This window comes from Lithobates pipiens, unplaced genomic scaffold (genome assembly GCF_037356315.1).
Source record: "Lithobates pipiens isolate NorthernLeopardFrog02 unplaced genomic scaffold, aLitPip1_a1.2 Scaffold_16, whole genome shotgun sequence".
In the NCBI taxonomy this organism is placed as follows: Eukaryota; Metazoa; Chordata; class Amphibia; order Anura; family Ranidae; genus Lithobates; species Lithobates pipiens.
In genome coordinates this window covers 138108163-138252341 of record NW_027507748.1, presented here as the reverse complement: position 1 = coordinate 138252341, position 144179 = coordinate 138108163, and the positions used below count along the sequence as shown (strand labels likewise).

At 42.2% G+C, this 144179-nt stretch overlaps 1 protein-coding gene across 1 annotated transcript; it reads right to left on the bottom strand.

Annotated features, from left to right (window-relative positions):
* Positions 1–27635: 27635 nt before the first annotated feature.
* On the bottom strand, positions 27636–134562 carry NOS2 (nitric oxide synthase 2). Its single transcript, XM_077480514.1, has 27 exons — positions 134525–134562; positions 118632–118837; positions 106864–106936; positions 103653–103775; positions 100068–100216; positions 98696–98858; positions 97550–97641; positions 91958–92099; positions 83021–83160; positions 80856–81030; positions 76583–76684; positions 73917–74111; positions 68737–68819; positions 68265–68409; positions 64301–64405; positions 62133–62182; positions 57977–58151; positions 56919–57051; positions 53797–53875; positions 50380–50561; positions 43582–43745; positions 42790–43000; positions 42034–42121; positions 36772–36893; positions 33561–33706; positions 30924–31118; positions 27636–29340 (listed from the first exon to the last, which is right to left on the bottom strand). Exons 2-27 carry the CDS (start codon positions 118742–118744, stop codon positions 29269–29271), a joined length of 3417 nt encoding a protein of 1138 aa, XP_077336640.1. The 5' UTR covers positions 118745–118837; positions 134525–134562; the 3' UTR covers positions 27636–29268.
* Between the last annotated feature and the right edge of the window lie 9617 nt (positions 134563–144179).

Below are 144179 nucleotides of genomic sequence, written 5' to 3'. Positions count from 1 at the left end.
GGTGATAGAAGGGGCCAATTTACACAGCACAAACACTGTGCTGCATAACATGCTTTAGGGCAGTGGTTCTCAAATCCTGTCCTCAGGACCCACCAACAGACCAGGTTTACAAGATAACTGAAATACATCACAGGTGATATCATTTGCTGCTCAGTGATTGCAGCATTCTAGTATGCATCTCCCCAAGGTAATACATAAAATCTGGCCTGTTAGTGGGTCCTGAGGACAGAAGTTGAGATCCACTGCTTTAAGAGAACAGAATCTGTTATTTTTTGGTTTTTTTGGGGGGGGGGGGGTTAACAAATGCTTTAAATGGATTCTATTACCTTGAACATGAATGGCAAAGCAAAACTGTTTCTGAAAAGGGTATCTTCCAACCCCCGTATTCTCACTTTACCTGCTCTCCCTTGCATCTCCTTGCTTTTATGCAGACAGTGTTACAATATCCAGGTATGAAGGAGCAAGGAACATGCTCCCCTGTAACGATGCCCAGTGCATAGCAGCCACTTGACCAGAGGAATGATGTCATTGTTACATATAGTTACATAGTAGGTGAGGTCGAAAAAAGACACAAGTCCATCAAGTCCAACCTATGTGTGTGATTATATGTCAGTATTGCATTGTATATCCCTGTATGGTGTGGTCGTTCAAGTGCTTATCTAGTTTTTTTAAACTATCGATGCCCCCTGCTGAGACCACCGCCTGTGGAAGAGAATTCCACATCCTTGGCGGTCTTACAGTAAAGAACCCTCTACGTAGTTTAAGATTAAACCTCTTTTCTTATCATTTTAATGAGGGCCACGAGTCTTGTTAATCTCCCTTCCGTAAAAAAGTTTTATCACTATTGTGGGGTCACCACCGGACTTTTCCCCTGGATTGTTTGATCGTGTGTACGCGGCATAAGTGTACATACACTTTTCAAAGTGAACATTCACTTTGCTAAGTAAACAGCTTCTACTTCTATAGCAAAATCAAGCATAATTTATTTTCAGCACACATGTAGCTATATTAAGTTCTGAGTTGATTTTTGAAGGAGACTTTTTTTTTATATATGCCATATTTTGATGACTGTATTTTTATATGGCAGTGTGAATAACCCTCCAGTAGCAATCTGTTTATCAGTACTTTTGACGAATGACTTTGAGGTTTTTGGGGGAATTAACAAAGGGTTCGCTAGACACCTTTTATGATTTCATCAGGCCTCTGCACTGCATACTAGCTCATTATGACTTGGCCTTTTTTTTTTTTTTGCGGACATGCAACCGCTTTAAGAATTACCACTAGTATGCAGGTTAGAAATTATTTACGAATCTGTCACTGCCATAGCGGCTGATTCATGTACCTGTTACAGACTGTCTGTGTCTCTCAACTGGGGTTGGAATGTCTATACTAGCACTGTCTCAGTGCACTCCCTCTCTCCCTAGGTCACTGTGCCCATCAAACTGACAGGTGCATGGTGTAGGAGCTTTATAGTGTGGATGGGGCCTGATGTGGAACGGAGACACTAGTTCCCCAACAGGTCTACCTTGCTGTTGATTGACAGTGCACAGGAACTGGAGTGGCAGTTCAATAATGCTTTCAATTATAACCACTGCCTTCACTGATCGGGAACTAGTGTCTCAGTTTACCATCAGGCACCACCAATCCAATGACTCAAGTGATTCCCCAAAGATGAGTACTGTCATATTTGGGTAATAACGTCACCAGTATCCCAGACCCACCTGATCACCTTTAGCTTTCAGCTGGGGAATCCCCTGGCCAACAGCTGAACAGGGTCATGGATACAGTACTGTGAGGGAAGCTGTCACATTCATTACAGCTCCCCAGTACAGCCGTGTCCCACTCTGAGTATTGGTGTACCAGACCACAGAGCTGGTCTTAAGGCTTGATTCACATATATGCGAATTGGATGCATTTTGAACTGCATCGGATTCGCATGACATGTGAACCAGACCAACTTTCAATGGAGTCAGTTCACATATATGCGGGCTGGTTGCGATGCAAATTTTAAAAGGGTCCTGTATGTTTTTTAGTCAGATTCAGATGCAATATCAGTGTCACATTTGCACCTAAATCGCACCTGAACCGATGAATGGAAACCACACCAGACTCTGCACCAAAACCTGACCCGTATGTATGTGAACCCAACCTTAAAGCTGTTGTATACCTATAATAAGGCTTACCTTTAGGTAAAATGAATATCTCCTAAACACGTATGGTTTAGGAGATATTCACCTTGCATGCAGCTGCTGATGTCAGCGGCGTATGGGCTCTGAAGGTCCAGTGGATGCTGCCGGAAAATCAGAGCTCCTTCCCAGAAAGAGGACTCCCACGCTCATGTGTGGGAGTGACATCATCACAGCTCCGGCCACTCACAGCGCCGGAGTCACGAACACGGAAGAAATGCAGATGGAACATCAGCTGCCTCAGAGATGACTGGGAGGCGATGCCGGCACTTCGTTCTAAGGTAAGTATTTCATAATGAGCTAGTATGCGGTGCATACTAGCTCATTATGCCTTTGTTTTTTTTGCGGACATACAACTGTTTTAAGATTTACCACTAGTTTACAGGTTAGAAATTATTTACGAATCTGTCACTGCCATAGCGTCAGGTTCTTAAAGTAATGGTAGCTAGACTGCAACAAATGCTTGCCTGAATCAGGCACAGGTAGATTTAAAGCCAACTACTGCAAGAAAATTGAAGTTAGAGCTTGTGACAGACCTAGCCAGGACAGAAGATGTTGGAGGGGACTGAATGCCAGTCTCCTGCCTTACGATTATGGGCCCTTGCATTTGGGGGAACGGTGCTCTTTGTGAGCTGTATGCCTGGGGACCCCTGAGGTGTTACTTGGATTAAGGTCCATGCCACCACCCAAGACACACAGACTCTGGATATGTATATGCCATATTAGCAATAGACTGAATCACACTGTGGGGACACAAACTGTTAGATGCTAATGTCATGAACTCCAGCCACCTGTCTGTTGTGTAAATGAGTCTAGTCTGGCTTGTAAGAATATTCCACACAATGTTGTTGTGCTAATAAACCCTGTGTTGATGTTTATGGTAATATGGTAATGTGTATTGAAGTCAGTCAGTGAGCTAAGAGACGTACCCTGAAAAGTCTTATCTCTCAGTCAACTAGTCTGGGTCAATGATTAGATAATTAGCACATGCTAATTAGGTTAGGTTTTAGTCATCTTGCTGTATATATTTGTGGGAGATCTCAAATAAAAGGATATTCCTGATGTACTCCAGGACTGGTGTTGTCTAGTTCTTGAGGGTTCCTATAGCCAGATCCATTGGCGTCGTCCAGGACTTAGGAAGCGGTATACTGACGGAAGCACTCAAGCGGAGTGTGGGGGATAGGTTCCGCCAAATTGTTGGCAAGCAGTGGGATGCTTCCTGCAGTCTGGGACATACAAACCTCCACCTGGATCCAAGGTCCGGATAGCAGGAGAGGTACAGATACCAGCCGACATGGAAGAGGAATTCAGAAGGAGGTTGCAAGAGATGCAGCTACAGCACAGAGGACCAGTATCAGAGCAGGTCCTACTGGGATGGTTTGATTCTATCCGCTGCGAACTCTGAAAGGAAGCACTAGCCTGTGAGCGGCGCCACCAGGGAAAAGTTCTTCCCTCCAACCAGGAAAGGTACTGGTCGCAGTATGGATTGCGGGTGCTGTTTTTGGGAGAAAAAACACACAAGGATCAGACAGCTGAATTAAGCAGGCTGGTCTGGGCAGAGATGAAGCTGGATGAGAGTTACAGAGCCCTCCGGTGGCATGTATCCCAAGCATGTCCCTGGATAGCGGATGACAGCCCAACGGAAGGCTTAAGTTACGGCGGCCTGAGACTGTTGTATATGAAGCTGACAGGGGACTCTAACTTTGGGAGTGATTTGGAGTGGCGGTTGGATGAAATCATGGATTTCAGAAAAGGGCTACTGAACGTCTCAGAAGTGCACTGGGCACTGGAAGATATAGAGTTTCTGGCCATTCAGGAATGGGAGCTGGAGATCACCTACAGACGGTGCTAGACTCTGCTCAGTGCCAGGGATGGGCTCTCTTTGACTGGGACTATAAGGAAATACCAGTGGACAACTCTGAAATCCTGGCTGAAGAGTCGGAAATGTGGCAGAGTAACAGTGTGCTTTGCCAACCTGCCCCTGCAGCTATGGACACGGAGGTCTTATGGCGGATGCAGCAAGTGCTGACTGACCTTGATGATCCTGTTTCTGCATGGGATCATCTTGGATGGAGAAATGTGCCTGTCCAGCAGCATGCCACAGAATCGGCAGTGGAAAATCGGGAGATTGCCATCCCCAAAGCTGAAGTTCTGACAACAGGATAGAGCTCTGCTAAACTCTGCTCAGCACTGATAGCATGTTCTGGGTTCCATGGACAGGAGATGGTGAACTTATATCCTCAGACAACAGTTGCAGAGTCTGGGGATTTGATAGACTTTTCTGCTGAGGAAAAACAACCTGATGAGCCTCCAGCAAAAGAGCTGGTATTAGGGCCAAACTTCACTGTGCTCTGCCAAGCACCAACAGCAGTATCTGTGGAATTACAAGGAATTTCCCCAGCTGAAGCACTAGTCACTGGACAGAGGGTCCAAGACCTCTGCCCCACACCTGTGGCAGGGTGAGAAGGTGGCAATCACTTCACAGCAGCAGATACAGGGGGAGAAGGGAGAGGAGGTGTTTGTCGTCCCTCCCCTCCAGTTGGCCAGGGTGGAGGAAGCAGTCTTTCCTCCCCAGCAAAGATTTGTGCACCTGGGAGACAGTACCAGAGACATGTTGTCCCAGCAGCCAGATGAGAGAATGGAAAAAGAAGCAGCCAGCTCACCTCCCCAATGGCAGCTACACAGTTTGGGAGTGGAGGAAGATAGCCTCCTGCCACAATGGTTAACTGGAGCAAAGGATGTGGAGGCCCCAGCAAAAGTGCTACCAACATCTGCCCAGCACCGGCAAAAACAACTGTGGAGTTCCAGGAAGCCAGGGTAGTTGGCCCCTCTCTCCAGCGACAAGCTGATGTAGTGAAGCTGCTACTCCCAGCTGAATCACTGGCAACAGGGCAGAGCGCCGCTGGCCTCTGCCTAGCACCTACAGTGTCTCTACAGCTTCAGGAAGCTGGGGCAATCGGTCGCACTGTCCAGCAGCAGACGGCGCCCCATAATGATGACACCAACCCAGCTAAAGTGCTGGCAACCGGACAGAGGGTCCAGGACCTCCCCCCCACACCTGTGGCAGTTCTGGAGGCCCAGGTTGAGGAGGTGGTGGTCACTCCTGAGCAGCAGATCAGGACCCAAGGAGAGAATGCAATCTGCGCTTCACAACTGCAGCTTGAGCTGATATTGGTGGATGGGACTTTAGTCTCCACTTGTATACCCCAGGGATGCTGGGAGGTCGGCCCCAACAGCCTGATGGAGTTAGCACAGTCACCCTGTCTTCTCTCCAGTGGCTGAAAAGACTCCAGGGAGAAGGGCCAGTCCAGGCCTCTCCCCAGCGGCGGATATGTTCTCTGAGAGAGGCAGAGGTTGGTTGGGTGAGGAATACTCTGTTTGGAACAATTTGTTTGGGGTACTGTGTGGATACCAGCATTGGGGGACTGGAACCACTGACTAACTTCGGAGTCAACCCGTCTGGGGTCTCCTCCTGTGTTAGTCTCCTGCCGAAAGGGGAGAAATATGACTGATCTAGTGGGACAGAGGATGTTGGAGGGGACTGAATGCCAGCCTCTTGCTTTACGATTATGGGCCCTTGCATTTGGGGGAACGGTGCTCTTTGTGAGCTGTATGCCTGGGGACCCCTGAGGTGTTACTTGGATTAAGGTCCATGCCGCCCCCCAAGACACACAGAGTCTGGATATGTATATGCCATATTAGCAATAGACTGAATCACACTGTTGGGACACAAACTGTTAGATGCTAATGTCATGAACTCCAGCCACCTGTCTGTTGTGTAAATGAGTCTAGTCTGGCTTGTAAGAATATTCCACACAATGTTGTTGTGCTAATTAACCCTGTGTTGATGTTTATGGTAATATGGTAATGTGTATTGAATAGTCAGTGAGCTAGGAGACGTACCCTGAAAAGTCTTATCTCTCAGTCAACTAGTCTGGGTCAATGATTAGATAATTAGCTCATGCTAATTAGGTTAGGTTTTAGTCATCTTGCTGTATATATTTGTGGGAGATCTCAAATAAAAGGATATTCCTGATGTACTCCAAGACTGGTGTTGTCTAGTTCTTGAGGGTTCCTATAGCCAGATCCATTGGCGTCGTCCAGGACTTAGGAAGTGGTATACTAACAGAAGCACTCAAGCGGAGTGTGGGGGATCCGTCACAGAGCTTTACTGAATTCCCCTGTGTCTTGCTCAATGAATCATTGTGGGTAAAATATAGACTTGCATTGGCATCAGGGAAGCATGAAAGTGCAATCACTGTTATATTACACTGCAGAAAGCACTCCACATGATAATCTGCTTTAATCTTTGGTTTTAATTAATTTGTACAGTACTTGGATTTACCAGAAATAATGTAAATCAACTAAATCAAAGCTGTCCTGGGTAAGGCGGAAAAAGTACACATTTACTTACTATATATAACATTAACACAATTAATACAATTGTTTTAATACAATTATTTAAATTTTCAAACATATCTGAAATAAATGTAGACTATAAATAATATAATATGATAATATGAGTAAAACAAACACTCTGAAAATACCAAATAAGACCCATATTACGAATTCTAGTCAGTCACTGTATTTTGTTTATTTTAATATCATTCATATATTACACAAGATATCATGATTTTATAATGTATGTTCACTACATTTGTTGCACAATGTAAACTACATTTCCAGTATTTATCCATTATTTAAGAAAAACTATTACCGTATTTTTCGCACTATAAGGCGCACCTAAAAGCCTTATATTTTCCTCCAGATCAGCCGTGCGCCTTATAAGCCGATGCGCCTTATGTGTGCACGGAGTTCCAAAAAAAAAAAAAAAATCAAATCAAATCATTTCCCTCTCTGACACAGGGACGTACGCTGGCAGGGATAAACCAATCAGAGAACATTGCTGAAATCCGGCATCATTGCTGAACAGCCACCTGGCAACAAGACTGATACCAACAATGATGACAATGAGGAGAGGGAACCTGGCATGCTTGATGGCGAAATTGCCCAGCTGTTCAATTCAGACACAGAAGATGAGGACTTTGATGGATTTGTGGGAGAAGATTGATTAACAAATAATGTGAGTGGTATTGATAAATAGTGGAATAAAGTACAAGTGAACTCACTGTTTTGCTTCCGTTACCTTTTTTTTATAGAGTGTATTGTTTAGCATGCGCCTTATAATGCAGAGCGCCTTATTTATGGGTCAAGTACAGAAATAGTACCCGTAATTGAGACTGCGCCTTATAATCCGGTGCGCCTTATAGTGCGAAAAATACGGTACATACAATAAAAAACAAGCTCTGATAAAATTCAGATAAATTGCAGAATAATGTTGTACTTTATAAATATTAAAGTACATGTGTGGTCAGATATTAAAGGAAAGATGTATTGAGATATATGCCATGGCTGCTAATACTGACCTCCCATGAGAATAAATTTTACAGGACCAGAGGAAGAATGCAGATCAGAAGTTCTATCTGCACACTGGCTTTTTTTGCTGCATGCTTGTAATAGGCCAGTAACTCAGAAGACTACCAGATAATTAGCATTTTCACAAGATGGTCATCAACAGCAGTCTATCCATTATACTTAATACAGGTTTCCTTTGGAAATGTCAGGATCGGTAGCTGCGCAACTGGACCAGCCAAGTTGCTGTCAGGGAAATATTGTAACTCCCAACATTTCCAACTTCATTCACCCATTGCAGCTGCCATGGTGGCATTTGTGCTCCAATAGCAGCGCTCCCTACAACTCCCTACCGTTACACAACCCTCCTCTTCTTTCTACTACTCATCCAATGCCACCCAGAATTTAGCCTACATAGCAGACAGTGCTATTAAGCATCTTTCATTTAATAGTGCTATGAAAGCCTCTACAGGAATGCAATGATTGATTCAGAAAATAAACTTAATTTAAAAAAAATGCAGCTAAGTGGTACTGCTCAACATAGCAACTAATCAGGTTTTATTTTGAATTTTCTGGAAGAACAGCTTTAATTTTGTTCCATGTTCATGACTCAGCCCTAATGGTTTTCGTCAAACTATTATTATAGGAACAATCAGGGTTCATCTTTCAAAAAATATATAGAATCTTGTTGAGTTGACTGTTGGTTTGGTGTAGTTTTTGTTGTACCATTTTGTTTTTGCAATTGGAAGTATTTTACAAACCTGCCTGCTCAATATTCTGAATGCTACATGGGCAGGTGAGAGGCTGGTAGAAAGAAACGAAGTGGCACGTGATTCACCTAGTGAGGTAAAAATCTGCAGGACCAGTACTAGGGTCTAATGATCCTGTACTGTTCCCCTACATGAAAGGTCACTTAGAGACATCAGGATACATGTACAAAAAAAAGGGCCCCTAATTTTTTTTTCATTTGAATACCTTTTACATTTGTTGAGATGCTCTGGGTTGCAGTTTTATTGTTTTTAAGGACCTCATTAGGTTAAACGTTTATCGCCAATAAGTTTTCATGGCTCCAAAGTACTTTTGAATGGTATTATGCATTCCTTTGCATTTTTTGGTGCAATTTTAAATAAACTACTGCAATCAAACTGCAATGTTTTGTCTTGCAGAGAATTCAATATATCTGAAATCACCTAGAGACAATAAAGAAAAATATTTGAACTGCTGTTCACATGCATTATAAACACATAGAAAATACTGACAAATCACACTGGGGCAAACATAAGTTAAAGTTACCTCTCTAAGCACAAAAAACATAAAGCAGCAATAGTAATGCAAATAGCTCACTTTCAGATGTCATGATCCCTAAAACCAATGACATTCTGGTTTCTAAATATCAGATATTACAGAAGAAAGCTCAGGTCTGGTCCATCATCTCCTACACCAATACCTATGCTGGTCCAGACAAAAGCATATACTTACCTTCTTCTCACTCTCCATCGCACCATTTGCATTAGAGAGAGGGAAATAAAGGCGTTGCTTGAGCTTTATTTACGCAGAACTAAAGACTTGTACACACGATCAGATTGTTGGCAGGGGATTGTCTGTTGACAGACTGTTGTCCTAAAATCTGATTGTTAGTACGCTCCTTTTGACAATTATTGTCCAACTTTTTGCCAACAAATGTTGGATGACATGCTAGTAAACGTTCGGCGGCCAACGGTCTGTTGTCAGATTTTCTGATGGTCAGTACACAAGTTCCGTCACACAAAATTTTAACGTACAAATATGCATGCTCAGAATCAATGCTCACCAAACACAAAATTGGCAGAAGGTGCCCAAAGGGTGGTGCTCAAGAGCTGAAATTCCTCGTAGTACATCACTACGTTCGTGTTTGCTGTCTGACAATTGTGTGCCATTAGTATGCAAGGCAAGATCCAGACACACGCCCTTTTGACAAAAATCAGACGCTCGGTTGACCAACAATCTAATCGTGTGTACCAGGCTTAAGGGTTCTTTCACACAGGCATTCAGTTTGGATCCATCTATGCCCTTGTACACACGGTCAGAGAATCTGTCGGAATGAGTCTTATCGGACCGTGTCGTCAGATAATCCGATTGTGTGTGGTATGCATCGGACTGATTCCGTCCGAATCTCCGTCCGACCCAATTTTCCAACATGTTGGAAATATTTCCCGACCAACTGGGCCGGACGGACCTAATCCAATCATGTGTAGAGCATTTTCATCAGACCAAGTGCCACGCATGCTCAGATCAAATTCCTACATCAAAGCTATTGGCTACTAGCCTGAATGTAGTCCCATTGTAACTAAATTACATCATCACGTTCTGAAAGAGCGGGGGAGACATCCAATGATCAAAGGGAGAGGAGTGCCGGATCAAATCTAGATGGGCGGGTATAAGCCACCCAGGGCTGCCAGACCCGAAGAAATTTAGCATGGGTGTCTGATGTTATCGCCGTCAATTTTTCGTTCACCATTATGTCATTCATGCAGTTCTTAACAGCCTCATAGCTAAGAACCGGAGTCTTCCAGGCCCTTGCTATGGTGACTTTGGTTGCAGTAAAGAGATGCGCAGCTAGCTGACGCTCCGGACGCAGGAGTTCTGTAATCGGTTTCCACAAGAGGGCCTCAAAAGGGTTTCTCCTAATATCTACATGAAAGAGTGTACGGAGTATAGCATATATTCTGACCCATAGCCTAGTCAGGGGCAGGTCCACCAGATGTGTGCCATAGTGCCCTCCTGCGAGCATCCACGAAAACATAGGGGGGAGCAAGACGGGATAAACGCCGCCAGCCTCGAAGGGGTGTAATACCACCTATAGAATACCTTATACGCATTCTCCAGAAAGAGAACATTTCTAGAACATGTAGGCAGCGCCCTGGTCATGGCCTGCCAGTCCTCCGGGTCTAGCTGCTTACCGAGGTCAGCCTCCCATTGAAGGTGATAGGGTCGGAGGGGCGGCTTTGTAGATGTTAAAATAGCTGTATAGATGAGGGAGATCAACCCTGGAGCGTGGGGTCGAGATCTACAGAGACTCTCAAAAGGGGACAGTGTGTAGGGAGCCGATTGGGGCCCAATCAGTTGGCAAAGGAAGTGCCTAATTTGGAGGTAAGTATAAAATTCCCTGAGGGGAATATCATGGGATGACCGGAGGGCTGCAAAAGGGATAATTTTAGTCGGGGTGAGCAAGGAATGGACATCTACAAAACCATGATCCGTCCACCACACAAACTGACTGGGATTGTCACAACCTGGCGGGAATAGGGGGCAGTGTATAAAACGAAGTAACGGGAGATGGGGAGATTGGAGACCTGCAGAGTATTTCACCGAATCCCAGAGGCGAAGAGAATGGGCCAAACCTGGGCCTATGTTCGGTGGGCGTTGCACTTTTGGGAGCCAGGGAAGGGATGCCAATGGAATCGGATGGGAGTCCACCATATCAAGAATTGCCCAGAGGGGCATCTGATGACGTTCATGTAGGCGGGTCAGAGGGGCGATACCCGCTGCCGTGTAATATGCATACAAATTAGGAACAGAAAAGCCACCATTAGCCTTACGGGCATAGAGAACTTGCTTTTTAATCCGAGGTTTCGAAGAGCCCCAGATAAAGCGCATGATTTTGCGTTGGTGGATTCTAAGTACATGAAGGGGTACGGGAACCGGCAACACCCGAAAATAATATAATAATTTCGGGAGATAGGTCATACGCACCGCCGCTATCCTGCCAAACCATGAGATTGGGAGAGTTGACCAAGAGTCAAGCAAACCCGTCAGTTTCCGAAATAAAGGGGGATAATTTGCCTGGTAAAGATCTGAGTATTTAGGTGAAAGTCTGATTCCCAAGTACGGCAAAGTGGATGTCCACTGAAAAGGGAATGCGGCCTGTAAAGATTCCATTTCAGCGGCTCGTAGGTTGATGGACATCGCCCTAGATTTCGCTGGGTTAACTGCCAGACCAGACAGCGCAGCGAAGGTGTCCAACAGAGAAAACAAATTGGGAAGGGAAAGCCTAGGATTCGTGAGCGTCAGCAGAATGTCATCTGCGAACAGTGACAGTTTATGCATGGTGCCCGCAACCTCCACCCCCGAAATGTCCGCATGTGACCGAATCGCTTCCGCCAGGGGTTCTAATGCTAAAATAAAGAGTAGTGGGGAGAGTGGGCACCCCTGGCGAGTGCCCCTACGAATGGGGAAGACCGGTGAGTCATAACCATAATAGCGCACCTTGGCCTGTGGAGAGTCATAGATAGCCGAAATCCAGCCCATAAAGGACGCCCCAAAGCTATAGTTGGTAAGTACCCGCATCAGGTAGGACCAAGACAGGGTATCAAAGGCCTTGGTCACGTCTAAGGAGAGAAACATGGTCTCCAGAGACCTAGTGTGCGCCAGATGTTGGACTTGTACTAGCCGTCTAATGGCATCACCAGCCTGTCTCCGGGGGACAAAACCCACTTGGTCTTTTTTGATGAGTCGGGGTAGGAAGGAATTCAGACGAGTAGCTAGGATTTTTGTTAATATTTTCACGTCGATATTGATCAGGGAAATTGGCCGGAAGTTGGCCCAAGAAGAAAGGTCCCTATCCGGCTTGGGGATCATTACCACATTTGCCGTTAACATCAGTGGTGAGAAAGAGTGACCTCCCTTCACCGCATTATACACAGCCGCCAAGTGGGGGGCCAGCACCGCAGCCAACTTGCGGTAATACAAAGCGGTGAAACCGTCCGGGCCCGGGCGCTTCCCCACCTTCAATTCTTTAATGCACTGCAGGACCTCTGAGACCTGTATGTCCCGGTCCATAAGCGACATCTGAGGATCCGTTAAAGAAGGCAAGGATAACCCCTTTAGGAAAGCACCCAGGTCCAGAGCGGAGGTTGAAGTCGGGGCGGAATAAAGTTTGGCCAGACGATATCGAAATTCTTCTAATACTAGTCGGGGGTTACCCGTCAGAGTGTTATGGCGGGTGCGCAGGGTGATGGGCTGAAATTTCGGAGTGAAGGTCCGCAACCTCCTAGCCAGCATAGCATTGGGTTTGTTTGCCCTGGCTTACCACCTCTGACGAGCCCAACGGAGGGTGCGTTCTGCATCATCCGTGAGGCATAGATCCAGGTCCACACGAGCTTTGTCCAGTAGCCTACGGTTTGCTAGAGAGGGGGATTGTTTAAAAGTTGTGGAGAGAGCCTCCAACCTTTCCTCAAGCCTACAGCGGGTCTGGACCCTCTCTCTCTTCCTCTGGGACGCTATGCGAATGACCTGTCCCCGAAGGACAGCTTTATAGGCCTCCCAGAGCACCACCGGGGAGGACACTGAGCCAGCATTTGTTTTAAAATAATCCTCAGAAGCTTTGTGGAGGCTCTCAAGTATCGGTTCCAGAGAGAGAAGAGAGTCGTTCATAACCCAAGGAGCACCCTGCGGCTTGACACAAAGGGAGTGGCAGATGGTTAACACGGGATCATGGTCAGACCAGGGGACCGTCAAAATGGAAACAGAGGCTACTAAAGGGAGATGCTTATGTGGCAAGAACATGTGGTCAATTCTGGAATGGGAATGATGAGGGTGGGAATAGTGCGTATAATCCCTGCCAGTAGGGTGGTATTCCCGCCAGACATCAATGAGATCATGGTTTTGTAGGGCCTGCAAAAATTTCGCAGCGGATGGGGAAGGGGATTTAGGGGCCGGCGGGTAGTTGTCCATGGAAGGATTAAATGTCACATTGGAGTCACCTGCCAAAAGTAGAACACCTCTCTGGTGGGCCCGCAACAGGGAGCAGACATGGGTCAGAAAGGGGCCAGGATTATAATTCGGGGCATAGTAACTCATAATGGTAATCTCATTATCTTGGACGGTGCCCTGCAGCAGGAGGTACCTGCCGTCTGGGTCAGCTAGCTGTTTACTGCAAAGAAACGGAAGCGATTTATGAATGGCGATGAGGACCCCCTTCTGCTTGGTAGGGCTATTTGCTAGGTAAACTTGGGGATAATGCGCAGAAAAATATTTGGGGAAAGAAGAAGAAGAAAAATGAGTTTCCTGTAAACATGCAATGCCAATTTTAAGATGCTGGAGGTATTTAAATATTTTGATTCGTTTTTGAGGGGAGTTCATACCCTGAACATTCAGGGATAGCCAATGAAGCGCCATCATGGCGGCTGTCTGCTACAACATATCTCCTGTTCCCACACCCCAGGGAGCAAAGGGAAGGGGGGAAGGAGCGGGAGGGGAGGGAAAGAAGGGGAAGGACAAGAAGGAAAAAAGAGAGAGAAAAGAAAAGAGATACAGAAAGCGGAAAGAGAAAAACAAGCTCGACAGAGCAGATAAAGTGAGCTCAAAGATGTACAAAAACGTGGGCAGAACGGCCCACTTAGGAGTGTGACCAAGGCCGAGAAACCCATCTCAGCCAAGTGTACACACATCTAGGGGAGCAGTGGTCCGTCGGACCAACCGGCCTAAACTAAACACATGAGAACAGTATCATGAAATGAACATAGAGTAAAACTAACAAAAACATAGAAACATGAAACAGATTAAATATAACCAAAATACAGCAAAAAAAAAAAATATGGGTGAACCTTTCCCCCAAGAGGGCGGGCGTAAGGGTCCGCCCAAGCCCCCAGAGAGGGCAGCTAAGCCACCACCCCCCAGGAGGCCGGACGAACACCCACAGCCGAGCCACAACCTCTGTCCCCCCCCCCCACCCGAGTGGAAGGGGGAGGGGTCCAGAGGTCTAGCTATGCGGGAAAAGTAGGCGCTCCAAAGACTACCCGTGGGGGAGAAACTTCCCATCCATCACCCACCCTCCACCCCTTCTGCAGTCCCTTACCAGAGTTCCACCCGGACAGAGCCACCAGGGAGCCCAGAAAAAGATAAAAAAGGGGGGGATCAAACTGGTGGACATCCAGGCGGCAACGTCGGTGTCAATGTCGCCCTCGGCCGCCAGTGCAACAGCAAAGCGGCGTGCCCCGGGGCATTCCCCTGTGAGCTAAAGCAAGAGTTCAATATCAAATTACAGTCTGAGGGGGGGGGGCCCCGGGGCATTTCACCAGAACTCCGTGTGGAGAGCCATAGGGGAGGAGAAAAAACAAAAAAAAAAAAAAAAAATTTAAAAGGGGGAAAAAACTGTACCAAAGAGAAAAACTTTTATAAAGTAACGTCCCCACGGCTCAGGAGCTGGTAGTCAACAGATGAGATAGGGCAACATAAAAGAGAGAATATAAAAAAAAAAGGATGGGGGGTAAACCTCTTCATCCTTTACCAGATGGCTGGAATCTTTGGGCTTGCAGGTCCCGAAGAGCCTGGGATCCAGATTGGGACCGCTGGGATGTCTGTGACGACTGACGGAGTGGTCTGGAAGGTCCCGGCCTGGGGGGGCCCGGTCTGGGGGGTCCGGACGGAGCCTCAGGGGAGGACGAAGGGATCTCTAGCTGGAGGTCAAGAAAGTGGCGCCTCAAATCTGCGGGCGAGGAAGCCTGAAACTGCCGGCCTTGATGGGAGAAGGTAAGCTTGAATGGAAACCCCCAGCGATACTTGATTCCCTGTGACTGGAGGACTTGGAGGTATGGCTTGAGGTCTCGGCGCCTAGCAATGGTAGCCGGAGCTAGGTCCGCAAACAACTGGAGAGGATTACCTTGGAAGGAGAGGGTCTGCTGCTCTCTTGCTGCCTGCAGGAGTCTCTCTTTGGTGCGGTAATAATGAAATTTAATGACAACGTCTCTCGGGGGGCCCTCGGTGGGCTTAGCAGCCAAAGACCTATGGATGCGGTCAAACTCGAGCCTCTCTAGGGGGATCTCCGGGGCCAATTCCTGAAAAAAGGCTGTGGCGGTGCCTTGAAGGTCAGTGAGGGACTCAGGGATGCCCCTAATACGAAGGTTATCCCTCCGGGCCCTATTTTCAGCATCCTCTAGCTTGTCCCGCAAGGCCGCCAACTCCGAGGACAGTTTATCAACCTCCTCCTCGTGGCCCTCAAGAACAGTGGTAGCTAGGTCCATGCGGTGTTCCAACTGGTTGGTGCGGTGGCCTATCTCTTTAAGGCCCCGCACGAATTCAGAAGAAAGCTTACGGGATGCCGCTGTGATTTCATCCCGTACGATGCTGCGGAACCGTGTTAGGAGATCGTCCGTATCAGCCGGGGGGGGGGCTTCCCCCATCCATGGGGAACAAGTGCAGGCTGTCTGCGGGGGACGATGGACCCTCCACTGAGAGCTGGGTTTCGTCGTCCGGGTCCGGAGGCTCCGGCGCCATCTTAAACGTACCTCTGGCTGAGGCCTGTGTGGACCTACGATGCTGCTGGCTCCTCGGCGGCTTCTTCGCCGAGCGATGCATCTCCGGAGCCCCCGCGGGATGTTCCGAAGCCGGCAGGGGTGAGTGTGGCACGGGAAGGCTGCGTCTATGTCGGATTAGGCCGGTGTTTAAGATCCGACGGCACGGAGCGAGGGAGTCAAGCTGCCATCTCCATCGCCCGCGCGCATGCGCCCCCCAACTTTTGATCATTTTATTGAACTAAAAAGGCTGTATTATTTAAAATCTTAAAAACATTATTTTTCTAGTATGATCAGTTAAAAAATAATATTTATTGAGTCACATAGAAATGGATAAAAACATTTCGTACAGTACATCAGCATCCATTGAAAATAAAGGACATTACTTTTTGAGTTACATTGCTATTTTCACCCTCTTAATTCAACATGTTTTGCCTTAAGGCTTCTTCAGGAAAAAATGTGGTGTCATAGCTCAATGGATGAGGAAATTAAGCCAAAAATGCGTAGTGGAAGTGTCTGTTCAAGTGGCCCTGCATGCCCAACCGACTATTATCTGATCGTCCACATATACTGGATCTGCTGCAGGGAGGGGTGTATTATCATACAGTATACTTCCTTTAAAGCTTGTACAAGGGATGTAGGGAGCTTGATTGTTCACTAGATGGCACCAAGTGTCGTTATAAATAGCAGCCAGCCCTGAAAACTGTGTATTGGAGATTTATCCTCTCAATACTCCAAGGGTCTATTACTTCAGAGAAGGAGGCAGCCCAGTAGTAAAAGGCCTACCTAGACCTGCTCACCTTGTGTTGTGGTGAAATCAGACTTCCAGGGACTTAGGAGGACCAAGGAGAGGACAGAGAAGGACGGAGCAGGGCTGCAGATGATGGAGGCACGTAAACTGACCACGGTGTCAGCAGCCATGATGAACTGTGGTTAGTTTACATGGGTGAGGGTATAGCCAGGCAGAATCAGTTTTTTTAGGTGATAGAAGGGGCCAATTTACACAGCACAAACACTGTGCTGCATAACATGCTTTAGGGCAGTGGTTCTCAAATCCTGTCCTCAGGACCCACCAACAGACCAGGTTTACAAGATAACTGAAATACATCACAGGTGATATCATTTGCTGCTCAGTGATTGCAGCATTCTAGTATGCATCTCCCCAAGGTAATACATAAAATCTGGCCTGTTAGTGGGTCCTGAGGACAGAAGTTGAGATCCACTGCTTTAAGAGAACAGAATCTGTTATTTTTTGGTTTTTTTGGGGGGGGGGGGGTTAACAAATGCTTTAAATGGATTCTATTACCTTGAACATGAATGGCAAAGCAAAACTGTTTCTGAAAAGGGTATCTTCCAACCCCCGTATTCTCACTTTACCTGCTCTCCCTTGCATCTCCTTGCTTTTATGCAGACAGTGTTACAATATCCAGGTATGAAGGAGCAAGGAACATGCTCCCCTGTAACGATGCCCAGTGCATAGCAGCCACTTGACCAGAGGAATGATGTCATTGTTACATATAGTTACATAGTAGGTGAGGTCGAAAAAAGACACAAGTCCATCAAGTCCAACCTATGTGTGTGATTATATGTCAGTATTGCATTGTATATCCCTGTATGGTGTGGTCGTTCAAGTGCTTATCTAGTTTTTTTAAACTATCGATGCCCCCTGCTGAGACCACCGCCTGTGGAAGAGAATTCCACATCCTTGGCGGTCTTACAGTAAAGAACCCTCTACGTAGTTTAAGATTAAACCTCTTTTCTTATCATTTTAATGAGGGCCACGAGTCTTGTTAATCTCCCTTCCGTAAAAAAGTTTTATCACTATTGTGGGGTCACCACCGGACTTTTCCCCTGGATTGTTTGATCGTGTGTACGCGGCATAAGTGTACATACACTTTTCAAAGTGAACATTCACTTTGCTAAGTAAACAGCTTCTACTTCTATAGCAAAATCAAGCATAATTTATTTTCAGCACACATGTAGCTATATTAAGTTCTGAGTTGATTTTTGAAGGAGACTTTTTTTTTATATATGCCATATTTTGATGACTGTATTTTTATATGGCAGTGTGAATAACCCTCCAGTAGCAATCTGTTTATCAGTACTTTTGACGAATGACTTTGAGGTTTTTGGGGGAATTAACAAAGGGTTCGCTAGACACCTTTTATGATTTCATCAGGCCTCTGCACTGCATACTAGCTCATTATGACTTGGCCTTTTTTTTTTTTTTGCGGACATGCAACCGCTTTAAGAATTACCACTAGTATGCAGGTTAGAAATTATTTACGAATCTGTCACTGCCATAGCGGCTGATTCATGTACCTGTTACAGACTGTCTGTGTCTCTCAACTGGGGTTGGAATGTCTATACTAGCACTGTCTCAGTGCACTCCCTCTCTCCCTAGGTCACTGTGCCCATCAAACTGACAGGTGCATGGTGTAGGAGCTTTATAGTGTGGATGGGGCCTGATGTGGAACGGAGACACTAGTTCCCCAACAGGTCTACCTTGCTGTTGATTGACAGTGCACAGGAACTGGAGTGGCAGTTCAATAATGCTTTCAATTATAACCACTGCCTTCACTGATCGGGAACTAGTGTCTCAGTTTACCATCAGGCACCACCAATCCAATGACTCAAGTGATTCCCCAAAGATGAGTACTGTCATATTTGGGTAATAACGTCACCAGTATCCCAGACCCACCTGATCACCTTTAGCTTTCAGCTGGGGAATCCCCTGGCCAACAGCTGAACAGGGTCATGGATACAGTACTGTGAGGGAAGCTGTCACATTCATTACAGCTCCCCAGTACAGCCGTGTCCCACTCTGAGTATTGGTGTACCAGACCACAGAGCTGGTCTTAAGGCTTGATTCACATATATGCGAATTGGATGCATTTTGAACTGCATCGGATTCGCATGACATGTGAACCAGACCAACTTTCAATGGAGTCAGTTCACATATATGCGGGCTGGTTGCGATGCAAATTTTAAAAGGGTCCTGTATGTTTTTTAGTCAGATTCAGATGCAATATCAGTGTCACATTTGCACCTAAATCGCACCTGAACCGATGAATGGAAACCACACCAGACTCTGCACCAAAACCTGACCCGTATGTATGTGAACCCAACCTTAAAGCTGTTGTATACCTATAATAAGGCTTACCTTTAGGTAAAATGAATATCTCCTAAACACGTATGGTTTAGGAGATATTCACCTTGCATGCAGCTGCTGATGTCAGCGGCGTATGGGCTCTGAAGGTCCAGTGGATGCTGCCGGAAAATCAGAGCTCCTTCCCAGAAAGAGGACTCCCACGCTCATGTGTGGGAGTGACATCATCACAGCTCCGGCCACTCACAGCGCCGGAGTCACGAACACGGAAGAAATGCAGATGGAACATCAGCTGCCTCAGAGATGACTGGGAGGCGATGCCGGCACTTCGTTCTAAGGTAAGTATTTCATAATGAGCTAGTATGCGGTGCATACTAGCTCATTATGCCTTTGTTTTTTTTGCGGACATACAACTGTTTTAAGATTTACCACTAGTTTACAGGTTAGAAATTATTTACGAATCTGTCACTGCCATAGCGTCAGGTTCTTAAAGTAATGGTAGCTAGACTGCAACAAATGCTTGCCTGAATCAGGCACAGGTAGATTTAAAGCCAACTACTGCAAGAAAATTGAAGTTAGAGCTTGTGACAGACCTAGCCAGGACAGAAGATGTTGGAGGGGACTGAATGCCAGTCTCCTGCCTTACGATTATGGGCCCTTGCATTTGGGGGAACGGTGCTCTTTGTGAGCTGTATGCCTGGGGACCCCTGAGGTGTTACTTGGATTAAGGTCCATGCCACCACCCAAGACACACAGACTCTGGATATGTATATGCCATATTAGCAATAGACTGAATCACACTGTGGGGACACAAACTGTTAGATGCTAATGTCATGAACTCCAGCCACCTGTCTGTTGTGTAAATGAGTCTAGTCTGGCTTGTAAGAATATTCCACACAATGTTGTTGTGCTAATAAACCCTGTGTTGATGTTTATGGTAATATGGTAATGTGTATTGAAGTCAGTCAGTGAGCTAAGAGACGTACCCTGAAAAGTCTTATCTCTCAGTCAACTAGTCTGGGTCAATGATTAGATAATTAGCACATGCTAATTAGGTTAGGTTTTAGTCATCTTGCTGTATATATTTGTGGGAGATCTCAAATAAAAGGATATTCCTGATGTACTCCAGGACTGGTGTTGTCTAGTTCTTGAGGGTTCCTATAGCCAGATCCATTGGCGTCGTCCAGGACTTAGGAAGCGGTATACTGACGGAAGCACTCAAGCGGAGTGTGGGGGATAGGTTCCGCCAAATTGTTGGCAAGCAGTGGGATGCTTCCTGCAGTCTGGGACATACAAACCTCCACCTGGATCCAAGGTCCGGATAGCAGGAGAGGTACAGATACCAGCCGACATGGAAGAGGAATTCAGAAGGAGGTTGCAAGAGATGCAGCTACAGCACAGAGGACCAGTATCAGAGCAGGTCCTACTGGGATGGTTTGATTCTATCCGCTGCGAACTCTGAAAGGAAGCACTAGCCTGTGAGCGGCGCCACCAGGGAAAAGTTCTTCCCTCCAACCAGGAAAGGTACTGGTCGCAGTATGGATTGCGGGTGCTGTTTTTGGGAGAAAAAACACACAAGGATCAGACAGCTGAATTAAGCAGGCTGGTCTGGGCAGAGATGAAGCTGGATGAGAGTTACAGAGCCCTCCGGTGGCATGTATCCCAAGCATGTCCCTGGATAGCGGATGACAGCCCAACGGAAGGCTTAAGTTACGGCGGCCTGAGACTGTTGTATATGAAGCTGACAGGGGACTCTAACTTTGGGAGTGATTTGGAGTGGCGGTTGGATGAAATCATGGATTTCAGAAAAGGGCTACTGAACGTCTCAGAAGTGCACTGGGCACTGGAAGATATAGAGTTTCTGGCCATTCAGGAATGGGAGCTGGAGATCACCTACAGACGGTGCTAGACTCTGCTCAGTGCCAGGGATGGGCTCTCTTTGACTGGGACTATAAGGAAATACCAGTGGACAACTCTGAAATCCTGGCTGAAGAGTCGGAAATGTGGCAGAGTAACAGTGTGCTTTGCCAACCTGCCCCTGCAGCTATGGACACGGAGGTCTTATGGCGGATGCAGCAAGTGCTGACTGACCTTGATGATCCTGTTTCTGCATGGGATCATCTTGGATGGAGAAATGTGCCTGTCCAGCAGCATGCCACAGAATCGGCAGTGGAAAATCGGGAGATTGCCATCCCCAAAGCTGAAGTTCTGACAACAGGATAGAGCTCTGCTAAACTCTGCTCAGCACTGATAGCATGTTCTGGGTTCCATGGACAGGAGATGGTGAACTTATATCCTCAGACAACAGTTGCAGAGTCTGGGGATTTGATAGACTTTTCTGCTGAGGAAAAACAACCTGATGAGCCTCCAGCAAAAGAGCTGGTATTAGGGCCAAACTTCACTGTGCTCTGCCAAGCACCAACAGCAGTATCTGTGGAATTACAAGGAATTTCCCCAGCTGAAGCACTAGTCACTGGACAGAGGGTCCAAGACCTCTGCCCCACACCTGTGGCAGGGTGAGAAGGTGGCAATCACTTCACAGCAGCAGATACAGGGGGAGAAGGGAGAGGAGGTGTTTGTCGTCCCTCCCCTCCAGTTGGCCAGGGTGGAGGAAGCAGTCTTTCCTCCCCAGCAAAGATTTGTGCACCTGGGAGACAGTACCAGAGACATGTTGTCCCAGCAGCCAGATGAGAGAATGGAAAAAGAAGCAGCCAGCTCACCTCCCCAATGGCAGCTACACAGTTTGGGAGTGGAGGAAGATAGCCTCCTGCCACAATGGTTAACTGGAGCAAAGGATGTGGAGGCCCCAGCAAAAGTGCTACCAACATCTGCCCAGCACCGGCAAAAACAACTGTGGAGTTCCAGGAAGCCAGGGTAGTTGGCCCCTCTCTCCAGCGACAAGCTGATGTAGTGAAGCTGCTACTCCCAGCTGAATCACTGGCAACAGGGCAGAGCGCCGCTGGCCTCTGCCTAGCACCTACAGTGTCTCTACAGCTTCAGGAAGCTGGGGCAATCGGTCGCACTGTCCAGCAGCAGACGGCGCCCCATAATGATGACACCAACCCAGCTAAAGTGCTGGCAACCGGACAGAGGGTCCAGGACCTCCCCCCCACACCTGTGGCAGTTCTGGAGGCCCAGGTTGAGGAGGTGGTGGTCACTCCTGAGCAGCAGATCAGGACCCAAGGAGAGAATGCAATCTGCGCTTCACAACTGCAGCTTGAGCTGATATTGGTGGATGGGACTTTAGTCTCCACTTGTATACCCCAGGGATGCTGGGAGGTCGGCCCCAACAGCCTGATGGAGTTAGCACAGTCACCCTGTCTTCTCTCCAGTGGCTGAAAAGACTCCAGGGAGAAGGGCCAGTCCAGGCCTCTCCCCAGCGGCGGATATGTTCTCTGAGAGAGGCAGAGGTTGGTTGGGTGAGGAATACTCTGTTTGGAACAATTTGTTTGGGGTACTGTGTGGATACCAGCATTGGGGGACTGGAACCACTGACTAACTTCGGAGTCAACCCGTCTGGGGTCTCCTCCTGTGTTAGTCTCCTGCCGAAAGGGGAGAAATATGACTGATCTAGTGGGACAGAGGATGTTGGAGGGGACTGAATGCCAGCCTCTTGCTTTACGATTATGGGCCCTTGCATTTGGGGGAACGGTGCTCTTTGTGAGCTGTATGCCTGGGGACCCCTGAGGTGTTACTTGGATTAAGGTCCATGCCGCCCCCCAAGACACACAGAGTCTGGATATGTATATGCCATATTAGCAATAGACTGAATCACACTGTTGGGACACAAACTGTTAGATGCTAATGTCATGAACTCCAGCCACCTGTCTGTTGTGTAAATGAGTCTAGTCTGGCTTGTAAGAATATTCCACACAATGTTGTTGTGCTAATTAACCCTGTGTTGATGTTTATGGTAATATGGTAATGTGTATTGAATAGTCAGTGAGCTAGGAGACGTACCCTGAAAAGTCTTATCTCTCAGTCAACTAGTCTGGGTCAATGATTAGATAATTAGCTCATGCTAATTAGGTTAGGTTTTAGTCATCTTGCTGTATATATTTGTGGGAGATCTCAAATAAAAGGATATTCCTGATGTACTCCAAGACTGGTGTTGTCTAGTTCTTGAGGGTTCCTATAGCCAGATCCATTGGCGTCGTCCAGGACTTAGGAAGTGGTATACTAACAGAAGCACTCAAGCGGAGTGTGGGGGATCCGTCACAGAGCTTTACTGAATTCCCCTGTGTCTTGCTCAATGAATCATTGTGGGTAAAATATAGACTTGCATTGGCATCAGGGAAGCATGAAAGTGCAATCACTGTTATATTACACTGCAGAAAGCACTCCACATGATAATCTGCTTTAATCTTTGGTTTTAATTAATTTGTACAGTACTTGGATTTACCAGAAATAATGTAAATCAACTAAATCAAAGCTGTCCTGGGTAAGGCGGAAAAAGTACACATTTACTTACTATATATAACATTAACACAATTAATACAATTGTTTTAATACAATTATTTAAATTTTCAAACATATCTGAAATAAATGTAGACTATAAATAATATAATATGATAATATGAGTAAAACAAACACTCTGAAAATACCAAATAAGACCCATATTACGAATTCTAGTCAGTCACTGTATTTTGTTTATTTTAATATCATTCATATATTACACAAGATATCATGATTTTATAATGTATGTTCACTACATTTGTTGCACAATGTAAACTACATTTCCAGTATTTATCCATTATTTAAGAAAAACTATTACCGTATTTTTCGCACTATAAGGCGCACCTAAAAGCCTTATATTTTCCTCCAGATCAGCCGTGCGCCTTATAAGCCGATGCGCCTTATGTGTGCACGGAGTTCCAAAAAAAAAAAAAAAAATCAAATCAAATCATTTCCCTCTCTGACACAGGGACGTACGCTGGCAGGGATAAACCAATCAGAGAACATTGCTGAAATCCGGCATCATTGCTGAACAGCCACCTGGCAACAAGACTGATACCAACAATGATGACAATGAGGAGAGGGAACCTGGCATGCTTGATGGCGAAATTGCCCAGCTGTTCAATTCAGACACAGAAGATGAGGACTTTGATGGATTTGTGGGAGAAGATTGATTAACAAATAATGTGAGTGGTATTGATAAATAGTGGAATAAAGTACAAGTGAACTCACTGTTTTGCTTCCGTTACCTTTTTTTTATAGAGTGTATTGTTTAGCATGCGCCTTATAATGCAGAGCGCCTTATTTATGGGTCAAGTACAGAAATAGTACCCGTAATTGAGACTGCGCCTTATAATCCGGTGCGCCTTATAGTGCGAAAAATACGGTACATACAATAAAAAACAAGCTCTGATAAAATTCAGATAAATTGCAGAATAATGTTGTACTTTATAAATATTAAAGTACATGTGTGGTCAGATATTAAAGGAAAGATGTATTGAGATATATGCCATGGCTGCTAATACTGACCTCCCATGAGAATAAATTTTACAGGACCAGAGGAAGAATGCAGATCAGAAGTTCTATCTGCACACTGGCTTTTTTTGCTGCATGCTTGTAATAGGCCAGTAACTCAGAAGACTACCAGATAATTAGCATTTTCACAAGATGGTCATCAACAGCAGTCTATCCATTATACTTAATACAGGTTTCCTTTGGAAATGTCAGGATCGGTAGCTGCGCAACTGGACCAGCCAAGTTGCTGTCAGGGAAATATTGTAACTCCCAACATTTCCAACTTCATTCACCCATTGCAGCTGCCATGGTGGCATTTGTGCTCCAATAGCAGCGCTCCCTACAACTCCCTACCGTTACACAACCCTCCTCTTCTTTCTACTACTCATCCAATGCCACCCAGAATTTAGCCTACATAGCAGACAGTGCTATTAAGCATCTTTCATTTAATAGTGCTATGAAAGCCTCTACAGGAATGCAATGATTGATTCAGAAAATAAACTTAATTTAAAAAAAATGCAGCTAAGTGGTACTGCTCAACATAGCAACTAATCAGGTTTTATTTTGAATTTTCTGGAAGAACAGCTTTAATTTTGTTCCATGTTCATGACTCAGCCCTAATGGTTTTCGTCAAACTATTATTATAGGAACAATCAGGGTTCATCTTTCAAAAAATATATAGAATCTTGTTGAGTTGACTGTTGGTTTGGTGTAGTTTTTGTTGTACCATTTTGTTTTTGCAATTGGAAGTATTTTACAAACCTGCCTGCTCAATATTCTGAATGCTACATGGGCAGGTGAGAGGCTGGTAGAAAGAAACGAAGTGGCACGTGATTCACCTAGTGAGGTAAAAATCTGCAGGACCAGTACTAGGGTCTAATGATCCTGTACTGTTCCCCTACATGAAAGGTCACTTAGAGACATCAGGATACATGTACAAAAAAAAGGGCCCCTAATTTTTTTTTCATTTGAATACCTTTTACATTTGTTGAGATGCTCTGGGTTGCAGTTTTATTGTTTTTAAGGACCTCATTAGGTTAAACGTTTATCGCCAATAAGTTTTCATGGCTCCAAAGTACTTTTGAATGGTATTATGCATTCCTTTGCATTTTTTGGTGCAATTTTAAATAAACTACTGCAATCAAACTGCAATGTTTTGTCTTGCAGAGAATTCAATATATCTGAAATCACCTAGAGACAATAAAGAAAAATATTTGAACTGCTGTTCACATGCATTATAAACACATAGAAAATACTGACAAATCACACTGGGGCAAACATAAGTTAAAGTTACCTCTCTAAGCACAAAAAACATAAAGCAGCAATAGTAATGCAAATAGCTCACTTTCAGATGTCATGATCCCTAAAACCAATGACATTCTGGTTTCTAAATATCAGATATTACAGAAGAAAGCTCAGGTCTGGTCCATCATCTCCTACACCAATACCTATGCTGGTCCAGACAAAAGCATATACTTACCTTCTTCTCACTCTCCATCGCACCATTTGCATTAGAGAGAGGGAAATAAAGGCGTTGCTTGAGCTTTATTTACGCAGAACTAAAGACTTGTACACACGATCAGATTGTTGGCAGGGGATTGTCTGTTGACAGACTGTTGTCCTAAAATCTGATTGTTAGTACGCTCCTTTTGACAATTATTGTCCAACTTTTTGCCAACAAATGTTGGATGACATGCTAGTAAACGTTCGGCGGCCAACGGTCTGTTGTCAGATTTTCTGATGGTCAGTACACAAGTTCCGTCACACAAAATTTTAACGTACAAATATGCATGCTCAGAATCAATGCTCACCAAACACAAAATTGGCAGAAGGTGCCCAAAGGGTGGTGCTCAAGAGCTGAAATTCCTCGTAGTACATCACTACGTTCGTGTTTGCTGTCTGACAATTGTGTGCCATTAGTATGCAAGGCAAGATCCAGACACACGCCCTTTTGACAAAAATCAGACGCTCGGTTGACCAACAATCTAATCGTGTGTACCAGGCTTAAGGGTTCTTTCACACAGGCATTCAGTTTGGATCCATCTATGCCCTTGTACACACGGTCAGAGAATCTGTCGGAATGAGTCTTATCGGACCGTGTCGTCAGATAATCCGATTGTGTGTGGTATGCATCGGACTGATTCCGTCCGAATCTCCGTCCGACCCAATTTTCCAACATGTTGGAAATATTTCCCGACCAACTGGGCCGGACGGACCTAATCCAATCATGTGTAGAGCATTTTCATCAGACCAAGTGCCACGCATGCTCAGATCAAATTCCTACATCAAAGCTATTGGCTACTAGCCTGAATGTAGTCCCATTGTAACTAAATTACATCATCACGTTCTGAAAGATCGGAATTTTCGCCAACTTGGCCCGACCGTGTGTATGCAACAGTTTCGGACACAATCCGTCGGACTAAATCCGACGGGCAAAATCCGACGGATTTGGTTGGCAAAATCTCCGACCGTGTGTACGTGGGCTATCAGTTTTTCACATGGATTCAGACTGAACCTATGGTCAGACATTTTCATCCACTCTAAGCCTCGTACACACGATCCGATTGTTGGCCAACCGAGCGTCTTATTTTTGTCTTAAGGGTGTGTGCCAGGATCTTGTCTTGCATACTAACGGTACACAATCGTCAGACTTTAATCAGCCATTTAAGCCAAAATTGTGTTCAGGGAACCTACAAAGTTACGTGTATAGATTAAAAAAATACACATGTCCACCTATTTCAACCAAAAGACAAAAATTAATTAAAAGTTTATATTTACGTTTTAAACCTGCATATCTGCACATTTGTCTATTATACATTATACATGTATTATAGGCTTATTTTGTTAACTGGATGAGAGCAGTGCACCCTTCATGTTTAATTACTGTTACTTTTGTGGCCATAGGTGATAATGGAAAAACATTGCTGTACTTAAAATGTTTATAAAAACAATAGAAAAATATCATAGAATGTGTAGAAAAAGATATGTTTCACCCAGGCTTAGATTGTTGTCAGTAGATTTAAGTGGTCCTATATTGCACTGTGAATGACTGTAAGTAGACCAATAAACATCTAACTGAAAATCAGTGAGAACATTGTCAGATATATTGGCAATCGTAGTTGGAAGAAGATTTCATAGCATTGTCAACGTTGTGTAATTACATTAAAAACTCAATAATACAAAAAATACTACTTGGCCATGACCATGTTATCAGTTTAATCTGATCATCACTAGAAAATCCAGTGGAACCACATTTTTCTCAACAAATCTTTTTAGTCAAAGTCGGTACCTTAAATTGTACTGCTGGTATTTAACACAGTTACTAAAATTATATCTATGTGTATTACTTAGTTATATTCCTCAAAAGAGACATATTTCTATAAATATATAAAAAATATATTAAGATCGATTTACATTATTTACACAATTTTACTATGAAAATCATTGATAAAGTGTACTAATTTGTTATTTGTGATGAAAACCAAATACAGACATCATTAGGATATCTGTAAACCACAACATGACAATAAAGTAAAAATATATTCCTACACTTATAATCCCTTAAGAATTACAATGTCACATGAGTTCTATCAACTGTATCACAAACTTGCAATAAACAGTGGATTGTTTGCGTTAGTGACTTAACAGTGGTGTTAGCAGCTTTGTAAGGATATTTGGGTTGGTGGATCGATTAGCGTGGGGATATTGTTAATTTTGTGGTTCACAAAATGATAATGTTATGGAGCTTGTGTGAGAGCAGAAGATGTCTGATCACAATAATCTAAGATTATGAATACTGTAAACCTGCTATCTACAACACAAATGTGGTCACAAGTTAAAAACAATAACTACTGGCTGTTGTACTAAAGGAAAGAACAGTGTTTGTAAACAATGGCAAGCAATTATAATTCATTTTCACTGATCTGACTTCAGAAAGCTGAAAGCTTGGCTGCATATGATCTCTGCATGATAAATAGGCCTGTTAGTGTTTTATATCTAGTATGTAGCAAATTCTACAACAGACTCGCATGCAGATGCATGAACTTTAAGCCAGACATGCACAATGCAGTTTTTGATAGATATGAGCAGCTTTAAAAGAAAATGTATCATTATACCACAGTCTGTCTGATAACAGAACTCCTTGGTGTCTCATTAAGCACCTTCTTGAGCTGCCCATGGATGCCAGATGAGCTATCTGTGGGGGACACAGACACATACTGGGTATTTCGCTACATTGATTGGCAAACTAAGCACTGGACTCAACCTCCCTGCAAAACCTCACATACGGGGGGGTTCTCCAATAGAGTCCTCTAAAAGCCTTGAATTATGCATAGTAATCCCCAGCGGGAAAAGGAGACTTTTTAAGGCTGATGTTATTTGTTTTTTTAAAGTTACACTTCATTTGAAGTTTGAGCTTCTCTATATGGTTTCTATAAAAAAAATCAAAAAAAAGCATAATAAATACATAAAATAGTACATAAATGTTGTGGCGCAAAAAGAATCTTAGGTGTAGAGCATAATCGTTTTGTAGTCTGTAGTGTCTTCAAAATTGGTAAACTAAGAACACATTTCCATAAACATGGATACTGATTAATGCTTCACCAAAGTTTCCTTGTTTGTTGGCTTTGGGTTTCTTGTTCTCTGTGTTGTTGATGATGAATTTTGTGTGATTCTAGAATAGCTTGTTTTGCATTTAGCTTGTCATCATGCTATATTTATCTAAAATTTAACCATATATTGACGTTTCACATTTCCTCCAATTATATTCTGCTAAGGAGTGAAAAAAAAAAAAAGATTTGCCAGGGACTCAGCTGGGTGAAATTTAGATTCCATTCTGCAGTTGTAAATGTTTATTGCCTGTTCCAAAGATATCTTCATGATAACGCATTTCATTCTGCAAAGCAAACACAAACAATGACAACGTAGTGATTACTCTTTGTGTTCTGAATGTAGGATTCATTTCATAATACTAGGCATATAACACAGCTGTCGGAATAACTGTATATCATGTTGAAATAAGTGACTGCTTGTCTTTTTGATCTAAGCCCAAATTGTGGAATATGTATCATTGGCTGTTCCTTATTTCTGTAAGTGGCACATGGCAACCATTACGATTTATGTGGAGCAATATGGAAGGACATGTGCTAATGCTAGCTGGCAGGTGATGTATGGTGCATATTGATTTAGCCCAGAGTTTCTGGAGAGGCTTCATCTTGAAATTAAGAGGACATTTTCATGAGCACACTATCCTGGCTTCTGTGTACCTGGGTTATAATGTGGCATATCTGAATAGCACTTATGGTACTTGAACATTTGAAGCCAAATCCATGGCAGTATAAGAGGTCTGGCTATTGTTTACTTCACCTTAATGGGCAGATCTGATTTTCTCTGATCTGTTCACCCTGTTTGATTCAAACTGTCTACTATGTTTGAATTAAACAGCAAGCTAACTGCAGCTTAGCATCATTGCTCTAATGCCACGTACACGCAATCAGAATTTTGGTCGGAAAAAGCTCTGATGGTTTTCCCGACAGAATTCCGAGGGGATTTTGCTCACGCTGTCTTGCATACACATGGTCACATCAAATTCCGACCTTCAAGAATGCGGTAATGTACAACACATACGACGGGACTAGAAAAGGGAAGTTCAATAGCCAGTAGCCAATAGCTTCCGTCTCGTAGTTGAATCTGAGCATGCGTGAATTTTTGCACGTCGGAATTGCATACACACGATCGGAATTTTCATCGGAAAAATTGAGAACCTGCTCTCAATCTTTTGCAGGCAGAAATTCGGCCAGCAAAAATCCAATGGAGCATACATACGGTCGCACTTTCTCATGAAAAGCTCTCATTGGTCTTTTTCTGGCCGCAATTCCGACCGTGTGTATGTGGCATAAGAGTTTGGCAAAGTTTGGTGTCGTGCATAAAATAGATTGTTAACCTGCAGTTCTGACATCATGATCATAAAGATATATATATATATATATATATATATATATATATTTTTTTTTTTTTTTTTATATATAAATTGACATAATGCATTAGGAACTGCAGATACTATTGATGTAATGCTGTGCTGAAAGACAATAATTGTGCATAAGGCAGAAAGGCAGCAGCAAGGTTAAAATGCTGCAGTGATTTTACTGTAGTAGGAAAAGCAACGTTACCCTATCAAAGGAAGTGCCCATCCAATGGTTCTATTGACAGAATCAACAGGGCACATTGGGCAATATTTATCAAAACTGTTGCGCACAGAATCTCGTGCCGCTGTGCATATACGTTTTATTCCCAAAGCTTAATTGAACAAGCTGAAGTTAGATGCAGATTGGTTATTATGTAAAGTGGCACCAGATTGAGTGTGCACCAGTTTTCTCCCCCATTGTGATTTTATAGTTCTGTTTTTATTCCTATAATAATTACTTTTCATTCATTAGTTACTTAGGTAAATCGTTACTGGCCCACTAAGACGTAGTATACCTTTAGCTGGGAAAAATAGTTTTCTGCTTCCTCCTCATTCAACCCCTTCTTCATTGCAATAATCCATTTAATTGTTTTGGCCACATCTCTAGCCATCTCAATGTTTCCACAAACATAAATATGTCCTTCTTCTCTGAAGATAATCCTGATCACATCATCCACAAGGTGCTTCCTCAGAATATCCTGAACATAAGTCTAAAAGTAAACACAATGTTTAGCAAATTACTTGTCTTGGAGATAACAAAAATGTGCAAAATATTTGATTAATTAGTTCAATATGTGTTACAGGTCTTACATTTTTTTCATAAAATAGGAATTAAAAGAGAAATGGTGAGAAGTAATGCTCATCAACCAATCAGACTTCTTGTTTGGACTAACAAACCAGTGTTTCAGAAAATGGAAGGCTATGACCACTGGTGGTATTTGTCTGTACTGCAGGTGGCACTTGGCAAAGATCACAATGTATCTGTAACAATGGCTTGTGGGAGAATATTCTTAGGCTCTTTTCACACAGAGCAGTATCTGCTCTGCTCAGCAGGGGATCTGTGAGAAGATTGCCTGCTGAATCAGAACTGAATGGGATGGCTGTGAGTGTTTTGACATTCGTGCCTGTTCAGTTTATGGCCGGCGAGCATGGGGAGACCCATGACAGCTCTATGGGCAGCCTGATGTAAATGGTCCCCACTGTCCATTTACATCAGGCTACCTCTGATCTGGTCTGCAAAAATCAAAAAGGATGCAGGCCTTTTTTTTTCTGGACTTAGACAGACCCGGAGGTAGGCAAATGTGAAAAGCTTACAGGCAGACCTGCTCGGAATGCCCTTGTGAAAGGGCCTTCGCTCTATTGACGTTGACTCTTGAAAAGAACTATAGGTAACCTACTCATATAATTCTAAGACCCAAAATGTCTCCATTTATGGACTTCAATTTGCAAAATCATGGCTTTAAATAGTGATCTCATATAATGTTATACATACATTATAAAAATTAAACACAATTAAAGTGATACTAAAGTATCACTTTAAAAACATGTCATACTTACCTGCTCTGTGTAGTGCAGGGGTGCTCAACCTTTTGAAGAGTGAGGGCCACTTAAGCGACTTGGTAACCGGTCGCGGGCCACAATGAGTGGAGCAGAAGGATGACAGTTCCATGTCCACTCTGCCTATGCAGAGCGGACGCGGATGCAACCCACTCTACTCTATGGACCCTTGGATTCCATCTGCCCAGTTAGAAGGGGACGAATCGGATTGGAGGTAGGTGGGGTGTAAATGGCCAGAAGTATGTTTACATCTGTTGCTCGATAGAGGTGAACGGAGGGTCAGACCGATGGTGTCATTAAGGCCTAAGGCTGTTTTTACACTGATGCGCTGTGGTTTACCCACACAGAGGGTGCAGACAAGTGCACATGTGGCTTTCCTGCAGGTTAGCTGTACTTTGCCATAGACTTCTATTATATCCTGCAGGTGTGGTGCACTTTCTGAATGCGCACTAAACTTGCAGGTAATAACAGAAGTCTATGGCTCAGTGCAGGTAACCCACAGGTGTTCTGCACCTGTGGATCAGTTTGAAAGCAACCCAGTAACCACCACAGAACAGATATGCCCATATATACACTGTGATTTAAGTATTAAACTTACCTTTAATAACAGTTTTCCATTCAGGTATCGCTGGCTGTTGTCCCAGGCAGATCGCATTTGGTATCATTCCACCAGTGATAGGAGTTGGCGCTATACAGGAAGCATCCGCTTATGCGGCTCTGCAACCACTTGCTTCCTCTACCAGTGGCTTGTTTTTTTTAACAGAAGCTCTACCAGTGGATTTATTCACTACACTGATGCTCTAGGATGGAGGGATGGCAATTCACAATCTGGGCTTGCCAACTCGCCATCCCAGAGCAGGAGGTCGCGGGCCACATCAGAGGGCTCCGCGGGCCACATGTGACCCCTGGGCTACTGGTTGGGCACCACTGGTGTAGTGGTTTTGCACAGAGCAGCCCAGATCCTCCTCTTCTCGGGTCCCTTGCTGGCACTTCTGGCCCCTCCCCCCTGCCGAGTGCCCCCACAGAAAGCCACTTGCTATGGGGGCACCCAAGCTGAGTCGCTGCTCCCTGTGTCCATTCAGACATGGGGCCGTGGTTCGGGCCTGTCCCCCCTCTCTCCTCATTGGCTCACTGACTTTGAGTAATAGCAGCAGGAGCTAATGGCACCATGCTGCCATCTCAGCCAAGACACTCCCGCAACATAACTTAACCGAGATGGGTTTAGGTAAGTATTAGGGGGGCTGAGGGGGATGCTGCACACAGAAGGTTTTTTATTTTTATGCATAGAATGCATTAGGATAGAAAAAAAACTTACCACTTTACAAACACTTTAACAAAGTTAATTCTCTTTTTTTTTATTTTGGAGAAAGAAGTTTTAAGAGGTAGCACCCAAAACTCTCAGTATGACAGGAACAGAGCCAGGAATTATAACAGGGGGGTCTCTTTTACTGGAACATCCAAGAAACCAGGGCTGACACAGCTAAATTAACTAATTATACAGTATATGTTTGGGTGGACAGACTATAAAATACATTAGCAAAGATACAAAGACAAAATATCATTCAGGTCATAATCATAAGTTCATGGTTTCTTACCTTTTCTTGTCCTGGTTCCTGGGAATATGCTGTGAATACATCCTTTAAAATGCCTCTGCTTTTCATGAATTCCTTATCTTCTCTATAAATTTCATCAATGGATTGCTGGCAACCAGACACCAGTATCATAGGGCCTACCTGTGATCCTGTTAGTAAACAGACACATATAATTAGATCAAGAGTGAGGAATTATAAATATATATATATATATATATATATATATATATATACAGTGCCTTGTGAAAGTATTCAGCCCCCTTGAACTTTTCAACCTTTTGCCACATTTCAGGCTTCAAACATAAAGATATAAAAATTTTATTTTTTGTGAAGAATCACCAACAAGTGGGACACAATTGTGAAGTGGAACGAAATCTATTGGATAATTTAAACTTTTTTAGCAAATAAAAAACTGAAAAGTGGTGCGTGCAAAATTATTCGGCCCCTTTACTTTCAGTGCAGCAAACTCACTCCAGAATTTCAGCGAGGATCTCTGAATGATCCAATGTTGTCCTAAATGACTGATGGTGATAAATAGAATCCACCTGTGTGTAATCAAGTCTCTGTATAAATGCACCTGCTCTGTGATAGTCTAAGGGTTCTGTTGAAAGCGCAGAGAGCATCATGAAGACCAAGGAACACACCAGGCAGGTCCGTAATACTGTTGTGGAGAAGTTTAAAGCCGGATTTGGATACAAAAAGATTTCCCAAGCTTTAAACATCCCAAGGAGCACTGTGCAAGTGATCATTTTGAAATGGAAGGAGTATCAGACCACTGCAAATCTACCAAGACCTGGCCGTCCCTCTAAACTTTCAGCTCAGACAAGGAGAAGACTGATCAGAGATGCAGCCAAGAGGCCCATGATCACTCTGGATGAACTGCAGAGAACTACAGCTGAGGTGGGGGAGCCTGTCCATAGGACAACAATCAGTCGTACACTGCACAAATCTGGCCTTTATGGAAGAGTGGCAAGAAGAAAGCCATTTCTCAAAGATATCCATAAAAAGTCTTGTCTAAAGTTTGCCACAAGCCACCTGGGAGACACACCAAACATGTGGAAGAAGGTGCTCTGGTCAGATGAAACCAAAATCGAACTTTTTGCCCACAATGCAAAATGATATGTTTGGCGTAAAAGCAACACAGCTCATCACCCTCAACACACCATCCCCACTGTCAAACATGATGGTGGCAGCATCATGGTTTGGGCCTGCTTTTCTTCAGCAGGGACAGGGAAGATGGATAAAATTGAGGGGAAGGTGGATGCAGCCAAATACAGGACCATTCTGGATGAAAACCTGTTGGAGTCTGCAAAAGACCTGAAACTGGGAAGGAGATTTATCTTCCAACAAGACAATGATCCCAAACATACAGCAAAATATACAAAGGAATGGTTCACAAATAAACATATCCAGGTGTTAGAATGGCCAAGTCAAAGTCCAGACCTGAATCCAATGGAGAATCTGTGGAAAGAGCTGAAAACTGCTGTTCACAAACGCTCTCCATCCAACCTCACTGAGCTCGAGCTGTTTTGCAAGGAAGAATGGGCAAGAAATTCAGTCTCTCAAAGTGCAAAACTGATAGAGACATACCCCAAGCGACTTGAAAAGTTCAAGGGGGCCGAATACTTTCGCAAGGCACTGTATATATATATATATATATATATACAGTAAATGTGCATGCATATGGAGTAACTCTTTGGCAAGGCTGAAGTTTTCATTGTAACTATATGTATATATTTAATTCCTTAATTTCACTAGCAAATGATAACAAGATTATACAAAATGTAACCAACTAGATTTATTGAATATTTAAATGAGTCACAGAGGCCACCATTTCTGACTTCTTACATAAAGGCTAGTCCCCTAGATGTCTGGAGCCTCTGTATATTGAGTTACTGATCCAGAATAACCCTGCATATTTGTTGTAGGGCTAAGGTTTTTAAACCTTTGGGCTGGTATGACAGTCAGGCAGTTAGTATTTTTAAAAGGAGTGAGCAAATGTGGCAGCCAATGTACATTCTAAGTGTTGTTTTTTTCCATTAATAATGCAAAGAGTTATGTACTGCAACCAATCTAAAACAAGTTTTGAGCAGGTTAGTGTAACCCAATAAAGAATCCAGTTTTGATTGCTGTGCATAATTACTAGTGTGTTTTCTCTCTATCAAATAAAGAATCTCCATTGAAACATACAGTATATTACGTGTTAACTTTCACATTGATACACACTTGCTCTTCGTTATTTCATGAAAGGGAGTAAAATAAATTTTTTTTGATAATTTTTTTTAGATTATTTAGGATTTTAGGTTTCTATTTTCTTAACTCTTTTTTTTTACTATATACTATATATATATACAAGCTTTATTGTACAAATAAACATTAAATCACAAAGGATTTCCAGACTATACTATACTATAGTTTATGTAGACAGTACAGCGGTAGCAGCCTGCTTGCAAGCAAAGGAAAGTTTGGATAGCCGCACTCCAAGATAATAATTTTTAACTTTTATTAAATAAAGACAGTCCATACAGCAACGGAGTCACAGAGTAAGATAGCTAATGTGTTTCAGACCGCTTTATTGGTGCTTAATCATAGCTGGTAGCAGCCTGCTTGTTTTGCCTGATTGATATTGACTGTATATCTAAAAACATTGAGGGCCCTTTCACATGTAATTGCATGTGATAACACATGCAATGCATTTTAATATGTAATGTGGTGTGCTATGTTAACACAGCCCATTGATTTTGAATGGGTCCCAAAGACAGAGAAATCACATCAGCCCTAATTTTTTTATCGAAGCGCAATAAAACCCACATCATGTGCTGTGGTGTGCTGCACTCTATTGTATATGCACTCTTTGGACTGCAACGCAGTGGTGTGAATGGGCCCATACATTTCCTTTAAGGCTTCTATTAGCCTTACATATCTCTTGTTATACTGTGGATCATGTGTTAAAAATACCACTGTACAGACAAGTTAACGTATTCATAGCTGACAGCCATAAGCCTTTCTTCTAGTATAGGTAAAATAATGAAATTTAACTGATTACTGATTGTTAAGAACAGCAGCACTAAATTATTTGGTCCAGATTTAATAACTGATTCCCAATAAGTCTTAATGTGAACATAGAGACCACTTTATTACCTAACTAAATGAAATATGACTTTATGATAAGACTAACCTAACTTATATTTCTTTCACAATTCATTAGTCATACCTTTTTTCTCCAGATCATATAATCTTTGTTGCCAGAAACCTCTGAATGGTGAAATTCCTGTACCTGGGCCAATCAGAATGCATTGGGTTGAAGGACTATCTGGGAGATGGAATGTGTTTGTACTGTAAAAGAGGTATATTTATAACATTACTGTGCATTCAGTCATTCAACCAATAAAGATAATGCAAGAATAAATCATATCTTAGTGGATTGTATTGTTGCCTTATAACTAATTGGAAATTGGAGTCAGGTGACTGACTTTTGCATAATTAGCTTTTTGGCTAAAAGCAGACTGATAAATAAAAGATATGCTTATTTAGGCTTTAACATGAACCAAAGATAAGAACAAAAATTGTGATATATAGCAGCTTACCAATATTAACGCTGAAGTTAATTTTTTATTTTTTATTTTTTTGGATACAACACCATGCACATTAGGTATGCTGCTTCTGCTAAAAATCCTCCCTACACTTTTACCCCACTATGTAGACCAGGCTTTCTCAACCTTTTAACCCTAGAGGAACCCCAAAAATAATTTTCATTTCTCGAGGAACCCTTACTAAAACCAAATCATCAGGGCTCAATAGGAACAATGCTCAAGTGGTGTTTAGAATGCCACCCTTAACCACTTTCAGACCGGACCATTTTGCTGGTAAATGACCAGAGGTCTTTTTACACTTTGGCACTGCGCTGCTTTAACTGGTAATTGCGCGGTCATGCAATGTTGTACCCAAACAAAATTTGCGTCCTTTTCTTCCCACAAATAGAGCTTTCTTTTGATGGTATTTGATTGCCTCTGCGATTTTTATTTTTTGCGATATAAACGTAAAAAGACCGCAAATTTTGAAAAAAAATGATATTTTCTACTTTTTGTTATTAGAAAAATCCAATAAACTCAATTTTAGTCATACATTTAGGACAAAATGTATTCAGCCACATGTCTTTGGTAAAAAAAAAGTCAATAATTGTATATTTATTGGTTTGCGCAAAAGTTGTCACATCTACAAACTAAGGTACGTTTTCTGGAATTTACGCAGCTTTTAGTTTACGACTGCCTATCTCATTTCTTGAGGTGCTAAAATGACAGGGCAGTACAAAACCCCCCCAAATGACCCCATTTTGGAAAGTAGACCCCCTAAGGAAATTGATAAGAGGCATGTTGAGCCCATTGAATATTTTATTTTTTTGCCTCAAGCGATTGAATAATGACAAAAAAAAAATTTTTTTTTTTTTTTTACACAAAGTTGTCACTAAATGATATATTGCTCACACATGCTATGGGCGTATGTGAAATGACACCCCAAAATAAATTCTGCTGCTTCTCCTGAGTACGGGGATACCACATATGTGGGACTTTTTGGGAGCCTAGCCGCGTACAGGGCCCCGAAAACCAAGCACCGCCTTCAGGCTTTCTAAGGGCGTAAATTTTTGATTTCACGCCTCACTACCTATTACAGTTTTGAAGGCCATAAAATGCCAAGATGGCACAAAACCCCCACAAATGACCCCATTTTAGAAAGTAGACACCCCAAGCTATTTGCTGAGAGGCATGTTGAGTCCATGGAATATTTTATATTTTGCCACAAGTTGCGGGAAAATTACAAACTTTTTTTTTTTTTTTTTTTTTTTCACAAAGTTGTCACTAAATGATATATTGCTCATGCATGCCATGGGCATATGTGAAATGACACCCCAAAATAAATTCTGCTGCTTCTCCTGAGTACGGGGATACCACATATGTGGGACTTTTTGGGAGCCTAGCCGCGTACGGGGCCCCGAAAACCAAGCACCGCCTTCAGGCTTTCTAAGGGCGTAATTTTTTGAGTTCACTTCTCACTACCTATTACAGTTTTGAAGGCCATAAAATGCCAAGATGGCACAAAACGCCCACAAATGACCCCATTTTAGAAAGTAGACACCCCAAGCTATTTGCTGAGAGGCATGTTGAGTCCATGGAATATTTTATATTTTGCCACAAGTTGCGGGAAAATTACAAACTTTTTTTTTTTTTCACAAAGTTGTCACTAAATGATATATTGCTCACGCATGCCATGGGCATATGTGAAATGACACCCCAAAATAAATTCTGCTGCTTCTCCTGAGTACGGGGATACCACATATGTGGGACTTTTTGGGAGCCTAGCCGCGTACGGGGCCCCAAAAACCAAGCACCGCCTTCAGGCTTTCTAAGGGCGTTACAGTTTTGAAGGCCATAAAATGCCAAGATGGCACAAACCCCCCCCCCCAAATGACCCCATTTTAGAAAGTAGACACCCCTAAATTTAGGGGTACACTAGTGAGACTAGGTAATAAATGGCGGGTGCCCTGAAACTATAAAAAAATAACTAACCAACCAGCGTCACCTGTAACAGTTATATGGTGATCACTGGTGAAAGGGTTAACTAGGGGGCAATCAGGGGGCTTTATGCGGTAGTATATGGGGGTCCCTGGCGCTATAAAAAGCTGCGGCGAACCTAAATACCTACCTGCCTAACTAGCGTCACCTGTGACACTAATACAGCGATCAGAAAAACGATCGCTTATTAGGCTGGGTTCACACTGGAGCGATGCGGGAACGCCACGAATGCGCGGCGGGTTCCCGCATCGCATGCCTCCCGGCGGCAGTTCACACTGCCCTATGCGAACTGCTGGGAGTGTCAGTGAAATGTTAATGACACCCCCAGATCAGTTCGCATATCGCAGTGCGATCTGCAAACTTGGATCGCATGGTGTGAACACCCATGCGATCCGATTCTGCTGCGGACCAAAAAAAGGGTCCCGTGCGAGTTTGCGGCGGGTGCGGCGGGTGCGACACGAATTCAGCCATACTATCTGTATAGCTGAACTCGAATCGCACAGAGATCGGATGTGATTTGCACTGCAGTGCGGTGCGAATCACATCCGTTCTCATAAACCGCTGCAATGTGAACCCAGCCTTAGTGACACTGGCGACGGGGGGTGATCACGGGGTTAAACCTTTATTGGGGGGGTTAGGGGGGTACCTTAGAACTAAAGGGGGCTAACCCTAACTGCCCTAACAGTTATTAGTCACAAATGACACCTGCCGGGTGATCAGGGGGTTAAACCTTTATTAGGTAATAAATGGCGGGTGCCCTGAAACTATAAAAAAATAACTAACCAACCAGCGTCACCTGTAACAGTTATATGGTGATCACTGGTGAAAGGGTTAACTAGGGGGCAATCAGGGGGCTTTATGCGGTAGTATATGGGGGTCCCTAGCGCTATAAAAAGCTGCGGCGAACCTAAATACCTACCTGCCTAACTAGCGTCACCTGTGACACTAATACGGCGATCAGAAAAATGATCGCTTATTAGGCTGGGTTCACACTGGAGCGATGCGGAAACGCCGCGAATCCGCGGCGGGTTCCCGCATCGCATGCCTCCCGGCGGCAGTTCACACTGCCCTATGCGAACTGCTGGGAGTGTCAGTGAAATGTTACTGACACCCCCAGATCAGTTCGCATATCGCAGTGCGATCTGCAAACTCGGATCGCATGGTGTGAACACCCATGCGATCCGATTCTGCTGCGGGCCAAAAAAAGGGTCCCGTGCGAATTTGCGGCGGGTGCGGCGGGTGTGGCGGGTGCGGCGGGTGCGGCGAATGGCTGAACTCGAATCGCACAGAGATCGGATGTGATTTGCACTGCAGTGCGGTGCGAATCACATTCGTTCTCATAAACCGCTGCAATGTGAACCCAGCCTTAGTGACACTGGCGACGGGGGGTGATCACGGGGTTAAACCTTTATTGGGGGGGTTAGGGGGGTACATTAGAACTAAAGGGGGCTAACCCTAACTGCCCTAACAGTTATTACAGTCACAAATGACACCAATGCAAAAAAAAAAAAAAAAAAAAAAAAAATGACATTGGTGTCACTGTGACTGGGGGGCAGGGGTAATTGGGGGGGTGATCGGGGGGTAAAGGGGGGGTGTGAGTGTGCCTGGCATGTTCTACTGTGTGTGGGATGTGTTGGTGCAACTCACTGATCCGCTCTCCTCCGTGTCGGAACGAAAAATACCGACACGGAGGAGAGAATACATCACTTCCTCTCCTGTGTTTACATTACAGGAGAGGAAGTGATGTCACCGGGGATTTCCATTCGTCGGGAGCGATCGCGAGGGGGTGGCCATGAATGAATGGCCGTCCCCTCGTCCGGGATCGCTCCCGAACGAAAACCGACCGCCGCAGGCACCGGGCGGGGGCCCGATCGGGCCCCCGACCCGCGGGAGGCAAAACACGTACATCTACGTGCTTATGCCTGCCCGTGCCATTCTGATGACGTAGATCGGCGTTAGGCGGTCGGCAAGTGGTTAAAGACAGCTAAACAGATATTTGGTGTCATGCTGCTGGGTTTGCTAAGTGGTGCTGAACCTTGAACTCAGTAGGCATCATCAAATAGGTCGTTCATCAGCCACAGCTCAAGGAACCCCTAGCAACGTCTGAAGGAACCCCAGGGTTCCACGGAACCCTGGTTGAGAATGGCTGACGTAGACCATATATGAATCCTGCATTCTTATTTTTATAATTGGGCAAATAGGTTTCAACTTATCATATTTTCAATTGAAGCCTTAAGAAAAAAAAATCTGCTAATGGTATTGAAAGTCCTATTTGAATAAGCTTCAATCAATGATATATAAAGGGATCAAGTCTAGAAAAAAATATTCAAAACACTTCACAATATAAAGCACAATAGATAAAGATCAAACATTTTTCAGAAAGATATATATATCTTTTTTTTTTTTTATAGAAATCAAAACAATATAAAGGCTTACACAGTTTCTTCATTTAATCAGAACATAAATTGGGTGGATAAAATTGTGCATGGGTGCAATTAAAGCATATGTATGGTGGTATAGTGTAACCTATTATAGGGTGCATTTATATATATATATATATATATATATATATATATATATATATATATATATATATATATATATATATATATATATATATATAAAATGCTGAAGGGCTAATTTACTAAAACTGGAGAGATGCAGTTCTGCATGGTAGCCAATCAGCTTCCAACTTGAGCTTGTTCAATTGAGCTTTGACAAAAAATAAATAAAACTGGAAGCTGATTGGTTTCTATGCAGCGCTGCACCAGATTTGGCACGCTCCAATTTTAGTAAATCAACCCTTGTATATCTATAGGTCAGCATAATTTAAGAGCATATGTACATAAACCAAGATATCACTGTATGCCAGGATATTGTACGTACAGTAGCTGTTTTATACATACCTTCTTATAAAGCAAGGAACCAGTTCATTGAGACCGATTGTATTAAACCACGTACTGCACACTCCATGGTGAAGTGGACCATGACCTCCTAATACAGAAAAATTACATTTTAATAGAAAGATATTTATTTACTGAAGATTCTAAAATTATAATATTAAGTAAACATATTTTCAAGGTTTCCTTTTTTTGGGGGTTTGCATACATGGGCAATTTTCTATACACCTGGTATACAAATCAACCTCCAGTAAACAGTGGAAGCAATGTGACTAATAGTGTACACAGGAGCACTTCTTGGAAAACTAAAGATTTTAGTATCAGAAACTACAATTATGCTATGCCAAGGAATACCACACAACAGCAGCAGAGTTACTTTGAAAAAAAAAAATAAAATACTCCCAACGGTCTGAAGGGGAACAACCCAGCATCACTATTAGCAGCCTACAACCACAAAGGAAATTCCCACATATTTTATGTAATGTATGTCTTTCTTTAACACTGTAGTGGTATGTGACAATTAGAGTAAATATCAGATGGCACTGCAGATGCTATTGCACTCTGAAGGTGACAGTATTCATCTGCATGAATATTCCTCTGATGATTTTTGTCAGTGAAACCTCCTGCCTGAGTATCACTATGTCATATTGGACATATTAGTCACATGATCAGCAACCACTCTGACTGGTTCATGATCATCAGTGACAGTCAGGATTGAAAGCAGATTGTGGTGGGAGGTGATTAATACAAGTCTATTATTACCTTTAGTTTTGTAGTTTACAACAGCCAGTGTCAGGTGGATCTCCCCGGGTGCGAAATCGTTTGAGGAACTTATAGAGTAGTACCGTGCCTTCAGTGGTGGAAGCTGAGTTAATACAAATGTAGCAGGCACCTCCAGAGATGGGAACTCTTCCAGAACCTCAAGTAGTGTTGGGCAAGTGTAGGACTTCCATGCTTTATATTTTTCAATGTTCTAAAAAAGGAAAGAAATTGGCTTCATTACATAGGAAAAATTGTAAATAAGCAAGGATCAGGATTAACTGTTTGGGTGGCATTGCTGTTGACCCCCCTGTGCTGGTGATGGGATCATGAATGGTACCAGTGAACTGCACAAATTAGAGATCAGTTGTAATAAAAGTTAGGCAGAAGAGGCAGATTGTAAAGCCTGGCTCTAGCAGTATATGTGAGTGTCACTTAAGGTTTATTATTCAAAGCAGTGCAACCAATCCTCCTAAATAATCGCTTCGCTAATCTGACTGCAGGAATCTGAAATTTGATTGGTTACTGTGGGGTTAGTGCTCATTGGACTGCTTTCCAGAATAATTCAAATGTCTTCTGCTGCTCATATACTGTATGTGGCTGCCGTAGGAGTGTTCATCAAACTATATTAAACTGTTATATTTGGAATAATATTTTCATGCAATTGTTTTCTATATATGTGTTCCACCGACTTCACCCAAAATACACATACAACATGCCAAAAATAGAATGAAAACCTTGTGCTTACAACCGGTGGACAATACTAGCTGCAGAGTGAATGAACCTTGTACGTACATTACTCAAGTTTTCCAGTCTCTGTTTATCCTTCGCATCAGCAGCCAGCAGTGACAGCTTTTTCAGTAGTAGCTGGGAGGGTGGAGTAGTTATGTCTACAAAAAAAGTCAACGCTTGGAACAGAGAGCAAGGAGGGATTTTCTCACTGACTGTCCAGAAGTTACCTACAAATACAACAGAGGAGGAAATCGTTCAGAAGATGTTCCAAAGTGTTCCAGTCAAAGCTTCTAATTTTCATTGTCTTCAAAAAGATTTGGGGATTATTCGGTTATCCTGTTTTAGACATACTATAACGTTTAATAATTGATGTAACCTTGAACAGTTTCAAATATCCTTCCTACATAATATACTACTCAGCTGGTTCCTCTTGCAAAGACACATTTGTAATTAGCTATTGGATCTTTTTTAGTATTAAAATTAAATAGGACCAGAAATATTAACATGTCTCTACCTACTATATCAGCAATTCATGTTGAAATTCCCTTATTTTAACATTAGAAATATTGAAAACATTTTAGTAATATTTTAATCTGTTTTACAGTTAAGATTTCCTAAATAGTATTTTAAAGAAAAAGATTGGAAGGGTGGAACTAAGCATGGCTCGATAACTTGATTATCTTAAAGCCTCATTTACACTTGTGGTAAAATCACCCCCTTAATCTGCAAAGGCACAAAAATGATCCCCGCTGTCACATTCAGCAGGTGGTACTGTCTGCCCAAAGCAACCCATTCAACTGAAAAGGGGGTCCCCACAACTGTGTGCAATGTATACAGTTGTGACGTGCTAGTGCGAGCTTAAGGGGTTAAAACAGGCAGTGAGGGTCATATAAAGCCTCCTTACCACCTGTCAAATGCCCTCTGAAGAATGAACCACGGATCACTCTTTAGAGGGCACCACATGTGTAAACGAGCCCTTAGTGCTATCCTGAACTCTTATTTAAAATAACCCGCTAGAGCAGGGGTGTCAAACTCAATTTCATCAAGGGGCTGCATATGCACTATGATTGCCCTCAAAGAGCCAGTTGTATCTGGGGTGCGCTATGTTCAGAGTTCAGGCGTGTGCTACGTACAAAGTGCAGGGTTCAGGAGTGCATTATGTACAGTTCAGAGTGCAGGGTTTTGGGGTGTGCTATGCACAGTGTGCAACCCAACCCCAGCCCTTCCACAGCTCCCTTGCATCCCTCTCTCCTACATGACCTGGTTCTAGTAGCCCCCTGTGTAGGCGGATCTGCCTCCCCTTAAAAAGAGATTGCGCTCCCGCTCAAATTCTGGAGATCTGTCCTTGTTGTGAGTGTGTGCTGGAATCTGTTCGTTCCGGGAGCCGCTGTGTTTGCAAGTGGGAGCGGGAGTGGAGGGTCAGGGCTAGAGGTGGTGGAATGGAGTTACATCATGTTCCAGCTGCAAAACTAGGTGTGAGGGCCACTTAACAAAGCCTAGAGGGCCAGATTTGTCACACAGGCTTTGTGTTTGACATGTGTGCGCTAGAGGGTACAGGACATAAAATTATGTATGAGGTGCTCTGTGGTGAATTCTTAGTAGGGAAATACAGTGAGTACAGTGGTAGCTGAAAAGCCTACCTAATCCCTTTATTGCCTAGGGGATGTGATAAGATATCACTGTCAGAGACAGATAGTAGTAAAGACCTGATGGGGGATTTTAACTTGGCTTACTGTACTTAAAAGAGAAAACAATAAAAATCCATTTTGAGTGAAGTGCTATTTAATTCAGCTTAGTATGATGTACATTAAACTTTTCTTGTCCTAGTCATCAAAGCATGCATCTTGCATGAATTGGTATAATAAATCAAAACAAATTATTTACTCATGGCCTCTACTGTCTTTGGATCAAGGAAGCCACTTCAGAATGTGCAAATAGGGATCTGAGCAATCGTCTTGTCCTTGCATCGGCCATTAATCCTGTGTTCCCCTGACATGCCCATTAACTGTTTAGCGATTTCCAACCCGATGGATCTCCTGAAATGGTCTCTGTAGGTCATATGATGTAATCTTTCACACATCATATGTGATATTGTTGTATCTATTAACAGCATGAGAAAGGCCACTTTGGTGGATGTTTCTGAGAGGCTGTTATCAGTGGTAGATATGTCACTGTTGTGATTATTATTGTAGTGCTATCCACTAGTAAGTCTGCTAGGATAAATCTAGTTTTTAGCTTCACTGCAGTCAGTGGAGCAGTAATATATTGTTTTTGTCTGATCAGGGTTTCCTAGCTGGATGTTTGATTTTTCCCACCTGCTTCTAAGACAAGCTTCCAGAATTTAGGGCAGAGTGAATCAAATGTCCAGTATGACTATTTATCATGCCCCAGTCAATTTCTGGAAGGTGTCTGGGGGTGATAAATGCTTGGTAAGCCTTTACAGTGTGTTATTTCCTCTTCAGGGAGTGTTCCCTTATCCTGGAGCTGTTGTCCCTTGGAGGCAGCTATACTGATTCCAGGATTGCAGTCTGGACCTCACCATGTGCTGAGCAGAGGGTCTTGATAAGATTAATAAGTTATATTTTGCTGCATGGCACTGAACTGAAGTCCTGGTCTGGAGAATGATCTTTTTATCTCCTTCACTGAGGAACTACATGTGGAAGCTGGGTGGCAGTCAGCTCCAGCGACATTGTGAGTAAGGCCTATTGAGGGACTTTCATGAGTGTCTGCAGCTAGGATTTGTGCTAGAAGTTGTCCTCCTACTGATCATTTTGGAGTATTCTGAACCCCTGAACCTGTCTCCTGTTTCAAGTTACTCGGCACTAAAGTCTAAAAAGACATCCCTAATGCCCGTACACCCGATCAGATTTTCCGACAACAAATGTTGGATGTGAGCTTGTTGGCGGAAAGTCCGACCGTGTGCATGATCCATCAAACATTTGTTGTCGGACTTTCCCCCAACAAATGTTGGCTAGCAGGTTCTCAAATTTTCCACCAACAAAACTTTGTTGTTGGAATTTCTGATCGTGTGTACACAAGTTCATCGTACAAAAGTTCACGCATCATCGGAATCAAGTACCAGCCGGAAGCGATCGGTCTTGTAAAACTAGGGTTTGTAATGAAGATATCACGTACGTCTTGTACATCCCTACGTTCGTAATTGTTAGCCAACATTTGTGTGACTGTGTGTATGCAAGACAAGTTGGAGCCAACATCCTTCGAACAAAAATCCACGGTTTTGTTGTTGGAAAGTCCGATCATGTGTACGGGGCATTAGACTGCGCCTGCATTGTTGGAGTAATTTTGCTTGTAACTGGCAGCCTCTGTACTAGCTAGGAAGACCTGGTTAAATTTTCAGTGACCCCTCTGGGGGGGGGGGGGGGGCGGTGAGCACTACATTCTTTTTAGAGGAGGTAGCTACCTCCACAGGAGTGTCTCAAACTGTTGCTAACCCTGGAAAACAAGAGAGCTATTGTGTGGCAGCAGCTATGACACTAAGGGGGTTATTTACCAAAGGAAAATCCACTTTGCACTGCAAGTGCACTTGGAAGTAAAGTCACTGTAGATCCGAGAGGGACATGCAAGGAAAATAAAAAACAGCATTTTAGCTTGCACATGATTGGATGATAAAATCAGCAGAGCTTCCACTCATTTCAGATCTTCCCCTTAGATTTAGAGTGACTGCACTTCCAAGTGCTCTTTCAGTGCAAAGTGGAGTTGCCTTTCGTAAATAACCCCCTAAATCAGCACTACTATTTTTTGTAGACATGGACACAAGATCTTTTACCCTGCAATAGATTTTGTTTGTTAAATTAGGATTTATTTTTTATGGGGTTTTCCTGCTTTTGTTATTTAATCATACAATAAAGCAGGCCAGTATGGTACTGACCTCATCACATAAAATTATCATGTCCCTTTAAAAAAGAAAACACCCATTTCAGAGTATAATGGATTTAGTGTTCATTGTCTTACAATAGGTTCAAGTAAGCTATATTTATGTAACTACTCCTGTGTAACAACCAGACAATAAACACTTTTAATTAGGTTTGTTGTACATCAGCTTGTCTAACAGCCTTTACATTATAATCAGTGTCTGTTGAACAATATTGACACAACTGAAATATGTATATTTATTTCCTCATTGTCTTCCTATATAACAAGTTAAGTAGCCTTTTAGCTGAGTAGTTTAACGATACTATAATTATTTTGTGCCTGCGTGGATAGATGCAATTTTTTTGTGTGTGATGCAATTCAATAATTATATTGTATCTGCAATAAACAAAAATAGCTTTAGCAATGTCACAGAGCATCAGTAGGACTGAGCAATGATTGTGATGTCTAGGTACACTTTCAGCCTGTAGTAGACTCCACAGTCTGACAGATCAGAGGGAGGAGGCAATGGATGGTTTGCCTTGGAATTGCTTGGATGATCAGTTTGGTTTCTCGAGATAAGGCTGGCACCAGAGGAGTCTAGTCAGAAAACATAGACAAGCATGTTGTATCGGTGCAAATATCAACACACTCATTTACAATGGGCACTTTTCTGCGTTGATAGTCTAAAACATGCAGTAATTGATACCAAAACAGGGGCATTTATTTCCGATTGCCTAACACCTAAAAGCTTACTATCTTAGGTTGATCTGTAGAGTATAGTGGAATATAAAACTGGGTAACTATTATTTTGTCACTCTGATAATTAAAACGATATTAAACCCAAAAATGTAATATATTGTAGTCTAGCCATCCCTAAATGTGTTGACAGCATTCATTTTACCTTTTTAGGCTTTTTTTCACCTGCTGATCTGGCCCTGATATGGGCACTCATAGGCGGCACTGATGGGTACTTATGGGTGGCACTGATGGGTACTTATGGGTAGCACTGATAGGTGGCACAGATGGGCACTGATGAGCACTGATAGGTGGGCACTGATGGGCAAGGATGGGCACTGATAGGTGGCACTGATGGACACTGATGGGTGGCACTGATGACACTGATGGGTGGCATTGCTGGGCATCACTGATTTTTATTATGTCATAGAGATGCCAGTCAGTGCCCATTTGTGGGCACTGATTGGCATATGTTGGGCATTTATTTTCACATGTGGATGGCCATGGGGATGTACCTGGCCATCCATATGTTAGGTGCTTCCCTGGTGGTCCTGGCGGCTTCCCTGGTGGGCATCTGAGGGGGAGATGCGCTGATAAACAATCAGCACAGACCCCCCGCATATCGTCTCTCCTCTACTCGCGTCTCTCAGACGCGAGTGAAGAAAAGCCTATCAACGGCTCTTACTGTTTACATCGTGATCAGCGGTGATTCGACATGGCTGATCACACGGTAAAGAGCCTCCGAGATTGATGTAACGATGTGTCAGACTGACACACCACACCCCGGCGGGCACGCAGCAGCTGTTATCCTACAGGAAGTCATATGACGCCCAGTCAGGATAACTGAACCACTGCCCGGCCATCATTCTGCTATAGGCAGGGACGGGAAGTGGTTAAGCATCACTGTCAGTGTTAAATATTTTAACCCTCTAACTGACACTTTTAATGGACAGCTTAGTTTGTTAAAGTGGAACTCTTTGAACAAAACCAAAATGGGAAAACTGGCAGGATTTTGAATGCAGAAAGACATGCTTTGTCTCTTCTACATTTAAATGACCCACTTGCCAGTCTGCCCCTGTGCATGCATGGAAGTGATGTCATATCAGCCCAGAAATGAACGCGGCAGGTGCTCAGTACCTGGAAGCCAGCCGCTGACATCTGGGGAGCTCCAGGATGCCACATCTAACATAGGAACCTAGGTGAGTATAGTTCCTCTATTTTTTTTTTCAAAGTTGAAAAATAACAGCAGGATCAAAAGGTAAAATAACATTATGGGGGGTGGGGACGACTCAAAAAAACAAAGACTGCTATGTTAATGCTAAGGAAGAACTACATCATATATGTCATTTCAAAAGGATCTAAAGAGGACTTTCCTTGTGTCAGAAGGAAGGAGGTGGAGACATCAACTGACTTGTATGCAAGGAATTGCAAATGGACCACATTTGTCTGACTGTCTCATTGATCCAATAGTAAGTATCATAGAAAATAATAATGCTTGGGATTATGTATTACAATCAGATAACTAGTATTTTAAGATTATTATATTATTATTAATACAGGGATGGAGGCGTGCTTATGTTGCATTGGGGTCCAAACAGGTTACGTGCTTTTTATCATAGTATTTTAAGATGTTAACAGTGATGGCCTGCATATTTTTCCTCAGAGACATTGTTGTCTTGCCCATGTAGGGCAAAATGGCAATGGGGGTTATTTACTATGGCTAGAGCGTGCAAAATTTGGTGAATTGGAGAAACCAATCAGCTTCCAGGTTTTATTGCCAAAGCCTAATTGAACAAGCTGAAGTTAGAAGCTGATTGGCTACCATGCACATTTGCACCAGACTCTGAGTGTTCCAGTTTTAGTAAATCTCCCCCTGCCTCTGCAATAATCTCCTCCCCTCCCAAACCTTCCTCCTCCATCTTACATGTTACAAAGATTTACAATATGACTTTTGTTTCAAGCGATGTGGTCCATCAATACTGAGTGCTTCTCTAAATCCCACTGATGTCCCAAAGTTTCCCTGGTAAAGATTTATAAGATGACCCATTATAAGGTGTTCTAAAACAAAGAATATAAATCTTTACATGGAAAATCATTATATGTATAACAGGATTGTGTAATTTACCCCAGCTAGGAAGTCATTCTATCAGACAGAATAAAAACATCCAAGATTATTTATAAAATGACAAAACATTTATCTGAATATACCAAGAAGGAAGTTAAGGCGTTCACCAAAACAAAACAGATTCTTACCCTGTGGGCTGCGTGTCTCCAGTCGGATGTCCTGATTGTTGGGGGGAACATCCTTTAGAAGTTTAATTATGCTGGTAACTAGGTCTGGCTGGTTGCCAGGAAACACACCAACATGTTCTCCTGGCCGATACTGAGCTTCCTGGTAATTCTCGCTGGAAAGTTTCACTAGCAGGGTGGCATGGCTGAAAACAAAAAAAGAACTCCTAATAGGACTAATTACGTATGCAGGATTTCCTTTCCAGAACCAACAAGTGTTTTGACTTTGGGACATCACTACACTGAAGACTGATGAGCAGAGACTGAATATTTTATAGGAAGGTGCAAAGATACATTAACACAGCAGGAGGTGGAGATACATTATAGCACTCTTGAGTATAACACAGACTGTTCTGGACATTCATACAATGGATAGTTATAGTATGAGCATAATTACTTCCTTTACAAGGCTGGGGGAAAAAAGGCGGGGGGTGGGAGTTCTTGTTTGCTGTATTAGACAAAACTGAATTCAGAATAATTCTAGAACTAAATGTACCTATAGACAAGTGAGGATCATTATGCCTACGGGTGCCAACAGACAACCCTAGCTGACGGTTCTTAACCTCCCTGGCGGTATGATTAGTTCTGGTTTTAGGTGCTGAAAGCAGTACAATTATTTTGCATGGAAATTTGGCGTTTTATATTGTAGTCCTGTAATTCCTAGGAATAACTCTCTTAAATCTGTTCAAACCAGAGTCTAGCAGACATCCCGGGTATGATAAAGTCTATAATATAATAAATAATAATAAAAATTATTCAATAATGTAATCAAATCCAATAACACAGAAATTTGCTCATTTGCAGAATTGTCACTGTCATTAGATTTAGTGTCTGATGACGAATTTCCCCACAAATCACTATCGCTCAATTCTGCGAGTGATTATAATTTATTATCGCTGTTTTCTAGTTGGTCTAAAATCACTTTTGACATAAAGGGACACTTTTTGGTTGCTATGGACAATCTCCAAATTCCAGGCAGAAAAAACAATATTTATAATATAAAAGTGCATGCAGGGCACTGCACAGACCACTAGGGACAAAGGGGTGTGTGTATTTTTTTATACAGTACTGTAATCTGTAAGATTACAGTACTGTGTGTGTTTTGTGTGTTTTTACTTTTTTGAATTTGGCGCTGATCTCCGCTCCCGTGCGCCGTAACGTCGCAGGGAACGGAGCTCGCCGGCATTCGGGCACTGTGTGAATCGAGCGGAGGACAGCTTGATTACACAGCGGGGAGGACATCGCTGGATCCAGGGGACAAGGTAAGTAACTTCTCCCTGTATCCAGCGATGCGATCCCGAGTCTGGCTCGGAGTTACCGCTTATGGTACTGAAATCCCAGCCCGAGCCAGACTTGGGATCACCGCTAGGGAGGTTAAAGGAACAGGGGATCACCTGGGATTGATTTTTTTGACCAATCAGTCCCAGATAAGTGCTAGGGAATCTTTTCCCTAGCACCGCCCTTATTTGGGACTGATAGGTCAAAAAAATCAATCCCAGGTAATCCCCTGTTCCTTTAAGAACCGTCAGCTAGGGTTGTCTGTTGGCACCCGTAGGCATAATGATCCTCACTTGTCTATAGGTACATTTTATGCTAATTGCATATCCCTGCCCTAGAAGCTGCTTTCTGATCACTCTCTTCCAAATGAATATACAGTGCCTTGCAAAAGTATTCGGCCCCCTTGAACTTTTCAACCTTTTGCCACATTTCAGGCTTCAAACATAAAGATATAAAATTTAAATTTTTTGTGAAGAATCACCAACAAGTGGGACACAATTGTGAAGTGGAACGAAATCTATTGGATAATTTAAACTTTTTTAGCAAATAAAAAACTGAAAAGTGGCGCGTGCAAAATTATTCGGCCCCTTTACTTTCAGTGCAGCAAACTCACTCCAGAAGTTCAGTGAGGATCTCTGAAAATGTTGTCCTAAATGACTGATGGTGATAAATAGAATCCACCTGTGTGTAATCAAGTCTCTGTATAAATGCACCTGCTCTGTGATAGTCTCAGGGTTCTGTTGAAAGCGCAGAGAGCATCATGAAGACCAAGGAACACACCAGGCAGGTCCGTAATACTGTTGTGGAGAAGTTTAAAGCCGGATTTGGATACAAAAAGATTTCCCAAGCTTTAAACATCCCAAGGAGCACTGTGCAAGCGATCATTTTGAAATGGAAGGAGTATCAGACCACTGCAAATCTACCAAGACCTGGCCGTCCCTCTAAACTTTCAGCTCAGACAAGGAGAAGACTGATCAGAGATGCAGCCAAGAGGCCCATGATCACTCTGGATGAACTGCAGAGAACTACAGCTGAGGTGGGAGAGTCTGTCCATAGGACAACAATCAGTCGTACACTGCACAAATCTGGCCTTTATGGAAGAGTGGCAAGAAGAAAGCCATTTCTCAAAGATATCCATAAAAAGTCTCATCTAAAGTTTTCCACAAGCCACCTGGGAGACACACCAAACATGTGGAAGAAGGTGCTCTGATCAGATGAAACCAAAATCAAACTTTTTGCCCACAATGCAAAACGATATGTTTGGCGTAAAAGCAACACAGCTCATCACCCTCAACACGCCATCCCCACTGTCAAACATGGTGGTGGCAGCATCATGGTTTGGGCCTGCTTTTCTTCAGCAGGGACAGGGAAGATGGTTAAAATTGAGGGGAAGGTGGATGCAGCCAAACATACAACAAAATCTACAAAGGAATGGTTCACAAATAAACGTATCCAGGTGTTAGAATGGCCAAGTCAAAGTCCAGACCTGAATCCAATCGAGAATCTGTGGAAAGAGCTGAAAACTGCTGTTCACAAACGCTCTCCATCCAACCTCACTGAGCTCAAGCTGTTTTGCAAGGAAGAATGGGCAAGAATTTTAGTCTCTCGATGTGCAAAACTGATAGAGACATACCCCAAGCGACTTGCAGCTGTAATCGCAGCAAAAGGTGGCTCTACAAAGTATTAACGCAAGGGGGCCGAATAATTTTGCACGCCCCACTTTTAATTTTTTTATTAGTTAAAAAAGTTTCAAAAATCCAATAGATTTCGTTCCACTTCACAATTGTGTCCCACTTGTTGGTGATTCTTCACAAAAAATTAAAATTTTATATCTTTATGTTTGAAGCCTGAAATGTGGCAAAAGGTTGAAAAGTTCAATACTTTCGCAAGGCACCGTAGGTTATATGAGCATACATGGTAGAAAAATTATGCTTACAAAAACTTTTTTTTTGAAGTCTGATTAGGCAACCATGACCAACCGTCTTCTTTTTAATGACAGGACACTTTATGGTTGTTTATTTAGCTGAATCAATTCAGATTTTTATGTATGCCCATATAAAAACTATGATGGGAAAACTATATTTATTTTAGCAGATAACTTACCCAGCTCTGTCATTTTTCAGATTTTCCCTTGATTTTAGTTTCATTTTGAGGATATTTCTCGAATGCAGTTTTGAGAGTGCTAAATGAAAAAAAAAGGCATTTGAAATGGTATTTTTTTTTTTATTAGAGGAAAATGCAAGCATTTTCTAGAAGCGATACTAGCTGAAATCTATCACACATACAGTGTATACAAGGGATATGCAATTAGCGGACCTCCGGCTGTTGCAGAACTACAAGTCCCATGAGGCATAGCAAGATTCTGACAGCCACAAGCATGACACCCAGAGGCAGAGGCATGATAGGACTTGTAGTTTTGCAATAGCTGGAGGTCTGCTAATTGTATATCCCTGGTATATACAGTTCAAATACACAGTGGGGGTTATTTAGTAAAGACAAATCCACTTTGCACTGCAAGTGCACTTGGAAGTAAAGTCACTGTAGATCTGAGGGGGATATGCAAGGAAAATAAAAAACAGCATTTTAGCTTGCACATGAATTTATGATAAAATCAACAGAGCTTCCACTAATTTCAGATCTACCCCTTAGGTTTAGAGCGACTGCACTTCTAACGACAAGTGCACTTGCAGTGCAAAGTGGATTTACCTTTTGTAAATAACGCCCAGTATGTATATATAATATAAATATATATATATGTGTGTATGTGTTTGTGTATATATACATAATATACTTATATATACAAAATATATTTATATAAATTATTATTATATATATTCCTGTGGCACGGAACATTTATTCTCTCATTCTCTCATTCAGTCTAAACCATTAATAGGCACATCAGTATACAGGCTGTTTCCTTAGCACACACAGCCCACACCTTTTCCTGACCTCTGCTATTAGACAGATGTTGAGGAACAATGAGCCAAGTGTACAGAGAAGAATGGTGCAAAAGGGGAACATGCTGTAATTGTAAACACGTACACTGCCTTCCCTAGAAATTTCCAGCAAGCAGTCTGTGGCCGTGTCTTTAGAACTAGGTGCCAGCAGGTGCAATAACTTGGGAAAATGAGCTATAAAGTATCTGTGTCTTGTCACGTTCTCTTCCCTGCCCCTTTACTTTAATGAAAACGGCTATATGAAGAATGGTTGTGTGCGCACTGCTTTAACTATGCCTGTCAATGGCTGAATAGAATCTTCATTTTGGGGATCATGCCGTTATCTTAGACAGAAGACCTTTGAAGAATCATTATGATGAGGATCTAAAAATACTATGTGCATCTAATTTCCATCCTAGCACTTATCTTCTGCATCTGATGACCTTGCTACCTTGGACCCTATAGTTATATTATAGCTTTAACCTTATGTTTTGGGTGACCCTTAATTTAAGTTTGAAAATATATTTTCACCTTAAAGTGAACCTGTGCTTTGCCCATGCAACAGGTTAATTTAACTGCTGCCCTCTCCAACTGTGTTTACTAACCATTCCTTCGCTCCCCCACTACCCCAATCTAACTTCACCCAGCCACCAGGGGTGAACAGAAATATTCAGCACTTTTGGGTATGTGGAGAATGTGACTTATTCTCATTCCTTTTACATGACTGGTGCTTTGTTATTGGCCTAGTTCTGTGAGCGAGGTGAGGCCCTGCACTGCATGGAATAAATCACACGTTTACGTTAAGCCTACTGCAGTCATATCTATATGTAATGGAGCGAACTAGATATGTTGCAGCGTACATAAGCATATAACAAGCGGCTGTAGTTCTGCAGCATCCAGCAGTAAATTGCTAATACTAGTGAATCCAATAGCAGGGGAACATACAAAAATTCAAGCTTTAGATAAACTGAAGATTTTTCTGACGTTGGTTTGAAGTTAGTTTTTAACTTTACAGAAACAAAATGTTACCCCAGCTCCACTGCCAATATGAAAGTCCATAAGCTGTGATCCGGTGATCTAACCAGGACGTTAAGGCCTCAAATACAATTCTTGAATCAAAAATGTCTGGCAACTCAGATGCTCTAGCATAAAAGTCCTTTATTGGTTACATGGGTACAGGCTATAGCTGACGCCTTTCGACTTATAAACTTTACCCTCAAACCCAATGGGTTGCCACTGGCAGGCATGGTAGTATTCTAGAACTATACACCATACACAAGCATAATTAGGAATCAGCAACATGATGTGTAAGTAATTGTTTGCTGCCTGTGGTAACTCTGTCACATTTGGCCATGTTTTGTGTTGTCTATGCAGAACTTGGGCCCTTGTCTCACGCCAGTGGGTCCATTGGTTATGACTCAAATAGGCTTAACTTTTTTAATAATTATGTAATTACCATAAACTGGCTATAGGAAGCTAGTAGCTAAACAGTATTCTCTTTCACACTGACCTCCCCACTAAGTTTATTTAAAGGGGATCCAGCTGCAGTGTAATACAGTGGTTGTCCGCTTACAAGGTATAAGGGGGCCTATACTGCAGCCTCTTATTTCATCAAAAAGTTGCCTATAATATTCAGTATATGTCAGTCCTGGAAAGGACTGTCAGAGTCTACAGACATACTAGAGGATATAATGGTCAGAGAATGTAGACATGTTACAGATTTGATTGGAGAATGAACTAATGCTGCAGAAGGAATTGAAAAACTAAGGTATATGAGGCTAAAGATCACTGATATTACTCATTTACAAATACAAGGCTTTCACTACTAAATATTGAGTACCTAAGTGCCACATGTGGCCCTTGTGCCGCATGTTGGGCACCAGGAACCTATGGTATATTTTCATATGTGTTACCAAAACTGGCCTATATTAATGGTTTTCATCAAACTACACAGTGCAAACAGCATGCACAGTTTATTTGTTTTGCAATGTCATCCAAGCAAGCAATCTCAGCTACGATAGAGTAGAGTGTACAAGCCCCATAACATTCAATGAGCGGAGATAACGTATGGCACACTCTTTTGTGGGTGCTAAGAATTATGTACAGGCTTCCCCTCTAGTGTTTACAATAATCAATTAATCGGGATTATCTATGTAGAAAGAAATAATTATGAACAGAGAAATGGTAAAAACGAACAATAACGGAGAAATGACAGTGAATAAAAACTTTTTTTTTACAAATTAGGCTTTGCATATGTATTCCTAATTGTTTTGCTGTATATGGAAATACCTTTGATGTATTCTAAAGGCTGAGCTTCATTGACCAGACGATGGTCTTCTGCATTCCAGGTTTCAGTTGACGTATAACATTTTGGCAGTATAATGTTTTGTCTGTCTCTAATCTTGAATGCTTCACAAGCAGCCTACAATACACACAAGGAAGTCAAAGGACAATGTCACACTGATTTAACAATGTTAAAGTGAAAGTCAAGGCAAGCTGGTGGAGCTCCCTACTATATATATTTATACACTATATATGTATATATATATATATATATATATATATATATATATATATATAGATAGATAGATCTCTCTCTCTCTATATATATATCCATCTATCTATCTATCTACCTATCTATCTATATCTATATCTATATATATATCTATATATATATATATATATATATATATATATATATATATATATACATAGATAGATAGATAGATATTTGAAAAATAATTTTATAAACATTGGGCTTGATTTACTAATGTCAAGTGAGCTGTTGCACTTTGCAAGGGAGTTTTCCCCAGCGCTAAGTGAATGTGGTCAAATTTCACTTTGCAAAGAATACCCAATCACATGCAAGGAAAAAAAAATAAAAAATGTTTTTGTTTGCAAATGATTGGATACTGGAAATCAGTCCAGCTTTACCTTAATATCTAATCTGTGGGCTTAGCTGTAAAGGGCAGCTTCCCTTGCAAACTGAACAGCCTATTCAACTTTAGTAAAACAACCCCAATATGTCACATTGATATCATCATCTACCAGCATGCTCCACTGAGTTCCCAACATTTGAATCATGGTCATGGATCCCCCACCTTGCTTTCAGATACCCTCTGCACTGCTCCTAGCTCCCCTTGGCTGCACCACTCCCAGCCCACTAAGCTCACAATTAGGATGATTCATTCAAGTTTCTTCAGAACTGCAAAGAGAAGATGCTGGTTTGAAAAGACTTCTAGCCTAGCTGCAGATATAGATTGTAATTTTGACTGGATTTTCTGACTTTGGTACTCAATATTTCTGGGACAGTATTAGCATGTTTCCCTGTTGCTTTGACATGTTACCTTAAATGTGTGAACAGCCCATGACAAAAAAGATTCTTCTTGTCCGTTAAGCTCATCTCCTTCACCAGTTGGACTAATCTGGGAGGCGCCAAGCTGTATCATCCTCTGGTCCAAAGTATGAGCAAAAGCACAAAACTGTGGATACATGCTGGAGCCAAGTCCAAAAATTGCATACCTGGTGGAAAAAGCAGTATTTAAGACATAATTCTTCTTACAACGTATAGGACAATGTCCCTTTTAGTGAAGCTATCCTTTACTGAGCCCTCAATAGCTGATTCCATGTGGACATATGGCTGCAGCCCCACTCTCGAGATTTTCACTGTGCAACCCTGCCAGGTGCCACACAGCTTTTTCTTTAAGACTGTCTTGTCCAGGTCCTGCGGTACATGATTATTCCTTGAATGTCTCTGTACTACATTTGTAAGGGAATGGCTGGGAGATGATGAGAAGCATGTTTGGCAGGTGCAGAACTTGGATAGTGAAAACTCAGTAGTGAGGCTGCAGGCCATTACATACAAGGAATTTACTGTGTGTGGCTCCTACAAAGGACAGCCTTGCTAAAAGTGATTTAAAATAAAGTAAAATGAATCAATTACATTTCAATTTTTTTTTTAAAAACTGAGCCGTTATTTTCCTTTCATGCTTTATAATTCCCCCATTCTTCAGTTTACCACCTATCTGGGATTTCTTTAGATGGGGTCATTACTTTGGCAGTACTCTTCAACTGGCTAATGTTGGGCATTTTCCAATCAAATCTACAAGTGTTTGCAGATTAGGTTTACCTTCACATGGAACATGTGCCTTGATCAATTGTCTGTATTAAAAGTGTAGGTCCAATGGGTGTCATGTTCCTAGCTTCACTATCTTGCAAAACATGACCTGGAACCAATGCAGCCAAGGAAATCTGAACATTTAGAATTCTTATTTTAAATGCTTGTTTCGAGTCAGTGTACCACTAGAACTAGAATACAAGTATATACTACATAACAGAGTTTTCCACATTGAACAACTATTACTCTAATGCCGCGTACACACAACCAGACTTTCCGGCAGACTAGGTGCGACGGAATCAGCCCGCCAGACAATCCGATCGTGTGTGGGCTAATCCAATCGTTTTTTCATTAAAAAAATCAGACGGACCTAGAAATAGAACATGTTTCAAATCTGTCCGATGGACTAAATTCCTTGCAGGAAAACCGTTCATCTGTATGCTGGTCCGATAGACCAAATACGACGCAAGGGAAGCTATTGGCTACTGGCTATTGAACTCCCTTTTTTAGTCCCGTCTTACGTCATCACATTCAAAATAAACAGACTTCCGAACGGACTCATTCAGTTCGTCTGTGGCCAAGTCTGTTCGTTTGGAAGGTCCGTCGGAACTCCGCCGATAGTCTATCGGGAAGACCATCGGACCTAGTCTGCCGGAAAGTCCAGTCGTGTGTAGTGTGTAAGTGTATTGCTACCCCTGGAGGAGCCGCTTGGTAAGATGGGTCCTCTGTTCTGCAACAACTCTTTAAGCTGCACGTTCCCCATTGACACACATGTGTAATTTAAACATTAGTATGCTACCACTCTATAATAGTACAAGGAAAATAGGCTATTTGAAGGTAGGTTAAGTAGATGTATTATGGAAAGGCAAGTAAGACAATGCATAAAACAATAAACAAGGCAAAGAATACATTAGATTAACTAACAGGAATATTAGCTTCACCTACGACCCTTAACTTACACCACAATAAAGCTAAATTCCATTACGCTAGTATACACCGTATGGGTATGAAGAGTATCAACCATAAAAGTATGAAAGGCACAGAGTAAAGCCTCATTATAACGCTTGGTCTTAGCTGTTATAAAAAAATTAAAATGCCTCCGAGTGCACTCTACACATACAACCCTAAGAGTGGGTGGGTGTACATGTTCCTGAGCAGGGTACCCCTGAAAAGTAGCTGGTGCCTTAAATACACTAAAGCTGGCTAACCTTGGAGCCTGTCTGTAAGGGCTGCTAGTTAAGGGGCAGTCTCTATTGGCATTAATTGTGTGAAGTAAGAGATTAGGCTGGGCTTTTCCATTTACCACTCTTGGTATGCAATGGATCCAGTCCCATACACTTGATGGTCATTTGTCCCAGAAGTCTCAGTCCTCACAATCAGGTCTTCACTGGCTGTAGGCACACATGACAACAGGTTTCCCAGCTCAGGTTCCAGGATACAGCGACTCTTTTTGACTCAGTCTCTCAGTTTTGTTGTAGGCATCCATGGCTCCAAAATCTGCACAACACTGGTCCAGTACTCAGGAATATGGTTCCCATGCAGGTCCTCAGTGGCTCTGGCTCAGAATTCTCACAAGTTCTCTCTTTCTTCCCCAGTAGGAGTGCAGACCTAGATAGGAACAGGACTGCGCTCTCTCATTCCCAGTGCTGAACTGCCTCTCGTTACTACATTTGCCCAGGAAAAACTCTGCTTTCTCCTCCAGTGAAGGGTGTACCTGAGTATTGTAATAATGCAGTCTGTCCACTCCATGGTACTGCTCTCCCCATAGACTACCATTTCTATAATCCTGTGTGACTGCAGGCTCTGATCTCTACACACCAGAGCGAGGGGGGTGAGGAACAGCAGAAGCGGGCAGGGGATCACACACAGCCCACATCACAGCCACTGTGTATATACACGGAGTCAGTGCTCTGATACAGTGCAGCAGAGGGAGGAAGAAGAGCGGGCACATACAAACAATCTATTCCTATGAAAAACACTCCTATAAAATCAATGATCTTTAAAATGTACATAAATAAAACCAAAGAGATATTAAAGTGGACCTTATAGTAAAATACTAGGCCCCTTATTATAGCCAGGCTCCCAACCCCTATAAAAAAGTAAATGCATACAGGTAGTTGAAAAATGTATCCTTAAGGAATAAAAAAAATTATTATCTTGCCCACCTTCCACCAATAGCCCCTATGCAAGGCTATTGGTGGAAGCCATTCCCCAGAAATATCACCAGAAGGTTAGTGATGTCAAGCCCTGCAAAACTTACATACACTCACCGGCCACTTTATTGGTACACTTTGCTAGTACTGGGTTGGACCCCCTTTTGACTCCAGAATTGCATTAATTATTTGTGGCATAGATTCAACAATGTGTTGAAAATATTCCTCAGAGATTTTGGTCCATATTGACATGATAGCATCACGCAGTTGCTGCAGATTTGTCGGCTGCACTTCCATGATGCAAATCTCCCATTCCACCACATCCCAAAGGTGCTCTATTTAACTGACATCTGGTGACTGTGGAGGCCATTGGAGTACAGTGAAGTCATTGTCATGTTCAAGAAACCAGTGGTGAGATGATCCGAGCTTTGTGACATGGTGCATTATCCTACTGGAAGTAGCCATCAGAAGATGGGTACACTGTAGTCATAAAGGGATGTACATGGTCAGCAACAATACTCAGGTAGGTTGTGGCATTTAAATGATGCTCAATTGATACCAAAGGGCCCAAAGTGTGCCAAGAAAATATCCCCCACACCATTACACCAACACCACGAGCCTGAACAATTGATATAAGGCAGGCTGGATCCATGCTTTCATGTTGTTGAGCGCCAAATTTTGACTCTACCATCTGAATGAGGTAACTAAAATCAAGACTCATCAGACCAGGCAATGTTTTTCCAATCTTCTGTTGTCCAATTTTGGTGAGCCTGTGTGAATTGTAGCATCAGTTTTCTGTTTTTAGCTGAAAGGAGTGGCACTGGGTGTGGTCTTTTGCTGCTGTAGCCCATCTGCTTCAAGGTTCTGCCATTGCTGCCATTTGTGTTAACAAGAAATTCAACAGGTGTACCTAATAAAGTGGCCGGCGAGTGTAGATTGTAATAACGATTGTTTAAAGGCCTGAAAACCTTTTTTTTTTTCCAGCCTTAATTAGACGTACAGCATAAATGGAAAAATCATGGCCTGCAGATGCTCTTAAACTAATGAACATGCACTCATTTGGGATATTAAAGTATGTTGTTCACAATTTGATCTGTCAATTGAGGCATTTTTAAGGAGTACATTGTGATTGTGTGAAAAATCAATACGGCTCCTATAGAATCATCTGATAAAGAGGAACCATGCAGAAGTGACAAATGTAAATACATTGTTACATACATCATTTTTACATACCTTACTTTACTATGGAGTTGTTTCAGATTAAACAGCGATTTCTTGAATTTCTAATAATAAAAAGTAAAAGGTCAGAGTATATCCTGTATCTAGCTTTACTGTCTTATCTATCTATCTATCTATCTATCTATCTATCTATCTATCTATCTATCTATCTATCTATCTATCTATCTATCTATCTATCTATCTATCTATCTATCAAACCCTATCTTCTCTCTGGCCAAGGCACATTCCCTTGACTGGTCCACTTTTTAACCTTTTCATGATCATTCATGTCTAGGTGCCCAGGCCAAATTGAGCACCAACAGCATTGGGTTGGTTAACTTAGTTAACTTTGCAATAACATTATGCCTAATCTGCACACCTAAATAATTTGTATATGTTTGTTTTAGGAACACATAAGGCTATTGTTATTCCATAAACTTTTAGTTCTGCTTGTTTTTGGAGGGGTAGGGGGGAGCGGGTACCTGGCTTTGACCGATACCCACTCCTACTTCCATTTCAGATCTGTGCTGGAAGTTCGCCTCCATCCCCCCCCTTCCCCCCCAGTCTTCTGGGACACATCACAGTTCCCAGAAGAATACGAGACCACTCAAAAAGTGCAGAGTGGCTCGCGCATGTGCAGCAGGAAACGCAATGCATGGTTTCATGTTTCCTTACTAGAGATTCCGAAGCCTGCACCTGTAGCCAATTGAAGAATCAGCTTGTGTGAGGACATTGCTGGATCCCTGGACAGGTGAATGCCCTTACATTAAAAGTCAGGAGCTACAGTGTTTGTTGGGGGAGCCTGTAACTGCTCTTTAAGCTGGCAATTGCACAAAGACATAAAAAGAAATAAAAGGTTAAAAAAAATGTTTTATTTATTGTTCGTTTTATTAATGCAACTGATTTTGACAGTTACATTATTTAAAATGTATGTGAACCCTAGCAGTGATGAACTTTTCCCATTTTTTCCTTGCTAAAAGCAGAACTTTACACATAACAACTTGAGCATCTGTGGGGCATCCTCAAACAGGAGGTGGAGGAGCACAATGCCTCTAACATCCACCATCTCCATGATATCATTATGGAGGAGTGGAAGAGGACTCCAGTGGCAACCTGTGATGCTCTGGTGAACTCCATGCCCAAGAGGGTTAAGGTAGTGCTGGAAAATAACGGTGGCCAAACAAAATATTGACACTTTGAGCCCAATTTGGACATTTTCAGTTAGCGGTTTTGTTGCCAGTGGTTTAGACATTGAGTTGAGTTATTTAGACATTGTGTTGAGTTATTTTGCGGGGACAGCAAATTAACACTTTTATTTTTATTTTTGCCTATATATATATATATATATATATATATATATATATATATACGCTTTAATAGAGCAGATGAGCACTACTGCCTACATTTTTGTCAAGCCTCCAGCCTGCATGTAATCACTATGTCAGAGCTGACTTAGTGGTTCTCTGATTGGTTCCTGATCATCGGTGGGTACCCCAGCTGTCAGTAACAGCCTAGATCGGGAGAGGGGGCTGCACAAAGAGTCAGGGAAGGACATTTACTAATGTATCCTTGACATGGGTTACCATGCTGGGAAACACTGGGAAACAGTTTGTGGGTGGGAAGAGGTTAAAGGTAAAAGCGACATTTTTATCATGAACTTATTTATGCTTGTAAAGTTACTGATTGGTCCACTTTAACTACCTTATATGCTGCTTAGCCTTTATCAAGCCAGTAAACACTTGTGGTCAAATAAGAGCTCCAGAATACAGACATCAAAAAACATTTAAAGATATTTCAGAACATTTTACTCAGAATTTGGTAAAGAGAATTCCAAGCCAAGGGACTTTTAGGAGCTAAACTCAACAAAACAGTTGAATCACTTTGGTCTATTTGTCCAAATTCTAGGCTGTAGACCTGGATCAGTATTCTGTAGTTTGCAATCTTTTATGGGCATTTTTTTTTTATAAATGTTTAAGTAATTGTACAGGAAACGTATTTTACCTCACAGCAAAAATGAAATGTTTGCTTTTATATTCTTAAGTGTGTTAGAAAAACAGCAATATATGAGTGCTACACCTATTTCCTGTGCTCTTTTACATAAATGTTTGTATTGTTATGTCATTGTTCTTTAAGTGCTGATTTTCATTATTTGACTTCCATCCAAAAATTTATATGAAGCTTACCTCCCCATTACCAGGGCAGTCACCATTTCCAAATGTACTTGTAACTACTAAAAGGAGAGTTTCTTTGTCCAGATCGCTGATATTGTAATCATGCATACAGATAACCTAAAAGAACACAATAAAACAAACATTTAGTCATTTCAAATGAATGCCTATCACTGAGAGTTGGCACTAACAGTAACATGGTATGGTGGGAGACTTAGAAGACTTAGACGTGTTCTATACAGATTATGAATGGTTTAGTTGGTATTTTGCTTGAGATATTAATCTGTGAATATTGGACAAGAACTAAACATAAAATAGCCATTACCACAGCTAAAACAGATATGATGTACTCCAGATTATTTTCATTGACATAAAAACAGGGGTGATATCAATAAGGCCTGCTTTATTGAAAGCCTTTAGGTCATCATGCCATTTATTATACTGAAACATTTTGAACATTCATACTGTTTATATAGTGGATATTTCTTCAGGTAAGCTCCATACTGCCTAGCCCCAGCTAAAAATTTTTTTTTTTTAGTTTTGTATAAGGCAGGCAGAAGGTAACATTTCTGTCAGATATATTTTTGCTATTTGTGGCTTCCTCTCCCCCTGACTCCCATACAAGTGTAGAGCTATGTTCTTGTCATGGTTATGCAGTGATCTTCCTCTGGTTGCTTACCTCCCCTCATGTTTTCTGACTAAGAGGCCAGCCACTTCCACCTGGTGGTTTTTATAACCTCTCCTCTAAGCATGGCTCCACCCCAGGCCCTATCAGGGAACCCTATATTAACCTGTGCACTGCAAGCCAACAGGGCTGATCAACCATTGTGTATTCATTGTGTGTTTGGCTTCCTGTTTCCTGCTTGCCGTGTGCTCTTCGTTTGTCTCTGTTACCGACCTTGGCGTATTCTCAACGATTCCTGTCTGCTTGTGACCTTGGCCTTTTGGCATGTCCCTGACCATCCCTGTCTGCCTGTGACCCTGAACCTTTGGCGTGTACTCTGTTGTTCCTGTCTGCTAGTTGCCCTGACCTCTACCGTATCCCCTTACTATACTTTTCGTTTCAGCCTGCTGCTTCCTTCTCCTGTAGTCTACTGTGAGCGTGAGCTGTGAGACCCTAGGGGCCGCGACCTGGAGCCAGACTGCAGCGAAGCCCATCCTCACCACTGGAGGCTCTGGCGAACACCCGCTGGCTCTTAGACTCCGCGCCCTGGGGAATCTATGAGCCAGCTCCCATTGGGATCTGTGTTAGTGATCCTGTAGTCCTGAATCTCCCTGGGTACAATCCGCAGCAGTCAGTCCTAAGGTTCACTACCTAGCGGTGCACTTCTGACTCCTACGGAGTGCATCTGTCACCTGGTCTCAGGTGACCTGACAGTTCCCTTACCCCTGCTTACTTAATACCCCTGCAGAAAATTGAGCTCAGGGATTTCATGTATTGCATCATTTGCCAGTTAAACTGTTGAGATAGCTCCACAATGCCATGAAGTGTATACAGAGAGTTCTGTATGTCTTGTTCACTAACAAACACCTTGTGAGTTTGCCCTTAGTTGTTGTTACCAGGTTCTGACCAAAGAGCCCTGATCTGGAAGGTTCCTTGAGAAGCCGTCCTGTCCAGGGAGAGGAGCTGTTGAGAATGTTGTGTACCTAGACTATGACCACAGGACTGGAGCTCAAATTTAGAGGGTGTCACCCTCTTTATGCAGGCTGTGTGCCTGAAGGCCATGTGGGCCTGAGGTATTGTTGCTAAAGTCAGACTATCGGAACATAGAAACACTTGAACCTGTTGTTTTTTGACTTTTGTGCTCCAGTAGAAACTGTGTGATGCTCCTGCATACTGAGAACCACCCAGTGGTTGCTCGCAGCGGAGCTGTAGGAACCCCATGAAGGCATCAGGTTTTCAGCCTCCTCCTATCCTATTCTAGCTCAAGTTTGCAATAAAGCACGGAAACTATGTTTTCAAGTCTAAACCTGCAATTCTTCACAAGAAAAAGTAAGTGACCTAGAGACGAGGAAATCCTAAGGAGGAGTCCTGCTTGTAAACTCAAGGCGGAGGCACTAAACACTCAGGACAATAGTTATTACTACAACTTAGCAGAGGGTCAGGATCCCTGTTACCTATATTTGACACAAGTCATACCTTCAGCCATGTGAATCAAAGGATTACCACACAGACTAGTCAAAAGCAAAGGATAGGAATATATAACTAGTACAGGGTGGTTTCACAAATTTCACACTTCCCATCCCATTCGTAGACAAACAACATGTACATATTCCATTGGTGAATGGATAAAGGTGACCTATTAAAATATTACAGAACAAGTCCAGTTTAATGTGACTATCACTAGCTACAATAAGTACTTCTAATAACGACTTCTTGTTAGAGGATAGCTACATTAATTCTCCATGGCCCACTGTATGTAGGAATGTAGCCACTCCATCTTGATAGCTCCCAAGATGGACTAGGAGCTATGGACTATGGTATTTTAAGTGTGCATAGAGAAGTGCACAGGGCAACAACCAAAGTGCACTGCTCATTGCAAACAAACGGAAGTGAAAGGGAAAAGGAATAGTTAAGAAACAAAAAAAAGAGTACAGGGCCATTAAGTAGTGGATATATGGATTATTTTTGAAGAATAAGAATATGGTTTAGTGTCCCCTTAAAGAGGAAGTAAACTCTCCCACTCTGATGCTTCTTTTCATTTAGTCCATTATAATAATTATCAAACTATAGCCACTGTAATCCAGCCCAAATCGCATATTACTTACTGTTTAAAGAAACTTTAAAAAACATGTTTCCAGGGGTAAGGCAGCGCCATCTTAAGTATTGTTTTCTGAGTCCACAGTGGAGTGTATTTCTGCGCTTACATTGAGCACTTCCTGTACTGTTAACCAAGCCTCCTTCTCAATCCAAAGTTTCTGTGGTAACCCTGCTTCCCTGTTCATAGCTGACTTGTTTTATTTCATAGTATTTACTTGTTCTGATTATCTAGTGTTTGCCTGTGTGAGTCTTATCAGCTTCAGCTGATAAGACTGCAGTAATGCTGTCCCATGCCCTGCTTTACACTGCATGTGATGTCACATGGTCACATGGGGTGTAAGAGGAAGCCCTGAATGATTCTGCAGTCTCCTGGGATTTCAGTAGTGTGCCGTAGGAAGTCCTGATAATAGATAGACAAAGTACACAGAGTGTGCTGTAAATCAGGTGAGATCTAGGCATGCTCAGTGACATCATTCTAAAGAACAAAAAAGATTACAACAATACTATTCGAGTAAGGAGATATCTACAAGCAGTGTTCATTACGCTTTTTTATGCTGATTTACATGGGACAAAGTTGTGGGGGAGAGTTTACAACCACTTTAAAGCAGTGTTCCAGGAAAAAATACAACTAGATCTTGAACAATAGACCAACCCAAACATCCCCCTCTCCCCCCCCCCCCGCTTGTTTTTGGATATATATATATATATATATATATATATATATATATATATATATATATATATTGTTTTTGTTTTTTTTGTTTTGTGCCCTTTCTCGTGTTTTGAAGGTGTACTTCCATCCTATCATTTCCACGTGTGCATCAGATTGATGACGCAGCAATCCTCGGAGCCATCTGGCGTCCCCTGCTGCTAGCATTGCATTATTTCAAAACCGGAAATGATGTAAAGCTAGGTGGAGATCCGCGCCATTTTTAAATAGATAATGTGTTGTGGCAGTCTTATGTTTGTTTTGTTGCCAGGTGGACATGCAGGTATTGGCAGTGACTAGAACCCGATATGCAGTGGGGCGTGCTTCCTACACACTGCACATGTGCGAGATCGCGCCCAATCCTGGAAGAGAGACCCAGCAGGCTTCATATACCCACAATCAGGGCTTTCATTGCAGTGACTCAGTAACCCCACAATTCTTACATCAGAGTCCACCAAAGTAAAGTACACTTCTATTGTACATGACCACACTGTACTGACTGTACTTACCTTGGTTTTGAAGGCAAAGTTAAATAACGTGTGCAGTTTTCTTGCCAGCGTCTCTGATTTTCCAGTCTCTGTGGCATACAAGATTGTGGCCTTTATCCTGGCAGCCATAGATTTCCTCGCAAGTAATGAAGCAAAGAACACAGCCCTAAAACATAAGTTAAACATGTCAAACACTAGCAGCACACCTCAGATCAATCTACTTCTGTATATGGATTAATCGTTTATTTCCTAAGAGTTCTGCAGCATGTACAGTACATATATCCACAATACACGGCTGACAACCGAAATGGATACGGAGATTTATCGCAATTCATTAGCAAACTTGTTCCATTATTGCAAAGCTGAAAACTCCCTAAACATGTCTATTGACTTGTCACAGAGGATGAATGTGACTGCGACCACTTAATGCCACAACAAGTGGAAAAGCTCCATTCCTATTCGCATATCTTTGCTGAAAATCTCAGTCTCTTACTTGGCAATAACACTGAGTTTGAATTCTTTCTTCTTAGGTTTTCTGCTCTCATCGTGCCACACATGAGTTTTCCAGGCATCAATCTGGAATAAAATGATGGAATATCACATTAATAATTCAGTGTATACTGTATATTTAGGTAGATTAAGGAAACATTTCAAGCTTCTGCTACCAGCACAATATTTTTTCTGCTTAATTACTATCAGTCAGTCATAAACATTTAAAATAAAGCAAAATAAAATAAAATAAACCATACTGCTGACAAAAAAGAGGAAATATATAGCTGGGTTGCTTGCAGCTATATATATTCTTCCAGTATTTATTTATGACGGACCTGCAAATTTGGAAGCATTTTCTGGCAACTGTAAAATTTCAACAAATACAGGAAACAATTGCAAAGAAAAAGCATACTGTGAAGTAAGAACTACTGCAGAGGGAGCACTGGAGTTTTGGAGTACCGTACCATTGTTTTACGAAAATGCATATGACAATTTATATATACAGCGGAACCTTGGTTTTCGAATAACGCAGTTAACAAGTGTTTTGAAAGACGAGCAACTTTTTTTTTTTTTATTCTGACTCAGTTTTTGAGTGTTGTCTTGCAAAATGAGCAGAATTCAAGCTAATAGGCAGTGAAGTACCGCATTTGGCCAGAGGTGTGGGGGCGCCGGGGACAGAAATACTGGGAAAGGACTCGGAAACACTCAGAAATACTCCATTCCCAAGTGTTTCTGAGCCTTTCTGAGGCTTTCCGAGCTGTCCCTGAGTATTTCCGAGACTCTCCAGCCCCCCCCCCCCCCCCCCCCACCTCTGTCCAAATGCAATATTGCATGTAATATAAGTCAATGCGGAACAAATTATGTTAAATTCCATTGATTTCTATGAGGAAATTCGCTTTCCATTGATTTCTATGAGGAAATTTGCTTTGATATGCGAGTGCTTTGGATTACAAGCATTCTTCTGGAACGGATTATGCTCATAATCCAAGGTTCCACTGTAGACAACTCCTATATACTGTTTTTTTTTTTGTTTGTTTTGTTTTTTAATGTATGGCTGTTTAACAGCCATTCACATTAGTTTGCATCTAAAACAAAAATGTAATCTATTCTTAGTGTGTATTTCTGATAGAAAAACATTATACATTTGGTAAAAACTGGTCAAACATATCCCCCTACTACAAAAGTCATTAGAGGTTGTAAAGTCACATAACACAATTACTTGTATCATCTCTGTTTGCAAGATATAAACTGCTGTGTGTGCTTCTTTTGAATTATAATCCTAAATACCTTTTTGCACAGCTCCTCTGTGCAATCACATGATCTCCCTCTGCTCTCCTTCTCCGATCTAAGAACAGCAGTGGGAGGGGCTGAGATTCCCCAATGATGTCACCAGCCAGCATAGGAAGGTCCGTCATGTGACTGCACAGAGGAGCTGTGCAAAAAGGTATTTAGGATTATCATTTTATAAAACTAACATATTGTACTGAATATTTTGCTAAAACAGAGAGGATACAAGTAATTGTGTTATGTATTACATGGAAATAAAGGCAGGAGGAGAGAGGAGGGGCAGGGAGGAGATTGGCTCTCACACATAAACTGGAGCTGACATGCAAGGAGGGATGGGAGAGAGGGGAGAGGAAGAGACACTCAGAATACAGCGGGATGATACAGGCACATCACCCGACCATGGTATCCTGGATCAGCAGCTGTGGTTACCGTGGTCAGCACACACAGGAACAGACAGGATCAACAAGGTATTTTGGATCAAAGAAATGGGCAAATTACACTGCAAACGCACTTTGCTACTGATCATGCTTTAAAGGGACAGGCGCATATTTTTTTTTTAGGGTTATGACCACTATAAGGTATATCTAAACCCAAGAGCAAAATTGTACAACATTGCAACTTTTCAGGCTAAGAACATTTTGCAGTGCACTTGTAAATTTCTGTGCCCTAAACTGAAATCTCAAACAATGTTATCAGCATTCCTAGCCATTTTCTGTGAGAAACAAAACATATTCTTTCGATGCAATAGATATAAAGGGAGACAGGGCTGGGAATAAAGGTGGGGGGGGGGGGAAGGGGAACGTGCCCTGGGCATAGTGGTGCTATGTGGAGAGGGGTGCTGAGAGCCAGTCAACGCTCTTCTCTCCTGCCGCCTGAATGATAGGAGTGATTGCTGTCACTGCTATCAAATAGACCAAAGCACACTAAATGGTTATGATCTTTGCTGGAAGGTGGATTCTGCTCTCTCCTTCCTCCAATAGAAGTGTGATATGGGTAGCAGAGCAGGTAGGGCACTGCCCAAGCTGACAAAACAGTCACTTCCTTCTCAGCACTGGCGCTTGACAGGGAGTGAGAGCAGACTGGGGGTGGTAAAAACATGCAGTTGATCCGCGTCTTTACCACCCCCAACCACTCCCCCTTAAATTTCTGCCTGTAACACATATGTGTGGCAGTTAAAGAGTGGGCTCTAACAGCTACACAACGCACATATGCATGACTGGATGGCCGATGTTTCTGTGCTGAGAGCACACTCATGCACGCTCCCAGCAAGAGACCAAGCTATAAAAGACAGCTCTTCTTCCCCCGTTAATGATCGGTAGCCGGCGACACCAACTCCCAATCGCTTAACCACTGTGACAGCCAATCACTTAACCACTGTGACAGCCAATCACCGTGGTCATGTGATGGGCCAATCTTTTGCATCCCCTGGCATTTGGAACTTTTTAAAGAGACACCTGGGTGGGAGGGAAAGTGTTAACCTGCAAAGGCAGCAGACAGAGTTATAAACATGTGGTGGGAAGAATGTATGCCTATTGTTGCATTTGACAGGCATCACTAGCTGCTAAACGCAACCCATTCAACTCAGTGAGGCAGTGCCACAGCTGCAAGCAATGCATTAGGTTTGCAAGCAGTGGTGTGGGCAATCACCTGTCAAATGCCCCCTGAAATGCAATCCACTGTGGATTGCTCTTCAGAGAGATAGTGCCAGTGTAAACTAGCCTTCAGAATCACACAGGACAGCAAAGGCAAATGCACCCCACAGAACCCCCACCCTCCCACCTACCCTTCTCCTTTCATATCACTGCCCAATCAGTCCCCCTGACACCACCTATACAGGGACATTTTCCTTCCAATTACACCACCAACCCAGGGCCACCTTCCTTCCAGTGATGTCATGAATGTAGAGGCATCTTTTCTTTTCAGTGACACCACTAATGCAGGGGCATTTTTTTTCTCACATTGACGTTGGGGCAATTATTTCTATATCACTATTAGCTCCAACCTCAATTAGACATTTTTCTCTCTGCTGCAGTCAAGTAATGCTTACAGGTCCTGTCCCCCCCAACCTATGAGTGCACTGCAACAAAACTGATTCTCCTTGTGCTGCGTCTCCCTCTCACAGTTCAACTGTGCATAGACTGCAAGAAGCTAATACCAAGTCAAATTTGACTACCTAAACTGCTTGCATTAAAAAAAAAAAAAAAAATTTATTTAATAATGTATTAATAAATACAGAATTGCATTCATTTATGTCATTTTATTCTGCCTAGAGTTCAGCATTAATGTTGTTACAGAACAATTCCAGATAACAGCTGAAACCAACAAATACACTGCGAATAGTATCCAGACTATCAATGTCACTTTATCTTGATCTGAGTTTTCTGTTATCCACTGCAGCCAAAGTTCACAGTAGACATGTGCGATTAGTTTTGTTCCGAATCAAAATTCGGAAAATATTATTTGTTATTCGGAAAAAAATACAGATGAAAATCGAATTTAAACTGTTTTCCAATGGAATTCAAATAGTTTTCAAATGGAATTCGAATTTTGGAAGGGGGCAAAATAGAATAGAAAATAAAGGAATAGAATAGAAAACAATAGAATAGAAAATAAAATAATAGAAAGAAATAGAAAATAAAAGGAATAAAATAGAAAATAGTTAAAAAAGAAAATATAGTAAAACAGAACAAAATAGAATAGAAAACAGAAGAACAGAAAAAATATAATAGAAAATGAAGGAATAGAATAAAGAAAGAATACAATAGAATACAATAGAAAGAATAAAACCTTTCTTTCGGAAATTTGAAAAGAATACATTAGAATTCAAATAGAATAGAAAAGAATAGACTAGAAAATTAAATATTAACACAGAAAAGAATAGACTAGAAAAAAACAATAGAATAGAAAGAATATAACCATTTCCCAAAATTTGAATAGCATAGAAATTTGAATCAATAAACCAAATTCCGAAAATGAATTAAAGAAATTAAACTAATTTAACTAAACAAATTTATGTAAATAACAAAACAAATTTCATCATTCTGCACATCTAGTTCACAGATCTCCTCGTGTATGCAGTGGAAGATTATTTTCTGACCTTCCCAACATTCTGCATGCTATATCACCTGTCAGATTCAAATTTACAAAGCAGGTTTGAATCTGATTGGTGGCATTCAGAAGCTTCTAATGCCCTGTACACACGGTCGGACATTCCGACCACAAAATCCGTCGGATTTTTTCCAAAAGGATTTTGGCCGAAACTTGTGTTGCATACACACGGTCGCACAAAGTTGTCGGAAAATCCAATCGTTTTGAACGAGGTGATGTCAAACACGTACATCGGGACTATAAACGGGCCAGTAGCCAATAGCTTTCATCTCTTAGTTTATTCTGAGCATGTGTGGCACTTTGTCCATTGGAATTGTCTACACGGATTTTGTTCCTGCTCTCAAACTTTGTGTGTCGGAAACTCCGATGGAAAAAATCAGATGGAGCACACACGGTCAGATTTTCTGACAACATGATCCATTTGCACATTTTCTGTTGGAAAATCTGACCGTGTGCACAGGGCATTAGAAATGACATCCATCTTTGTGTCGAGGTGTCTGCAGTCTGTATATCTGGGAATACATTTTCTGCTTTACAAACAGGTAATAAAAACGATTCCGAGATCACTAGATAGACAGCAAAAGGAAATGGCATAGACTGGAGCTTTACAGCAATGTCTGGATGAGTAATTGAAATTCTGAACAAGTAGGCTGTGCTACCTGCATTCATTTCAAGACATATTTGTTTGCACCGTCTCCTTATAAATCACCTTTTCATTTCTGCTTGGTTTGCCATTAAAGAATAAATCTGATTGGTTACTTTGATAAAGGGAGCTCATCATCCTACCTGGTAGAAGTAAAAAGGGCTCAGAATGTAGTTGAGCATTTCCTGGTGAAACACAGTGGTGATGCTCCCGGACATCGGAGGCACAATCCAAACCCAATCAGCTGGGCAACCTCCCCGCAGCTTGTATTCATTCTCCATGTGTTTGATGAAAGACTCTGCTGCAGAATGGTGATCCATTATAGTTACATTTTGTTTCTGAAAAACAAAAGTTATTTAAAATGCATTGTGGTCTGATTGAAGATTTTCTCGACATAACTTTTTTTATATAAGTGACATCAATATACCTGCAATTACTGCGATGAATTATATAGACACCTTTTCAAAAATGTCATAATTATAACAATAACATTACATCATTCACAAATCCATTTAACAGAGTTCAAGGTTCAGCGCCACTTAGCAAAGCCAGCAGCATGACACCAAATATCATTTTAGCTGTCTTTAAGGGTGGCATTCTAAACACCCCTTTAAGGGGACATTCTCCCAATTGGCCACCAATATAAGGGGCATTGTTCCTATTGAGCCCTGATGATTTGGTTTTAGTAAGGGTTCCTTGAGACATGAAAATTATTTTTGGGGTTCCTCTAGGGTCAAAAGGTTGAGAAAGCCTGGTCTAATGGCTTGTCTTTTCATATGTGTTCACATTATTATGCACGCTTTGCTATCCTTCTGTGGATAAACTAATTCTCAAAATTCCCAACAGAAGCACTGAATGCTTTGTCTGTACCAGTTCACTTTGCCCTGTTCCCTCTCCCAGCAGTGACTTGGAGACCTCTTTTGCTCTAAAGCTATTTTCCCTAATTATGTGTGGTAAGCATTTTTTATTTTTTTAAATAGATTAGTAAGGTGTAAGCACCTGGTGATCCAGGCAGTGCTTCCCTGTTCAACATGGCAACAGTATGCCTTCCAATCCTCAGTGTTCTGGGTTGCCACACTCTCTGTGCATGTTCCATTTTGAGATTTGTGAATCCCTACACTTTCTCTTCCCCTAGCCACCCCACGTGATATTTCTATACGTCATGTGGGGCTGCTCTAACATTGTGATTGACAATATATACTGGTTTCCGCTCACCCAACAAATGAAATTCAAAATACTAATAACTACTTACAAAGCCATCCACAACCCTGCCGCCATCTCCATCACTAGCCTAGTCTCAAAATACCAACCTAATTGTTCTCTCCGTTCTTCTCAAGACCTCCTGCTCTCCAGCTACCTCGTCACCTCCTTCCATGTTCACCTCCAGGACTTTTCTAGAGCCTCTCCAATCCTATGGAACTCCTTACCCCAATCTGTCTGATTATCTCCTACTCTATTAACTTTTAGACAATCCCTGAAAACCCTCCACTTCAGAGAAGCCTACCCTACCCACACCTAACAACTTTATTTTCATTTTCTCCATCTGATCATCCCCCACAGTTATTACCTTTTGTTTCACTTGACCCTCCCTTCTAGATTGTAAGCTCTAACTAGCAGGGCCCTCTGATCCCTCTGTATCGATTTGTAATGTAAGTGTACTGTCTGCCCCCATGTTGTAAAGCACTGCGCAAACTGTTGGCGCTATACAAATCCTGTATAGTATTGATAATAATTGACAGCCAAGCTCTCCTCAGCCAGTCAAATGCCTAAAAAAAAATAAAAAAATAGTCCAAATATAAATACCACTTGCTGCCCAAAATATAGCAAAATGACAGCGGCAAAGTGGTTTTGATATCCTGAGCAGATGCCATATGACGTTGCCAGGATAACAAGCCGCTGCGCACCCCTGGGGGGCGCGCATCACGGCGATCGTTGTTGTGGTGTGTCAGTCTGACCCACCGCAACTCCGATCTAGGTAAAGAGTCTCTGACAGAAACTCTTTACCACGTGATCAGCCATGTCCAATTACGGCTGATCACGATGTAAACAGGAAGAGCCGTTGATAGGCTTTTCCTCACTTGCATCTGTCAGACGCGATTAGAGGAGAGCCGATCGGCTGCTCCTCTGACAGGGGGGGTCTGTGCTGATTGAATATCTAATCCAGGGGTCTCAAACTGGCGGCCCTCCAGCTGTTGCAAAACTACAAGTCCCATCATGCCTCTGAGTGTGGGAGTCATGCTTAAAACTGAAAGCCTTGCAAAGCCTCATGGGACTTGTAGTTTTGCAACAGCTGGAGGGCCACCAGTTTGAGATCCCTGATCTAATCTGTGTGCAGCAGCCTGCCTACTCCCCAGCACCCCCTAACACTTACCAGAGGTCCCTCTCTGTCCATCGATGTCCACAACTGCCTCTGCCATCCGACATTCTTCCTCCTGGTTGGCTGAGACATTGGCTGCAACTGCTGTCAATTAAAGTCAGTTAGCCAACGTGGGGAGAGAGGGGGCAGGGCATTGGCTGCAACTGCTGTCAATTAAAGTCAGTTAGCCAATCAGGGGAGAGGGGGGTCAGGGCTCCGTGTCTGAATGGACACAAGGAGCTGTGACTCAGCTTGTCTGCCCCCATAGCAAGTTGCTTGCTGTGGGGGCACTGAACAGGAAGGAGGGGCCAGGAGCACAGAAGAGGGACCCAAGAAGAGGAGGATCGGGAATGCTTTGTGCAAATCCACTGCAACAGGGCAGGTTAGTGTAACATGTTTGTTATTTTTATAGGAAAAAAACAAGACTTTACAATCACTTTAAATAGAACCTACCTGGAAGCTGTAAAGGACAGCTACATTGATTTCAAGTACTGCTTGGTCTTTCCATAGGGATGCCAGCTTGTGAGTTTCTAAACCCATTCTTCTTCCAACTTCCTGAAAGAATAAAAGCACATGTTAATCTATTTAATTTCAAAAGAAGACTGCATAGTACTGATGATCTGGACAATGTAGTACCCTATGGCAATCAAGCAAAGCTCAGTTTACTAATGTACAAAAACATAATAATGTGATATGTTTGATTTCTAACGGTTACTTTGTGAAAGATGTCCTCCTACATAAAACAATGTACAATGTTGGTGAAACACCTGCCAATCCATGACCAGCCTAAAACAAGTTTCAGCTGGGGAATTCAACTAAATATGTCAACTAAGGCTATATAAATTTTATTTCTGAATTTAAATTGTACAAATTTGGTTTTGCCTTTTTTTGGATGAATAAAAAGAAGGAGAGATTTTTAGGGACTTTTAGGAAGCCATGATCTGGTAAGATTAAGTATTTCCATCCCTTGGGACTTTATATGAAATCATGGCCTGGTAAAGTCATGCATTTCCATCCCTATTTGGATCAAAAAAAGAGGAGCAAGGAAGTTGCTCCTCCATTTTTTTGGATGAAGTTTAATCTCAAAGTGTAACTAAAACCAAAAATGTTTTCTTTAATTTTGCATAGAGTGGAGAGGGATTAGAGCACTTGCCAGTTTTTATAGCCATCTGTGCCCCCATTGGGGAGTTTCACCCCCCCCCCCCCTATTTATCCTGGTTATGATTATCATCGAAAGGGAAAGTAAAAGAAAATTCCAAATCAAAACACTTAGCCCTTTTCACACACGGTCGGAGATTCCGACAACCAAATCCGTCGGAGTAATTCTAACGGATTAATTCCGGAAGAGGTCCGGAAGTGATGTTGCATACACACGGTCGGACTAAATTGTCGGAAAATCTGATTGTACATAATGTGATGACGTTATTTCGTTACGACGGGACTACGTTCAGGCTAGTAGCCAATAGCTTTGGTCTAGGAATTTGATCTGAGCATGCGTGGCACTTTGTCCATTGGAGTAGGCTACACATGATCGGAGTATGTCCGATAGGAGCATTTTGTCAGAAAATTTTACCGGCAAGTTGGAAAACTTGGTCCGTCGGATATTCCAACGGAAACAGTCCGATGCAGACCACACACAGTCGGAATATCCGACAAAACGGTCCGATAGGACACATTCCGTCGGAATCTCCGACCGTGTGTACAAGGGCTAACACAGCGGAAATATTCCAACGGGGACACACTTTCTGCTGATCCTGGCGACACACCAGTATTCCCTCACTTTGAAGGGGTTTCCTCCCACTTCCTATTTTGACTATGGGATAGAAAGTGAAGGAAAATCTCCCCAATAGGATACAGATGGCAAAAAAAGTTTTTCCTTTACTTACACTTTAAAGTTTATGTAAAGCCATCATTCTTTTAGTTTTGGATGGAATAGGGAATTTTTTTTTTTTTTTTTTTTTTTTTAGCTATCTGCATCCCATCAGGGAGATTTCCCATCACTTTCTGCTCCAGGGACACACCAGGAAGTAGGAGGAAATCTCTCCAATTCCCCCAGGACAGCTTTCACCAGAAAATATATGCCTTTTAGATTTCTACTTATCTCCTATTCCATTGACAACACTACAAGATTATAGATTTTCTATCATGTTAATTGCATAATTTTCTGTACTGGAGACCATGATCGCTCGGGTAAAAAGAGAGGGTGAATCTCTTCAGCCGAGATAGGGACTGCAATAAAAACTTGACCTGTCCACATTCTAAAACAATAAAAATGTTTGCTTTACATACTGTATATTTTAAAGTGTATTTCCCATTTTGCAGCCAATTTGGGATAACACCTACTTTTTTGTGAAACCTTCCGATTGACCAAGCATACTTGGCATATTTATAATATTGTATATATCTCTGGTCACATTTTAAAATAGTTTTTACTTGTTTAAAAATCCTAACAAGCTCTCAATGCTTTGTAATGTTTAGGAGGGGGCTATGGATTAATGTTTAACATAATTAACGGTGTCCTTAATGTGCTTGAAATTCTTCTTTATCAGATATAAACTAGATTGAACATTGTCTGTCCTAACCAGGATTTTTTTTCAGCAGGAACATGGGGGAAAGCAGTTCCGTCACCTCCAGCACTGAATGTATGTGATGGCAAGGGGTGCTGGGTTGTGCTACAGTGTCTATTGATGCTGGCTGCTGGGCGGGATCTATTGTTGCTGTAAGGGATCTATTTTTACAGGGGGGTGGTCTAAAGTTGCTGGGGGGTCACTTGTTGCTTTTAGGGATCTACTGTTAAGGGAGCAATCTATTGTAGCTAGCTGCTGGAGGGTCTATTGATGCTGTCTGCGGGGAGATCTGTTGTTGTTTCCTGAGGTGTGCTGTTGCTGGGGCGGGGGGGGGGGGGTTGTTGAGAGTGGTCCATTGTTGCTGTGGGTTCCATTGTTGCTGGGGGGTCTATTGTTGTTGGCTGCAGGGGATCTATTTTACTGCTTTTCTTGTTATCATTAACAAATGACTTAGTATCTTAGTATCACAAATGTTACTTAGTTCTGTATTCCCTAAAAGGGCAGTACTGGGAGGTGGGTAGGGGGTGGAACCAAGGAATGTGCTCAGTGGTAGGTAGTGGTGGAGACAAGGGTTACCTCCAAAAGGGAGAGTTCCTGCACCTATTCTCTCAGAAAAAAACCCCTGGTCCTAACAAAGGGTAAATAATTTAGAAATTGACCTCCTGCTTTGTATATTAATGAAGGATAGCACAGTAAATCCCCAGTCTGTGTGGAGACAGACACTGTGAGACTCTTTTGAAACGCTTGAAATCTGACATGATACATTCTCTTCAGAAACATGTAAAAGTATTTTTTACTTATTTATTTTATTTTTTAAAATACTAAATCCATTGTACTGCTTCCATTTTCACATAAGCTGATAGCTCTTTATTATGGTGATTGCTCATGTGCTTCTAGATATTTTGTCTTGCTAACACCTTGTTGACAGGACTTCTGTAATGCTTAATTGCTCATTAACATGGCCATCAACAAGTTTTTGTTATCATCTTAAAGTTGTAACTGGGGTTAAAAACTTTTTTCAGTATGAATACTGAATAAACTGTATGTGAAATAATGGTTAAAAAAGAAGCAGAAATTCAGAGGAAGCTGACCGTAACTCAAGAAACCCGCATAAGGTTTTCACAACATACAATAAATGGGTGGTCTGCATGTTAGTTCCTGTTAGACAGATTTCCCATACCACTAATCAGTCATCTCTGCTATAAAAATAAAAAAACCTGCTGCAACAATTTCAACACACAGTTACCAACAATCTACACATGCAAAACAGTAACCCTGTCTTACTACTCCCAGATCTGCTTTGACAATAAGGCATTTCAAAGTTCTGTGAACCCGTGCAATGTGCTACTGTGCACTATAGTACCTATATAAACCAATTAATTAGGTGAATTAAGATTTGATTGGGATTGGTTGATATTGACTATTTACTTAGTTGCTGTTGTGCACTGCATTTTGCACATTGACACTGCTGTTTACACTATCCAAAAGATAGGCATCCTGTAGACAAGCCTTCCTTTTAAATGCTGCAATTGCTATTCGAGGACAAGTGAATGTGTTTGAATGGCAAATACAGCTTTTGACAGGTAAAGCATCTGTTGCTCAAATTAGCCAATCAGATGTTAGCATTCACTTTCATTTACCCTGTGTAATAAAAAAGAAAAAATATAAAAGTAAGAATCTGATTGGATGCCATGGGAAGATCAAGTGATGGGGTTGATTCACAGGCAAATAGGCTGTTCACTTTGCAAGGGAAGCGGCACTTTGCAAGAGAATTGCCCCAGAGCTTAGTGAATGTGGTAAAGTTTCACTTTGCAAAGAACCGCCAATCACATGCAAGGGAAATAAGAAAAGATGTTTTTGCTTGCATGTGATTGGATGGAGTTAACAGCGCCTCACCTCATTTGAGAAGCTCTGGGATCGATTCCCCTTGCAAAGAACAACTTTGTTTGCTAAGTGAATGGCCTATTTAGCTTTAGTAAATAAACCACAGTGTGTTTTTCAGGGTATTCTGATAATGGAGGTTGAGTTTTCAAAAAAAATGAATACTGGCAATAAAGTTTTGCATAAAACCCAAAAGTTTCCTGATATCTCTGATAAAATATATCATAGCCAAAGGAGATTAAAAAAGAATGCATTATTTGCATTGCAATAAAATTTACCTCTAGCACATTGTAACGTTGGACATCACAATAATCTCGAACACCAATTTCTGTACCCATGTACCACCCATTAAAGGGGCAAGCTGGGAATTCAATGCCTCCAACTTCAAGCAGCATGTTGGAAACTGCAGGCAAGGTAAACCACCTCAAACTCAATTCTTTAAACCACTCGAACCTTTAAGAAACAATAAGCAATTATACAGTCTCGAGCATAATAATTTGAAGGTTAAGGTAACTTTATATGCATAAAACCTGACCTTAAGATCTATTGCATTCTGAAAAGCTTCCTAAATGGGTTTAACTGTATCATTACGTTCATATACATGTTCGAGGCTCACAGAGTTATAGAAAACAGCACAAACATGTAAATGCTTGACTTCTGACTTTAAGATTATATACCTACTATCCCCAAAGAGAAAGCCCTTTCCTACCAATAAGGCATTCTCCATGGGGAGAGAACTATATGTTCCAAAGTCAGGAAAGTCAGGCTTTTAATAAAAAAGTGAAATTGGAAACATAGGGACACCGACAAAGCTTTTTTGGCTTACATCAGTAACAAGAGTGCCTTGTAATATCTGTTCTTCAGCAGAATTTCTTTCAAATGTTTAAATTTTTTTATAGGTTTGCATTGATATCATATCATACCCATAGGTAAAATAGAATGCATAAAATCAATTAATATAATATCACTATTATATCTGAACACATGTACTTGATCTTAGAGTACCCACAGGTGGCAGCTCTCTCATTGAGAAGAACTGGTGGTGAGACATCTGCCCAAACTCCACTACTCTACTGCACTAACAGGACCTGCTGTGGCTTTTCTCAGTGACTAATCTTAGGCTTCAGCACATGTGTAACGGGGCTATTTCTATTTTACTATTGAGAAAATAGAAGAACAGTCACTGATCAGTTGCAGTGATATTCCCAGGGCTTTTTTTTCAGCGGGAACGCGGGGGAATGTAGTTCCGACACCTCCAGCACTGAATGTATGGAGTGGCAAGGGGTGTTGTGGTCGTGCTGAAGGTTCTATTGATGCTGGCTGCTGAGGGAATCTATTGTTGCTGGAGGGGATCTACTGTATTTTTGCAGGGGGGGCTATTGTTGCTGGAGAGGTCTATTGTTGCTGGTGGAGGATCGGTTGTTGCTGGGGGTGGGTGAGTCTTTGCTGGGAGGGATCTCATGGTATTATGGTCTATTGCTGCTAGTGGATCTATTGTTTCCGGGGGGTCCATTGTTGCTGACTACAGGGAATCTATTTTACTGTCTTTCTTGTTGCCATTAACAAATGTCATACAAATTACTTAGCACCACAAAATAATACTTGGTTCTGTATTCTCTAAATGAGGCTGTACTGGGAGGTAGGAAGGGGGTGCAACCAAGGCATGATGCTCGGAGTTGAGTAAGGGGTAAAGACAAGGGTGACTCAGAAGGGGGGAGGCCCTGTACCTATTCTCTGGGGGGAAAAAATCCCTGGATAGTCCAATAGGTTAGAATAACGTTTCAAACAATATGGTATTTGGAAGACTTTGTTTGGCTTAGGAGTTATCTTGGAAAGTTGTTCACTCACATTAATTGTGACCAACAGGTCGGACTTTTTGCTTTCTCATGTCAGAGCCTACAACAGAGGGGACAGCAGCAGCACAGCAGTGATTTCAAAATCTCATTCCAGACACCCTGAGACTATCAGTTAGGGACAGCAGTGACATAGATTTTACAATGCAGATATACAGCTATGAGGCTGTAGGCAGAGAAGTGCCTAGGCACCCTTACATACCAGGAAGTGCACTGCTATGAATTACATGAGTAATTCAAGCCAAGAGAGACACTTTTTCAGGGTACAACTTTGATACAAGTAACAGTTCTCTCCAACATAGCAAATCTTCACTTTCTGAGCTTGGGTCCATTTTAACCAAGCCGCCCCTACATGGGGGATTCAGGCACTAAGCACTTTTATTTTGAAGTGTTAGCCTAGCCAACAGCTCGCTGACCATTTTTAGGCAGGCACTCTCTCTGGTATCCCACAGAATACATTATCAGTGCCTTAGCAGACAACAAAAAATATCCATGTTAGGTTATAGAATTACAGAATAATACTGTATGTCAGAAATGAAAGTCGCAAGAGGCAATTTATTTCCAGCTGAAGATACCACCAAATAGCTTACCTAGGGTGCTCCATTATAACTTCATGTATAAGATCTTTTGGAATTTCAAATAATTCTGGGTCTTCACCGTTTGCCTGCAGCACCAAGGGAAGAATCTCAAAGCGTTCATATTTTGGTTTCCACCCAAGTTGTATACATAGCTGTAAATAAATGTTTACGTTGTATTAAAGAAATTCAACAGCATGATATTGTCCATTATGGATGAGCCTGATGTTCGTCTCGAATGTAAGTGATGGACACTGGTATACCCAATACAGGAAGTTCACTCCCTATATAACCCTTCCTCCTTCCAGGACTGCCTCAGTTTTTGTAGAAAAGCAATATATCTAAACCCCAAAAAGAGAGGCGGGACCTCTGTGTCCCATGATGTACTCCAAGAAAAGGATTTTACAGGTAATCTGTTATAAAAATCCTATTTTCTTTATCATAAATCATGAGGTACAGAGCCATAGTTATTAACTTAATGGGACTTCCCATAGCAATGCTATTTGAGGGGAGAGACAACCCGCAGGATACCCCCAGACTTGAGGACTTATACTGCTGCCTGCTGCACAATGTGCCCGAAGGCGATATCCTCATGCCTCCTTACATCCACCTGATAAAATTTGGTGAATGTATGTACTGAAGACCAAGTTGCAGCCTTACAGATCTGAGCCATGGAGGCCCGGTGAGGCACTGCCCAAGAAACACTAACTGACCTGGTAGAGTGAGCTTTGACTTGAAAAGGGGGAATCTTATTCCTTAAATCATAAGTCTGAATTATAGCTTGCCGAATCCACTTAGCTATTCATGGATTTTGACGCTGCCTGTCCTTTCTTTGGACCCTGTGGCAGAATAAATAAGACATCAGTCTTCCGAATCCAAACAGTTGTCTTTAAATAGACTTTGATTGCTCTCACAACATCAAGACAATGTAGTGACTTTTCTTCCCTGCAACATGGTTTTGGAAAAAACGATGGCAGGACAATATCTTGGTTCAGGTGAAAACCTGGGACCACTTTTGGCAAAAAGTCTGGACGAGGGCGTAACACCACTCTGTCCTCATGAATAATTAAGTATGACTCTTTACAAGAAAGAGCAGCCAATTCTGAAACCCTCCTTGCTGAGGATATAGCAACCAAGAAAAGCTTCCATGTCAGAAGGACTAAGGGAATAAGCTGTGGTTCAAATGGCTGTTTTTGTAACACCGACAAAGCTAGGTTCAAGTCCCAAGGGTTCAAAGGTGATTTAACTGACGGATTAATCCGCATCAACCCTTGCATAAAACCCCAGACTAAAGAATGTGTAGCAAGTGGTCTTTGAAATAAGACCTATAAAGCTGAGACTTGGCCCTTAATAGTACTCAAGGCCAACTTCATCTCTACCCCTAATTGTAGAAAGGCAAGAATTCTACCTATGATATACCTCGGAGGGTGCCAACCCTTGGATTCCCACCAGGAAACATATGCCCTCCAGACTCTATAATATATAGTTCTGGAAGCTGGCTTCCTTGCATTAATCAACGTAGAGATAACTGACCAAGATATCCCATGTTTCTCCAGAATGTGGGTTTCAATAGCCAAACCATTACATTTAGCGTTTGTAAGGTAGGATGGAATATTGACACCTGTGAGAGTAGGTCTGGACGTAGTGGAAGGGACCATGGATCTTCCACTGCCATCTTTACGATATGTGCATACCATGACCTTCTGGGCCATGCTGGTGCTACCAGAATTACCGGCTTTCTTTCCAGCTTGATCCTGCAAAAAAGTTGAGGCAGCAACTTCCCGGGGTGCCATGGCTAGCCTGAAGGGCAAGGCTACAAACTGAAAGTGCTGCTGTTCTACTTCGAACTGCAGAAACCTTTGGTGAGTGGGAAATATAAGGACATGCAGATATGCATCCCTGATGTCGATAGACACCAGAAGTTCTCCTTATAGATAGATGGAGTGAGCGCTAACTCCCACATTGTGTTGACCACCGATCTAATTGCTCACAAAAGAAGACTACATGTACAAGGTGACAAATGCAAATGTGACATATAAACAGATCATGGCCTAAAAAAAAGTCCATATAATTTTGAAAAAACTTTCTGTGGGGAATAAAAGAATGAACTCATATATGAAAAGCAGAATGCCCCGAGGGGTGGGGGAGGGGGAATACATGCTACAGTTGTACCTCCCTCCCTGAGTGGGGAAATGTTCTAGATGAGGATCCCCCCTGGCTTGCTGAGACCACACACGTGCTGTTTAGCTGGAATTTCTGAGCTGACTGAGAAGCAACGTACTAAAGTATGCATTTACTCCATCTAATGGAGACTTTAGGCATGATGACATTTTTATTTATGTAAGAAAAAAGCATAGGTGGACTTTTTACAGTTCCTAGGCTTCTTCCCTTACCTTTTCCTCGCTGCAAGATACTGCTGTAACAGACAGATCCAAACTTCACCAATCATGGCGGGCTGCGTTAGCAAACCTTCAAGGATCGGGTCCCTATTATAGGGGTTCCACTCCCTTGGACCTGTATAGCACCCCTCAGGAAAACTTTAGGTAATATAGCATGACCAAAAAAGTCCTGGGTCCTGGGGTCCAGCCCTACAAAGAGAGGCGTTACAGACAAAACCTTGTTCTTCTTATGAGAGGCCCGCGTACCAACCGCCTTAGTAGCACTTTGGATGGATCCGGTCTATGGAGGCTGTTTAAATCCAGCAGGGATCCCTCCAGCTTGGAGCTCTTCAGAGCACATCTTCACTCGTGGCCAACACCTTAGACACAGTCAAAAAAACTGAGGTTCTCCTGTAAGGAGGAGGGGTAATATAGGGAGTGAACTTTATGTATTGGGTATACCAGTGTCCATCAACTGAAGGTGCCTATATACCCATTAATTTAATAACTATGGCTCTGTGTCCTATGATGTACGATAAAGAAAACTGACATATGCACAGTATTTATGAATGATTGGATCCATAACCTCAACCTTATCAAACAGGATGTTTTTAATTTTAAAGGATAAGTTCACTTTTTACTAACCTGTTACTATGGCCCTCTATCCCCGTGACAGTGGGCAGAGGATTCTCTCCCTGTACCCACTGTCACATTTTAAAAACAGCATGGCTATGCAGCACTGTGCCACACAGCTATGTCATTCATTCACAGCAATCTGTGAATGAGAAAACTACAAGTTCCATTTTCCACCAAGGCAGGTGGAATGTCTCATTGAACTGTGAGGGCGCTAATGAGCCCCCTCATAGTTCATGCCCACTTCCACCAGCTTTCTAATAGAAAGCCTGTACAAAGGAACAGACAAGAAAGCTGTAGGGAGAGTGTGCAGGAGCCTGACATTGCACATGCAATGCACTGATCACGGGTTCAATGCTCTGCAGGCCGCTGAAAAAAATAAATAAATGCACAATTTTTTAACTGCAAAAATATATGCATTTATTATTTTTTAAAAGGTGAACTTAGCCTTTAAAGCTTAATTTCATGTAAATAGACATAGACACAATTTAAATACATATATAAAAGCTGTTTTGCCTGCCATATGATTTGTATTTCTGTCTATCCATTTCTGAGATTTAGACAGTCCTGCCGCACAGTGCAGCCAGGACTATGATCTGACTTTTCTCTGCTGCCTATAGCAACACAGTCTGGTCATGTCACCTTCCTGTGAATGGACAGCTAAAGAACAGCATACTGATGAACGCAATGATCTTTTTAAACAGATACTGCACATAACTGCACAAACAAATACTGCACATATAGGTATTTTTAAATATCTCTCTGGAGATTAGATTTAAGTGCTAACCTTTAGGTGTAACTTAATATATTTATACCCTATAACTTTAATAACTTGTAATATCTTATAACTTCTAACAACCAACAAGAATCCAACTAGCACTCGTATGTCTTCAGCATAAGAACTGTTTAGTGAATAAGGTGACATGGTAAATTATTATGGTCAATTTAATAGCACCTACATCAGACGATAAAAAACTTAAGCTGGCAATTGACGAATCAAAATTTGGCCAGTCAGCTGAATTTCAATCAATATATTATTGTATTATTACAACAAATTATGTTGTGTTAAAGGTTAAAGTACGGTTAATTGCTAATTTAACATCCTCAGTAAAGCTGTATTTAGACAAGGACATACTGCTGAACACCGTTTCAGAGGTGCTGGCTGGAAATTGTGCAGATATCAATAAGATTTTAATTTCTGTCTCTATGTGCCTGTGCATTGGGTGTATCCTAGAGTGGGGGATAAAGAGCACCCTGGGAGTTTGTTGAAGTTGAAATAACACTTTTTAAAGCCCAGACAGCCTTTGGCTAGCGGATAAGCACAGAATGCAGCAGTTGCGCTCCTCTAAGGATAAAATCTCCCAGGAAACGGCTGCAGCCGCTGCAGCAAAACTAGAGCACTATGCACATACTTCCTCATAGTCACCCTCAAAGAAGAAGTCACAGCTTAAATTGCATCAGGGGGGTACATCGGACAGAAAAAGTCAAGGCTAGAGCCAGTCTCAACCCAGCGGGCGCAGACAACAAAAACAAAGTAACAAAAACTTGGGACTGCCTGAACAAAATGTAAATACAGAAATAACAGATAGTACAGTTGGGCCTAGCATACCCTCAGAGAAAGAGCCAGCCTTAGCAGATGTACTTATGGCAGTGAGAGTAATGAATCACTTAAAGATCTTTGTGAATAAATGAAGGGAGTTAAAGAGGATTTAATCATGGTTAGACATGACTTACAAAATACAGCAGAAAGAACTACAGCTCTGGAAGGAATGGTCAGCCAGCTGGAAGATGAGGTGTCACCATTAATAAAGGAGATGAAAAGTATGAAGGGACAGATACTCAGACAAGCATCCAAATTGGAGGAAATGGAAAATAGGAGCCGAAGGGACAATGTACGGGTGGTGGGACTGCCTGAAAAGAGTGAGGGTCCTAACCCTATAGAGTTCCTAGAAAAGGGGTTGGTTGAGCTTTTTGGGAAAGAGTTGTTTTCAACAATGTTTTGTTTAGAAAGAGCGCACAGGGTGCCTTTTAGCCCCCCCCCCCCCCCCCAGCAGGAGGATACCCCAGGACTATATTGATGTAGTTCCTTAATTATAAGGACAAAGTGATACTGCTACGGAAAACTAGAGAAGCGGGAAATATCCTCTTTAATGGCATTAAAATATCCTTTTACTCAGACTTCTCCCTGGATCTTCAGAGATGTAGAGCGGAGTTTATTCAGGCCAAGCGTACTTTACAAAAATGTAAGTTGCCTTATGCCCTTCTTTATCCAACAAGGCTATGTGTGACTGCACTGGGAGGAACCCAGATTTTGTAATCCCCAGCTGGGGTTGAGAAGTGGTTGGAGGAAAATAAGGAGACATTTTAGACTCTCTGGATGAGGGGAGGGAGAGGGGAAAGAAAATGTATAGGATGTATAGGTTATATTGTTTGAAATACGGGAGGAGGGGGGGTGGTTTCACACAGCGGGCGTTTGGGAAGTGATGGATGGGATAGAATATGGGAGTAAGAATGTGGAACAAGTTGTGAGGGAAAAGGTCACTGTAAGCCCCCTGGGGGGATACCTAGTAAGGTGGGGGGGGAGAGGGGGGAGGGAATACTAGTACGTTCAAGATTTAATATTGGGGAAGAGTGGATTAAATGAAGGTGCTATTGAAAATAACACTGGGTGGAAGCAAGAAATTACACAAAGTAAGAAATATAGGAAAAAGGGATTTGTAAATCACATGAAATTGAAAAACTTCAAGGGAAACACAATTTATAATGAAGTGTGTCAGTGTGAAACTCAAGGAGGAATTAACCTCCCTGGCGGTACGATTATTTCGGATTTTAGGTGCTAAAAGCGGTACCATTATTTTGCATGAAAATTTGGCGTTTTATATTGTAGTCCTGCAATTCTTAGGAATAACTCACTTAAATCTGTCCAAACCAGAGTCTAGCAGACATCCCGGGTATGATGAAGTTTGAAAAATTAAATCATAAATTATAATATAATAAATAATTATAAATAATTGTACCAAATAATAATATAACAATAATAAAAATTATTCAATAATGTAATCAAATCAAAAACACTGAAATTTGCTCAGTTGCAGAATTGTCACTGTCATTACTTTTCAGTATTTGATGACGGATCTCCCCACAAATCGCTATCCCTCAATCAATCAATCCTGCGAGTGATTCCAATTTATTATCGCTGTTTTCTAGCTGGTCTAAAATCATTTTTGATGTACAGTGACAGTTTTGGTTGCTATGGACAATCTCCAGTTTCCAGGCATAAAGAACAGTTTTTATTATATAAAACTGCATGCAGGACACTGGGCAGACCACTAGGGACAACGGGGATGTGAAATATTTACATACAGCAATGTAATCTGTAAGATTACATTATACTGTATGTTTACTGTTTGTTTCACTTTTTGAATTTGGCGCCGATCTCCGTCCCCGTGCGTCGCAACGCTCGCAGGGCACGGAGATCGGCAATGTAATGCATCGAGCGAGACACGGCTCGCTCGTACAGCGGGGATACAACGCTGGATCCGAGGGAGAAGGTAAGTAAACCTCCTCCTGGATCCAGCGATGCAGTCCCGAGTCTGACTCGGGGATACCGCTTTTGGTATAAAAAATACACCCCGAGTCAGACTCGGGAATACCGTCAGGGGGGTTAAGCACTAACCCAGCCTTAAATAGTCACTTTCCAATCTGTGTGTATACGCTTTTTGATATTAGATGCAAATTAAAACAATAAAGATAGGCTCATGGAATATAAGGGGGTTGGGTACAGTGGCTAAAAAAGCGGTAGTGTTTTCTATGTTGGAGAAGTATGGAGTGGAACTGGTCTGCCTGCAGGACACCCACCTAACAAAAGGACACAGTCCAACAAGTTCAGAAAAAAAATATCAATGTCAATATCATTCAGTTTACTCTTCCTATAGCAGGGGGGTAAGTGTCATGGTGAGAACTGGGGTGAATTTTTCCTGCAGGCAGTCCAGTATAGATGAGCTAGGCCGCTATGTTTTTCTACATTGTTTAATTGATAATAGAGCGTTTGTAGTGGCAAATGTTTATATACCTCCGCCATTTAAAATAGATGTTATGCTTAGATTAAATGAATTCTTTCTGGATAAGCAAGGTATACCAACTATAGTAGTGGGAGACTTTAATGAGGTCCTGGACATTAAGTTGGACAGATTCCCCACTCGGAATATAGCAGACTCTATGGAGAAGGGACGGTTGAGTCATTTTCTGGAGGAGGTGGGATTAATGGATCTTTGGAGGGAGTGGAATCCAGGCATTCAGCAATATTCTTGCTATTCAGCCTTGCATTCCACGCTTTCCAGGATAGATATGGCCCTGGGAAATGATAGAGTTTTACAGATTATGGAAAAAATAATATACTGGCCAAGAGGGATATCAGACCATTCTCCAATAGGGATAACATTGAAACTGGGGGGGAGAAAAAACTCAGAAGGAGTGGAAAATAAACCCACATTGGTTTGAAATAATGAAAAAAACAGATGGGACCCTTCCCAAAATGAGAGAATTCATAGAAATCAATGCAGGTACAGCATCGGCAGGGATATTATGGGACACTCTAAAAGCTTTCCTTAGGGGTGTTCTAATACAGCAGGTGGCTAAATATAATAAAGACGCAATGGCCAGGGAGGAAAAAAACTAAGAGGGAGGTAGTTGCGGCTGAGAATAATTATATAATAGATCCAACACCGGGGGAGGGAGACAACAGGGCTAGATAAACAACAAGAATATAAGTTGGAAATTATGCAGAGGGTGGAGACTGAGCATCTCCTATAGCGACAGTCCTCTTTTAGAGAGGACAAAACCATAGGAAAGATGTTGGCGCAATTGGTAAAGTCCAATTCCCCACCATTTACTATCCCCGCTATCCAGTCCACAGGAGGGGAGATAATATCAAACCCCCAAAAAATAGTGCAAATGGAATATTATAAAAGTCTATATACTACTCAAAAAAAGGAGGGGTGGGCATAATGGAGGATTTTTTGGGGAACTTGGAAATACCAGTAATTACACAAAAGGAAAGAAATGAATTAGAAACATCAATAACACTCACAAAACTTCAACAGGCAGTAGCTAGTATGGCAAACCAAAAATGCTCTGGACTGGATGGACTTCCAATCGAAACATATAAATATTAGGGAGATATATTGATTCCAGAATTATTAAAAACCTTAGAAGGAGCTATTGAGGTGGGACATTTGCCACCTCAATACTCCAGTGCCCTGCAGTTTTATGTTATATATACTGTTCTTTCTGCCTGGAAACTTGAGATTGTCCACAGGAACCAAAAAGTGTCCCTTTACGTCAAAAGTGGTTTTAGACCAGCTAGAAAACAGCGATAGCAAATTAGAACAATTGCAGGATTGGGCGATAGTGAATCGTGGGAAAAGTAATTTATTATTATTATTTTGTTTTTATAATTATTTATAGTTATTTATTATATTATAATTTATGATTTTGTGTTTCAAACTTTATCATACCCGGGATGTCTGTTTGGACAGATTTAAGTGTTATTTCTTAGAATTACAGGCCTACAATATAAAACGCCAAATTTCTATGGGAAACAATTGTACTGCTTTGTGTCACGAAAATCTGACTTAATCATACCGCCAGGGTGGCTACAGCATAGCCCACTCTGCTCTACCAAGTAATAAGATTTCTCCCAGTCCTGAAAGCAGTTGCATACACCGTCTCTGGTGTTATTACTTGTAAATGTTAATAGCCAGTTATATTTTGTGCATCCAGTGTTTTTTTAAACAATCAACTGAACTTGTGAGTTTAGTGTCAAAATTTAAATTAATAACGATATATTAAAAGGTGGCATTTTAAAAACATTGTTTGTGTGTATGATCACAGCATATTGTTTTTACATTGACGCAATGTTGACACTTTATAAATCGCATACCTCTGTGAACTCCACACTGGCTTGATCCCCAATGATTATCCCATCTGGCATTTCAAACCCTGCATAACGGATTAGCTGGCTGTTCCAGACTCTAAAGTCATGTTTCCCATCACTCCTCTGAGGAAATATAGTAATTGCCGACCTAAAAAAAAGAACAACACGAGTTTCTATTGATCTATACATAGAAAAAATATATACCCAAATTACAGTAAAAATAGTTTTGGTGTCCTTAGGGTTCAATCAAACCAAAAAAAATAAAAAATCTACAATATTTCTGTAATGAAGAGTTTTGCATGCACATGGTGTGTGTACAGGTTGCATAGGCATCACAAATACAAACAAAGCTTTTCAATCAAGCCTACTAAGATGTTATTATAATTTAGAAGCATACAATACAATGAATAATATTATGCCATCAAGCATTATTAGTGGTTTGCAAAATTAGGAGTCCTAAAAGTGATTGTAAAGTTTTTTTTTTTTTTTTTTCTTTTATTCTTTATTTAAATAAGGCATACGGTGATACGGCCCACGGATCACCTAGTACGTGATCCATGGGCCAGGGTAGAGAGTGCCTCCGCCTCCCCCTCCTCCCTGGCTGTGCTGTGATTGGCTGCAGCACCAACCAATCAGAAGCTGCCGGCCGCTGATTAGTTGTAAAAGACAGCACATTGCTTTGTAAAAAAACAGCACATTGCTTTGTAAAAACAGCACACTGCACACACAGTAACACATGTTGGCCACACATTTAACCCCTTGATTGCCCTAGATGCCAAACCCCTTTTCTGCCAGTGTCAGTACAGTGATGGTGCATACTTTTAGCACTGATCACTGTTACTGTCACCTGTTCCCAAAAAAGTGTCAAAAGTGTCAGTTAGGTGTTCGATTTGTCCATCGCAATATCGCAGTCCCACTATAAGTCACTGATTGCCGCCATTACCAGTAAAAAATAAATAAAAAATTCATAAATATAGCCCATAGTTTGCAGACGCTAAACCTTTTGCGCAAACCAATCATTATACACTTATTAGAATTTTTTTTACCAAAAATATGTAGCAGAATACAATTTGGCCCAAATTCATGAAGAAATTTTATGTTTTTACATTTTTTATTGGATATGTATTATGGCAGAAAGTAAAAAATACAGTTTTTTTTATTTTTTTTAAATTGTTGGTCTTTTTTTGTTTATGGCGCAAAAAATAAGAACCGCAGAGGTGATCAAATACCACCAAAAGAAATCTCTATTTGTGGGGAAAAAAAGGACATACATTTTATTTTGGTTGCGCAATTGTCAGTTAAAGTAATGCAGTTCCATATTGCAAAAAAATGGCCTGGTCCTGAGGGGAGCTGAAGTGGTCAAGGAAAAAAAGAAATAAATAAATGCACATATTTTGCAGGAAAAAAAAAAAGTGCATTTATTTATTTATTTATTCCCACAGGAGCCTGCAAAGTATTGAACCTGTGATCAATGGATCAGTGGATTACAGGTGCAGTACCAGGCTCCTGTAGACATTTCCATGTAGACGTTTCCCAGTGCGACTTAATCATTGGGGTTCAACAATGTCACTTCAAGATTATCTATTCACTTTGAAGTACAATTACTTGGATTTTTGAATTAATCATTCACTGACTTGAGTTTGGATTTGTTCCGAATGTTATGGACATTATTGATCACTTTTTTCACGGGGTGATTATTTAGATTTGTTCACATAATTGTGAATATTAGTGCTACTATTTTATTCACTTGAAATCACACATTTATTATATATTTTTTAATTAGCTGCTTGGATTATTTTACACATACTGTTTTTAGGATTGTTTGTGTGCAGTGGTGGTGTGAGAAGGGAAAGGGGCACGTTTGTTTATTTCTTTCACTATACCATTTTTTAATGAATATGTTTGGTCAGGTCTATGTACAGCACAATATATGCCAATGTTTCTCAACTCTAATCCTCAAGGTGCCCCAACAGGTCATTTGTTCAGGATTTCCCTCAGATGAAACGGGTGTGGTAATTACTAAGGCAATGAAACTGTTAAAATCACCTGTGCAAAATAATGGAGAGCCCGAAAACATGACCTGTTGGGGCACCTTGAGGACTGGAGCTGAGAAACACTGGTATATAGAATGCAGGAGTCAGTAAGTAACAAACAAAACAACACAGAGTGCAGCAGTCAGGATGAGTGCTACATTCACATCAAAGTCCTCCCTTATATCAAAGTCCTCCTTACATCCATGTCCCCAGAATGCCACCTAAATAAGAGCCCTCTTACATCCTTCAGGGTGCTTTCTTAATGCCTCCAGAGTGCCTCCTTACATATTCCCGAGTACCTCCAGATTGCCCTCTTATATCCTCCAGAGTGCCACCTCACATCCTCTGGAGTGCCCTCTTAGTAGTATTAAAAAAAATATAAGAAGGCACTCTGGAAAATGTAAGGAGACACTCTAGGGGATGTAAGGGGGCACTTTGAAGGTACTAAGGGGACACTGTGGAGGTACTGAGGGGGCACTCTGTAGGATGTAAGGGGCACTCTGGAGGTACTCCGGAGGAAGTATCTCCAGAGGGTCCCCTTATATCCACTAAAATGCCCCCTTCTATCCTCCAGATGCCCCCTCGGTACCTCCAGAGTGCACCCTTACATCCTTCAGAGCGCTCCCTTAGTGCCTTCAGAGTGCATCCTTGTGAGTACCCCCTTAGATCCCCTTATATCCTCCTCCAGTGTGCCCCCTTACACACACATCTTTCTGGCCACTGGCAGCTCGCTGCGACTAACGTGTGGCTGGCCAAAAAAAAAACACTTTAAAAAAATCCTTGCTGACAAATCTGAATTGCGCATGCACAGTTCCGGAGCAAGGTGAATAGTGAACTGCTGAGATTGGCCTTAACTCAAGTGACAGGGCATGTGAATATAAGCCACAACCGCTGCCCAATCTGAGGCTGGCTCCTGAAATTTAAAGGAGCCGTTCAGAATCACAGACAAAGGTTTTTTTTATGGGCACTTTTCTCCTATCTACAGGAGAAAAGTGCCTGTTTTTTTACAAACTGTCAGTAAATTTACATTTGGTTGGCAAAAAGTACAGCTACAATAAAATATGAAAAAAACTTAAAGGAATGGACTAGCTTCATTCTGCATTTAAAGGAAATTAAATTGTCTGTGAATAAAGTATATGTAACTTAGTCCCACTTGAAATGATAGGCCTAGCCCAGCTAAGTAATGCACTGCCATAGAGATATACTTAGTGACCGGTTCATACTCCCAGTTGAGTGACGGCTCAATCTTCAGATACCATATAGATGTGAAATAAGTAAGTAGCCATGTAAAAGTATCTACCGTATATACTCGAGTATAGGCCGACCCGAATATAAGCCGAGGCCCCCAATTTACCCCCAAAAAAACTGGCAAACTTATTGACTCGTGTATAAGCCGAGGGTGAGACATGCCTGTCCATCCCTGTGTGTGTGTCCGTCCATCCCTGTGTGTCCGTCCATCCCTGTGTGTCCGTCCATCCCTGTGTGTCCGTCCATCCATCCCTGTGTGTGTGTGTCTCCATCCATCCATCCATCCCTGTGTGTGTGTGTGTGTGTGTGTGTGTGTGTGTGTGTGTGTGTGTGTGTGTGTCCAGCCTACCTGTGTCCTGAGCCTTTGTCCCGAGCCTCCGTCCCGTGCCGAGCCTCCTTGCCTCCGTGCCTCGCCGCCGTGCCTCGCCGCCATGCCTTGCCTCCGGTCCCGTCCCGTCCCGTCCCGTGCCGTGCCGTCCTGTGCCTTGCCTCCGTCCCGTGCCCTCTTCGTTCGTCGGCGGCCATTGTAAAATTCAAAAGCTGCGCCGCCGCCTTCGCCTGTGATAGGCGGAACACTGAATTTCCCAGCAGCCTGTGTTCCGCCTATCACAGACGTCGTATCATCCTCGTCCGTAGTACGAGGATGATACGAAGTCCGTGATAGGCGGAACACAGGCTGCTGGGAAATTCAGTGTTCCGCCTATCACAGGCGAAGGGGGAGCCGGAGGCGCGGCTTTTGAATCAGAATGGCCGCTGTCTGTCTGCTCGACACGCTGATCGAGCGGGCAGACAGCGATGACTCGAGTATAAGCCGAGGGGGGCACTTTCAGCCTCAAAAAAGAGGCTGAAAATCTCGGCTTATACTCGAGTATATACGGTATTTTAACAAGCAGTCTATATATGTAATATGTGATAGAGAATTCTCAAAGCACTGTGGGTTAGCTAACTAGATAGCATACCACAAGTAGCTCCCTTTCAGATACAGCCATCTCGCTTTGAAACATACTGAGCCAACTGATAAAAAATTTGTCCTTTCTCAATTCTGCATGTAAATTTCACTTTATTCTGTAAACTTTCAATCTCTCTGTAACCTATAGACTTTTTTCCTTAGCTCATACAGTGAAAGGGTGCGGATAATCCAGTGAGAGTCAGTGGCTGTTGTTGACCTTCGATTCAAAGACCACCTGGAGTAGCTGCAGGACTCTCAAGGCCTTTCACTGGCCTCCATGGGACTGGCAGAGACACTATTGTGGACCCAAAGCCCAACTACAGTGATGAGAGGCCTCTTAGCCACTGGCTTTCCTTTTCTGTCTGTTGTTTGCCTGTTTAGTAGGCTAGTGCTGCCCCTTTTGCATTAATCTGAATGATTTCTTTCAGAAGCAATCTAGGGATTACAACACACACAGTTAGGCCGCGTACACACGCGCGGACTGTTCGCCCAACTTTGTCCGTCCAACAGTTTCAGCAAACAGTCCGCTCAAAATTAGCATGGACGGACATGCCCACACACGACGAACGAACAGTTTGCTGAAACCGTGCGCGATGACGTGAACAGCACGTACGACGGGACGAAAAATACGACGTCCTATACACTGCATTATAGCTTTCGGCGTGAAAATCCTTTCTGAGCATGCGCGCAACTTTGTTTGACGAACAAGCCTACACACGAGCGGGCTGTTCGCTGAAACAAGGTTTCAGCGGACAGTTTTTCGGAAATTCCGAAAAACCTTGTCCGTCCAACTGTCCGCTGAAACTGTCCGCTGAAAGCCCACACACGAGCGGACTGTCCGCCCAAACACTGTTCAGCGGACAAAGTTGGGCGAACAGTCCGCCCGTGTGTACGCGGCCTTAGAGTGGACCCCACCCTAAAGATTGGGGGGGCCCCCAATGCTGGTGGGACTGAGTTTATTATGACTGGACAGCATGGTAGCTAGAGACGTTGGTAACCATTAGTTAGGCCTTGCAGTCATTTTTTATTGTCCATATTGTAGTTGTGTACATTTAAAGCCTCTCTGCATACACCTATTATTTCTCATATACATATGCTGATTTTGTGTTTACTGTCCCTGTTTTGGATTGTGTTCCTGCTGTGATTGTTTTAAGCAATTGCCTTCCTTTCAGGGCATTGATCACATTTAATAAAGCTCATCGCAAACCTGCAAGGCTTGTTGGTGAGTCTTGGGTAGTGTTGAGCAGATCATTGTTGAAGTAGTACAGCAAAAGCATAATGAACACAGCAGCTCCATAACCTAGCACATTACTCTTTGTCTTATTAAATAGAGACTCGGGTCTGGCCCCTCCAGGAAAGTGAATTTACCTTATATTTCCACCATTGGTGGCATACTTTATGTGACGGCAAATGAGTTCAAACATTTCTTTAGCCGTTTTGCAAGTTCGGGCATCAAATACCTTGAAGGAAAAAAAATGGAATATGGTAATTAAATAAGTAAGGTTGAAAAAAGTTAATTAAGTTCAACCTATATTGATACTTGCAGTATTGTTACAGTAAAAAGCAATTAAAAGGCACAAATGTAAGATAGCTGCCAATATATATCCTTAAGTGTGAACTTTATCAGTGGTAGTTGATTAATTCACTCAATCAACCTCTCTACCTATGATTTAGATATATATGTAATTCTAGTAATAGAATGCTCCCTTTAAACTGTCACGCTGCGTTTACACTGGCGTAGCATGAAAAATGCGTTTCGCACTTGAGGTGACATTCATTGTTAATGGTACCAAAAAGCAGCATATATTGCATACATGCATTTTTGCAGTTATTCAAGATCGCTGTGCACTACACCATGTACAGTATATAAATTGTCTCGTGGTCAAATCAAATTATGAAATAAACTATAACGTAGAAGCCAAGGTAGGAGTGAAGGGGAATACTATAGAGTGCCACTTGAGTGACAACTCAATCTCCTGGAGCTACTGATCACATCAAAGAGAGTGGCTCCCAATAGCAGCCGCGGGGCTTTTGGTTGTCTAAACAATGGAAGCCTTTTACAGGTACAGTAAATAACATGCCTGAAATACATTAAATGTACATATAATTTTATAAGAAGATTGTTTTTAAAAAGAATGGTCTGGTGACAGGGTCTCTTTAAAGAAACAGTCACCAATATTCTTATTGGCTCAAATAGGGGAGGCTCCTTATCAACTGGAAAGTACAGGAGATAGGAAGGGGCGAGCGAGCCATTGGAACAGCCTGAGAATCAAGAATAGCAATAGAATTTTGGAGGTTGCTTCAGATAACTGTGGGTAGCTCTGTGTCTGCATTTCACCATTGCAGTAGTCACCTATCTCCCAGTGACACTTCAAAATAAAAAATGCAAATAAGCAGATTGGTAAAATACAACATTGTCATTGTACACTGTCATTTTAATAATTTAGACTGGCAAACACTGAAGCAACATGAACTTATAAGAATATTAGTTATAAGTTACTGAACATCTGTTACCTGTAAATTGTTCCACTGAATCCGTCCTATGCACCTAGGAGCATTTCTCCATGCCTGTTTAGCAGCAAAGGCCAGCTCATCCATAGTTAATTGGTAAGTTCCAGTTAGTTCAATATCTTTGCTAATGGTTTCTAGCCTGTTAAGGTAATTTTCTATCTGTGGCCTGAAAAAAGAAAATTACACATCGGGTTGCTGTATTGTAGCCATTATTTTTTTAATTGCCCACTAAACTGAAATAATTTACAATTTTAGAGTTTCCTACTGGCGAGTCCACAAATATGGTTCGGTAGTAAATGTTCAATGGACAGCAGAACAATTCAGTATAAGCAGGTAATAGCAGGTCACTACCTCCCAAAGTGTTTCAGTTCATGAGTGTAAAATGTTGGCCTAAACTAGTGTCCTTTGGAACATCTGGGTAAGGAGCCTCATTAAACTGGCGGTCCTCCAGCTGTTGCAAAACTACAAGTCCCATCATGCCTTTGGCTGTGGGAGTGATGCTTGCAACTGTCAGATCTTGCAATGCCTCATGGAACTTGTAGTTTCGGAACAGCTGAAGGGCTGCTAGTTTGAGACCCCTGCCTTAGAATGGTGTCTGCTCTATGTTCCAGGATATATTCCCCCACTGTAGAAGTATGGGTTCTAAGCAGTATTTAAACCTCAACACTGTCCTTCAATGGAAAAGAACAGCCAATCAAAGCAATTAATACTAATTCTAAAGCAATACTATACATACTTAAGTGTAAAGAAGAATTAAAACCATTCACAGTTTACATCTTGATGTCTGTGCCCTACGTTGGAGGTTTTTCTAACTTCCTCTCCTGTAGCTGCGACAGGAATTGAGAAGAAAGTGAGAGAAATTCCCTTCCTAGCCAGTTGTCGTCATGTCACCAGAAGAGGTGTCCCCATCAGAAGATTTCCCCTCGCTTCTTGTGTTGATGACAGCTTCAGCATTTTCACTTTCAAATGACTCCCTATCTCAATGACAAGGGTCACCAGGACAAATATAGCAGACCACAATAAAAACATGAGAGGGGTTTTAATCCTTTATACTATGTCCTAATAAAGAAAAATGCCGCTATACATACAACTGATTACTAGCATTTAAGTTGGTGATATGTAAATGAAAAATGTATTCAGTTACATTAAAATATATGGCCTCTGCTCTGCAGTAAGTCTGTTGGCCCGGTGCTAACTTATTTCTTTGTTTGTAGCAATTTACAATATTAGACTGGCTCTCAGGAATTGGACTAGATATAATACACATCTACTTCATTTGTGTAATCCTTATGAAGGGTACATTGTTTTTTATTTTCCACTAGAACTGCTTTTATGCTGTTAATAAAATATATTTTTTGATGTTAGATTGACTTACTCTTTGAAGGAATTGTAATATAGGTTTATAAATTCTATTGCTTGAGGTAGGATTACATCCTGTGACTGTGGTTTGTCTCTTGGACCTCTTATATAGCACTGAGGGTTCATTATTGATCCATGACAAACCGATGATTGGCAGCCAAGTTTCTGTAAAGTAAATGAAAGCATATTGTAAGTATACAAGGTTGAAAGAACTAGGACATTGTTAACAATGGACAATGGAATGCACATAAGCCTCCCATAAAGAAGGACTTGATGTAAAGCTATTTTCACATGTACACAAAAAAGGTTAAACCAACAATAGCACCGTACGCTGATAATAGTCTGTTAAGAAAACATTTTTATTTTTTTTACTTAAAGAGGAGTCCCCCCTCCCCCCCAAAAAAATAATAAAAGTCAACAACTACAACTACAACACACCCTACAACTACTGTAGGTGCTGACTTTTACTATTAGGGCACTTACCTGTCCAGGCATCCATTGGTGTCCTCACCCGAGCCAATTCTTGAATCAGCTCTCAGGTGCTGAGAAGCCTTGCGTCTTCACAGTCAGTTTCCTACCGCACATGCTCAAATCACACTGCACTTTGTGAATAGGCCAGCTGTGGGGGGGCAAACCTCCTGCACACTCCACCATAACGAAGTGAGACGGAAGTTAGAGTGAGTATCTAGTATCTGTCAAAACTAGGTACCAACCTCCCCCCCCATAAGGTGCCAAATGGGGCAGCGGAGGGAGGGAGGAAGTGAAGTGAGCCTCAAGTTAGAGCAGGCACCTGTCAAAACCAGGTACCCAACTTTCCCCCAAAAGGTGCCAAATGGGGCAGCGGAGGGAGGGAGTAAGTGACGTGAGCCTGAAGTTAGAGTGGGTACCTGTCAAAACCAGGTATCCGTTCCCCTCCAAAAGGTGCCAAATGTGCCAGTGGAGGCCGGGAGGAGGCAGACAAGTGGAGCTTCCCCTTTTGGGTGGAGCGCCACGTTAAACTCAAAGTCAATGTAAAACCTTAACTTTTTTTGTTGTTGTTTTAGATGTATGTAAGGGTCAAAACACCTATGAGGTTATATTTTGCTGTCTGTGACTCACTAGGGAGATTTACGATCACCTCCTGTCCTGGAGATGCAACAGGAAAGCAGAGGGAATCAGGAATCCTTATGTTAGTGAGTTGTCACAGATACAGCAGATACAGATGAGATTTTTTTCCCCCACCCTTTGCTTTGGTGGAAACTCAAAATGTTTGGCTTTTCCCTTACATTCTGTCTTGGTTGGAATGGTCACCATGACAAATAGAGAGGGCGAATCTCCTCAGTGGAAACACAGACAGCAGTAAAAACTTGACAGAGGGTTTAACCCTTCCACACTCAATTATACACTGCAAAAAAATTAACAGAGGGTGGAACCCTTCTACATTCTATAAAAAATTTACCTTAACAGCTTGTGGACCACTCCACGTACATTTACTGCGGGAGGGCAACCGCTCTTTGACAGATCACAGATGTGATCTGACACTTCCAGGTCTTGGGAGCACGTGCGTGCTGCCAGTGACCCACTCCCACTGTGATTAGACTCAGCAGGAGCCAATCAGTGGCTCCATCAGACTCAATGTCCGCTGGGATCCGCCGATTGTTTGGGACACAAGCAGAACGGCAGTCTGCCTATGTAATCAAGGCAGAACGGTGTTTAGAGGGGAAGGTATTAATCCTAGTCAAAGCCCCTCTTCTACAGTTAGTAAGCACAACTTAGGCATACATTTAACCCTTTGATTGCCCCAATGTTAACCCCTTCCCTGCTAGTGTCATTAGTGCATTTTTTTTAGCACTGATCACTGTACTAGTGTCACTGGTCCCCAAAAAATGTCAAGTGTCTGATTTTTCCACCACAATAGCATAGTCCCGCTATAAGTCGCTAATCGCCACTATTACTAGTTAAAAAAAAAAAATGTAAATGTAAAAAAATATTCTATAGTTTGTAGATGCTAAAACTTTTGCGCAAACCAATCAAAATATACTTATTGGGACTTTTTTTTTTTTTTAACCAAAAAGATGTAGCAGAATACAAATTGGTCTAAATTTATGCCAAAATTAGAAATTTTTACATTTTTTTTTATCGGATATGATTTATAGCATAAAGTAAAAAATATATATTTTTTTTCAAAATTGTAGATGATTTTTTGTTTATAGCGCAACAACATGACAGGGTGTTTTGGGGGAGCCCAAAACAACCTCCCCATGTTGAGGTAATGTGGCTTGGTACGGCTCCTACGGCCTGCGATGTTGCGTCCGCAGATAAGGATCTGGTATGGATTTGGGTGCAGGGAACCCCTTAATATTCATACCAGACCCAAAGGGCCTGGTAATGGAATGGGGGGGGGACCCATGCCGTTTTTTCAATGATTTTTATCTATATAGCTGGGATCAGAAAATTCAGCCGTGAGCAGTTTTAGATTAAATTTTTTCCTTTAAAAATGTAATTTTGCTGTAATATTGTTCTAAACATGGGAAAGATGCACTACTTTACAGGCATACCAAGGACACCCCCAGGCAGGACATTTAAAGGAATATTTAATTTTTATTGTTTCTCTTTAAGCATTATTAAAATCACTGCTCCTGAAAAAATGGCTGTTTTTAAAACTTTTTTTGCATTGATAGATGTGCCCTGGGGCAGGACCCCGGATCCCCATACACTTTTTATGGCAATAACTTGCATATAAGCCTTTAAAGTGAGCACTTTTGATTTTTGATGTTCATGTCCCATAGACTTTAACGGTGTTCGGACAAATTTTGTGCCTGTTTGCAAGTTGTGGTGCAAACTGAACTGAGAGGTGTTCGGCTCATCCCTAAATATAAGCAGTTAACACTTGAACTTACATTATTTGAGTATGTAAAGCAGCTAATACAAAACACAGTATCCAAAATACTCATAAACTATGGAGTTGAGTTACTAAAAGAATAGAGCATCTTTAGTTAGCAAGTTGAATCCTTACTTAGTTTAGTAAATAATGTGAAGCTGTGTTCACCTTAAATACCCACTTATTACCTGTTTCCGGTGTTCTGATGATATGGGACACACTGTTGAAATGGGACGTTCGCAAACTGCGCATGTGTGTAAGACATAGAATCTTCCTGTATGTGTCCCATACCCATGCGCTCTTGAATGGGCAGCTTACAAGTGGCATTTAAAGAATGCGCTATTCGACAGTGTTCCATATCGACAGAACTCAGGCACAGGCTCTGAAGGTCCAGCACTGTAAGCCAGACTTTCAGAGCGCATGCGCTGATGATGTGCAAGTTTGAAAGATATTCACAGTACCTACAGGTAAGCCTTATTATGGGCTTATCTGCAGGTACAAGTGGTAGTACAGAGTTTACTACTACTTTAAATGGATGTCTTACTAAATCACAGCTTGTCATTGATGAACTGATGTAAACTCCTCTCCTCTGCTTTCTCTTTAAATAACAAGAAGTCAAAATCTCAAATATCAAACTGCTGAAACATCATTACCAGGAACACCGAACATTAGATGTATTTTGATAAGGGGCTTGATGATTTAGCCATAATAACACCATCTTTTTACACACATCCCACAAACCTGCTTTGCTTTGAGGTGTAAGGTATCTTGTAGAATGTTTCCATTTTCATAGTTTTTAAGCTTCATGTACCCTGGATAGCTTTCTTTTTTACAAGAATGCCTATTATTTTCTGGAACTTTCGTCTGAAAGAGATTAGTACAAAAGAGGGACATTTTCTTAAACTCAATAGAAACACATGCAGACTTATTTTGTAAAAGTAAACAAATGTAAAATCATGAGGAATTGCTTAGAGCGGGGGTCAGAAACCTGTAGAAACCTGTAGATCGCGATCTACCATTAGATCGCAGACAGGTGACTGGTAGAACATGGTCTGGGCTTGCTGAACCTCCATTGCAGCGCATCAGAGCGCAATGCAGAGGGTCTACTTGTAAAGTTGGAGCTGTAGTAGGGAGCAAGAGCTACATAAACCAGTACCTCCTCTGTAATGTTGGCTCCTGTGCCATGCAGAGTAATACCAACTCCACCTCTTATCCTAGCAGTCTCCAGAGTGGTGCCAGCAGAAGGAAAGGGGAGATCTTCAGGTCAGGGTGAAGCAAAACAGTGGGAGTAATAGCAATGTTGTGTTGCTTTTTCCCCACCTGCTTTAACCCCTTGGACACCGCAGAAGCATGCAGTTGTGGGGCACTTGCAGAATTTACTTGAATGGGTCGCAATTGGCAGGCAGTAGCACCCACCAAAAGCAACAGGGGGCTTAATTTCTGCTGCAGCATGTGTACATGAAACAGGGGTAGGGATTGGGGGCAGTAAAACCAATACTTAACCGCAGGGTTTTACCACCTCCCAGCATTACGTGTGAAAGAGCCTTAAGGGTCCTACTGCTAAATGCAACTAAGGGCTCGTTTACAAGTGCAGCAGGCACTCTTGCGCCTCTGAAAAGCTATATGTGTGTGTTTGACAGGTGGTGAGGTAGCAATATGTTGCCTCCTCACTACCTGATTTAAACTCATTATTTGCTGTGCAATGCATGTGATTACAACACAGTAGCACAGCAATTAGAGGTTTAAAGCGGAGGTCCACCCTAAAGTGGACCTTCCGCTCATTGGAATCCTCCCCCCTCCAGCGCCACAATTGGCACCTTTCAGGGGGGAGGGGGGTGCAGGTACCTGTACAGTACAGGTATCTGCACCCACTTCCGGGATAGCTCTCTGCGGAAAGGGGCGTAGATTACGCCTCTTTCCGAAAGTCCCCCGCTGCCTGCTGGGAAACACACAGATCCCAGAGGCAGCGGGTCCATCCTTATTGCGCAGCGCGACTCGTGCATGCGCAGTAGGGAACCGGGAAATGAAGCCGAAAAGGCTCCACTTCCTGATTCCCATACCCAAGATGGCGGCGGCAGCACCCGAGAGATGATCGAGAGATCGGCTTCGGGTGCCGACATCGCGGGCGCGCTGGACAGGTAAGTGTCACTATTTTAAAAGTCAGCAGCTGCAGTATTTGTAGCTGCTGGCTTTAAAAAAAAAAAAAAAACACGGACTCCCGGCGGACTCCCGCTTTAAATATGGTGTGACGAGGCGACACTGTGCCTCGTGATCTTTCACGTCTCCCATGTTGTTCAGGTATATCTCTGCCTCTTTAAGGTTCCCCACCCCTGGCTTAGAGCAACCTTTTGGTTACAGCTGTCATTTTTATGCTTCAGGTAAGAAACTGGAAAAAAAAGATTTAATCGGTTGCTATAAAAAATACTTCCACTTTGTTTTTGAACTCTGGAAACCTGGAGGTCTGCAGGTTACCTAGTTATGCCTTATATCCTGCAGCCTGGGCAACTGTTCATACTGTGAGTCCATGTTGGAAGTTAGCTAAGGATCCAAAGACTTCCTTTAGTGGAACCTAGGTTTGCCTGAGGGTCTATAATACATATCGATGTATGCAGAGATTTATATATATATATTTCTTATGGCTTCATATCACAACCACCACAATGAATTATTCGCAAGTGTCCAAAAGAGGAGAAATAAGGTAGAAAATTCTTAACACAAATGAAATAGTTATAGAATGGTACTGTCAATATATGGTTAATACTTAAATCTTTTGGCAAATATTATTGCCACCCCAACCTGCAGATATTACAATGCAGGAGCAGTAAGGCCCTTTCACACGGGGTGGACTTTAAAATACACATCCACCAGGGGAACACTTAACGCTGATCCCCACTGAGCAGGTGGATGACAAATGTATGTCTGCTCTGCAAAGCAATCCTGGAAATGGACTGCCTGTACATTTCCATTCGACTGTCATCCGATCTGATTCACCAGATGGATGGGGGAATGGATCCCTCATTTGTCTGTTTTTGGCAAACAGGATTGGGTCAGGTGCCAGAGAGTGTCAGCGGACACATGTCCGCTGACATCTGCCGCTCTATAGAGAATTATGGCTGGTTCAAATAAGGTCCGCCTGAAAAACTGACAGGTGGACCTGATCGGACCGCCCCTGTGAAACCAGACTTACACATTGATAAGTCATTAGGTCTGCGTTAAGCGGAGCCTGATTAGCATCTAATGCACCCTATCTCAAACTAAATGCTACTACCTAATGAAAGGGATCGTAGTTCCATGTAAAATGAAATTTATTTTATGTAAAGAAATACACAACTTTATTAATTGGTTTATCAATTGTTTTTTTTATATATGCCAGGAATTTAGCTTTAATTTAACAGCATTTATCAGTTTTCCCAGCTTTTCACTGTTAGTATTTAGCCATACTCATTAACTACAAGAGTTGTTTCTATAAGGTAAGAGCTGCACTTATGTTGCGGGGCAACCGCTTAGTTTGTCTAGGCAACAGCCCTAGAAAAGCTATATGCTTGAGTTTGGTTGGTCATTAAAGCACCAGTTTGGAAGAAAAAAAAGAATCTCTAAAAAGTTTTGGTGCTTTATCAAGACATGAATCTTTACTGCTTCTCCGTGTAGTTGTCAACAAATTAGCCAGTCTGCACATTTCATACAGCAGTGGTTACAACCGCAATACATACTGGGACTCTTTTCACCTCCTGGGAAATTGCCTTTATCCATGACATAACAGGTAAAGCCACCGTTTACAATTTAAATAAACAAAAATAATAATTTCACCAGATAAATATTAACAACATATTTGATACCACATGTAATTATGGACATGGACAATTGAAAGTTTTTAGGGGAGACCATAAGTTCATATCACAATCAGTTAAAGCTTTCTCAAAAAAGGATTGTTTAGTGTTTAAATGCTACTAACCTCTAAAGTAATTTTGATTTCAGCCATGTCTTTAGTCGGGCCATTGACGCTAGCATCCTCCTGTTTCAAAGAACTTCAGAAATAAAACAAAGTCAATTTCAAACCATGGAACACAGTTCTGTTTTCTTATTCAAATGCATTATTATAAATAGCCAGGTATGCTAGTGGATACAAATGTTATTTTTCTCTTTGTAAGCTTTGTTCCTTACCTGTGACGCAAGGACAGTTAAATGAATTGCCTGCAATACTGAGCTGCAGTGACAATTTTAGGAAAGACCATGAATAATGTTCAGCTCTGAATTGTTTTTAACCCTGGGGGCACCAATTTTGGGCTAGCCTATATGTATGCTGGAAAGTTTTTGATTGGCCAAAAGAGAGCACAGAGGGAGGAAATATAAACTGCTGTGTATTCAGGGACAACAAGAGCCTGCTGGGAGATGTAGTCCACAGACAGTTAGCCTGAGGAAGAGGCTTGGGTGGCCTTGAAATGCAAAGGTCCACCCCCCGACATCCAGATGACATTACTTCCGGTACGCTTTGCATCCCAAAAGAAGCTCTCTACCATTTGATGTTTTCCACTTCCTCATCTAAGCTGTCAACCAGCTTGACGTCTGGACTTTCCAGACTAAGTTGTAGGAAGAGGCTCCCTATCCCAGATGCATGAGCCAACCATTCATGGGTTACATACAAAAAGTGCCATCTCTTCTTCCTATGTGAAGTACCAATTTACAAGTGTAGCACTTACCCCCGAAGGAGCGGCTGAATTTTTCTGGGCTTACCGATTACCTCCACCAGCTCGTAACTCATTGTCCTTGTCTAGGGGTTCCCAGGGTTGATGACCCAGTAACTGTAGAGACCGACACTTGAATTCGTTGTTAGGATTTTTATTTTGCATAAAACAGTTGAACTCAGTCTCTAGGTTGGGAATAGAGGGTATCAGGGTAAAGTTTATCTCAGGTGCTTAGAACTGCTGACTTCAATAAAAGTCTCTCTCTGTACATAATCCAGGGAATAGCCACTCGCAACTGGATTCTTTAACTGTTGGATAAATCCTTGACCTTGGATCTAGCAGCCAACAGGTAATTCTAGCTTTGCAAAGTCTCTCACACAGACTTGGTTGAAAAACGTAGTTGTACCCGAAAGGACAGAGATAGGAACTTTTCTTACTGTACCAGAATCTTGCAGCCGGTCCGGCGATACCGTAAGAAATGTGTATTCAATCAATGTCCATGGCAACTCAGCTTCTAGGCTCTTACTGAGCAGCCAGCCTCGTGCATGGCCCTCTTACTGAAGAGTCCTCCCCTGGTTGCATGTAGAGTTGCTGGGCCTCTCCAAACCCGAGACGGCACCGGAACACCTTAGAATCCTCCTTCTAGTTACTGCGCCTCAAACTAGCCAGTTACGAGGCTCGGAAATGGATGGATCCGCACCCCAGGCCACGAGGGCCTCTGGGGGCTGGTCAGGAGGACCAGGACCACAGAGTCAACGACAACTTCTGGATCGAATCCCAGAACCACGTGACTTCAGCACCTTAAGTACCCTCTCCCGGAATACACAGCAAGACAAATGCCCACTGGTTGGCTCCAAGAGAAAGTTTGGTACCCAATGCGTCCAACCAGACTGCATTCTAAGGCCTCTCACAGGTGCGAACCCCACCTATGACCAGGCATAACCGTAATACAGCCCAGCTAAACTGATGCCAAACCATAAATTTAGAACAATTAACCCCAAAATGTAACTATAGTTTTGGGCAAAAACTTAATTTACAGACATAGCGCGTACTCATTAGGAGTACAGGCGCTACACAAGTATTTCTCAGTTCTATTAATGCTGTACTTAGTGTGGTGCCCCCAGTGTGTTCTCTTGGTGGTGCAGGTGTATCCATCTATCCAGTACTCCTGTTGGTCTGAGGTTCCCTGTTGCTGTGAGACTGTCTATCAGAAACACTTACTATGTGAGGAGCTTGATTTTAATTGTCACAACTCTCAATGTGAGTTGCCACTTGCCACTAAAATACTACACTCAAATTGCGCATTGCTGTTATTCTTATCTGTAGTCCACAGACTGTGTATAAGATTGGTAATCGAACTACACATCCTAGTATGACTGGGGCTCTCTGGGGAGTAAAAGGAAGGTCTATTTCAGGATTCAAGGCAGATGTAGTGAGGACATTGTAGGAGACAGAACATGTAGAATGTTGTTAACAGAATGTTTTGGCAACATATCTGGGATGTTATCAGATATAGATGTAGTAGTGGACATCTCCTACAACATGACCCCTGATGACATCAGACTTTGCCGATGAAATGCATCGGATCAGGTAGTATGTGTCACGTCACTTCTGCCATCCTTTGGAACGCAGGTGGAATGCAAACGGCGTCCCTGCTTGTTTTAATGAGCTTGCTTTGATCGACAATACTGTAAGTGCATTTCTTTAGCTGTAACAGAATACATTTTACAAACTGCACCATGAGGAGCCTTTCTTTTTCTTCTTGACATATGTGATATACCATGCCTTTTGCCCGGTGGGTGTGCAACTTTATGCACCGGTTTTCTATTCCTTGGAGAACACATCTCTGCTTGACATGCTGTTTATGACTACCTGTAATAGGTGTTATGTACGTTTGGTGAGTAGGATGTTTGCCTCGGGGCTGGTGGAAGAAGGCACTTCTGACTGCACATTTATTAATCGATTTTTAAGAAGATATCACTTTCACTTGATTGGAGACATCTGGTGGCAGTATATGGACATTGGACATACAGTATATTTAATTCATCCACAATTGTTTATGTTCAATGTATGGTTTTTATTAGATGTTTTTAGTTGAGAGCGTGATATGAAAATTACTATTGTTATTTTCCTTTCATGGTTTGTGCTGTTTTGAGCCTCACTATGATCTGCCCTATATTTATTATTTAACAATTACATTTTATCATTTAATTGTTTTGAATTGATCCAGGGTGCACAGATTCAATGTTTTCTTATATTCCTTTTTTCACTCATCTCCTTGTACATGAGGACACCACTGTGGCTGACTGGTGTTGCCATCTGATCTTTGGAGAGCATGCCACTGTCACTGACTAGTGCTGACAACTGATCATTCGAGAGAGGGAGAACTCCACTGTTTTTGACTGTGTTTGGGGGAACGATAATGGCAATGACTCAGCTGAGCCACTGAAAGAGGATTGAGAAAGACCAGCTGTAGCCCCAGGAGTTGGTGAGAAGCCACTGGCCAAACCCCACTACATCCTATTAGGGACGAACAGTATTGTTTGTTTGGGACACAGTGTAAGCCCCTATACCCGGGGCAATTTGCTTCGGTCCAAATCTAAATTTGGACTAATTTTAGGTTATTTGGACATTTGAATGTATTCAAATCTCTGAATGACAATAGTAATGAAATATGTTTCTTTTCATTTCATATATTTGTTTGCTAACAAATTCCAAATTTTTAGAATGATTCAAATTCTGATCGGTTGAAAAATTATCAACCGTTACAAATTTTGTGTGAAGAATATCTGCTTGTTAACCCGTGGCTGCCTGCCCACTGTTATATGATGGCAGGGCGGTGTGGCTCTCTTTCTGGGCAGACGTTGGCCCATTCAAACAGCACATGCGCACGATTGCGTGCGCGCAGCCCTGCACTGTCGGTGGCAGCGTGTCCCCGAGACACTAGCTGTTATCGACTCTTCCCTCCTCACACACCGTTTCCAGTGTGAGGAGAGAAGAGCCAGGAGCAGTGAGTTACCGATCTGTGTAGTGTCAGTGTCTGCACCAACACCACACAGTAAAGAGAACCTGTCACATCGCCCCCCCCATTGCACCTGTCACCCAACATTCACCACATCAGTGCCCCTCAGTGCTTATAAAAGTGCACCTGTCACCCATCCGTGCCCATAAAGTGCATCTAGAAGAACAAAATATTACAGCGCAACATACAAAAATGACATTTGACTCCTGCAAGGCTATTTAAAACACCTGAACATTTTCAAAAAATATGGGGATTAATCACACCATTTGGCTATATGGTGCTTAAGCCCACTTACTGCATCAAAGTACCCCATTATCAGTGGGTCCTACGCTATTTATAGAATGAAAGATCCTGCTTCTCTGAACCATGGGAGAAATACACTCCTCTATATGGGAGGAAAAAAGGACTCCTCCTATATCACAGGTGGACACTAATAAGAGGTAATGGCATGGTATTTGTTTGTCTATTGTACGGATCCTGACCAGATCCCTTGGGAGAGAACACCCCATCCCACCTGCCACTACCTCTTATTAGTGTGCACCTGTCATAAAGGTGGAGTCCTTTATTTCTCCCATATAGTTGAGTGTATTTTTCCTATGGTTCCGAGAAGCAGGATCTTTCATTCAATGAATAGCATAGGACCCACTGAAAATGGGGTACTTTGAAGCAGTAATTGGGCTTAAAGAGGAAGTAAACCCTGGTGGGTTTTACTTCCTCATTATTTCCCTGCGAAGGTAAAGCATAATGGGCTACTATGCATCGCATAGTAGCCCATTATGTGTCACTTACCTGACACTGAAGCCCGCAATGTCTCTGTTGTCTCCATGAGTAGAGAACGTCCATCTTCGCCCTCTTCCTTCCGTGGCCGTGAACTCTAGTTCTGTGACTGGCCAGAGTCGCATGACGTCACTGCCGCACATGCGCACGGAGCCACCTGTCATGGCATGACCCCTATTAGAAACGGCACAATGTGCCCTTTCTAAAGGGCGCATGCGCTGATGACATTGGCGCATGTGCTGTAGTCATCGGCGCTCGTCTTTTTAGTAAATATCTCCTAAACCGTGAAGGTTTAGGAGATATTTCAAGCACCTACAGGTAAGCCGTAATATAGGCTTACCTGTATGTAAAAGTGGTTGTACAGCATGTACAACCACTTTAAGCACCATATAGTCATATGGTGTGACTAAATCCCCATATTTTTCTAAAATGTTCATGTGTTTTAAATAGCCTTGCAAAATGTAATTTTTTGTTTGTGTGCGCTGTAATATTTTGTTCTGTTTGTATGGTCTTATGGGTGCACCATCTTTAATCCATTTTTCGGGGTGCGCCCCCCCCCCCCCAAGTATTTGTTTGTTTGCATAAAGTGCACCTGTCACTGTCAGAGACTGCCATCAGCAGCAGTCAGACACCCATCAGTGAGTGTCATTAGTGGCCTGACTGTGACCCTCATCTGTCACCTACCAGTCCCATAAAGTGCACCAGTCACCATCAGAGACTGCCATCAGTGACTGTCACCTGTCAACTATCAGTGAACACTTGCCATCCATCTGTCACCCATCACGCAGCCAATCAGTGACCGTCACCTGCCACCCGTCGCATAGCCCATAAGAAATATGTCCTAAAAAGTTTTTACCAGTGAGGAGGCGTACCAGATCCTCTCCATTACTGATGGGAGCAGCGGGGAGTTCTCATCAGATTCAAATGCCAATTCCGATTCTGAATCAAATTCAGTATTTGAACCAATCAATAGTAGTGGATCAGCAAATGAATCAGAGGAAGATTGGATGGATCCCTCCTAAAAGGGCAAATCTGAAAATCAGGCAGCCTCCAGCAATAGACCCCAGGATCAAATTTCCAGGCCAAGTACCAGTGCTGCCACCAGTGAAAGATCCCAAGAAATGCCCAGGCTCTGTAACAGCGGTGCCACATCACGCTCAAGTACCAGCACAGGAGCTGCAAATCCCCCAACTACCAGCACTGGAATGTCACATCCCCCAAGAGCCAGGGCCGCTACATCTCTCCCATATGGTCTTGCCAACCCAACATGGCAACCCAACATGGCTGCCTTCCAATCAGCAAGAATTCCCCCTTTTACTGCACAGCCAGGTGTGCAGGTCAATGCCCAAAATTTCACAGAGATTAATTGTGTTTATTTATTTTTGCCCGGCACTTTTCTGCAATTCATTGTGGACCAGACCAATTTATATGCCCAGCAGCATATTGCCAACAACACCCAATCATCATACGCCTGTCCGTTTAAATGGAGAGATTCGACTCTGGAGAAGTTCAAGTTGTTTATGGGCCTCACCATAAACATGGGGCTTACAAAAAAAATTAAGGACATGCCTACTGGTCCACCAACCCCATCCATCACATTTATCACTCATTTATTCTGCCGTAATGTCCAGGTCCCGATTGAGATGATTATGCGCTTCCTTCATTTCAGCGACAACACCCAGTGCCCTCCCTACAATCATCCAAATTACGATAAGTTATATAAAATTCACCCCCTCATAAATTTATTTTCCCAACGATTTGCAGAACTCTATGTCCCGATTAACATTTATGTGTAAATGAGTCCCTGGTACCCTTTTCAGGCAGGCTAGGAATAAAACAATACATTCTTAGCAAAAGGGCCAGATACGGAGTCAAATTTTACAAGCTTTGTGAGAGAGTCAAGGGATATTGGTATGCGTTCAGCATATATGAAGGAAGAGACTCCCAGCTCCAGCCCCCTGAGCGCTCGGCCTACATGGGCACAATTGGTAAAATTGTATGGGACCTGGCATGCCCACTGCTGAACAAAGGTTACCACATATACCTGGACAACTTCTAGACCAGCCTGCCCCTTTTCAAACACCTATACCTCACTCTGCCCATCAATTGCAGCCAACTGTGCCCATCATCTGAAGCCACTGTGTCCATCATTTGTAGCCAACTGTACCCATCATATCATATGCAGCCAACTGCGCCCAGCAAATGCAGTCAACTGTGCCCAGCAAATGCAGCCAACTGTGCCCAGAAAATGCAGCAAACTGTACCCATCATATGCAGCCAACTGTGCCCAACAAATGCAGCCAACTGTGCCCAGCAAATGCAGCCACTGTGACAACCCCCGCCAGCCCAGCACTTACCCCATCGTGGTGGTGGGTCAGGCAACGGGTGATGACGGCAAGCTGTGGGACGGGTAGTGCGGGTCAGGCAACAACTCCTGTGTCTTCCATGTGTCTCTTCTTGCCTTCTGCTAGGTGGCCTTGCTTTCTGCTTGCCTTCAGCCAATCAGGTGATGGGTATTAGACCCACGCCTTCTGATTGGCGGAGAGGTGATTCAATTCACATTTTTTGAAGCCTATTAGAGCATATGGTTCTAATCAGGTGCTTCAAAAAAACATCCCTCGATGCTGTAATTCAGGCACCCTGTGTCCAAAAAGGGGCTGGATGTCTGAATAGGGGTGGCTACAGCAGCCATGACTCTATCTATTCTACATAGAGGGGGGTGGCGTGACAGAAGGGGCGGCACCCGTGCGCCCTTAATGGATGTGCCGCCCCTGGTTGGAAATATCTTATAAATCGACAACTTTGTGTAAAAAAAATGAAAACGCATTTTTTTATACATTTTCCAAAAACTTATTGAAAAAAATTAACCATTCATAAGACTCATTGTGCCTCATGGATTATACATTGGTTTGTTTGCTTTCCAAAATGGGGTCATTTTGTGGGCCTTTCCATTGTCCTGGTGCTCCAGGACCTTCAAAAATGTAATAGGTGGTTAAGAAATGAGATGTGTAATTTATGCATGTAGAATGCCTGAAGGTGCTACTTCAATGTTGGGCCCATGTATGTGACCAGGCATTGTAAAAGTCTCACACATGTGATATTACCATACTCAGGGGCAGTAGCAGAATGTATTTTCGGGTGTAATTTTTTGCTATGTATATGCTATGTGTTGCAAATATCTTATAAATATACAAAAAAGAAAAGCATTTTCATTTTTTTCCAAACTTTTCAAAAACTTCTGGAAAAAAATGTAATCGTTCAAAAGACTCATTATGTCTTATGGATTATTCGTTGGGGTGTTTCCAAAATGGAGTCATTTTGTGGGCGTTTCCGTTGTCCGGGTGCTCCAGGGCCTTCAAAAATATGATAGGTCATCATGAAATTATATGTGTAATTTATGTCCCTAGAACACCTGACGGTGCTCCCTGCATGATGGGCCTCTGTATGTGGCCAGGCTGTAAAAAAGTCTCACACATGTGATATCACCATACTCAGGAGGAGTAGCAGAATTTCTTTTGGGGTGTAGTTGCAAGTATGCATATGCTGTGTGAGAAAAAAACAGTACAGTGTTACATGACTGAGTAATTGTCATTCAAATTGTGAGAGCACTGAAAGCTGAAAATTGGTCTGGGCAGCAAGGGGGTTAAAATGTCCTGTAAGCAAGTAATTTAGAAGCGGGCCAGGAAGTTGGCCATCGTGTCCTTAATAATCAATGACTTAACAGCTGTCAGTGGGTTTCCCTGCTGACAGCTGAAATGTAAATGAAATAATGCTGAAAACTTAACTAATACTAAAATATAAAAAAGAAAATGGTGTGGGGTCCCTTTCAAAATCCATACCAGATCCTTATCTGAACATGCAGCCCAGCAGGCCAGGAAAGTGGGGGTTAATGAGCGCCCTTACCTCCTCCTAAACCATACTAGGCCACATGCCCTCAATATGGGGTGTGCCCTGGGGCAGGGGGGTTCCCCCCCCCCAAAAGCACCTCGTCCCCATGTTGACAAGGACAAGGGCCTCATACCCACAACCCTATCCTGATTGTTATGGGGGTCTACAGGCATGGGGCTTATCGGAATCTGGAATGAGTTTGTGAATGAGTAGGGGGCACCCTACTCATTAACCAAAAAATGCTCAAAGGTTTAATAAAAACACAACACCAGTTTTTGACAAGAGTCAATCACAAAATTGTTGAGTTTGCCTGGAGTGTACCTCTGAACGACACCAGATAGAAGTAGATTATATAGCCACTATATTACCAGGACTTATTAATGTATACAACTCTTTCAAAAAAAATATTTGACAAAAAAGATCAGGTCATATGTGCTGTAGCCCAGTGCATCCAATCCGTAGTCATGTTTTATTGTTAAAACAAATTTTAAGTAAAGAAACATAGAATTTAGTTGGTGGCGGTTAGTTACTATACAACTTTGCAACATGTGGCCTTTCCCAATAAACCAAAGGGTTAGTTCATGTACTCATCCTAGAATGACTAATGACTGATAATAATAAACAGTATTATCAGTTACCTTTTTATTACACAGAATTTAGCATTTACGTTACAATGAAGTGATCCTCATAAAGATATTAACTGTAAAATCCGATCACATGAAATGTTTTATGATAAAAACCTGCGTAACTAGATACTGCCTATGAAGATTGGTACATTGGATAACATACATTTATAATCAAAGTAAATGTACAAGAAAAAATACAATGGGCTGTATTTATTCACATGGTGGAAATTATATGCCTTATCCCATAGTATTCAGTTACATTTTGTCTCTAGAAGATTTAGAAGTTTAGAAGTTTTAGTTTAGAACAGGCAGACTTCTGCTTGGATACTATAGTAAGTGTACAGGGGGGATGATTTACTAAAGAAATAAAGGTTGTTCACCTACCAAAGTGGGTTTTGACTTTGCAAATGTGTTCATGTGCTAAGTCAGCACTATTGGGTTATCAAAATTAAACTAGCATGAACAAATGGAAAACCTGGGAAGTGAACGACCTCTACTCATTTAGTAACCCCAATAAATACGCATTGAAACAATCTTGTCATTAAAACAAGCTTTTTAAAAACAGGCGTCACTAGTTGTGGATTCATGCTGTGGTTTGAGGTGTGGTGCCAGCTCATCCTGGCAGTACCTAAATCAGCAATACATGCAGTATGCAAATACCAACTTCCCTGTCAAACCTGAGAAACACCCCACTGCAGCTCTCAGAAGGTTGCTGGGGTGCCTTCAATTGTGGGATGCCAAAGGTGTGCTTACTATAAACAGAACAGTACTTACAAAATAGTATAACTTACTATAAACAGAACATAACCCGTATAGGACTTTAACAGAAGCTATACTCAGACATCTTCATAAGGACTGATAAAATATCTGAAGCCTTAATTCTTAGGCCCCTTTCACACATGCGGATGGTATGTCCGTATTTCATCCATCCGTTTGCGGATGAAATACGGGCCATACATTCATCCCTATGGGATAGCGGGTGTCTGCGGATGAGCATCCGCAGACACCCGCTATTGGCCGCCTCCGCAAATGTCCGATTCTGCAGACGGAGGAAAATCCTATTTTTCTGTCCGTCTGCAGAGCGGATCGGATGAACACGGACACACGGTCCGTGCTTGTCCGATCCCCATAGAGGAGAGCGGAGAGCTGACAGGGCGGTCCCCGCACAGTGTGCGGAGACCGCCCTGTCCGCAGCCGGCTCAGCGGGGACAACGGAGCGATCCCCGCTGAGCGAGCGGATCATCACAGGGCGGATCTTTACTGATCCGCCCCGTGTGAAAGAGGCCTTATTCACATTTTTAAAATCTTAATCAGCAAGGTAATGTGCCCATACGAAGATTCTATTATTATTTATCTAAACACACTATGGGGTTGATTTACCCAAAGACAAACAGGATGCACACTTTGCAAAGAGCAGGTGCACTCTGAAAGTACAGTTGCTCCAGAGCTTAGTAAATGAGGTAAAGCTTAACCAACTTGCAAAGGCTACCCAATCACATGCAAGGAAAATTTTAAAAAAACAGCATTTTTGCTTGCACATGATTGGATGATGGAACTCTGCAGAGCGTCTGCTCATTAACTAAGCTCTGGAATAACTGCTCTTGCAGAATGCAACTGCACTTTTCAAAGTGCAAATTCTATTTGCCTTTAGTAAATCAAACCCAATGTCCTCCTTATATCTCAAAACCCCATTTCAAACTGAGTCTTGGGGAATATTATAAACATGTGGGGTTATTTATGAAAGGCAAATCCACTTTGCACTGCAAGTGCTCTTGGAAGTGCAGTCACCTTAAATCTGATGGGTAGATCTGAAATGAGGGGAAGCTCTGCTGATTTTATCATCCAATGATGTACAAGCTAAAATGCTGTTTTTTATTTTCCTTGCATGTCCCCTTGGATCTACAGCAACTGCACTTCCAATGCACTTGTAGTGCAAAGTCAATTTGCCTTTAGTAAATAACCCCCATTGCCATGAAGCCAGCTCTGAATATGCAATTTTGTAGTGATGTTTTGTCATATTTGGCACTTTCTTTTTTAAAATGTAAAATTTACTTTGAGCTATTTATGCTTTTAAACTCTAAGGGCTGGCTGGTGTTCACCTTCCTCTGCGCACTCCTCGGCATGAGAATTTGTGTATACATGGAGCAAAAAAAAAAATAGATATATACACACAGACACACACACATATATATATATATATATATATATATATATATATATATATATATATATATATATATGCCTTATGCTTGTTTCCCCATTGAATAAGCCCTGTAATAATAACATCTCTCGGTTCTATATTTAATACAGAATTATAAAAATAAAACAAACTTGGGTTTAGAACAGGTTTTAAAGTAGGCAAATAAAGAATCAATGAATCAATTTTAGAAATGAATGCATTGTGCATAATATGTATAATGAACTTTAACATTATACAATTAATATCAAGAAAACTAGTCAAGTTCACAGTTTCACAAGTGCTGCATGTTATCCAGGGCACTTCAATCTCTAACTGTTCATTATCTGTCTGTTATAAGACATACAAAGTTCTCAGAAAACTAACATTTTCTAAGATTTTTTCAAGTGTAATAACAAGTTTCAAGCTAAACTACATATTGCTCAAATTCATCAGAAAAATAAATGTATTACTAAAAGCAATACCAATTTCACAATGACTACATGCAATCATCATAACAAATAAATAAGACTGTAAAATGCCTGTTACCTGCAATGATTTTCTCTCTCCTTGGACAGATTGTTGTTTAGGTCTGTTGAATCTTGTTTGAATATATCCTTATTGTTCCCAGATTTCATGAACCGCTTCCATGGGCACATCATTGTTCAGATATTAGGACCTTGACAGCCTTTACACTAAGTGCAAAAAAAAAAGGTTCTCACGGGGGCTGGGCTTCTGGATGACAAAAAAAGATCCTAGTCAAAGAGAGAAAAACTTTTATGAAACCAGGAAACACTTTTTTTTTCTTACAGTAATAAAGAGCAACATCCTCTGCACTTAAAATACATGCCCTTCGTGTTTTATTAGGTGGGTCCAAACTGTCGGTTGTTCTGGTATGATAGCAATCACACTTAATATTTCCTGGTCCATTTTTTGTAATATTTTGCTTAAAAACTAGACGGAGAGATGACTATATCAAGAAAAACCTGCACTGGGATAGGAGAGGTGTGGGAAACATGTGTTATCTTTGGGGGGTCTCATATATGACCTATGCTTTCTATAAAGGGCTACACTTTTGTTCTACTCAAGTGCTAAACACTACTCTGATTCAGAAGAATCACCTTCCAAAGTCTGTTCAGAAATCGACACTTCCGGGAGTGCTGATCTCCGGGTCCCCTCTGTCATCAGCATAGATGTGTGCAACCTATAGCATTAGGGTCGGGTGTGCACCCTAAAGCTCAAACACACATGTCTTTATCCGCAGCCTCAGTTGCACAGGGCAGGGAATGAATAGGAAGTGCTCTGTGTTGAGCGTTTTTTTACAAACTGAAGCATAGCAAAAGGAAGGGCTAGTAAATTACAAATTTACTGGCCCCTTCCCCTGCTCTCCATTCTGAAACATCCCCCCACAGCAAATGGGGGAGGGGGGGGAAGGGAAGCCATCAGCTCTGCAGGAGCGAGGGGGCCAACATGGGGGTAAACCCAGGCAGTAGGGGGAATCGGCACCACACATAGTGATTAGGGTGTGCCCAGGCACACCTGGCACACCCGCTGCTCATCGGTTATTCTCCTCTCTGACCCATACATCATTACAGTGATGAGGAGGTCAGCAGGGACAATCACAAAGAGGGGAATGGTGGTGCAGATAGCAGGAGAAGCAATTATATGATTTGTTCTTTGTATTTATATCTTTGAATATAGCTTTTTCTTAAAATTGGCTTAGTCCCTTCAAGAACAGGAAACTTAAAGGCCTAGGGATTTCTACCGTAATGCATTCTATGCATTCTCTGCTGCAGCCCCAGCCTGCCCCTGAGCCTGATCTCAATCCAGTGCTGTGTGCTGTGGCCAAGAGTATCAGCTTTCTTTGTTCACTCCCTTCACACAGGGCAGATAGATAGCAGCGGAAGCCATTGGCTCCCCTTGCTGTCAGTAAAATTCTGTGATGAGGGCCAAGGTCGAGCCAAGCTGTCTGTGTCTATAGACGCAAGCAGCACATCTCAAGTGGTTCCTATGAGGGCACTCGCCAAACAGGAAGTGCCAGGAGTGCTGGCAGGCGACCCTAAAATAGAAGGATCATGGCTGCTGTGTGCAAAACCATTGCATAGAGCATGTAAGTATGACATGTTTATTATTTTGTAAAAAACAAAAAGGCTTAGGCCGCGTACACACGGGCGGATTGTCTGGCCAACTAAGTTCGTCAGACAATCCGACAGACAGTCCGTCCAACTTTTGAATGAACGGACTTGACCACACACGATGAAAAGACAGTCCGCTGAAAACTTGCGCGATGACGTATACAGCACGTACGACGGGACTAGAAAAACAACGTCCAATACACTGCAATGCAACCTTCGGCCGTGTAAATCCTTTCTGAGCATGCGCCATACTTAGTCCGTCCAACTTGCCTACACACGAGCGGACTGTCCGCTGAAACCAAGTTTGGACGGACAAAACCAAGTTTGGACGGACAAAATTACGGAAATTCCGTAAGACTTTGTTCGTCAGATTGTCCGCTCAAAAAGTCAGCTGAAGCCCACACACGAGCGGATTGTCCGCTGAAACACGGTTCAGCGGACTAAGTTGGACAGACAATCCGCCCGTGTGTACGCGGCCTTACAATTGCTTTAAGGCTCAGTTCACATTGATGAGATATAGGATCCGACTTGTGAGACTGAGTCGGATGACATGTTAAATTCAATGTTTCCCTATGAGAGCCCTGATACTACACAAGTCTGTCCGACTTAAGAAAAGGTTCCTCCACTACTTTGGTCTGACTTTGATACGACTTCAATGCCACATCAAAGTCGTATCAAAGTTGCACTGAAAGTTGAGCGACTTCGGAGTTGGGCTAGTGTGCACCGAGCCTCTGGTGCATTTACATTGTTTATGGTAATACTAGCAATATTGATTGAAAAGTCATTATTTGCATGGACATAAAAAACTCTTCCCTTGCAACGTTGGAATTATAAGATTCATGTCAACTAAGGATACAATCTGCTTCTTAGTTATTTGATTTCCTTCCATAGCCTAAGAACATAATAAATGAGTTGGTTTCAAACTCTAGATTGTGTGCTATCCTCTGCATGAGGTTGGTTGAATGTCTGTGTTCTGATTTCCTAATATACTAAAAGTATCTGGCAGTGCTTAGTAGAGAACATGTCGTAATGCCAAATACGAGGGGACTACTGTATATCAAGGATCTCAGTGTGCATGCTCAGAGGAAACATCAAGTGTTTATTTAGATTGAATATTTGGAAGTTATATAAGGTGAGCTTTTGGTCATCTGGTCATTTTCTAAGCCCTAAAAGAGGAGCAAGTCTCTTTTTTATGTAGCCCATATAGTATGGTAAATTTGGAAATAGCCTATATGTGCAAAATCTTAGCAAATATACTCTCCTGGGGATTTGAGAGGGGATGGGAAGATTAGATAGCAACACATCAGGGAGGTGCGGTGAGGTCAGTGGCTGGCGAGGCACTGGCTAGTATCAGAGCCAGGTACACACAGGTTCTAGCACTAGACCTTCTCTGTAACTCTAAACATGTAACCTGTAAAAAAAATTAAAGTGTCTCCTATTGAGATTTATTTAAGTACTGAAGTTTGGCGCCATTCCATAAGTGTGTGCAATTTTAAAGCATGACATGTTAGGTATCTATTTACTTGACATAACATCATCTTTCACATTATAAAAAACATTCGGGCTAACTTTAGTCGTAGGTCATAGGAGCCCCGAATTTTGACCAGTGGTGGGGTAGGACTTAAGCTACCTACCCCCCACCCTCCCCACTGAGCCATGACCTTCGAAGTCAATCTTTTTTTTGTTTTTGATTTTATGTTCATGGCAGGTGAGGCTCTGCACTTGCCTCCCCTGACTGCACATCCCTGGAACACATTCAGGGAACTGCTCTGTCCCAAATTGTGGGCCCCCCACCTTAACCATTGACCGCTAGTGAAGCAATGTGCACGATCCAGCAAAAAAGAATAGGCTATTCCCTGCCATATGCCATAATAAGGAACTTATTATATACACTTTCTTTTAAGGGATATATTGCTGGCGTGAGGGAGTCGCAGTTCTCAATCCTCCACATCCTCTACAGCAGTAGTCTCCAAATTGCTGCCCTGGGGCCAGATGCAGCCCTTTGCTTGCCTTTATCCAGCCCTTGGGGCCCTAGTCCTCCCACTGATACAAGACACTATTCTGCCATTAGACACCAACAAGAGGACACTATTTCTCCAAATGTGGTGATGTTTACTCCCACTGATGCCAGAAAAATTAACACTCCCGCTGGTCACAGTCAAGCCCTCCTAAAGTCTGAACGACAATAAACTTACTGGCCCTTTGTTTAGAAAGTTTAGGGACCTCTGCTCTACAGCATTGTACAATCACACATTGGATAAGGGTTAGGGGTAGAGTGTGAGTTATAGATAGAGTGTCTTGCATATATTTACTGGTAAGTGGCCCCAAGGGCGTCAACTCCCTTATTTTTTAAATACATTTCCAAATGTATGTTTTTAATGCTTCACAATTTGCAGCTGAGCTGTTAGCTTGTCTTGTGTGCTTCTTCAGTTGGCCATTGGAATTCCTTCCTGAATTAACAGATAGCCTAAAGGCCAAATGAAGGAGAACACATGACAGGCAGACATAGATACCAAATTGTTAGGCAATGATTTACTGTAATATTGTCGGAAAGGGGAAGTGTCATTACTGGCAGGATAGGAATAGGAAGTGTCATCACTGGCATTATTTCCAGGTTTCTTAGGAAAACTCTATACAGTAAGACATGCCAAACATACTGAAAATAGATGTTTAAAGGTAACCTGAGTCACTGACCAGTGGTGGGGTAGGACTTAAGCCCCGTACACACGAGAGGACTTATGTCCGGCAGACTTCCGAAGGAGTTCTGCCGGAGTTCTGCCGGAGTTCCGACAGAGTTCTGACGGAATTTCGGACTGAACGGACTTGGCCACACACGATCACACTAAACTCCGACGGATTCGAACGTGATGACGTACGACCGGACTCGAATAAGGAAGTTCATAGCCAGTAGCCAATAGCTGTCCTAGCGTCGGTTTTAGTCCGTCGGAATAGCACACACACGAGCGGATTTTTCTAAGGGACCGGGTCCGGCGGAGTTCCTTCGGAAAAATTTGAAGCATGTTCCATATTCTAAAGTCCTTCAGACTTTGGTGAGTCAAAAGTCCGTTGCAGCCCACACACGATCGGATAGTCTGACGGACTCAGTCCGTCGGACTTTGGATGTTGAAAAGTCCGCTCGTGTGTACGCGGCATAAAGCTACCTACCCCCCTGCTGAGCCACGACCCTCGAAATCGATCATTTTTTGTTTTTATGTTCATGGCAGGTTAGGCTCTGTCTCACATTCCATTTAGAAAGATTAGAAAGTCAGAGTGACATTTTTGTACCTCACATAGTACTGTAGGCACTGGATCAGCATGATAGCCAGGCAACTAACATTTCAGAGAGAGGTTATTGAAAGTTTTCATTAAAGAAGTAGTATGGCCAAAGCTCTTTTGGCCATACTTCTCCTGTGGGTCACAGACATGCACTTAGTTCTGCACTCCTGTGACCCGGATTTAACCGCCAGAGAACAGGTCAGGTTTTGCGGGGATCCTGACAATAACATCTAGATGTCTGACTTTGTTGGCTAAACCTCTCAGAGGGCTGCTGAGAGTCTGAGCCACTCACTCCCGACCCCTGCACAGTTCAGCACTCCAATGAGAGGCAGAGCACAGAGTGGGCCCAAGAACTGAGCAGTCAGGAGTCTTTGAACCTTCAGTTCTCAGTGCAGTGCTGGAGGGGGACAGCTGTAACATTGGATCGATGCTGCAGCCAATTTTTTATTCTTGCACTTCTTTTTCAATGCAGTGTAAAAGGTGTGGCATATTCTGCCAGTAGATGGCATCCTATGTTAACAGAATGCTGTGTTATTCACCAGCCTAGAAGAACTTTTTCTTTAGAGACCAGAAGTTATAGATACATATAATGTTGTTGATTTACTAAGGAGGTTGAGACTCTTCATTTAACAATATGTGTGAATATTCAATATAATATTTAAATCATGGGAAAAGCAAATTCCTGTTAACCAGTCATGTGCAGATGCTTTTTGACATTGGCGGATAATTGAAGTGAATATTCACAATAATTTTTGAGCGAAAATTCTCTAATTCTTTAGTAAATCAACTTTAGAATGTCACTCTCTGGACCTTTTAGAGTAAAGAGAAGGGAACAAGATCAGACTTGTGGATATCAGCAAGCATTGTCAACCTGAACTATCTAGCCCAGGGGTGGCCAACCTGTGGCTCTCGAGCCGCATGCGGCTCTCTGCCCGGTTCCATGTGGCTCTTAGACCCCATTCACACCTGAGCGTTTTGTAGCTTGAAGCCTGAAGCTACAAAACGCTGGAGGGGAAAAAATGTATTCTTAATGGAGATGGTTCACATCTCCACTCCATGTCGCCTGAAGCCGAACGCCTGACGTTCAGACAAGTTCCGTACCCTTTTTTGTCGCTCGAATTGAGCAGATTTGGGCGTTTTTCTTCTTTTAACATTGACCTTTTGCCCTGCACAAAAAACGAATCGCGGTAAAAAACGCTGCAAAATCGCGCGATTTTCTGCTTGAAAACGCTACGCTCTGTGTGTGCTGCATGCTTTCTGTGATGTTTTTTGGAAGAATTTACTGCTAGTTCAGGCTAGAAGACCCATTAACTGTTTATTGTTATCCTGACCAGTTCACTGTAAGACAATTTGTATTTTGGAAATTAGATGAGCTGCTGTCTTCTGTCACATGGATGTACTTTCAAAGGAAGATTACTGACTTGATGAAAATGACTGGCCTATGGTCTTTGTAGTGTTAAAACAGTGTGTGACATTTACAATAAATCCAGCTGAGCAAAAGTATGTGTGTATGAGGAAGGGATGGGGTGATGTTCATGTGTGCCCATGTGTATGATGTGGCTCTCTGCGGTAACTCGGTAAAAAATGTGGCTCTTGGTCTTTGTCTGGTTGGCCACCCCTGATCTAGCCGATCGTAGCGTGGTCTTAGTTTTCAGAGTGCATTGAACATCAAAATAATGATGCTTTTGTGCTTTCAGTTTCTCAAAGTGCACTATGGAATATGCATGTCAACATGAAATAAATAATAATAATAACAGTGTGACCAGCACCACAATTTTACTTTAAAAAAGAAAATCCTGTTCCTTTAAAGCATGTTAAATCGGATAGTGCTTGTGTAGTGTCATTTGTCCCTTTCTATGTTGCAAAATATCTGGATGATCCTGGCTGTTCCTGTGTCCCTCTATGTGTACTGAATGTATATATCAAAGGCTCCCGCGCTATATGGCCAAAAAGTGGTAAGAAGGCAAAATTCTGTTCTAATGGGAGCAGCAGACACTCTATGAGTTGACTCTCAATAATGCAGAAAAAGAAAAAAGGGTGTTGTGTTGCGCTTCCTTAGTACCAAAAGAACTAACACAATCAATAAAAAATATGAATAAGTGTCAAAGCGAAAAGTGCAATAGTGCTTTGTAAACTACAACAACACTTAGTGCTTATGAAAAAGTGCATCTGTGCATTACATAAACGGCTAATATAAAGTGTTCCTGTGCATCACTCAGGTGTCTGAAAATACGCAAATATGTGCTTAAAACCATATAGTGCATATGACAGATTAAAAAATATATAAAAAAAAAATATTTGTGATATAAACGCAAAAAAGTCTGTTCTATAAACGCAGAAAGTATTTTGTGATCTAAACGCAGAAAAAATGCAAAACTAATACAAAAAAACAAAATGCATTCATTAAATTACTAAGCAAAAAACATTCATTAAATTACTAAGCAAAAAAAAAAAAATCAATAACAGCAAATTAGTGAATCTCGATAGAGTGTCCCATACATAGTCCAATCGTGCAATTTTGGATGTAATATCACAAACACAAGTAAGGTGCAATGTGCCAAGCCAACTCTCTTCCAGTGGTGTTCCGTGCCAGTGCTAGTTACACTAAATAATTACCTCACGGCTGCGAGGTATGCAGCAAAACAGCTAATTTGCAGGGGGTACTTGGGAGAGTCAGGGGGACTGCAGAGAGGACATCTGACGGTGCCACTTTCCTTGTAGTTGTTACCAGCGAAAATGCTCAAAACTCATTGTGATACCCCCCGCACACCATGCACTGTGTTTTTTTCAGTCTCCACTAATGACGTCAATATGCACTTTCTGCAGTTTTGTTTCTACATGAGATGCACATGTGAAATTGCTCACAGCGATAAATATCAGATTTTTGTTTAAAGTGGTTGTAAAGTCAGAGATCCCAATTAGTGGCAGCCCCTCTGTTATAACAAACTATACTGCACAGTGTATGAGTTTTTTTTTAATTCTGCAGCTAAATACCTTTTTTCACATCACCGATATGGGGTCAGATGACTGCCCACCGCTCTCCTTCCCCGTTCTAAGGACTACAGTGGGAGGGTCTGAGATTCCAGTCTGATGTCATGTAACTGCACATGGGCGATGTGAAATAAGATATTTAGCGTTAGCTTTAGAATTAAAAACAAAACACATAAACTTTGTAGTATATTTCGTTATAACAGAGAGAATGGCAGTAATTATGAGCACTAACTTTATTGCCACACGGAATAACAGCAGGAGGGGTAGGTTAGGAGATCAGCTTCCACACTAGGACATGACAGGCAGGGAGGGAGGGGGAGATGGGGAGACGGAGAGACTCTGAGCACACAGTGGGATGGCGCTGGCATGTAAACTGACCACGGTATCATGGATCAGCAGCAAAGATTACTGTGGTCAGCACACCTAGGAGGACACAGGAAAAGGCAGGATTAACCAGGTATTTACAGCATAGAAAGGGACAAATTACACCTCACAAGCACTATGCCATTTAACATGCTTTAAAGGAACAGGATCTTTTGTTTTTATTTTTTATTTTGTTTTTGGGTTACAACCTCTTTAACCTCCCTGGCGGTATGATTATTTCAGATTTTAGGTGCTGAAAGCGGTACAATTATTTTGCATGAAAATTTGGAGTTTTAAATTGTAGGCCTGCAATTCTTAGGAATAACTCACTTAAATCTGTCCAAACCAGAGTCTAGCAGATATATGATAAAGTTTGAAAAATTAAACCATAAATTATAATATAATAAATAACTATAAATAATTATATCAAATAATAATATAACAATAATAAAAATTATTCAATAATGTAATCAAATCAAAAACACTGATATTTGCTCAGTTGCAGAATTGTCACTGTCATTACTTTTCAGTATTTGATGACGGATCTCCCCACAAATCGCTATCGCTCAATTCTGCAAGTGATTCTAGAAAAACCATTTTTGATGTAAAGGGACAGTTTTGGTTGCTATGGACAATCTCCAGTTTCCAGGCATAAAGAACAGTTTTTATATTATAAACTGCATGCAGGACACTGGGCAGAACACTAGGGACAAATGGGATGTGAAATTATTACATACAGCAATGTGATCTGTAAGATTACATTATACTGTATGTATACTGTGTGTTTCACTTTTTGAATTTGGTGCCGTACTCCGTCCCCGTGCGTTGCAATGCTCCTAAGGAACGGAGATCGGCTCTGTGATAGATCGAGTGGAGGATGAGCCGCTCGTACAGCGGGGGGGACATTGCTGGATTCAGGGGACAAGGTAAGTAACCTCTCCCTGCATTCAGCGATGCAGTCCCGAGCCTGGCTCAGGGTTACCGCTTTTGGTATAAAATCTCCACCCGAGCCAGTCTCGGGAATACCGCCAGGGGGGTTAAGGTCTGAAAACTACTTTGCTGGAATATGTTAGAATATTGGAATGTTATAACGACATGCACTTCTTAGAAATGTCACTTTATGTATGCTGTAGCTTATGTGTGTGTATCCATGCGCATCACATTGGCATAGTTATTATTCTGGATATACAATCTGACTACCCACGTGCTGCTGTCATATATGCTTAGGTGTTTATTACATAGGATTTAAAGCGGAACTACATGACACCTGAGAACCACAAAGCATAAACATTATTTAATATCGTTTTAATATTTAAAGCAATCTCCCCCATCCATCTATGTCTTCAATCTTTATTTAGAGATCACTTTGAAAAACACTTCATAGCATTTCTGCTCATGGCTATCTTGAGTAAGGGCAGATGATTCATGTAGCATTTTCTTCCTGGAATCCATCTGCCCTAACCTCAGGCATGCATGCAGGAGGATTTGCTTACCTGAGAAAGCCCCTCCTCCTCTTCTCCTGATGATTCCTGGGATGTATAACATAATTTGCATAGCCCAGGAACCAACAAGATACCAAAGACATGTAAAAAATAAATATTTAAAACAGATAAATATGATATATTTTCCTATCTATTTACTAATGCTAGCAGCATAGGGATTAAAAATAGTCAATGTTGATTGAGGGAGTGACGTTCAATTTTAAGTAACATCTTCCTAGAGTTTGCACCTGCATACACTAATGTCACCAACTCTTTGCAGCTTTGAAAAGGTGGCAGAGATTTAAAAAAAGAACCAAATCTGTTTATAACGTAGCAATTAAAAAGTCTCACTGAATATGGTTCTGTCTTAAGGTCACCATGTTACAATCGGACTATCCATTCGTCTTTAGATCCTACAACAACTATTTAGCACAGAGTCCTGCCTGATCAGATACAAATTGGATTGTTTAGCTTAGTATCTATCTTTATTTTATAGATCATATCAAAGAACACAATTATCCAAGAATTTTACTGGACAGAATACAGAAGAATTTTTAGCTGATAAACTCTGGAGTTTTGTGATCTTTCTTTCTATCTGACGGATGCCTTTCAGGTGCAAACAGTGGGGTAAATTTACTAAAGGCAAATAGACTGTGCACTTTGCAAGGTGCAGTTGCTCCAGAGCTTAGTAAATAAGCAGAAGCTCTGCTGACTTCATTCATCCAATCATGTGCAATTAAAAATGTTTTTTTTTTCTTGCGCTGGAGCAACTGCAGTCTATTTACCTCTAGTAAATCAACCCCAGTATGTTACACTGGGGGTTATTTACGGAAGGCAAATCCACTTTGCACTACAAGTGCACTTGGAAGTGCAGTCGCTGTATATCTGAGGAGTAGATCTGAAATGAGGGGAAGCTCTGCTGATTTTATCATCCAATCATGTGCAAGCTAAAATGTTGTTTTTTTATTTTCCTTGCCTGTCCCCCTCAGATTTACAGCAACTTTACTTTCAAATGCACTTGCAGTGCAAAGTGGATTTGCCTTTAGTAAATAAATCCCAATGTCTGTTCATTGGGGGTTATTTACGAAAGGCAAATCCACTTTGCACTGCAAGTACACTTGGAAGTGCAGTCGCTCTAAATCTAAGGGGTAGATCTGAAATTAGTGGAAGCTCTGCTGATTTTATCATCCAGTCATGTGCAAGCTAAAATGCTGTTTTTTTATTTTCCTTGCATGTCCCCCTCGGATCTACAGCGACTTTATTTCCAAGTGCACTTGCAATGCAAAGTGGATTTTCCTTTAGTAAATAACCCCCATTGCAATACAACCAAGATACTTTATACAATGACAACCTAAAATGTAGGTAACATAAACAGAGAGATAAAAAAAAAAGCATGCACATTTTTATTATGGTAATAGCAATTTTTTAAGCTAAAAGTATAAAGTAGATATGATTTTGGACTAACATGATCATTTACTAATAGTTAGTAAGTCTTTGCACTTAAAATTACCTTTGTAGCTATGAAGGTGTCAGGAAATATTGAGAGGTGCACCTCATCCTAGCCCAAGGTGTCGTGAACAATCTTCTTGCTCTCTCAGTGTTAAGGTATAATAAACCTGTCTAATGGTGATTTTTGAATAATACTGCACAGTGGCGGGCAGGCGAACGGTATGAAATGATCCCAGCCAGACTATGTGGCACAGGTGGATATATAAACAGTGTCTTGTTCCGCCTTCATTATCAGTCCAATCAGGAGGAAAAATGGAATTTGATCAAAGCTCCATGGTGCTCTACTTCTGCTGCCTTAGAAGCACAGAAAAGCTAAGGATTTACGGTAAAATTATACATACTTTTCTTTTTTTATAAAAGCCGAGACTTTGGAAATGTCATGTGTGTTATTCTTTTTTGATAAAATATGTCCTAGCTATTTATTGAAGACATCCATGTTTATAAAAATAGATGTATGGGACTTTTCCTATGGCTGCATAATTCAAAAGTTATGTACAGACATTTTAACAATTTCTTTGCTGAATTAAAGTGCCTCATCACTGTTTGGCAGATGTCACTATTGTGACTGTCAAACCATATTAACCATATTGATTTGCACCCTGGAATAACCATTGTGCAGCTAATTGAAATATATTTTCTTATTCCTCATTTCTTTTAGGTGTAATAGAAAAAGTTAATATTAGTATCTACTAAGTGGCTTAATGAATGAATGAAATACTTGTATAGCGCACAATGCGAACTGAATCGCCTCTAGGCGCTGTGGCGAGCTTTGATCATCTTCTAAAAGAGGAAGGTCTTGAGTTTTTTTCCTAAAAGCCAGGTGATTTTCTTCCAGGCAATGTGGAATTAAGACTATTCCTAACTATGCATAAACCTGCTCCCACCCCTTCTAACTCCTATTCTAACCACCCTGTTAAAAGAAGATTTTTATACTTACCTATTCTCAGGGCATTCTGGTCCAGTCAGGCGACAATGCATACCCCATAGCAAGCCTACACTGCACAGGAATTTCAGCCATTGTTGCAGCTTTTAACTCCCCCTGAAGCTGACCAATGGCGAGAGCACATGATCCCACCAGAGTGTCCAGAAAATAGGTAAGTATAGGTGTGCACAGGGGGTGTGTCAGGTGTGCCCCCTGGGCACACCCTAATCACTCTGTGTGGTGCCAATTCCCCCTTTTGCTTGGGCTTTCCTCTATGTTGCCAGCCCATCCACACACACACACACACAGTGCTGCTGGCTTCCCTCCTCTCCCCTCAGTTGCTATAGGGGGTGTTTCAGGATGGGGAGTGGTGGGAAAGAGCTAATCAGTATGTCATTTACCAGCCCCTCACTCACTGTGTACATTCCTAACGGAAGCATAGCAAATTGTGTTTACTAGGTTTCGGTTTGTGAATGAACAGGAAGCCACTCAGCGCAGAGCACTTCCAATTCATTCACTGCCCTGTGCAGCTGAGGCTGTAGAGAAGGGCATGTGTGTTTGAGCTTTTGGGTGCACAGCTCTGTAGGTAAGTATAAGCATCTTTCATTCACAGGGTAGTTAGAATAAGATTTAGATGGGAGCAGATCTAAGGAATAACCTGGAATTCCACTTTAGGGATGCCTACAACATATGGTTCCAGTTTATAGTGTTAATATGACTGCTAATAATAAAACTGAGAGTGGGATGCTTATTTGGGTTCCCAGCTAACATATTAAGTGTCCCTGCCTTTCTGAATAGGAAATACATTAAAGGATATGTTCACTTTTGGGAACATGTTACATGCTCCACCTTGTTTTAGGGTGGAACATGTAACATGTTCCCACTCCTGCTGCTGCTACCCAATACGTCACCTCTACTGACAGCAAGATGGGGATCTTCTCCCCAAAATTCGCTCTCACTATTTAAAAAAAAAAAAAAAAAGAGTTCTGCGGCCTTTGCAGCTGTCAGCTTGTAGTTCTCAATGATCTACCTAGCACTGTTGAGCATTGTAGGTAGTTCATTGAGCTTCCTTATTTTTTTCCTTTAACTGCTTGCTGCCCGCCCACCGTCAAATGACGGCATGGTGGTGCAGCTCTCATTCTGGGATGCCGTCATATGACGGCGTCCCAAAACGGCCGCTCTCACGTGCCCGCGGGGGCACGCAGCATGGTGAACGCGGCTGCACCATGTTGCTAGGACACAGCGCAAACTCGATCTCTGTAAAGAGCCACGTCCGAGGCTCTTTTCACAGCCGATCACATGTAAACAAGGAAGTGCCAGTAATCAGCTCTCCTCGCCTCATTCTGACAGAGTGTGAGAAGAGGAGAGCCGATCAGTGGCATCTCCTCACAGGGGGACATGTAGGAATGTAATCAGGGCACTGATCATCAGTGCCCTGATTACAATAAAGAAAACAAGTGTCACAAATCAGTGCCCACCAATGTCAACTATCAGTGCCCACCAGTGGCAGCAATCAGTGCCCACCACTGCCCACAAGTGCCACCAATCAGAGCCCATTAGTGATGCCAGTCAGTGCTGGTAATCAGTGGCACCTATCAATGCTGCCCATCAATGCTCATCACTGCTGTCAATCAATGCCCATCAGTGACCCCCATCAGTGCCCATCAGTACCGCCTATCTGTGCCACCTATCAGTTATTCAGTATTAGTTATTCAGTATTAGTTCCCACCAGTGCCGCCTATTAGTGCCCACCAGTGCCACCTAATAGTGCCCATCAGTGCCGCCTATCAGTGCCACATATCAGTGCCCATAAGTGCGGCATATTAGTGCCTCCTCATCAGTGCTACCTAATCAGTGCCTATAAGTGGCACCTCATCAGTGCCCACCAGTTCAGCCTATCAGTGCCCATCAGTGCTCCCTCCTCAGCGCACATCAGTGAAGGCGAAATATAACTTAGTTACAAAATGTACTGACAGAAAAAAAAAAAGAAAACATTTTTTTGAAAAATTTTTGGTCTTTTTTTTGTAAAAAATAAAAAACCCAGCAGTGATTAAATACCACCAAAAGAAAGCTCTATTTGTGTGAAGAAAATGATAAATAAAATTATGTGTGGGTACAGTGTAGCATGACCGCACAATTGTCATTCAATGGGCGACAGCGCTGAAAGCTGAAATATGGCTTGGGCATAACATAACATAGATATAAAGTCCAAACTATTTATATTTTGTGAAAAGGGTGAAATTAAAGCAAATGGTTCAGTAATGAAAAAAACTATTTACTAGTAAGGAAAAAAGACATTTAAAAAAATGCGCAAAGAGAAAAATGGTGAGCTGCCAACACTCCACTAGACACAAAATGCAAAAGAATAAAAGCAAATAGTGTAGTGCTCATAAACTAAATAAAATGCACACAATAGGTGAATTATTGTGCACACACATGCGATATGGTACATGTGTCCACCCCATCTGCTAAGTGTGCCAACCTTACTTTTGATGATTGCAATTTGAGATCAAGTTCTTTTCACCTTTTATGAAGATTTGTTCTACCATCAAGTCTTTTCACTTTCAACAATTTTATATAGACTGTTTTTATTATCATTTATTTTGTTTTTATTTTATTTTTCACCATAATTTTTGTCACCATGTATTCAACTAGATGGACTATTTGTGATGTCACTTATTGCATTAGAATTTTTCACGTTGCACTTTTTGTTTACACTCACTTATTGTGTGCATTCTATTTAGTTTATGTGAGCTTGTTTTTAATCATTTACTAGTGGCCCCTTTCACACTGCCGCGACTTGAAAGTTGCCGCGATTTCAGGGAATGCCTGTGTAAACTTTAAGGCCGCGTACACACGCGGGGACTGTCCGCTCAACTTTGTTTGTCAAACAGTTTCAGCGGACAGTCCGCTCAAACTTAGCATGGACGGACTTGCCCACACACGATGAACGAACAGTCCGCTGAAACCGTGCGCGATGACGTGAACGGCACGTACGACGGGACGAAAAATACGACATCCTATACACTGCAATGCAACCTTCGGCGTGTAAATCCTTTCTGAGCATGCGCAGAACTTAGTTTGACGAACAAGCCTACACACGAGGGGACTGTTCGCTGAAACAAAGTTTCAGCGGACAGTTTTTCGGAAATTCCGAAAAACTTTGTTCAGCAGACTGTTCGCTGAAACTGTCCGCTGAAAGCCCACACACGGGCGGACTGTCCGCTGAAACATTGTTCAGCGGACAAAGTTGAGCGAACAGTCCCTGCGTGTGTACGCGGCCTAAGTCTCTGGATCTCAACTTGCATCAAAGTCGGACCAAAGTAGTGCAGGAACTACTTTGAAGTCGGTGTGACTTGAAGTTGCACAGATATGAACGGTTATCATTGGGAACCATGGGGTAGGACTTGTCCTGTGACTTTGCACTCCCAAGTCGCAGGACAAGTCGCACAAGTGTGAAAGAGGCCTAACAATAATCTTAATCTTTTAAAAATGACACAGTTGCTTTTTAAGGTGTTTAAAAAATGTACATATATTCATGTACCTATTTGTAATGTGTTTGTAAGGCGCAACCTGTCTTGACGTAAAGTTTCCGACGGCTGAATTTAAATCCTAAGGGATCCAATTGTTTTTTTACTTTTTTTTCAATCAATAACATCAGAAAGGTTTAAACATTACAGTGCATTAGCAGGTCTGTATTGTTCTATAATATAAAATCATATAGATGTTCTGAAGACACATTCTACATAGTAAAATTTTTCTTACCTGGCTATTAGCTACTGCTTTGGCTTCAGTTCTTTCAGTCAGTGACAGAAAGAGCAGCCAAAGTGAAAGACTTATATATACAATCCAGGCATGAGGTTAAGAAAGGGGTTTGTCCTTGGAAGTGACAGTCATCGAAGGACTTGAGTTACCTAACTGCTGGGAAATCCCATTATGGTATAACATGCTTTTTCAATTCCTAGCAATGTTTCGGATGAGATTCTGAAGATGATCAGATATTTCATTCATACACTGTGATTATTCCATTTTTATGATGTGCTGCTGCCCCTCCCAACATAACAGTGTATTGTTGGCAAGTCTACATGCCATGATCTTACTAGTGCAAATTTTCATTTAATTACCATTTGCTCACTAAAAACATTGCAAATGGAAATGCTGTGTCCTCACCACTGGCTGGCATATAATTATATTATAGGTGAAGAATTACTATATGGGTAGCTGTGGGGATATACAGCTATTTTGGGGGGATTGCCACATCATTAGGATCACCAAATTTTCAATTTAAATCAAAAGTTAAAGCATTTGTTACCCCAACATTTTTATTATGGTAATAGCAATTTCATGGTAATACCAACATTTCATATTCCTGGTATGTGACTGCTGTACCATGTACTTGTATGAAGAATAGACACGTGCGATTCGTTTCGTACGAATCTCAAATTCGTACGAATTCCCCAAAATTCGTACGTTCGGGAGGATCCGAAATACGAATTGCCATGCGTCCGAATTTTGTACGAAATACGAACTTTTGTTTACGAATCCCCATGAGGAAGTCAGCACAGCACAGGAATGGTGGGAGCCCCTCATCTAACGAAAATTCGTATTTCGGATAGGAAATTCTTCAACGGCATTTCGTATTTCAGATAAAAACCAAACTTCCATCAGCATCGACTGTCATATTGAGGTATATTTTTGCTTTTAAATTCATCGTAACGAACGTTCGTACAAGTTAACAAACCTAACGACAATTCGTATTTCGTAAGAATTGAAATTGAATTTCGGACATGAAATACGAAGTACAAAATCATTTTAATACGAACCGTAACGGAACAGAAAAAAAACGAATTTATTGACGGTGCCCATGTCTAATGAAGAAGTCTCCTGTTCTCTTTGTATTGTTTCCTGTATGTGAAATCCCTGGCTTGCTGCCAGTGCCTCTGCTTTCCTAATAAAAACTGACCACACTAAGCAGGAGAGCACACCGTTGTCATTTCTCCAGTAGAGCTGCACGATTCTGGCCAAAATGAGAATCACAATTTTTTAGCTTAGAATAAAAAGATCACGATTCTCTCATGATTTTTGCGACGTAAAATCTTTCACATTATACAGAAAAAAAAATGGGCTAACTTTACTGGTTAGTGTTTTTTATTTTCTTTTATTAAATTAATTAAAGTCATTTTTTCCCCAAAAAAATTAATTGCATTTGAAAGACCGCTGCGCAAATACAGTGTGACATAAAATATTGCAACAACCACCATTTTAGTCTCTAGGGCAGTGATGGCCAACCTCGGCACTCCAGATTTTTTGGAACTACATTTCCCATGATGCTAAACTACACTGCAGAGTGCATGAGCATCATGGGAAATGTAGTTCCAAAACATCTGGGGGTGCCAAGGTTCGCCATCACTGCTCTAGGGTGTCTACTAATAATATATATATATATATTTTAATATATATATAATACCCTGTTTCCCCAAAAATAAGACCTAGCGTGATTGTCAGTGATGGCTGCAATATAAGCCCTCCCCCCAAATAAACCCTACCCTGTTTCCCCGAAAAAAGCCCTACACTGAAAATAAGACCTACAAGGACTTTAACTAGGGCTTATGGGGGGGTAGGGCTTATATTGCAGCCATCATCGACAATCACAATAGGTCTTATTTTCAGGGAAACAGGGTATATATAACGTTTGGGGGATCTAAGTCATTTTCTAGCAAAAAAAATAAAAATAATTTTGACTTGAAACCAACAAATGTCAGAAAAAGTTTAGTGCTTAAAGTGGAGGGCCACCCTGAAAACAAAAAAAATATTAAAAATTACAAAAAAATATAAAAAAAAAAATGAAAAAAAATTTTTTTTTTTACTTACCAGAAATGCCTGTTGCTAGGCACTTTCTCCTAATCTTCCTCTTCCTCCTCCGCGGAGATCTTCTGTCTTCTGTCTTCGTCGCGGCGTCTTCTGGGTAATGGGTCGCGCTGTGTTCTGGGAACTGTGTGTTCCAGAACACAGCGCGTCCCATTCAGAAAGCGCTGCGGGACTCGCGCATGCGCAGTAGCTGCGGGACTCGCGCATGCGCAGTAGGAAACGGGCAGTGAAGCCGTAAGACTCCACTGCCTGTTTCCCTTACAAGGAATGGCGGCGCCGGGACCCGAGAGCCGAGGGACGGGTCGGCCTCGGGCGGCCGACATCGCGGACGCCCTGGACAGGTGAGTGTGTTGATTAAGTCAGCAGCTGCAGTGTTTGCAGCTGCTGACTTTTTTTTTTTTTTTTTTCCTATAACCGACCCTCCTCTTTAAGTGGTTGAACTATTTTCACTTACACACAAAGTCTATTCCATTGACAAATTGTTACAATATTTATACTTAAGTTCAACTGATAAAGAATGTTTTGATTCTTGGCAGACTGCCCAGATTTTCTCTTCCTTTCTTTTGATGGCTTCAGAAGAGCAGAGAGATTTATTTGCATAGAAAGAATTGTGAAACACTCTAGCCAAGATCGCGATAATGATTCTTTTTTTTTTTTTTTTTTTGCAAATATCTTTTTATTGAACTTTCAATATATATATACAAAGATAAAAGTTAAAAATTAAAAGGTAGGTCCACAGACAGCATTCCATTAAATCTGGTCAAAGTTTCATATACATATAGAAAGGGCATCTTCTTAAAGATATAACAAGCTCTCATCTCGACTGGCTGGGATACAGTGGTGTGCGTATAGTAATGCCTACAATTCACATCTCCTGTCAGGGCTGGACTGGGACAGAAATTTGGCCCTGGACGTCATCCAGACTAGCCCACTTACGTTTTGAGTGTCCCATCAGCACCCCCTTACATCAGAGTCCCATCACCAGCTCTTTACATCAGAGTCCCACCACCAGCTCCTTGCATCAGAGTCCCACCACCAGCTCCTTGCATCAGAGTCCCACCACCAGCTCCTTGCATCAGAGTCCCACCACCAGCTCCTTGCATCAGAGTCCCACCACCAGCTCCTTACATCAGAGTCCCACCACCAGCTCCTTACATCAGAGTCCCATCACCAGCTCCTTGCATCAGAGTCCCACCACCAGCTCCTTGCATCAGAGTCCCACCACCAGCTCCTTACATCAGAGTCCCACCACCAGCTCCTTACATCAGAGTCCCACCACCAGCTCCTTACATCAGAGTCCCATCACCAGCTCCTTGCATCAGAGTCCCACCACCAGCTCCTTGCATCAGAGTCCCACCACCAGCTCCTTACATCAGAGTCCCACCACCAGCTCCTTACATCAGAGTCCCACCACCAGCTCCTTACATCAGAGTCCCACCACCAGCTCCTTACATCAGAGTCCCATCACCAGCTCCTTACATCAGAGTCCCGCCACCAGCTCCTTACATCAGAGTCCCGCCACCAGCTCCTTACATCAGAGTCCCGCCACCAGCTCCTTACATCAGAGTCCCGCCACCAGCTCCTTACATCAGAGTCCCGCCACCAGCTCCTTACATCAGAGTCCCGCCACCAGCTCCTTACATCAGAGTCCCGCCACCAGCTCCTTACATCAGAGTCCCACCACCAGCTCCTTACATCAGAGTCCCACCACCAGCTCCTTACATCAGAGTCCCACCACCAGCTCCTTACATCAGAGTCCCATCACCAGCTCCTTGCATCAGAGTCCCACCACCAGCTCCTTGCATCAGAGTCCCACCACCAGCTCCTTACATCAGAGTCCCACCACCAGCTCCTTACATCAGAGTCCCACCACCAGCTCCTTACATCAGAGTCCCACCACCAGCTCCTTACATCAGAGTCCCACCACCAGCTCCTTACATCAGAGTCCCACCACCAGCTCCTTACATCAGAGTCCCACCACCAGCTCCTTACATCAGAGTCCCATCACCAGCTCCTTACATCAGAGTCCCACCACCAGCTCCTTGCATCAGAGTCCCGCCACCAGCTCCTTACATCAGAGTCCCGCCACCAGCTCCTTACATCAGAGTCCCGCCACCAGCTCCTTACATCAGAGTCCCGCCACCAGCTCCTTACATCAGAGTCCCGCCACCAGCTCCTTACATCAGAGTCCCGCCACCAGCTCCTTACATCAGAGTCCCGCCACCAGCTCCTTACATCAGAGTCCCGCCACCAGCTCCTTACATCAGAGTCCCGCCACCAGCTCCTTACATCAGAGTCCCGCCACCAGCTCCTTACATCAGAGTCCCACCACCAGCTACTTACATCAGAGTCCCATCACCAGCTCCTTACATGAGAGTCCCACCACCAGCTCCTTACATCAGAGTCCCACCACCAGCTCCTTACATCAGAGTCCCACCACCAGCTCCTTACATCAGAGTCCCACCACCAGCCCACTTACATTAGAGTCCCACCACCAGCCCACTTACATCAGAGTGTCCCCCTCCCACATGTACTCACAGTTCTAAAGGCACGGCAGCCTCTCTTCTTCCTCTCTCCAGTCATGTGATAACAAGTGATAGGGGAGAGAGGAAGGAAAGTCTGCTGACCATGTCTATCTCCCCCTACAGGCTGGAGGGAGCAGAAAGCCTAATGCTCTCTCCAGCATATCACAGAAACTGCTCCTCCTGACAGGAGTGAAATCGCAATCACTCACTGTCAGAGAGGAGCGGCTCCAGGACTGCACCAGACTGGCCCACTGAGCCATCGGCCCACCGGGAATCTCCCGGTAGTCCCGATGGCCAGTACATGCCTGTCTCCTGTCCTTAATCGTCTGGAGCGATAATGATTCTTGATGATTAATTGTGCAGCTCTATGCTGTTCTCCTCCAATGATCACGCTTGTCCTGACACCCCACCCCCCTCCCCCGATACACAGCCATTTACTGGGAAATGCAGTGTAATGCTGCTTCTCCTCCTCCCCCAGTTCTTATGCGGCTGAGTACAAAGGGAATGAGATCACTTATAAAAAAAAGGAAAAAACATTATTTATAATGTTTTTCATATCTATACAAAAATGTTTTGCCTTTTATTTCCATTTTAAACTGAATGGGTTGTTTTTACAAGGTGATCATTTACAATCACTTTAAAATGATTTTTTTACACTGTATATAGTTTTGTATATAGTGTGAAAGGGAGAAAAATCTCAGTGTTTTATGTAGTGTGTTTGTCCCTATTTCAGAAAATTATCTTAATTTTCTGTCTGTTTGTTGGGTGTCAGACAAAATAGGACATGAGGGGAAATCTCCTCTAAAAGCAATAGAAAATAGTTTCCCCCGTTAAAGTGGAGTGAGATTAATCAATCAACAATTGCTCTTTCAAGAAATTGTTTGGAGATTTTCTTCCTATATAACCTCCCTGGCGGTATGATTCAGTCTGGAATAAGGTGCTGAAAGCGGTACAATTATTTTGCATGGAAATCTGGCTTTTATTTTGTAGTCCTGTAATTCTTAGGAATAACGCTCTGAAATCTCTTCAAACCAGAGTCTAGCGGACATCCCGGGTATGATAAAGTTTATAATATAATAAAGAATAATAAAAATTATTCAATAATGTAATCAAATCCAAAAAAAAATGAAAAAGGGACATGTTTTGGTTGCTATGGACAATCTCCAAATTCCAAGCAGTAAAAAACAGTATTTATAATATAAAAGTGCATGCAGGGCATTGCACAGACCACTAGGGACAAAGGGGGTGTGTATTTTTTACTACAGCACTGTAATCTGTAAGATTACAGTGCTGTGTGTGTTTTGTGTGTTTTTACTTTTTTGAATTTGCCGCCGTTCTCCGCTCCCGTGCGTCGTAACGTCGCAGGGAACGGAGCTCGGCGGCATTCGGCACTGTGAATCGAGCGCAGGACGGCTCGATCACACAGCACGGCGGACATCGCTGGATCCAGGGGACAAGGTAAGTAACGTTACCTGTGTCCTCCCCTGCATCGAGCGGTGCAAGCCCGAGTCTGGCTCGGGGTTACCGCTATTGTAATGAAATTCCCAACCCGAGCCAGACTCGGGATTACCGCTGAGGAGGTTAAGTGGTCTTTGTGTGAAATTAACATTACGGGACTAATCTGTTTATTTTACGGAAAAAAAAAACACGCTAACACGCTAATATTAACGATACAACAAAAAGCCTAATAAACTTAAAAAGAGCAGCTGCCACTGGAAAATTCAAGGGAATTCCTTGGGAACCACCAGGTCACCAGAGCTAGTGTCCCCAGAGGAATATTTCCCCTCTATTACTTTTCTGGGGACAACCCAAAATTTTGGTAATTTCTTTTAGGCCGCGTACACACGGCGGTTTGTCTGGCCAACTAAGTTCGCCAGACAATCCGACAGACAGTCCGTTCAAAATTTGCATGAACGGACTTGACCACACACGATGAGCAGACAGTCCACTGAAAGCGTGCGCGATGACGTGTACAGCACGTACGACGGGACTAGAAAAACGACGTCCTATACACTGCAATGCAACCTTCGGCCGTGTAAATCCTATCTGAGCATGCGCCATACTTAGTCCGTCCAACTTGCCTACACACGAGCGGACTGTCCGCTGAAACCAAGTTTGGACGGACAAAACCAAGTTTGAACGGACTGTCTTACGGAAATTCCGTAAGACTTTGTTCGTCAGACTGTCCGCTGAAAAAGTCCGCTGAAGCCCACACACGAGCGGATTGTCCGCTGAAACACTGTTCAGCGGACTAAGTTGGGCAGACAATCCGCCCGTGTGTACGCGGCCTAACTTTCACTTTCAATAATAATGGTAAACGGGACAAATAGACAGGATGAATCTCCTTAGCGGGGACACAGACCACAATAAAAACTGACAAGAGTTCTAGACCCTCTCCACTCCATCCAAAACGTTAAAAAAAAGTTTTGCCTTTATTTATACTTTAATGGGGTTGTAAACCCTTGTGGTTTATCACCTTAATGCATTTTATGCATTAAGGTGAAAAGCCTTCTGTCATGCTGCAGCCCCCCCCAGACCCGCGGTTTACTTACATGAACCCGATCTTTTTCTTTCCGGGGACGAGCACACCAGCTCTAGCTGGTGTCTCATGTCCTGATTGAATAGATTGATAGCAGTGCAGCCACTGGCTCCCGCTGCTGTCAATAAAATCCAATGACGTGGGCACCGGGGGGGCGTGGCCGAGTCCTGCTTTCTGCGTCAATAGACGCAGAAGCAGGGCTTGGGAGCCTGTCCACATGGGTGTCCCGAAGGAGAGCACTTCTCTGAGGGGGCACTTGAGAAGAGGAGGAGCTACTAGTGCCACTGAGGGACCCCAGAAGAGGAGGATCGGGCCACTCTATGCTTAACCAACTGCACAGTGGAGGATATGTTATTTTAAAAAAAAGGAGGGTTTAGTAACCTTTTAAGCCATTAGGCTCTGTAAATAACAGAAAGCTAAAAAGAACCTGGAAAGCATGTGAAAGGAAGCCTAGAGCTCCACCTGTTAGCGAAAAAGGAAATTACAAAACTATCATATGCATTATGTCATGTTTACCTGATAAAATAAAAAAGAAAAAGAAATTAATACTATAGAAGCGGGCCACTGCACATACTTGTAAGGTTATTGGCCAGGGTGCAATCTATTAAAAAAAGTATGAAGCAAGTAGTAGGTGCAATCAACAGGATTTATAAGAGGAGGAATTTTCCAACAAAGTTTAATCAAGGCCAATATTTTATCAGGGAGAAGGCTGCTTTATGAATTAACAAATGATATATAAAACCATTCTTCTCTGTTCCCAGTCCTGGACATTGATAGAGTATATGATGTTTATTTAACCCCCCTAGCGGTAATCCCGAGTCTGGCTCGGGTTAGGAATATACTGATAGGAGCGGTAACCCCGAGCCAGACTCGGGATGGCTTCGCTCGATGCAGGGGAGGACACAGGGAGCGTTACTCACCTTGTCCCCTGGATCCAGCGATGTCCGCCGCACTGTGCGATCGAGCCGTCCTCCCCTCGATTCATAGTGCCGAATGCCGCCAAGCTCCGTTCCCTGCGACGTTACGGCGCACGGGAGCGGAGAACAGCGGCAAATTCAAAAAAGTAAAAACACACAAAACACACACAGCACTGTAATCTTACAGATTACAGTGCTGTATTAAAAAATACACACCCCCTCTGTCCCTAGTGGTCTGTGCAGTGCCCTGCATGCACTTTTATATTATAAATACTGTTTTTTACTGCCTGGAATTTGGAGATTGTCCATAGCAACCAAAAAGTGTCAATTTTTCAGTGTTTTAGGATTTTATTACATTATTGAATAATTTTTATTATTCTTTATTATATTATAAACTTTATCATACCCGGGATGTCTGCTAGACTCTGGTTTGAACAGATTTAAGAGCGTTATTCCTAAGATTTGCAGGACTACAAAATAAAAGCCAGATTTCCGTGCAAAATAATTGTACCGCTTTCAGCACCTAAAACCAGACTGAATCATACCGCCAGGGAGGTTAACCCATAATGAAACAATTTAAAATAGATAGAAAATCATATTTTGTATTTCCTCCCTAGTGCATTGTGAAATAGTAAATGTCTATTTCTATGGAAATTGTATTGTTTCGATATCTCTAATTAGCAAGTCATTCTTCCTAGAAAGGGTGTAACATGCAATGTGCATTTCTATTACTATTATTATAATACAATCCAAAAATGTTGTGGGTAAAACAAATCAACTAAATATTATTCAAAAACATAACTATCTATGAAACATAATTACAATTTACAACATTACAAGTGTGCTGACCATTACTCATATATTGTGGATGTAATTTTCAGTAATGAATAAGTAGTTCTGCAAAACGTGTAACTATATTATGTGAGTTATTGTTTTCCTCATTGCCCAACAATTGTGTCATAAGTTTGTACATTTTTGTATACCTGTTGCCTGTATGTCATACTGACTCGCTGGCTTCAATATTTTGATTTGGAACAAGTGAACAGATAAGGGATTCTGAGTTCCCTGTGACTTAAAGGCTAAGTTCACCCTTGTTCACCTTTTTATTTTCTAAATTCCAGCTCCCCTATGTACCAATATAGCATTCACGTACTTTTTTTTACACAAATATCAAAGCTTTCTATAAAATCTACAGACACGTACCTTACTGTCCTCCATCCATGTTTCCAAACATATCTATTACTTCCTTACAGACTGTAGGTCATGACACAGGAAGGCTCTGACCAGCTGACCTCATTAGCACACACCCTGGATCATCCACCCTCCTAATTACCCTCCCACTCCCAGCTGCACGTTTTTAAATGAAATGCAATCAATCAGTGATCAACGATCCCACTAAATACACAATATGCAATCAGGCGAGGGGGGTGTTTTGGAGAATTTTCACTCATCACACATAGGGCAGCCCATCCACTTGAATGGGCTGCCCTGCACACAGCAATCGCTTGGTGCTTTTTTTACTACGATTTTTGGTGCAGCGCATTTTTGAAATGCAAGGAAACACATAGATG

Coding starts and splice junctions, on each gene's coding strand:
- NOS2 (XM_077480514.1), bottom strand. CDS start 118,744: ATGATGTGCCCATGGAAGCGGTTCATGAAATCTGGGAACAATAAGGAT. Junction 57,052..57,976: donor GGGCTGTTCACACATTTAAG/GTAACATGTCAA, acceptor TGTGTATTGTAG/GCTGCTTGTGAAGCATTCAA. Junction 43,746..50,379: donor GGAGACACGCAGCCCACAGG/GTAAGAATCTGT, acceptor TTGTATTTGTAG/GTAACTTCTGGACAGTCAGT.